The following is a 114,069-nucleotide window of genomic DNA, read 5'->3' as shown; positions in this document are numbered from 1 at the left end:
AAAAAATAGTAAGTGGATGTTTTCAGAAAAAGAAATACTAAGTGAATGTTTTAGTGTTTTAATACAGGTGGATTTCTCTCCACCTGGAAACCTGAGTACAGTGGCAAAAGCATAAACAGAATTGGGACGACAGACAGGCCAAGCTTTGGCTCAAAAGTTTACAGCTTGGCCTCACTTTGTCCCCACCCTGAAAAGAAACTTAAAGGACATCTTCTCCTCCAGTTATCGGTTACCATCACTAGAAATTTTCAGGCAAGTTTTTGGCTGAATTGTTATTAGCACCATGTGTCCCTGAAATCTCACAAGCAAGCTCTGACTCCTGGCTGAAGACATGGAATGCTGTTATTTAAGGTGGGAAATCAAAATTTGGGAAACAAAATAAAAACACACACACAACCAGAGAAATGTATGAAAAAGACACGTGTTAGAGGAATGCCTTGTTTGAGAAAAAAGCTAAAATATCCCACCCACAAACGCACACACACGCAATGAAGAAACAGCTTACAGTCATGAACACGTGAAGATTTTCCAGCAAGGTTAAAGCAGCGAAACTTAACATACACCTGTTGTTAAATGATAAAGTTTATCCACTACTAACAAATAAACTTTCTGGGTTGCAGGACAACGACTTGACTTCAAAAAGCAAGACACTGGTCTGACTAACCAGTGAAGACACGACAAATTTAGTGGTTAAAAGATTCAAATTGTGACATGTTTTCTGCTGATTGATTAATACAAATGATTACTAAATGAAGGAAAATTCCTTTTTTTTGGCTTTTAAACATGATCTTAAGAATTTTAACATGTACCTGTGTTGTCCTGTCAGCTTGGTGGGTTATGAGTTGATTATATGGTGAGAAAAAAACAAAAAAAGGGGGAGAGAAGGCTGACACAGGGCCTGGCTCGGTGTTTCTCCCCTCTCTGAATAACACAGCCAACACAACATCATTTTCCTGTTCGTCCGCTTTTGTTTTGTTTTTGTTTTGTTTTTGTTTTGTTTTTGTTTTGTTTTTGTTTTGTTTTTGTTTTGTTTTTTCTCTTTATGCTTGATTACAGGCTGCTTTGTCGGCCCGGAAAGCCGAGGCTGACCTGGACTCCTGCTCTCCCCTCTACCATCTTTGCTCACTCCTCTACCATCTTTGATGTGACCCTGACCAAATGCGACAGCAGCTGGATCCACAACAACAACCTGAAAATGTCAACACTGCCGCAGGAAAACGATCTCATGCAGCGGAGACGGAGAGTGTTAAATCCAAGGCCCGTTTCACTACATGGGGGAGATTTCCAGACAGCTTCAGCTGACAGAGCTGTGACGAGACGCCCATTAAGCCCAGATGAAAAGTGAGGCCGAGCAAAAGAATGCTGACCTTAACAACTCTGCATTAAAACTGTGCAGGACAGTGACAGACCAACACGAATGATCGGGCAGCAAAAGGGGCGTGCCAGAGACAGGAGGAGTAACTGAGGTCAGGAGGCACCTCAGAATGGACAAAAGCACAAGAAGAAAATAAGCTGAAGGCACAGGTGTCGGGGCTCGGCCAGGAGCTGACCTCTGAGAAGAGCCGAACAGCAGAGCTGTAGAAGGCCGTGGAAGCAAAGCAAGGAAAACATCAATAAACTTCAATCTGACGTGTACGGAAAAGACTCTGAGGTTTCTGCCCTCAGTAAGAGCTCAAGGCATCAGAGCAGAAACTGAGCATGGCTCAGGAGGAGCTGGCTGCTTATCGAACCCATCAGTCAGGCTTGGAGTCCCAGACACAGGACTTGAAACCAGGCCGGAGTTTGCTGGAGCAGGAGGTCGCCAAACCTGACCAGAAGCTCCAACAGCAGGAGCAAACCCTGAAGGAGCTACAGAAGCAAAAGGGTTAAGGAGGAGCTGGACAAGGAGAAGATGCAGGACACTGGAGAAAAGCACTGCCTCAATTGGGGCTAGAACCAGTATGGACAGAACTTTGAGCAGCAGCACCAATGGATGCAAACAGACTGAAAAGGAGGAGGGCAGGACCCCAGGGCACGCTTCAGGCCGTGGTTTACCCAGAACACCAGAACAGGAAAGTGATGAACACAAACACACACAAACACACACATCTACTACCACTGACTCAGAATGAAGAGAAACACACATATGAACATATATGCACTCGCTGATTGAGTGAGAAATGACACTCAATCATTGAGGAGGAATGCTGATTTAATTCACTGAGAAGTGATCCACACACACACACATGCACACGCTTGTGCAATGAAGAGTGATGCACACACACACGCTGATGCAATGAAGAATGCTTTACTAACAAATGCTTACACTGATACGCAAAATGCTGCACACAAAGATCCAAATTCAGAATCTGTTACAACAACAAGAAGCCATTGATTGTTTATTGGTTAAATGGATTTCATGTCACCCAGAAGGCATTTGTGTAGATTTGGGGGACAGGGTCTAAGGCAGTTTGGTTATGAAAACAATGTCTGTGTGTGGTGTCTGTTAAGGCCTCCACTGAATTGTTTACTGTGCTTCACATAGCCTGATAAGGAGCAGTGGCACAGAGTGAAAATGATGAATTAACGGTGTGAGCCTTATTTCAGAGCGCCACATTTTTGTGATTGAGATTTAATTGAAGGAGGAACACACTGAGAAAAAAAAAGAAAAAGAAAAAAAAGGGGCCAGCCCTTGGATTTACGTAAGCATCTCGCGTGTATTTACCACAATTGCCTCAGGCTTTAACACCTGCAAAGCCAGGCTTCTACCTTTCTACCTATAAAACCCGGAGAGCAGCCAAATGGCTGGTAGGCTTTTAGCTAGGCTTTAGCTTCAGCCAAGTGGAAGCTAAATTGGCTAGTCATTCATATGTATATTAGGTTGTTACCTGGGAATTCTGGAGGGAGGGGAGTGGGGGTGAGTTCCTGATTTAACAAATCAGCTCTTTAATCCAGACCTGAGAGATTGAACTTTAAAGCGCTATAAAATATTCTTACTGGAAACAGTCGCAAAGTATTTTTCTCCATGATTATAATGGGCTTGGGAGAGATTCACTTATCTGGGACATTGATCACATGAGAAGTCCTGAACCCAAAAGGATTGCAGCGAGTCAATCCAGTCCAAAAAACAAGGAACTGTTTTCCTTTAAAATGATGACGTCATCTTGCTGGTGATGGAGGCTCAAATAGGTTGCGCGTGAGACTCCATTATCAGCAATAACTGGTATGAATGTGTGTGAAAGTATGCATGTGACTGGACTGTGATGGACTGACAACTAAAAGTTTTAACTGACTTGATACTGAGACAATAACGGGGCATGTGCTGAGAGGTGGTGCTGCACAAGAACAAGAGCAAAATAAAGAAAAATTATTGTGTTTAGCTTTGAGTAATTCAAATTAAAATGTACCATTACACTCAGAGGATCAATATGAAATTCAATATATGCTAATTTTGTATGAAGTACATGACTGATAACTGTTCTGTCCTGAGCTTTTGTTTTTATAGCACCCACTTGACCACACCAACAGTTTCTCGCCACCAAAAGGGGGTACTTGCAAAGAATAGGGAGGAATATTATCAGAAGTGGGGAAGGTAAGCCCCAAAGGGGGTGATAACACCATAACTTTCACTTATGGTCAAATTCTCAAAATTTGACCCCAAACTTGAAAAATTCTTCAAACATTTAGAGACAGAGTGGATAAACATAATGTTGCAAACCACATAAGGATGGAGCATTGGAATCGATAAGATGGTGAAATAACACGCAGTAAAATGTTGATCATGTTGATTATGTTTATTCCAGTGTGCAGAGCAAGGTTATTATCGTTAACGAAAACTAATGAAATAACAAAAACTAGAAGTGAAAAAAACATTTTCGTTAACGGAAATAAAAATAAAAACAAAAAAGGGGGTTGGGAAGCGTATCTGTAACCGGAAGGTCGCCGGTTCGATCCCCGGGCTCTCTGTCCTGGTCGTTGTGTCCTTGGGCAAGACACTTTACCCTACCGCCTACTGGTGTTGGCCAGAGGGGCCGATGGCGCGATATGGCAGCCTCGCTTCTGTCAGTCTGCCCCAGGGCAGCTGTGGCTACAACCGTAGCTGCTTCCACCAGTGTGTGAATGTGAGAGTGAATGAATAGTGGCATTGTAAAGCGCTTTGGGTGCCTTGAAAAGCGCTATATAAATCCAATCCATTATTATTATTATTATTAAAACTGTAATGAGTGTTCACAAAACTAACTAAAATTAACTGAATTTATAGCAAAATGTGTTTAGTTTCATTGATGTGGGCGTGTCCTACAATAGTCAAGGGTGAAAATGAAGTTTAGTTTCCAGATTTTTTCTTGCTGTCTCATTATGCCAGCAGGTGGCAAGTACGTTAGTCGAGTCGTCTGTGTTGCTGCTCCGTCCACGCGCAGAATCATGTCAGGAAAAGTCGGGAGAAAGCGCCAGAGTCCAATTTGGGATTACTTTGAGTATGACTGTGCTTTGGATAAAGCAAGTGTCTTGTAGTGGAAAGAGACAAATTATGAGAGACATTTCTAAAGGAATAAATCCCACAAACCTTAGAGTGCACTTGAAAAGCTCACACAAGAAGGCTAACCTAGCTTACCTTGAGAAGGTACGGGAGCACACTCAAAACCCTCATCCCCAGAAAACAGAAGCTAACCCCATGCAAGGCAGCGTGATGCGTCCGAGACAACAGGACTGGGACATCTACATAACTGTGTGAGTCAATTGCCTTTAAAGAGTTTATCAATTCACTTGAACCAAAATTGCGAACACCCGGTGCTGCAAGAGTTAATAGTCTCAATACCCAAGGATAAGCAGAAGAGCATGACTGATATGATGAAACTGGGATTTTGTTACACTTAATTTTTGCAAACACAGCTAAAACTATAACTGAAACTAATCAAAACTAAACTGAAACTAAGGATTTTCAAAAAATAGAAACTAAACTAAACTAGCAAACAATTGGTAAAAACTAATTACAATTGACATAAAATTGAAAATCTGAGGTCGAAACTAAATAAAAATAAAAACTAATGAAAATTGCGAAACTATTAAAACCCTGGTCCAGACTAAGATGGCGTTGGACATCTTCAGGGCGGAAAAGGGTTGGTGTGACCAAGGTGTGGTTTGGCTTGTTGTATGTATATTTCGAGATGATCTGGCTCTGGATGGACCAGTTACCAGGGCATGGAAGGAGGACAGACTCATTAAATGAGGAGAAGGAAATTTCTGGGATTGGAAATCCTCTGGGTGAGTAGTTGACTAAAAGCATGCATAAAATAAAAGCTATTTTTTGTTATTGATTGGTAATAGATTGATAATTGGCCACATTTACAGCTGTATTGACTTGTTGTGGGCGCAGTCTACTTCATGTTTAAGCACTCTAATTAACAGATTGAAAATAGTGACATTAAAGGAAGAGTATGCAGCGCCACCCTGTCAGACGCCAGTGACGGTGGGGCTCAGTGATGAATCAGGTGAGCTGGATTCATGGCTGAATCAAGACAAAGTTTCCCCTGCTGTGGTCAGTAAGGGAAAAACGGGGGGAAATAAAATTTAAAAGAGGCATTTATAAACGTTTATGTGTCAAGTTTATAAACGGGATAAAAGGGGGTGTTTTACTGTTATTTCAGCATCAGCATTATTATTGCATCAGAATCATATGGATGACGCAGACTGGGACATGTTTCGGTGCAGCTCTGATGACATCAACATGTTTACGGAAGCGGTTGTGGGATTTATCGGGAAACTAGCGGACGACACAGCAGAAAGAACTATCATCCGAACGTTTGTGTGATTTGATAAGTATCTGAGGCTGAGACCACAGGACTGTAAAACATGATTGTTGGGCTTCATATCTGTACTGAACAGTCATTTTAAGATTAGTTAGTAAATAACAATTAGCTAATGTTGTTCATGAGACTAAAGTCATCTCACTTTGGTAATGTAAATATGGCCAATATTATAGTTATTATATTAATAATTACCGTATTTCCCGGACTACAGAGCGCACCTGAATATTAGCCGCACAAGCTAAAATCAGGGGAAAATCCTGTTTTGTACATACATTAGCCGCACCTGACTAAAAGCCGCAGGTGTTTCAATGTTGACTTATCATATGTAAGAGAATTGTCAAAAAAAGAACAAAGCGAATTGTCAGGAAAGAGATGGCTGTTTGGAGACATCACTTTTATTAATATTTTGAAAAACAAGTTATGGGTACATATTTGCACATGTACTGTGCTTCATAAATGAGTAACAAATGTAGTATATAACAATAACCTACAGCACACCAGAAAAATAGATTCAGACTACCTTTTAGGCTCAGGTGCAGTGACACGGCTTTAACAAGAAGAAAAGTCAGTCACTCACCACCATCTTTCTCTTCTTCCTGCGCACTAAAACCACCAAAGTCCTCTTCTCCAGTGTCGGAAACGAACAGGCTCAGGATGGCTTCGTCATCCACTCTCCGCTTCTCTCCTTCGTTGTCACTTTCAAAACCAAACAAATCCTCGTTGTCAGTGTCAGAGTCGAACACCCTCAGAAGGGCCGTGGCGGTGTCCTCCTCTCCATCATGCAGCAGTCCAGCCCTTCGAAATCCGTTGGTGATCGTGGATGTTTTCACACTTTTCCACGCTGTCAGAATCCAATGGTGGAGTTGGGCATAACTTGCTTTTCGCAAGTTTATCGCCGCTCATCATCCAGCTGAACGCGTAGCGCTACTTTGAAGTTTGTTTTTCACGCTACTTCGTACGGCACTACGTTGCCTGGCGGATGGACATGTGACCAACATACCACTCTTGAACCCCGATCCTTCCGCCAGGCAACGTAGTGCCGTACAACAGCGGAACAAACAAAACAAATCCGCTCATGGACAATCCATAGAAAAGCCGCACCTGACTAAAAGCCGCAGGGTTCAAAGCTTGTGCAAAAAGTAGCGGCTTATAGTCCGACAATTACGGTATTAGTTATTACAGCAGTGAGTTTGAACTCTGTGTCAAACACTGAGCTTCAGTAAAGATTCAAATTGCAGCTATTTATATGTCCTATCACCTTAAATCTTCACTCAAAGACAAGTATCTTTGACAGTGTATCTATAGATGTATTATATATAAGAGACAAATATTGTTCTTTTAATATGTTGGCATTACTAAATTTGGCTCAATGCTTACATATATGTGTAAAAAGAAAATGTATGAGCTGTGATAACTGTTGCTGATAAAATGAAGAGTAGACTGATATATTAAATATTCCTTTATTGGGTGAGAAAATCAGACCATGTCATAACTGCTTTAAGTCATACAGAATAGATATCAGAGCCTTAAACAGTCTGACTTCTGTTAAATGGGTCAAACTGGGCAGAAAGTCTACAAACACATAACATCCTTATAGAATATGATGTAACAGTCGTTTCCCAACCAGAAGCCGTGGGTGGATAAAAACATCCGCGACGCTCTGAGATCACGCACCGCTGCCTACAATGAAGGTCTTGTCTCCGGTAATATGGACCTATACAAGGCTGCGTCCTACAACGTGCGCAGCCCGGTCCGAAAGGCAAAGCGGAGCTACGGGGAAAAACTAGAGTCACAGCTACGACAGTGCGACTCTGGAGCCTGTGGAAAGGACTGCGGACTATAACGGACTATAAACGACCAGCTTCTTCAATGATGAATGCAGATGCTTCACTGGCTGATGAGCTGAACACGTTTTATGCTCGCTTCGACGCCGCAGCAATTAAAACAACAAACGGCTGCGCGCGCTCGGAGTGCACCAGTGAAGAAAATGCATTCGTCATCACAGAGCATGCCGTGAGGAACACCTTCAGGAGGGTGAACACCAGGAAGGCAGCAGGACCAGATGCAATCCCTGGCCGGGTCCTTAGAGCCTGCGCTGATCAACTAGCACCGGTGTTCACGGAGATCTTCAACCTCTCCCTGGCCCAAGCTGTGGTTCCCACGTGCTTCAAACAGTCCATTATTGTCCCTGTTCCAAAGAAACAACAGCCTGCTTGCCACAATGACTACCGTCCAGTAGCACTGACTTCAATTGTGATGAAGTGTTTTGAAAGACTGATGAGAGATCACATCACTTCTTCACTTCCTGCCACCATCGACTCACTTCAGTTTGCTTACCGGACTAATCGTTCCACAGACGATGCCATATCTCACCTGCTCCACACATCCCTGAGTCACCTGGACACTGGCAGAGGGAATTATGTTAGGATGCTGTTCGTGGACTACAGTTCAGCATTCAACACAATAATTCCCTCTAAGCTTTTCACCAAGTTGACGGATCTAGGACTCAGCTCATCACTGTGTCAGTGGATCCTCAACTTCCTCACAGACAGACCCCAATCAGTGAGGGTGGGAAAACAAGTCTCCCCCTCCATCTCACTCAGCACTGGAGTGCCTCAGGGCTGTGTTTTAAGCCCCCTGCTGTACTCACTGTACACTTATGACTGTGTAGCCACATCAGACACCACCTCCATTGTCAAGTTTGCTGACGACACTGCTGTTGTGGGCCTGATCTCCGACAACATCAAGACGGCCTACCTGGAGGAGATTAGGAACCTGGAGACCTGGTGCCAGGAGAATAACCTCCTCCTAAACATCAGCAAGACTAAGGAGCTGATCGTGGATGTCACTACAAAGCAGGCGAGGAATTACAAACCCCTCGTCATCAGTGGCACGCCAGTGGAGAGAGTGGACAGTTTCCGATACCTGGGTGTCCACATCACTCAGGACCTGTCATGGTCCTGTCACATCAACACCCTGGTTAAGAAAGCCCGTCAGCGTCTCTTCTTCCTCAGAAGACTTCTAGACTTCGATCTGCCACTGAAGGTGCTCAAGAACTTCTACTCCTGCACCATCGAGAGCGTCCTGACGGCAAACATCTGCACCTGGTTTGGGAACAGCACCAAGCAGGACAGACGAGATCTGCAAAGGGTGGTGCGCTCGGCAGAACGCATCATTCAATCAGAGCTCCCTGACCTGCTGTCCATCTACACCAAGCGGTGCAAGTCCAAAGCTAGGAAGATTATGATGGATCTCTCCCATCCCAACAATGGACTCTTCTCACTGTTGAGGTCTGGGAAGCGCTTCCGCTCCCTTAAGGCCAAAACAGAGAGAATGAGGAGGAGCTTCTTCCCCCAGGCTATTCGGGGCCTGAACCAGGTGTAGGACTGGACTCTCCCAAACACGTCACTATAAGACTGGACTCTCACACACGTCACCACACGCACCACCACACATTTCCTATAATCCTATAATTCCTGTAATTTATAATCCTTATCTTTATAATCTCTTTTGCTATTTGCACATTCTTTACTGTAAATTCCTAAGTTGATTTGTAAATTTTTTGTAGTAAACTGTAAATTGTAAATATTGTAAAACTTTTCTTCTGTCATTTAATGGTTGGGCATTGTACAGCTACAAGCATTTCACCCCCATGTCATACTGTGTATGGTTGTGCGTGTGTGACAAATAAAATTTGAATTTGAATTTGAATTTATAACAAGCATTGCATTAAACATTTCTTGAAGCTTTTGACATTGTACTAACATTTGTGTTCCAGTGATTGTTATAACCTCAGGTTAATCTTCTATTTACAGGTGTCAGGATAATCATATGATCTTTCATTGCAGGTGTAACCATGATCATTTTTATACATATTGCAGTTTGTTGCTCATTATAGAGTTGTGCTCAAGTTAATAAGGGTTAAAAGCTACAGTCAGCGCGATGTTTGGCTGATCTATGGACTGGAGTGACTTTGGGCATGGAAGGCCGCACTCGCTTACATAACACTGATATCATGCTTTTCTTTGTGATCTTTTATTCAGTTATATCTTTTGCTAAGTTTTAAGTAGTGGCAGTTGATTAAACAGCATTCATTTAATATTACATACCTGATTCAGAGCATTATACACAGATCAACTTAACAATCTGCAAAACCTTGTAGCTACAATGTTGTGTCTCCATAAGGGACAGTTGGCTCCAGGAGATAGATGGGAGTCAGTGCCCGTCCTCGAGAAGGAGAGAATGTTCCTTTGCTGTGTCAAAAGTAGTCAACAAGTTCATATTGAAGTGAAGTTCATATTAATACAGGTTTTGTTTCTTGGCAATTCTGCGGACGCAGGCTCTGGGCGGAGCCAGGAGTTGAACAGATCTAACATGACAATTAAATTGATTTCATTCCCTGGCACAGGATGACAAGACTGGAGCAACGACACTGGATAGGAGAAGGTCTCATACTTTCTAAGATATGAGGTCACTAACCTTTTCTTTTAATTTTCTAGCTTCGTTGATTTGACATATGGGAATGTGTCAAAAAGGGGGGGGGGGGGGGGGAGTTGAGTTTTAACATCAAACAAGGGTTATATGAACATTTTTATGACTTCATTTGTGCTTTAATAACTCAGGTATGGTAGAACTTAAGCTAATAGTGACCCAAAAGGTTTCCGGACTTTTTTAGAGAATCAGTGAGAAGCATAAATCATTATTTATATGTTTAAGCATTAATCATTGAAATGAACTGAATAGCGTTTAGAAGATAAAATGCCCGTGTTCATGAGAAGCTGAGTACCACACTGGAGAGGAAACCGTGGGATGGTAGGCAGAAGGAAACACGTGATTTTTGTGAAAACGGGGGCAAATGTTAGGATTAAAAATGGCTAATTTGTTTTTGATGTCTTTTGTTAAAATGAGTGGTTTTAATAATTTTCAGACACGCCTTGCAAATGTGCTTATAATGAGTTGGAGTGGCACTCGGTCTTTTGGAGGTCGTAAGCTTCGTTCGGCGTGATGGTCCGGACTGATATATTGCAGGTATTGACTTTGAGTGCAGAGGGCTAAATGCAAACACGCTTACACACACATAGGATATGATTGGAATAAGTCCCTGGGACATTCTGAATATTCTAAACCAATTCTGAATCACCAGAAGATCAGTAGATAACAACATTAGATTATTAGAGCTAGGCAGAGAGGTATTTTGGTTTTCTGTCTCTTACAGAGAAAGGAACAGACACCAGACGAGGTCACAGATATACGAGGATCCTTCGCAGCAGAGACAGACACAGTGGCTGCTGAGACACCAACTGGGTTCAAGTGTCATGGCGTTTGGGCTCCAGCTAGTCACCTCAAAAGGATGGATCCCATAAATACAGCAATAACCATGACGGGGTTGGCGGAAATCCAGGAACACCAGGCCAACGAGGTTCAAGAGGCTCTTGGTCAAAAGGGGGACACGTTCCTGTTCCTTTTTCTGGGGGATACACAGGATACACAGGACCCAAGGATACACAGATCGTTGTTTGAAATCGGGGCATAATAATCCCCTGATCTGTGCAACGTCTGAAGGGTTGTCTAACCCCTGAGGTTGAAGAAAGAAGAGCAGAGGATCACCCAACTGGAAGACACTGGTGGCTGCAGCAATAAAATAAAGGCTAAAAGCTCCTCGGACAGAGGTTCTAGTCTGAGTACATCTGAAGGGTATAAGGTCGCACCAAAATAAAGCTGTGGAAGAACTGGGGAGTGTCATCTGTACCTGCTATTGTAATAATAGTTTTTCTTGCATCTGAACTGCACAAACTCAGAGGTCATCTCACATATGGTTCACCCAACAGGGGGACAAAGGGCCTCAGGAGTGAGAAGAAATGAACCCGCCCACACTGGATTACAGGGTGTAGGCTAGCTCTTTATTCTAAAGAGCTCAACAGGGGGAGTGTGGGATTATAATATTATTTTATGCCATGTTATACCCCTAATTAAAGATTGTGAATTATTATGTAGATTTAGTTTGCATTATTCTCCTGAATTAGAAGAAGGTGATAACTATTGCATTTGTTAAACTGATTTGCATTACATTAGACTGCTGATTTATTGTGAATGAATGATATTGTTTATGATGCATTGTACTGCTGAGTAATAAGAAATACTGTTTGCAGAAAGTCATCGCCTTATTTGTCTGATTGGAAGAGAACAGAACATACTGGAGTTTTCTGCCCCATCTCAGCAGGAGCAGATAAACAGGGAGCCAAGGTCGTAGCTTAGGCGCCGTGTGAGAGAAAGAATGTGAATGTGTAGGCTTTTATGATTAGGTGGGGGCCACTAGAGGCTATAAGAGTTTGATCAATGCTCCACCATTTTGAGATCTGATGCTGCGTACGGTGTCCATCTCCCACACGTGTGATCATTAAAATCATCGTTTGACTCAACCCGGCCGGACCAGTGTTGTTATTGTGGTTTTCCTCTTGTATCCATCCCCAATATTTGAATCCGTAATAAGAGCCCACTCCGGGTCGGGGATGAGTTCCTGCCCCAAGTGGAGGAGTTCAACTATCTCGGGGTGTTGTTCGTGAGTGATGGGAGAAGGGAGCCGGAGATCGACAGATGGATTGGTGCTGTGGCCACAGTGATGCGGACACTGCACCGGTCCGTCGTGGTGAAGAGGGAGCTGAGTGTAAAAGCGAAGCTCTCAATTTACCGGTCGATCTACATCCCTACCCTCACCTATGGCCACGAGCTGTGGGTAGTGACCAAAAGAACGAGATCGCGAATACAAGCGGCGGAAATGAGCTTCCTCCGAAGGGTGGCTGGCCTCTCCCTTAGAGATAGGGTGAGAAGTTCGGTCATCTGGGAGCGGCTCAGAGTAGAGTTGCTGCTCCTCCACATTGAAAGGAGCCAGCTGAGGTGGTTCGGGCATCTGACAAAGATGCCTCCTGGGCACCTCCTGGGCGCCTCTTGGGTGAGGTGTTCTGGGCATGTCCCACCGGGAGGAAGCCCAGGGCAGACCCAGGACACGCTAGAGAGATTATAACTCTCGGCTGACCTGGGAACGCCTTGGTGTTTCCCCGGATAAGCTGGAGGGGGTGGCTGGGGAGAAGGAGGTCTGGGCTTCTCTGCTTAGGCTGCTGCCCCCGCGACCTGGCCCCGGATAAAGTGAATGAAGATGGATGGATGGATGGATGGATGAATCAAAAGGAAAAATACAGAAATCGCAGAGCAACAAAGGACCGAGACGACAGACTGTACACACAGAAGGTTACAGACACAGGTGAGGACAATCGAGACCACTAGACAAGAGGAGGAGCCTGAAACTAGGAGGAGCCTGTGATTCAGTGGTGCCTGGAGCAGCATCTAATAACCAACTCGCAAAATAAAACATAATAAAAACACAACAACAAACATGAAAACACCAGACATTATGATACAGACTTATAATTTGCACCGATGTTTTTTCGAAATTCTGTACGCGAAAAGTGAGCGCAAGAGCCCTCGGTGCGCCTGCTCACTGCTGAAGTCAACTTTATTGTCATCTCCGCTACATACAGTCCAGTATATAGAGAGATGAGATGACGAGGCTCCAGTTACAGCAGTGCAAGTAAACAAACAATAAATATAAGAGGAGTAAGAAAATAAATAATCACTTTAGGACTAGGGATATGTGACACAGGACCCACACACACATGGGTTATGCTTAGTGTCTTTTTATTTTGGAAATAATCTGCGGTTTTTTGGCACCCGCCTCGGACGCAGCCACTCCCTCTCTCTGCCAGTATCATCTGCTCCATCTCACTGTGGGCACACAAAAAGACATCTCCCTCATTAACACAGTTCTGTACCCCTGTTGCCTCCTCGCCTCCATGCTGCCGAGAGAGTTCATTGTGGCTGTATCCCAATTCAGGGTCTGCAGCCTTAAAGTACGCAGCCTTAACGGTCCTCAAGGGCCGCGTACTCAAAGACCGCTAAGGCCGGAAGTGCGAGGCTTGTAGGCTTGTGAAATGGGACGGTCTAGCCTCCGTCGCGCTGCCCAGGTTGCCATGATACTAACAGCTGGAAATGTTTCATACAGCTTTGTTTGACAGAAATGAAGGAGAACATATTTTGTACATTTGTTTCTACATGAGCTTTGTGTGATTTGATAAGTATCTGAGGCTGAGACCACAGGACTGTAAAACATGATTGTTGGGCTTCATATCTGTACTGAACAGTCATTTTAAGATTAGTTAGTAAATAACAATTAGCTAATGTTGTTCATGAGACTAAAGTCATCTCACTTTGGTAATGTAAATATAATATGGCCAATATTATCGTTATTATATTAATAATTATTAGTTATTACAGCAGTGAGTTTGAACTCTGTGTCAAACACTGAGCTTCAGTAAAGATTCAAATTGCAGCTATTTATATGTCCTATCACCTTAAATCTTCACTCAAAGACAAGTATCTTTGACAGTGTATCTATAGATGTATTATATATAAGAGACAAATATTGTTCTTTTAATATATTGGCATTACTAAATTTGGCTCAATGCTTACATATATGTGTAAAAAGAAAATGTATGAGCTGTGATAACGGTTGCTGATAAAATGAAGAGTAGACTGATATATTAAATATTCCTTTATTGGGTGAGAAAATCAGACCATGTCATAACTGCTTTAAGTCATACAGAATAGATATCAGAGCCTTAAACAGTCTGACTTCTGTTAAATGGGTCAAACTGGGCAGAAAGTCTACAAACACATAACATCCTTATAGAATATGATGTAGATCAATTTAAAGCATATAAACAATTACAGCAATATGATGCAACAAACACAGCAGTGCTACTAATCCAAAATACTCAAAGCTTCATAGAACTGAAACAAACATTTATCTTTAGGTCCATTCTGCTGCTGATACATACTTTAGGTTTCTGAATATTAAACTTGTTTCTGCCTTTCATAGTGTGTAACGTGAAGGCCCTGAATACTTTCTCCCACACTGAAAACACTGGAATGATAAAATGATTTGAACATTACCTAATAAGACGGATTCAGGACAGACAGTTATTTTAAACTTTTCTAGCAGTCATTCACAAACAGGGAACAGTCTGTCTATTCTCTCCATCTGTCAGCTGCTGCTGGCTCTTCCTCCTCCTCTTCCTCACACACTGCTGAGTTTGTCCTGGTGGATCATCAGGGGTGCAAAGCCTCACAGATGATGTGCAGCAGTGGGTCCCTCAGTCTGTCCTCACTCTGGACACTTGCAGTTGTCACACATGGAAATCAAATGTGTGATAAGCTGCAGAATTCAAACACAAATGTAACTTATAAATACATGTTCATACTTTTATTACACAATCAGAGAGAAAGAAAAGAAGAGAGAGTGCAGGACAGACAGGTGACAGTCTCAGGTGTATACACTGCTACAAAACAGCACAAGAGAAGGAGAATTTAGTGATTGTGTTATTACGAGTACTAAACAAGAAGAGTTCCCAGATGGTACAGTGGACACATGTGTGACTCCTGTGATTAAAGCATCTTTCTATCAGCTTAACGAGTGAACCGTCAGCTCGTCCAAACAAACGTTAAAGTCCGTTTGGCTTGACACCACCGAACAGAGGCAGCAATATAACATAGCTAACATTAACAGTGCAGTGGATCCTGCTTATGCGGTGATATCCAGGACCGCAAACCGAGCAGCATTCACTGACTTTCAGCTTGTTGCGTTTGTGGATATATGACTGACTTTAATTATCCACAAAATCATCACATTCTCTGTAAGATTAAGGCCAACTATCAAACGGCGTATAAAGTAAAGGCTTTAAAACAAAGTAAATGCTGAAAGTACAAACATCGCTAATGTCACATAACTTTGCCGGCATGTGGCCAAAAGTAATGTTTTAATGTTCTTCATTATTAAACATTTGCACATAAATAAGTGACATAATATTCAGTACTTATTGTATAAGCCATGAGACCAGTTTTCCCGTGCTTCACTCGCGTACGTCAGTTTGAAGAGGAAAAAGAACTCCACGGGACTCCGATGTGAAAAGATGTAACAAAAAATTTATTCCACAGTTTGCATCTTACAGGAGTGGTCAGGTTTAACTTATCCTCAACAAAATAACCTACTACGGTAGGAAAACCGTGTGGCTCTGTTCTACCCTGCTGCCGCTTATAGCTTATGCCGTATTAACTCTTTTTCTCTCTCCCCGCTCCCGCACCGCATGCGCTAATTTGCATATATCCATGTTATACCCCTAATTAAAGATTAGATTAAGAGCCCACTCCGGGTCGGGGATGAGTTCCTGCCCCAAGTGGAGGAGTTCAACTATCTCGGGGTGTTGTTCGTGAGTGATGGGAGAAGGGAGCCGGAGATCGACAGATGGATTATATATCCGTGTTGCCCGGATTTTACTATAAACACGAGTCTTTAAGGCACATGCATTCATGGTACTACGTAACCAAACCAACACAGCAATAAAATAATTTTAGTTCCACCATAAACATGCATTTACTTCTTAAATTATTAATTACACAAACAAGCTTAACAATAGTGAAATATAAATACTAAAACATATGAACTATCTTAACTTGGCTCCGGTATGTGGGAGCCAAGTTAAGATAGTTCATATGCTCCCACATACCGGCCCCTAATTGTGACTCTATTACACAATTACCCAACTTGTGGAGCCAAAGTACACAAACTTCAGTCTCTGCAGTTGATTACTTCAGTCCGATTCCGGCAGAAGGCAAATCTTCGTAATAGGTCTGTCCAGTACACTCGTTTTGGTCTTGAGCCTAACCTGCCGCACCATTCCTGCCTTGTCCGAGATGGTATGGATTACTTTCCCTGTAATCCAAGAGTTGCGTGGGGCTGTATCATCAACAACAAGCACAATGTCTCCAACCAAAAAGTTGCGAGATGGACGGGTCCACCTTTGCCTCTCTTGAAGTTGTGGCAAATATTCCCGTGCCCATCGTTTCCAGAATATTTCTGACATGTATTGCACTTGCTTCCATCTTCTTGCATAGAGATCTTGCCTGTCGAACAGTCCGGGAGGAAGAGATGGTTTATTCCTGAGGATCAACAGGTGATTGGGAGTGAGTACTTCCAAATTATTTGGATTGCTGGACGCTTTGGTTATTGGCCGACTATTAATAATGGCCTCCGCCTCACACAGAAGTGTATGCAGGCTCTCTTCCTCCAGTGTCTGCAGCCTCAAGGTAACGTATGGGATTTTCTTCACTGACTTGATCAATCTCTCCCAGACCCCTCCATGATGGGGTCCTGAGGGAGGGTTGAACGTCCACTGAATGCCTTGTTGTTTTAGGTGGTCTTCAATTTTGGACACATTCCATTCAGCAATGGCTCTTTTAAGTTCACACTCTGCACCAATGAAGTCAGTTCCATTGTCAGAACGAAGGATCTTTATCTGGCCTTGTCTGGCTATGAAGCAACGGAGAGCATGGATGAAGGAATCTGTGTCCAGCGAGGCTGCCATCTCCAAGTGTATTGCACGAGTAGTTAGGCAGGTGAAAATGACTCCATACCTCTTCACCGTACTTGGACCACGTTTGATCTCGAACGGACCAAAGTAGTCTACTCCGCAGTTAGTAAATGGAGGGTCATCTGGCAAAACTCTGTCTCGGGGCAGGTCAGCCGTTTGCTGCTGCCCTGCAACTCCATCCTCACGCCGGCAGGCAATACACCTAGCGAGTATTTTTCTTACTGCAGAGGCACTGGGTACCCAAAATTTTGTTCTCAACTTGGAGAAAACATGATTGCGACCACAATGAGCCAAGTTCTCGTGTATTTCTCTGAGGATAAGCTTCGTGACGTGAAGATCCTTGTTCAGGATTGCTGGCCGCTTAGACTCCTCGGGTAGTGCTACTCTGCTGAGTCACCCTCCGACCCTGAGGATGCCTTGTTCAAGTACTGGACACAGTTTGAAAAGACTACTAGTCCTCTTCACCCCTTGACCTTTAGAAAGTGCGCTGATCTCCTTGGGAAATGTCTTCCTTTGACGGTAGCGAATGATTGCTTCTTCAGCCTTAGCAAGGTTCTCTACAGTTAGCTTGTTGGTGTCCCCTTGAAACAGGCTGTCCTTGAAACCTTTCATATCCCTATCGACTTCAGGATGAGTTTTAACAGCACTCAACTCCTTCCTTTTGAGACACAGTTGCAGCAGAATGCTCTTGACTTTAAGCATCCATGCCACTGCCCTTTTAAGCTTAAACCAGGATGAGAAGTACTGCAGGAACTCCAGCACTACATCTTCACATTCCTTGATTGTACTAGCACACACCAGGTTACCCTTTACGTCTGGGTCATCTGTAGTCAGGCCTTCAACTGGTTGCACCTCTTCTGGCCACTCTTTCGTGGATTTGGTGAGAAAGTCCGGCCCCTGTACCCATGTGTGGGACTGCAGGTATCTCTCTGCTTGGAGCCCTCTTGACGCAAAGTCGGCAGGATTCAGTGAGGTGTTGATATACCTCCATTGCTCTGGACTGGAGCATTTCAAGATGGCATCCACACAGTTAGCAACAAAGGTATGGAATCTACTTGTTTGATTGCTGATATACTTGAGTACCATGGTACCATCTGACCAAAATACAGATGGTTGGAGTGGAAGCTGCAATCCAGATGTCAGAACCCTGTCCATGCGTGCTGCCATTGTTGCTGCGGTAAGTTCCATGCGGGGAACTGTAATGGGCTTAAGTGGGGCCACTCTTGCCTTTCCCAACATGAATGCGCAGTAGACTTCGTTACGGTTGTTCCTCTGTAGCAAGTAGCTTACTGTACCGTAGCCCTCTTCACTGGTATCAGCAAAGTGTTGCAGCTGATTGTATACTGACTCTCCAAAGCCCACAGGTTTAAAACATCTTGGAACGCTTATGTTCTCCAGCTGGTGGAGCTCATGCATCATCAGATACACTTCATACATAGGTCACACCAAAACCACAATGACTTTTAACACAATTTAAAAAGGAACATGGCATCTTCATGGCAGATGTTTCCTGTCAACCTTTTGACTGCCGCTTCTCCAAACCCGCAGTTACAAGCAAACACGATTAACCTCTCACCTATCAATGATTCTCTCTAACTGAGTGTGTGTGTGTGTGTGTGTGTGTGTGTGTGTGTGTGTGTGTGTGTGTGTGTGTGTGTGTGTGTATGTCGTCCTTAAATGCTCTCTCATCTCACCCGTTGCACTTCTGACCTTTTACCAGAACAGAGGCTCATCCTTATGTGTAATAACCTAACTGGAACTATATGTAGTATGTTGAATAAATGTTTTAATCAAGAACCTCTACTAAAAGCTTAATAAAAGAATATAAGAGTATAAAAAGACAATTTGAATAACCTGCCCTTAGACTCTGCTTTCGGTTTCACTTCTGCAAAAGGCACACTCTGCAAACCTGCAATTTCCTGTCAGCCTGCAACTTAGTCTTTCTGAAAGACACACACTGTTTAAACATCTGAATACAATACCAATGCTGTAGATTATATTATTAATGCAATGGTAATGATGATGATTATTAACAATAGCAGTAAAATAATTTCCCTGATCTCCACAACAGCTGAAGCATAGTCCTTTAGTTCGCATGAAGTCAAGCTTTTCCTTATGAAGTGACTTCTTCATCCTCTTGCACTGTTCCATGGTGTGCTCTTCACCACGACAGAAGAGACAGGGTTTAGAAAATGCACACACCTGATTTCCGCTGACCTTGTTCCTTTCTTTAGAGGGTAAGTCCTGTGTAGTGGTGATAGTTGCAGCTGTGGTGAATCCTTTTCTGTTTCCACTTCTCCTTTGCAACCTCTCATCCACTTGCCCTCTAACTTGGACCTTTAAGGTGCTGTCCTTTATATCACCGAACAATGGATGCAAAACTTGTTTGGCCTGCTTATTGACAAACTCCGCCAGATCTGCAAACTTGACTCTGCGTTTTGCCTTGTCTAAGACCCCGCAAGCAAATGTTCTCCACCTTTCTCTCAGCTTGTACGGAAGCTTGGAAACGATAGCACGCATGTTGGCCGTGTTATCCAACTCCTCCATGTACTCCACATCCATCATTGCATTATGACATCCAGTAAGATAGAAGCTGAAAGCATGCAGAGCCTCTCCATCATCTGACTTGATGGTTGGCCAGTTAAGAGCCTTGTGAATGTATGCCACTGATATCTTGTAGGCATTTCCAAAGTGCTCTTCCAACAGTCTCTTAGCCGTTTGATATCCATGTATAGGTTCCATATGAAGACAACTCCGTATCAATTCTCGTGGTTGCCCACTTGTGTACTGTTCCATGTAGTACAATTGATCCTTGTCACTCTCTGTTCTATGCTCCACAACATGTTCAAATGACCGCATGAACAGCCGATACTCCAATGGGTCCCCTTAAAGTCACAGAAATGCGGCCTTTAAGGCTGCAGACCCTGAATTGGGGTACAGCCTGTGTCACCCCTCCTCTGCAGCAGGCCAGCAAACCACGCCCCCGACACAGCTTCCCCACCGGCCCACCGAGGCCGGGGACTAGGGATAAAAGGCTCAATAACAATTTAAAATTTATAATTTACAGTTTGATGATTTAAAGTCACACACACAACACGTCGAAAGGGGAGGGGCCGGCTGCCTCGAAATAGAGCACATTTCATTCATAATGTGGAATATCTAAGCCCATTATGTATTCATGATTTGAATCCTGGGTTGTGTGAAATCCCAGAAATACACCTTAGACAAAGTGAATCTGTGAACTAATATGTAGGTCTATTAGGTTATGTTGTGGTGATCCTCGGGTTGAAGGATGGGTGTTCATACTGGAGTGCATAATTAAAACCAATGGAAGATGGACAAGAAAAGTGTCATGGTCCCGGGCCATGTGGGCCCGGTATTCTCAGTTTTTGTATGTTTTGTATTTCATCCCCTAGTCATGCCTTGGTTCCTAGGTTCTTCTGTTAAGATGTTCCTTATTTGGTTACCTCCTGTGTGCCCCTGTGTAACTGTGAGCCCTCGTGTTTTATTCCATGTCTTCCTCAGCCCGTTATGTCTGTGTTTTCCCCGTGCTCTCTCTCCTCCTGTTTGAACCTCTGTACTTCCTGTTTGACTCTGCCTGTCTCCCGTCAGTGTTATGTTCACCCCGCCCTGTCTCGTTATGGTTATCTGTGTCAGCTGTGTTCCCCGTGTGTTCCCACTTTCCTCGTTAACCCTCTGTGTATTTCTGTCTGCGTCTCCCTCTGTTCGGCGTCGCATTCTCCCTCATGCTGTGTGTGATTCCCCCTGTGTTTCCTGGTGAACTTTATGTTAGTTTTTCCCAGTTTAGTTTTCCTATTATCTTTTGTCAGCAATAAAGCTGCATTTTGAGTTTATCCCTTGAGTCTGTGAGTTTTTGCGATTGGGTCCTCATCCTGCCTGCCACACAGCCGTATCATGACAGAAGAACGCGACCATGACATGGACCCAGCAACTCACAACCCCTCCGCTGAGCTCCGGGAGGATTTGATCTATACGGTGGAGTACCACTGTCAGGAGTGGGAGGCGCTGCCAGGAGACGAACATCGGGAGGTCGTAGCCGTCCGTCTACAGCGGATGGTGTCCGGACTCCCGTGGCTGTTCGGAGCGCTGCACCCCCACATCCGGGACTTCCTTGTTTCCACCGTAGGCGTCCGCCCGGAGCTGCCTCTCCAGTGTGAGGGGTCGGAGGACGTTCAGCCCGGTCCGCTGGAGGATTCGCGGCCCGGCTCATCTCCTTCCCCCTCTCGGCGAAAACGGTGCTCACGCCGCCGCCGCCCTAAAGTTTCTGAGCAAACTCCGGTGGTGAGTGACACTAACTGTTTCTTCCATGCCACTTCCAAGTCGGACCAACTCGGACAATATTCTGTTCCTGAGTCCGCAGTTTTTCACGTCTGTAACTCATCAGAGATGAACAGTAAGTTTGAAAATGACTGTGTTTCCAGGCCTCATAACATTTCTAAGTTCACCTCTGCACCTATTAAGCATGAGACTGAGTTCATTGCCCCCCTAGAGACTGCTGTTCAGGCTGACTTAAAAAACTCTGGCACTGTAGACTCTGTGTGCGTCATCCCAGAGACTGTTAACTCTGTGTCTGGTAATTCTGGGTCAGTTAATCCAGAGTCTGCATTACCTACCCTCACACCCGTGTTTGAGAATGACTGTTTTTCCTTTGCTCCTCCCGGGTCAGCCGTAATTGACACACAGACTGATAATCCCACTTTAGAAAAGAAAAAGACTATTTTTGAGTTGCATACTTGTGAACTAAGTGTTAAAACAAACTGTCCTGAGGTTCCTCTTCCTGCTGAAACCAGAGGGGACCCCCTGGAAAATGAACAGTGTGTCTGCCAACCTCCAAAGGCTACACTTTCTGTTTCTCAGGTTGCTTGTGACCCTCTGCCACATTTAGCTTTTCCTGCCTTGTCTGCTAGCTCTGACTCTGTTTCTCCAGGGATAAAGAATGTTGCTCCTCTCGTGTTAACACTAGCTGATGCGAAGTCTGTTAACTCAGGTTCTGAAAACACTAAGACTGTGCATTCAATCACAACTGTTAAGGTTAAGTGCAACAAGTTACCGTCCGTCATGTGTAAACTGCTAGGGGAGCTCAGGTTGACTATTCCTGAGTTAGTTTCTCACCAAGTTGCCTCGGACACCGCCTGTGTTAACTCCCCAACTCCTGTACCTCCTATGTATAAGACTGTGGATGGTGTTTCTTCAGTCCTGAACTATGCTGCTCTCCAGCCTGTATATTTAGAAACGGTCTGTGTGAATGCTCCTGTGTCCGCAACGGATCCCTTTGTGCTCGGTATTACTGACTCTGACTCTGCTAAACCTGGATCTTCCTGTGCTATGACTGTTTTAGAGACTGCTACTCCTAACATGGACAGCTTAAGGCCTACAGAGTTGCCAGGAGTGACTCGCCATGAATCTCTGTTGGCTAACACTGCTTCTAGCTCCACTAACTCGATTCTCCCTGTGTCTGTTTCTGTTCCTGTGCTTCGCTCTCCGCCTCCAGTTCCTGTAACCAGGGCAGCGCGGGCCCAGCTCTCCCTTGCACCCGTATCAGCTCCTCGGGTGAGGGTGGCTGAGGTCCAGCTGGTCCCTGCTTCTGTCCCCAGCCTGGCAGAGGCTCCGTTCATCCCGGCACCCGTACCTGCTCCTCGGGTGGGGTTGATGGACACCCAGCCATTGCCTGTTCCGGTTCCCCGGGTGAGGTCAGCCGTGACCCTGCCGACTCCTGCACCCGTCTCAGTTCCTCGGGTGGGAGCGACAGAGGTCCAGCTAGCTCCTGCACCTACACCGGCCCCCAGGGTAAAGGCAGCCAGAGCCCAGCTCGTCCCTGCACCCGTATCTGTTTCTCGGGTGGGGATGGCTGGTGTTCGGCCAGGCCTAGCACCTGTTCCTGTTCCCAGAAAGAGAGCAACCCAGAGTCAGACACCTGCTCAACCACAAGCGCAACTACCACTTCAACTGGCTTTACTATCCATAACACAGTCTGTAGCTCAGTTGTTTACGCAGTTTCTTGTTTTGTCACCAGTCCAGGCTTTAGCACAGTTAGCAGCTCCATCTCCTGTTCAGTCATCGGTTCCACTACCTGCTGTTTCGCCATCACTGCGACATGCACCCCTGTCTTTAGCGCAGCCATCAGCTCCACAGTCTGCTCAGTCATCCGCTCCGTTACCGCCTCAGTCCTTTGCCTCATTGCCTGTTAGTTTGTCAGCTCAGTTATTGTCTCTGTCACCAGCTCAGTGCTTAGCCCAGCAACCCGTTCAGTCACTGCCCACCTCAGCTGGAAGCCTTTGTGAGCCTTCTTCGCCAGCTGAGGATTACGCGGTGCTGACACACTTTAAGCTGACTGTTTGCCCTACACAGCCCCAGCCGTTGCATCCTAAGCCGGCTGTGTGCCCTGTGCCGCTACAGTCAGCGCCCGCGGTGCCAGAGGTCCCCGCACCCGCTGGCTCTGCATCCGTCTCCGCTGGGGGTTCAGGGGAACCCCTCCAGCCTCTCTTCGTCTCCGCTGGCGGCTCTGGTCAGCCCGGCCAGCACCTCCTCGTCTCCGCTGGCGGCTCTGGTCAGCCCGGCCAGCGCCGCCTCGTCTCCACTGGCGGCTCTGGTCAGCCGTCGCCGCCGTTGCCGTTGCCTTGCGCGCGGCCGGCCTCCGGACCAGCTCTGTCTCCTGTGCCACCCGTCTGGTCGGCCCCCCGACCGTGTGGCCCGTGAACTTTTGTGCCTGTGGGCCCTGGGTCGGCCTCCTGACGTTTGTTATGAACTAGTGTCTTGTGCTCCGGTGTTTTCTGTTGGGGGTTTTGTTTCCTGTTTTGGTCCCTCCGTCCTGGTCCCCCGCCTCCCGCCCTGGGTGGGGTGTTTTCTGTTTTGCTTGTGTTTTGGTTCCTGGGTTTGGGCTGTCGGGTGCCAGCCCTTAAGGGGGGGGGGTGATGTCATGGTCCCGGGCCATGTGGGCCCGGTATTCTCAGTTTTTGTATGTTTTGTATTTCATCCCCTAGTCATGCCTTGGTTCCTAGGTTCTTCTGTTAAGATGTTCCTTATTTGGTTACCTCCTGTGTGCCCCTGTGTAACTGTGAGCCCTCGTGTTTTATTCCATGTCTTCCTCAGCCCGTTATGTCTGTGTTTTCCCCGTGCTCTCTCTCCTCCTGTTTGAACCGCTGTACTTCCTGTTTGACTCTGCCTGTCTCCCGTCAGTGTTATGTTCACCCCGCCCTGTCTCGTTATGGTTATCTGTGTCAGCTGTGTTCCCCGTGTGTTCCCACTTTCCTCGTTAACCCTCTGTGTATTTCTGTCTGCGTCTCCCTCTGTTCGGCGTCGCATTCTCCCTCATGCTGTGTGTGATTCCCCCTGTGTTTCCTGGTGAACTTTATGTTAGTTTTTCCCAGTTTAGTTTTCCTATTATCTTTTGTCAGCAATAAAGCTGCATTTTGAGTTTATCCCTTGAGTCCGTGAGTTTTTGCGATTGGGTCCTCATCCTGCCTGCCACACAGCCGTATCATGACAGAAGAACGCGACCACGACATGGACCCAGCAACTCACAACCCCTCCGCTGAGCTCCGGGAGGATTTGATCTATACGGTGGAGTACCACTGTCAGGAGTGGGAGGCGCTGCCAGGAGACGAACATCGGGAGGTCGTAGCCGTCCGTCTACAGCGGATGGTGTCCGGACTCCCGTGGCTGTTCGGAGCGCTGCACCCCCACATCCGGGACTTCCTTGTTTCCACCGTAGGCGTCCGCCCGGAGCTGCCTCTCCAGTGTGAGGGGTCGGAGGACGTTCAGCCCGGTCCGCTGGAGGATTCGCGGCCCGGCTCATCTCCTCCCCCCTCTCGGCGAAAACGGCGCTCACGCCGCCGCCGCCCTAAAGTTTCTGAGCAAACTCTGGTGGTGAGTGACACTAACTGTTTCTTCCATGCCACTTCCAAGTCGGACCAACTCGGACAATATTCTGTTCCTGAGTCCGCAGTTTTTCACGTCTGTAACTCATCAGAGATGAACAGTAAGTTTGAAGCTGCATTTTGAGTTTATCCCTTGAGTCCGTGAGTTTTTGCGATTGGGTCCTCATCCTGCCTGCCACACAGCCGTATCATGACAAAAAGTTCAAAGCCATCAGGTGCTCAGTTTAGAAAAAAGAGAAAAGAAGAGGAGGAGAAACGAGCAAAAGATACAGGTAAGCAGATGTGTCATTGGATAATGGCAGGTCATCCTGAAACAATCAGAATCAGAATACTTTATTAATCCCTAAGGAAATAATGTGGATTACAGTTGCTCCAAGAAGAAATGGTAAAAATAGTAACAGTAACAGACTAAACTCCAAACAATACATTATGTTACAGATTTGAATAGTAATTAGTCATTGTCAATTGTTGATTTGTCCTGTTCTCATTGTATGACGAATTATGATGGCTGTTTGGTAGCCGTTTGCATACAATGCATACTCTCTCTCTCTTCAAATCAAATCAAATCAAATCACTTTTATTGTCACATCACATGTGCAGGCACACTGGCACAGCACATGCGAGTGAAATTCTTGTGTGCGAGCCCCACAAGCAACAGAGATGTGCAAACACAACAACACAAACGAGCAAAATACAAGAATGGCCAACCTGAAACTAATAAATATATGTACAATATATAATAGTGTATGCATTTCTGGATGTGTATACTAAATATTTTCCTACGTGTGTGTGTGTGTGTGTGTGTGTGTGTGTGTGTGTGTATACACATTTTTACAAATTAAATAGTAAAAAAAAAATAATATATATATATATATTATAATAATAATAATAAAATATATAAAATATACAGAGTTGAATATGTGCAAAACAAGTGGCATTTATATACAGTGTGGAGTGCATAATGTTGAAGTTCCAGTAGTGAAGCTGAGGTGTCTATGACGTGTTCAGCAGTCTGATGGCCTGATGGAAAAAGCTGTCTCTCAGTCTGCTGGTACGGGACCGGATGCTGCAGAACCTCCTTCCTGATGGAAGTAGTCTGAACAGTTTATGGCTGGGGTGACTGGAGTCCTTGATGATCCTCCCCGCTTTCCTCAGGCAGCGCTTCCTGTAGATGTCTTGGAGGGAGGGAAGCTCACCTCCAATTATCCTTTCAGAGCACCGCACTACTCGCTGGAGAGCTTTGCAGTTGTAGGCGGTGCTGTTGCCATACCAGGTGGTGATGCATCCAGTGAGGATGCTCTCAATGGCACAGTGATAGAAGGTCCTGAGGATGTGGGGGCTCATGCCGAATCTTTTCAGTCTCCTGAGAAAGAAGAGGCGCTGCTGCGCCTTCTTCACTGTTTTGTTTGTGTGTACTGACCACGTAAGATCCTCAGCCAGATGTACACCAAGGAACCGGAAGCTGCTCACTCTCTCCACAGCAGCGCCGTTGATGGTGATGGGGGTGTGTACTTCTCTGCACCTCCGGAAGTCCACTATCAACTCCTTTGTCTTTGCGACGTTGAGGGTGAGATGGTTGTCTTGACACCAGTGGGTCAGGGCGCTGACCTCCTCCCTGTAAGCCGTCTCATCACCGTTGGTGATAAGACCCACCACTGTAGTGTCGTCCGCAAACTTCACAATGATGTTGGAGCTGTTAGTGGCCGTGCAGTCGTAGGTGTAGAGTGAGTACAGGAGAGGGCTCAGTACACACCCCTGTGGAGCACCAGTGTTCAGTGTGATGGGGGATGAGGTGATGCTGCCCAGTCTGACCACCTGGCGTCTGTCAGACAGGAAGCTAAGGATCCAGCTGCAGAGGGAGCTGCTCAGTCCTAGATCCTGCAGTTTCCTGTCCAGCTTCGAGGGAACGATGGTATTGAATGCTGAGCTGTAATCTACAAACAGCATCCTCACATACGTGTCTCTCTTCATAAGTGTGTGTTTCTCTGGCGAAATTCAGTATGGTTCCGACAACAGTTTTATGTTAATGCACAATCCTTAATATGTTTTGTGTGTGTGTCTGTGTGTGTGTGTGTGTGTGGGGGGGGGCGCCAGAGGGAGTGTTCACCCGGGGCGCCAAACAGGCTAGGATCGCCACTGCTTACAATAGAAAATAGACATAAAAAATATTTATTCTGTGACCCCAGTTCCACTTAGTCTTGTTTTTCAACAGTAATCTGCTGAAATTAGCCGGGCTGCTTTCATCTTTAGCTGAGGAGAGAATTTAATTCATTTCACTAATCTAAGCAATTAAAAAGAGCCACTGAGGTTCAGCTTCAGACTACAGAATGAACACTTTAATAAACGCTACAGCTTAAATAAAAGCCCCCCCCCCCCGAGGTTAAACCTGGAACCTGGAACACTTAGCAGATGCTCTGAGGCCTCGCTTGGGTCTGACTCAGGTCATATTCCAGTACAAATACTGATTACCTGAAGATTATGGAGGCAAAGGTCAAAATAATAATGATGATTCTAGTTTCCACAGCAGGAAGTTCTGACTCTGCCTCCACCTGCAGGCCTGCGTCCGTGCTGTGAGGAGGCACAGTGGTTCTCCTTCTCAGTGAGTCAAACCTGAGCACCAGCACCCTTCAAAGGAGGCTCACCGCCACTTACATTCACCCCCACCAGCTTTCAGTCAGTGACAGCTTCACAGCAGCTACACCAACCTGTCTGTCGTCTCCAGCTCCTCCCACCCCCACCACCCAGGAACAAGAACCTGAAGGCATTCCCACCTGCAGAGTCGAGACAGAGGTGTTAATCCTGGACCTGGTGTAAAGACCTCAGGACCGGCTCCTCGCTCACTGACCTCCACCCCACTTTAAACTCCTGTGGGTGGTGTTAGAGCACCATCAGCATTATGTAGCTGAAGTGTGCTGATGAGCCGTTATGTAAGCCCGTGTCAGAGCCTGTCCTGTCCCACTGTGTGAAGGTTCACGCTTCAGCAACATCATTCTCCACCCACAGCCCGTGCACACCCAGCGTCCCTTTATTCTGCAGTGGAAGCACAGATTTCCTCGGACGCTGAAGGAAAATCAAGCCAGAGAGTTCATAACTGAGCACTGGTTAAGCAGAGATGTACTCACAGTACTGGAACATGGCTCGGGGACGCGGGCCGGACTACAGGAGATATACGGTGAGTATCACACAATGCAAACCACTCTGATCCTGCTACACGTGAGACAGATGAGCACAAACATCTGTCCTAGGTCTACGCTGAGCTCACTGTTGAATGTGCTTGGCATCATTTCTAAAGCTTGATTCAGACTAACTTCAGTCCGAACTGATCCTCAAGTCTTTTCGGTACATGTCGGTGTGGAGTTGCTTTTCTCCCACGGTGCACATCAGGTTACTGCGTAGGGTTAAAATGGCGTTCTGGTTATGGCGACGTATATTTCACACGGCAGCACGATGGCACGGTGGTTAGCACTGTTGCCGCACAGCAAGAAGGTCCTGAGTTCAATTCCACCATCAGGCCGGGGTCTTTCTGTGTGGAGTTTGCATGTTCTCCCCGTGTTTGCGTGGGTTCCCTCCGGGTACTCCGGCTTCCTCCCACCGTCCAAAGACATGCAGCTTGTGGGGATATGTTAATTGGATAATCCAAATTGTCACTATGTGTGAGTGAATGTGAGGGCGAATGGTTGTCTGTCCCTGTGTGTTGGCCCTGCGACAGACTGGCGACCTGTCCAGGGTGTACCCTGCCTCTCGCCCTATGACAGCTGGGATAGGCTCCAGCACCCCCCGTGACCCTGAAAAGGATAAGCGGAAGTGACTGGATGGTATAGTTCACGTATAAATGTGTCAAACTTGCTTTGCTGTACTTTCATGCAGCTTTCATGTCTCGCTCTGATTGGCTTGATGAAAACAACCTGATTGCCCTGTTTTTGTTTTAATTAATTATCAAAATAAATATTTTGATAAACAACAGAATAAATATGTGCTGCTGTAGCCGACTCCTGACCAATCACAACAATCCATTTTACTCTGACCAAAACCCGACTCGTTTCAACAGAGGATGCCACATGACTCGAGCACGCCGAGGGTTTGGTTCCATCTGTTCTTCAGGTATCCACACTCCTGGGTTCTCAGTGGAACGCTGTTCACGCACAGCTTACCTGGTCAGTTTGGATTAAAGACATTTTCTATTGAAATTAGAAAACCCGAGACCAACAGACAAGACAAAAGTTAGAGCTGAAAGTAGAGACGGTTTCTACTGGTATGAGTGATCAACAGTCTATTGCTCCCTTTCTTTCACATGTGCTCAGTATTTATGCCCTTATACTTCTGTGTCTCTGAATGCATGCCCTGTTCTACACACTCCACATTAAATGTATATATGCACACCTGTATGCAGGTGGTGGAGGGGGACACGCCTCTTCCTTTGGGCTCCACCTGTTGCAGGAAACGCCTTCATTCTGCAGGAGAGGACGAAGAGGAGGAGTTGAGGAGGAGCTGCGCATCTCGGCCCAATCCCGAAGGCTCGCTGTCGGCTGGCGAGCTGAGCCGCTATGGCGAGCCTGAGGAGGAGGAGCTACAGAGACTGTGCCAGCGCTGCCACATCATGGCGTCCCAGCTGAACCGACAGGCTGCTGCTCTGGCCGACACCGCAGCGCTGAAGGTCAGAAACACATATGCACACACGTGTCTCGGAAACACGAAACCCGGCACCAGTGCAAGGACATCACTGATGTAGTTTCTGAATGTCTCTTTAGGCCTGTGGCGAGGGCGAATAACAGCGCCTGCCGAGCCACAGCCGCCTTTGAGGCGTGACCACAGGCTCCCATGAATAAACGTTAAGCTCTGTGGCACTCACAGATACGTCATATACATCCTGTATGTTCCACACGCTACAGTTTGTGGTTTTATTGATGTTTAGAAAAACGTTCCCATTAAAAGGAGGCTGGCTCCAGGCTCCAAGATTCACAGGGACTCTAACCCGTGTGTGACCACTGCACTCACCTGTTCTGTAGTTGTTTTCAGTTTGTTGTCAGAATTTGAGTGTATGTCGATGCAGGCAGGCCTGCGGTCTCTGATAACGCCGTCCACTCAGACTTCTCATCGTTTCCTTTGCTCATGTAGTTTGATGGAGTTCATGTTTCTGTATTTGCTATGAACTTTGATTGGGAGATTTGGAGGTCCACTTCCTGTCCTGGTGAATGTTTGACACTGAACTCCTTTGTCAGGCTTTTTTTTATATCAATGCATGAACATCAGAGTGGCTCACGTCTCCGTTGGGCCAAGCAAGCTTTGCTCTTCGCTCTCGCTCGCTCTGCAGAGCGGGTAGCTGTGATTATTCTGATGATCTCTCTGGTCACCGAGTCGCTGCTCGCTCTGCTGAACACAATAACATCACAAAGTCTGAATTACTTGTGTTCCTTCACTCGCCTCTTTAATCTCTTTTTTCCCCTCCATCTCGTTGTTATGTGTATTTTAAGTATATATTAGATCCAGAGAAAATAATTTTATCCTGGTATGCAGGAAGTATTTAGATCATGTATGGAAGGAAAAATTGTAAATTATTACTTGTAAATACTGAAATCCTTAAAATGAGCACTGACCGCCAGTTTGTGTTAGCTGAATTAGAACAGCCTTGTTCACTGACAGTCCGACGGATTAAAGTGTTTCCGGTCCGAGCATCTCCAGCGCTGGACAAGCCTCTCGTCTCTTTGTCTCTTTCATTGAACAGAAACGCATCTGCGGTCGTTCTAGCTCCAAGTTTAAAGGAAGTACAATGTAACTGCAGCCGTGGGACTCATGGTGTCCCGATCACTAAATAGACGAAGAATCCTTCTCAGTGTGGACATGAGGATCAGCAGCAGACTTATGGCTGACCTTGTGCTGCGGATGGATCGCCTCAGACATACTCTCTGCTGGACTTCGGTGCATCGTTTGTGTCTTCTTCCTGCCCATCAGGGACCCTCAATGTGAACAATTTAACCCTTAACCTCTATATTCCTGTTAATGTCTTCCTGTTAGCCTATCCAGAGCTCATTAGTTAGCAGTACGTCATCATCTGCCCTGATTTCACCAGCCCGCCAAACATCTCTGATATTTAGAATAAACTGATCATTGTGTGAGAGCTAAAAGGATCTGACTGGTTTGTCTGTTTGGACCCGGAAACGTCTCCTGGTGTCAGACTGATTTAGCTCGTGCATGGTGATGGGTATTTTATTTGGAGCAAGCAAAAACAATTTCATCAGTTTCTTCTCTGATTTCACGTAAATCTGCGCTAGAACTAAATTTCTACAAGTTTTCACATTTGCTTTAATCCTGAATCCTGTTTGATTATGGTATGCGCTACTGCTAAAGGTCTCGCTCCAGTAAAAGCCCTGAGGATGTGCTGTGTCAGCAGCAGCTTTATAAGCCTGACCTCAAGAGCCTGACAGGAAGTGCTGAGCGTCACTTCTGCCTGTGCATTCAGGCCCAATATTATCCTGATCATCACCACAGCACATATCTCACTTCATGATGGTGATGGGGATTTTGCAGGTTTTGAGGAGAATAAACTCTGAGCTCGGGTCTTCAGACTTTAAAAACCCAATTTAATGCTTTCAAATGGGTCATGTGAGCAGGATAGTAATTTAATGAAGTTCTTCCATCATTAAATATATAAACCCAGTTTACTTAATTGATTCTCCGCATAGTGTTCTGTTTTTGATGCTCAGAGCGTACAAGCTGATAATAATTTCTATGATTCAGGTTATAGGTTTGATTAATTAACAGCTGGTTTCATAGGCAAACACACTGTGGACTCCTGTATGCACACACCGGGGGGCACTGCTGCACATCATTTTCAGAGCATGAAAGAATGGCTTAAAGAGAAACATCTAGGCTGTTTGTGTGTTGCACATAAAAGCAGCTGGCAGCTCTGATGTGGAGTCTGAGCGTCTTCTCAAAGTTTGATCCTCAGCCTGAGGAGCTCCAAATAAGCATCAGAGTCAGTGAAAGCTCCACCCTGCTGTCTGACTGCAGGGACACAGACACTGAAACATAATGCTCTGAAATGCGGACTACAAGAGCATTTCTTTCAGAGTCTGAGACCCCGAGGAGGCCTGCTGAGATAAATGACTGTGTGATGGAGGGCAGATGAAGCTCCACCTCCTGAGAGGGAAGCCCCAGATCTGTTAGAGACAACAAATGGAGTCCACGCTGAACTGCTAATGCAGGCCGGCACGGACTGAGACTGATGGGGTGGTTGTAGCTCAGGTGGTAGAGCGGGTCATCTACTGATCGGAAGGTTGGTGGTTCGACCCCTGGCTTCCCCAGTCTGCATGCCAAATGTCCTTGGCATGTTATCCTTGACTAACCCCAAATTGGTCTCCGATGCATCCATCGGAGTATGAATTTGTGTGTGAATGTTACTTAGAAGCTTGTGTGAATGGGTGAATGTACAAGTTGTGTACAGCGCTTTGAGTGCTCAGAAAGAGTAGAGTAGTGCTATATAAGAACCAGCCCATTTACCATGATGATGCTCTCTGCAGGACCCGCTCATCGACTCCATCCTTCACCCCACCAGCTGTAACAGGAACATCTTCACCCTCACAGAAAACATGCAACATATGTGACCTTCAATCAAACATCTAAGGTTCTTCTTTGAGGCTGTGAACGAACAGACAGATTTCACAGCTTCAGAGCAGCTGAGGTTTCTCCTTTTCTACTTTTGGAAAAGACTGGAGATGCACAAATTTACATTCTTATCCATTCATACACAGTCACATCGTAGCCCTGCGAACATCCTGTCAGAGGTTTAGTTGAGGTTAGCAGGGAAGGAACATCTCCTACATCCAAAAGATAATTCTTTGTTTTTAAATTAATCAGGTCCCAATCAGCCCAAATAGCAAAGAGAAATTAAAAATGCATGCCATTAAAGAGATCAGGTCTTACGAGTTAAAGGCTTTACTCAACTTTATTTCCTGTGGTGAGAAGAGCAGAGCGGGAGAGAATAAAACTCTGCTTCTATAGTGACGTGTTTCTATTTTCCCGTTTCCCGTTTCTGTGGTCCTATGTTTCTATTTTCACGTTTCTATGGTCACGTGTTTCTGTGTTCCCGTATTCACGTTTCTTTGGTCACATGTTTATATTTTTACATGTTTCTGTGTTCATGTGGCTCTATTTCAACGTTTCTATGGTCACGTGTGCCTATTTTCACATATTTCTGTGTTCACTTGTTTCTATGGTCACGCGTTTCCATTTTAATGTGTTTCTATGGTCACATGTTTCTGTCACAGCTGCGGTGGCAGTCGTGTAGGGTTGAAGGGGAAAGGACCCAATCGCAGGCACTAATGATGCAAAGAGTGGGCTTTATTTACATGAGGTGATAATACAGACAGAGCAGAGATGGGACAGACGGAAACTAAGAACAAACCTAAACGGGGACAATCTAACCAACAAATCTGAAACCATAACTCACAGGAAAACATACTGGGAGGAACACAAGATGACCAGTAAGAAGCAGAATAAAACACAGGGTTTATATACACACAGGAGCAATCAGGGAATGGGAGACATTGGGAGACTGTGTTTACATTTCTATTTTCACATGTTTCTATGTTTACATGTTTCTAGCTCCTGAAACTTCTCTGGCTTCAGTTTCAGGATCGTTTCAGCTCATCCTTAAATCCTGAAAACATTCTGTGTGAACACTGATCCACGGCGCCCTCTGTGTGGCCACGCCCCCATATTATTTCACTCACTGTCCGTTTTCATTTCTCTTGGTGATGAACTCAGTCATGTGTCGCAGTCTCTGATTAATTTGCCAGCTACTCTTAATTAACAGATCAATGTGTGTGTGTCTCTGTGTGTGTTTTTTCAAACAAATTCAGACAAATTCATGTTTGTTGATAAGCATTTGAATTTCATTAACTTGCAACAAAATAAAAATGTAACAAATAAAAATGAAATTCTAATGAATCAGACAAGTGCAAAATCTGACTGTAATAAAGACAAACTGTTTTTAGCACTGCTGATTAGTGGTGGGCAGATCAATCCAAATATCAGTTGTATACCAATACCAAGTCAGCATAAGTATCGGATTGATACTAGCCTGGTGAGATCGATTCTTTACTTTAAGTTCCGCTCTTGTTTGCAATGTTGTGCTTTCGGCAAAGACGAAACAGCCAGGTCGCCAGACTCACCGCTGCTGTGTCAGCACAGAGCAGGCACACTTTGCTCCCCCTCCCCCCTCTTGTGCTTAGATATTGCGTTGTTACGTGACTTTGGTGATAAAGTGGCTTAAATATTATTTATATTTATTTATTTATTTAATAATTTTTTTTGCCTGTCCCGTTTGGTTCTTTTGCCATCAGAATTATTGTCTAAAGGCGAAGAAAGATGCCCAACGGATTTACTTTACCAAATTGACCATCCCAGCCTTGCCGTAATGGTCTATTTGATTCACCTTTTGGTGTTTATTTTATTTTCACTTGCTAAATACAGGACAGACTTGACTGGGGAACAGAAAGGTGAGAAAGAAAGACGGAAAGAATAACAGCGGAGAAGAGGGACGGTGATAAAGGGCAAAAAACAAAAAACAACAAAATAAGCAGACAAAAAATACATATATCAATCACCTGGATCACCTGTTGAGAAAGAAAAAAGGAACACAAGCAGAAGAAAAAGAGAGCAATATAATAAACAACATCACGATGATCTATGGGAATATAACGGTAAATACTAAATAGTAAACATTATTGTGCAGCACGTAAGATCGACAGCGCACAGTGTGCTTTGAGGTAGGAGCCAAAAAGGGTGTAGTTTGTATGTGTGAGCACCCGTGTGTACACCTGTGAGCATGAGCACACTTGTATTTAAAAGGTTCCTTCATGTAATGATCTGGGTGTCGGGAGCCACAGCCCCGTCCACCAGGGCATGAAGCAGGTATGGAGGAGAGCAGGGGCCCGTTCTTCGTACCTCGCTAAGTAGGTTAGCTGGATTTGATTGTTGACGATTTCGCGTGATCTTGGATCGTTCGGTTCCCCGAAGCTCCTCCGGGACTTGCTGTCATAGCAACAGAGCCGTAAGCGTAAACCTACTCGGGAGCAGGTTTACTTTATGTAAACAGGATTAGATCGCGGCCACGCAGGTATGTCCGCTTCATTTATACGAAAGCAACAGCGATATTCCACCACTGTTTCACCATAAATAAATAACATCAATGTAACTAAAGACAATGCAGCACCTGATCCATTTATTGATTTCACACAGATGCATACAGGTCATTTCCTAAAAAAGGGAAATGTACTATTAACATTCTATTACATGTATGTGATTATTACAGATGTAATTCATATTTCAGAGTAGCAATTGCAAATTACTTCGTGTAATCAAGATGAGAGACCACGGCTATAAAAGCGAAGGTGGATTTGGGAAGCCTGTCGCAGCCATGTCCTGTCCGTATACGCGAGCCACCCATTGCGGAAGGTGCAAGATTGATAAGGAGAGTTTTCAGAATTCAGCGTATATTGCGGGACAGACAGGATCCTTTAGCTCAGCGCGACAGTGTGCTCATAGAGAGATATCGATTTTCCCGTGAGGGTATTATTTACTTAACCAACTTGCTGACGAGGGGGTGCAGGACCACCACCTGTCTTTTTTTGCTCTGCCCTTTTCTTGGTTGCTGTTATAAACAAACAAACAGATTATTTCAGGGTCTCTTTCCAAGAGACGAAAAGCAATATAAGTGATAAATATTACCATGCTGTAGAATATTCTTATATTTCACTTTTACTTGTTCCCATGTTCTAGTGGGTCCTGTTGTGGCTCTAATGTGAAAGGGGATATAATATAACATATTATAATATAATGTAATATAATATTGGATAATATAGCGTAATATAATAAATCTACCCTACCGCCTACTGGTGTTGGCCAGAGGGGCCGATGGCGCGATATGGCAGCCTGGCTTCTGTCAGTCTGCCCCAGGGCAGCTGTGGCTACAACCGTAGCTGCCTCCACCAGTGTGTGAATGTGAGAGTGACTGAATAGTGGCATTGTAAAGCGCTTTGGGTGCCTTGAAAAGCGCTATATAAATCCACTCCATTATTATTGTTATTATTAAATTACTTACGAGTTTAATTTGTCAGCAACTTTCTGCCAGCCCTCTCTCCTTGCTTTTGCAGCCTTTGCAGTGTTCCCTTGCGTTTTAATTAAACTCTGAAACTCCTGAAATCCCTCACTCAAGAGTTCTTGCTCTGCTGCCGAAAAATACCGAGCCGAGCGCGCTCCGTCGACATTTTCGCCGACCAATCAGAGGGTTGCCGATCAATGTTTCCACTATCGATGCGTAGCCCCTTTTACGACACCCAGTGATGTCACATTACTGCGTCCAGCTGTACTAATCGTCAACAGCAGGTGTGTTCGGGGAACCAGATTAGCGAGCTCACGGTTAGCGCGATGGTTTGGTCTTGGATGTGTCATTTGATCTTGGATGTAGTAAGCGACGTACGAAGAACGGGCCCCAAGACTCCAGACATCCAGAGGCCCTCAGAACACAAGAGACCAAGGAAGAACAACGGAGGGCCAGCTGCATCAATATCCCAGAAAGAGCTGAGGAGAGCCCCAGATGAGGGGTCACTCAGCTGTGCCAGAGTGACTGAGCCCCAGGCAAGTACAAGTGATTACAATAATCACTTGTACTTGCTGTAACAGTACATTCAACAGCTGCAGCTCTCCCGCTGCCAGCGGTACACATCACCAACACCACCAACAACAACAACAACACAAGCAGAGCATTGTTGATGCTGCAGCATTGCTGCAGGTTGCTTCACCAATCTCCGACAGCTACAGCCAGGACTGTTTTGAAGCACGCGCCTGCAGGGTCCCCGTGAATCTCGGCGAGGAAGCACTCCTCTGCCGCCACACTGATGATTAATGAGTTAATTAGCAGCGAGGGAGGCGAGTTCAGCTCCTGCCTTTAAACACGCTCAAAAGAGCCATTAGCTCTGAAAACTCTCTCACGGCCTCGCGGGAGAATTAGAGCACTGATTGATGCTCTATGTAGGTGTGGCAGAACCAGCTCTGACATGAGCTTCATGGTAAATGGTAAATGAACTGATTCTTATATAGCGCTTTTCTACTCTCCCGGAATACTCAAAGTACTCTTCCCCTAAGCACTGACTCTAAACTGAGTGCTTTTCTAACAACATTCACACACACATGCTGCACAATAATGTTTAACATTTAGTATTTACTGTCATATTCCCATATATCATTGTGATGTTGTTTATTCTATTACTCTTGTTCTCTTCTGCTTGCTTTCTTTTTTCTTTCTCAGCAGGTGACCCAGGTGATTGATATATGCATTTTTTTTCTCTGCCCGTTCTGTTGGTTTTTGTCTTTTGCCCTTCTCCCCCGTACCTCTTCTCAGCTGTTTCTCTTTCCCTCTTTCTTTCTCCCCTTCTTTCCCCCAGTCAAGTCTGTCCCGTATTCAGTAAGTGAAAATAAAATAAACAATAAAAGGTGAATCAAATGGACCATTACGGCAAGGCTGGGATGGTCAGTTTGGTAAAGTAAATCCGTTGGGCATCTTTCTTTGCCTTTAGACAACAATTCTGAGGGCAAAAGAGCCAAACGGGACAGGCCAAAAAAACAAAAAAACAAAAAAAACATTCACACACACATTCATACTCCGATGGATGCATCGGAGAGCAACTTGGGGTTTAGTATCTTGCCCAAGGATACTTGACATGCAGACTGGAGGGGCCAGGGATCGAACCACCAACCTTCCGATCAGTAGGTGACCTGTTCCGTCTAAAACTTTTTCACTCTGTCACAGAGAAGCAGGAGTGTGGCCTTGTGCTGGGGAAGAGCGCTGCAGAGATTTAGAGAAGGTCAGGGGCAGCTTCACTCTGTCTTTAGATAAACTTTAAACCACAGACTGTATATCAAAGGTGGATGTTGCAATATCCATGAGGGGTGGATCCAGTTGTGAGCCAGCGCTCTCATTGGCTGATGACTTGTGACTGACAGGTAGTTAGCCAGAGTGAGCATGCTCTGAATAATCCAGAACATACAGACTTCATGTTTCACTCAGTAAGACCAAAATCACTCAGGGAGGGGCAGCTATCTGCTGTGACCGGTTGGGGTGAGAGAAGGAAGACAGCATAAAAGACATGCTGTGGAAGAGAACCAGAGATTCTTCTTCTTGAATTTGCCCCTCGATTGGCGGTTGGTTGTCGCATCTCCGTCGGATGTCCTCGTTTCGAAGGCGGTCTGGGAAGTGATACTCATAATACTTGCCAAAGGCAGCGCATCTGGAAAACTTAGAGTTTGTTGAACCAGAGATTAATAACAACTATGAATAGGGATGGGTATCGTTTAGGTTTTATCCGATACCGGTGCCAAATCGGTACTTTTGAAACGGTGCCGGTGCTTAAACGGTGCTCAAACCAGTGCTTAAAGAATGGAGAACACAAAATTGGTCCAAAAACCTCTCATGTTCAGCTGGTTTTTTGTAAAAAGATAACAATGTTAGCCTTTTCTGCAGCTGTGGGGCATATATGGTATCACTCTTGGCTGGAAGCAGTGCTTAAACAATGGAAAAAACACAAACTTTGTCCAAAAACCTCTCATGTTTAGCTGTTTCCCTCTTTTTCTTTGGTCATTTTAGCCTTTTTGGCCAGGGTGAAGGGAGTATCTGCCATCAAACAAGAAGACAGCTGCATGTAGCTATGATGATGTTTGCTAGTTCACCTTACATGCATTAATGTAATAACGTGGTTAGCCTACTCAATGTAAATTGCACCCGAACAACATTAAGCTACTCACGCAGAGAAGAACGGCTGCTGCTGCCATCATCATCCGTCATCACTACATCACTACACTGGCAGGGCTAGGGGCCAGGACTCTCCTCTTCGTGTTTTTGGGGGATGTTGCTAACTCCGGGTCCGATAACAGGCAACCCACCCGCAGTAGATGTGCTTGGTGTGAGGTCTCGCAGCAAGCTATCAAATACGGCGCATTTCTCGGCTTTTTAAAAAAACGCTATGCATCGCCAGGTGTTTCATCGGATTTGAGGTGTTACCTCCTTTGACAGTATCACAGTATCAGCTTAAAGCACTTGTTGCAGGCTGCTGAGTTTGCATATTTTGCTGTGAAGTACAGCCAGACTTTTGACCGCTTCGCCTTGGGCATTTTAATCTGTAGCTCTGCTCTAACAGAACGTACGTACCTGGACCCGCCTACTATCCTCGGAAACGTAAAATGATTGGCTAGAAGTGTATCACAGCTCAGGAAAAAAAAAGCACCGAAATAAAGCACCGAAATGTACGCTGCTTTTCGGTCTGGTTACTACCGTTTATGTCAGAACCGGTGCCATCATGGCACCGGACACCGGTACCCATCCCTAACTATGAATCATGTGATTAAAGTGAGTGTGAGGAGCATGCTCGGATAGTAAAGGGCCCTCCTGAGGAGCTACACAGCGGTCCTGGTGGTCAATAATATAACACCCTGAAACACTTTGAGTGAGCTCACCTCAGCACATCTTCTCACCTCCAACACCTTCAACACCTCCACCTCCAACACCACTTCCAACACCTCCACCTCTGCTTCAGAGCAGGTATTACTCTTGAAGGGATTTCATGCATCATATTTAAAACGTTGATATCCTTTGTGAGCATGCAGCCACAGCTGTGACTGACCACAGTGAGAAAAGGAAGTGACATCAGCACAGGGCCTGCTGCAGATGCAGGGTCCCAGCTCATGGAACAGCTCTCTGTCATGTGTGTGAATAAAAAGTGATTTAAAGAGAGGCGCCGGCTGCTCTCAAACTGAGACTACACTCAGCGTGGAAGTAGCTTCGGGATCAGACTGCACAACCTGGACTATCCAGGGAACCGGGGTCAGCTGGTCCAGGGAACCAGGGTCAGCTTGATCAGGGAACTGGGATCGGTCATTCAGTCTGTTTGCAAGTGTGTCGGCTTGAGCGGTAAGGTGTCAGCAGGTAGAAAAGGTTTGATAGTTTGACGTTACAAAGAGTTTGAGCTCCAGATGAGTTCAGTGATGATGTCATGATTGAAGCTCCACCTACAGCTCCTGCTGTGCGTGTTTCAGTCAGGTGGGTTCATGAGGTTCTGCTCGGTGTCTGTTTGCAATGATCTTGTTCAGCTTGAGCTGTGCATCTCCTGGACATGGTCACATTACGTGAAAGCTTCTGACTGGATGATCTTTTTAATCATTTTAGGAAGTTGCTTTTTGATGAGAAATGTTAATTTCATATTTTTTCCCCATTTTACCTCATCTGGCTCTCTCCATCTGTCAGCCTCCTCTGTTACTTCCTCTCTCTCATGGCTCGTATTAGGCTGTAAAAGTTCAGAAGTGGTTCTTGTTGATGAGGTTTTTTTTAACTGAAATCCTGCCAGCTGCTCTGCAGCAGCAGATGGGAGAGGTCAGAGGTCAGAGAGACTGTCAGAGAGATTTGTTTGTGTCGGAGCAGCTGGTTTCTGAAAGTGACTCCAGAGAGAGGCTCTTTATTTGGGCCAAAGTGAGAAATTTCTTCACGTGAACATGAACACAGTTCAACTCCTACATGGAGCTTGCTGCAGCAGCCAGCAGGACAAACGGCTGCAGGGCCGAGGAAACGTGCACGTTTGATTTTAGGGTGAAGCTCTTCAGCTCGGGCTGTTGGGCTGCAGCTGTCTGATTGGTCATGTGAAGTTATTCCAATCATGCAGGGCGCCAACCTCCATTGATGATCAGTGACTCGAGTCAACAGGAGGTAATACCCTGACACAGCCAACTGTAAATCTGAGGTTGACAGCTGTGTATGTGTGTGTGTGAGTGAGTGTGTGTTTGTCTGTGTGTGTGAGAGTGTGCATGTATGTGCATATGAGCATGTATTCGTATCTTCGTGGGGACCAAAAATTGGAAGTTTACTATACTACACACTTATGGGGACCTAAATCCCCGTCCCTACAAGTTTGAAGACATTTTTGAGACTCTTTTGAGACTTCTGGTTTTAGTGTCAGGGTTACAGTTAGATTATGGTTAGGTTTAGAACAGTGGTTCTCAAACTTTTCACAATGAGTACAACCTCTTAAAATATATGGCTCTTGAAGTACGACCCTTATGACCGACATTAAAGTACAGTAGAATAGGCCTATTTAACACCACATACAGTTTACACGAGACAATTTTATTTCTTATATGAATGTTATTTATTTTAACTGTCATAAACAGGATGTGACATGTGATAATAATAACAACTGTACTGCATTAAAACATTTGCAACAGGTGGGATCTTGGAGTGATGACCTGATGAAACCTAGTTGCGGGCCCAAACAAGGATGTTGTGTTTTTAACATGTTTTACTGCTATTTAATCTGAACAAGCCCCTAAAACAGTCAGTGATCACCGACGGCCTCTTTCAGTTTTTATCATCACTATTCATTTTCAAGCTCAGTTTTTAAAACCTTACGATGTAACTACAGCTCAGCAGTATTATTATATTGCAGTACATTATATTGCAGTTGTTCTCCTGACATTTGTTCATAACCATCGGGAACCCTCACTGAGTGGAAAAAAAGTTAGCGTTCATCCTCCAGCTTCACTGTGTTTATATTATGCTAACATAGCTGTGTCACTAGCCACCACACAGCACATCATTATATACCAGCTAGCCCAACATCGGTAACCCTACAGACACCACTGCTGTTTAGTTTTCTGTCTTCATTTACAGTGGGGCAAAAAAGTATTTAGTCAGCCACCGATTGTGCAAGTTCCCCCACCTAAAATGATGACAGAGGTCAGTAATTTGCACCAGAGGTACACTTCAAATGTGAGAGACAGAATGTGAAAAAAAAAATCCATGAATCCACATGGTAGGATTTGTAAAGAATTTATTCGTAAATCAGGGTGGAAAATAAGTATTTGGTCAATAACAAAAATACAACTCAATACTTTGTAACATAACCTTTGTTGGCAATAACAGAGGTCAAACGTTTACTATAGGTCTTTACCAGGTTTGCACACACAGTAGCTGGTATTTTGGCCCATTCCTCCATGCAGATCTTCTCGAGAGCAGTGATGTTTTGGGGCTGTCGCCGACCAACATGGACTTTCAACTCCCGCCACAGATTTTCTATGGGGTTGAGGTCTGGAGACTGGCTAGGCCACTCCAGGACTTTCAAATGCTTCTTACGGAGCCACTCCTTTGTTGCCCGGGCGGTGTGTTTTGGATCATTGTCATGTTGGAAGACCCAGCCTCGTTTCATCTTCAAAGTTCTCACTGATGGAAGGAGGTTTTGGCTCAAAATCTCACGATACATGGCCCCATTCATTCTGTCCTTAACACGGATCAGTCGTCCTGTCCCCTTGGCAGAAAAACAGCCCCATAGCATGATGTTTCCACCCCCATGCTTCACAGTAGGTATGGTGTTCTTGGGACGCAACTCAGTATTCTTCTTCCTCCAAACACGACGAGTTGAGTTTATACCAAAGAGTTCTACTTTGGTTTCATCTGACCACATGACATTCTCCCAATCCTCTGCTGTATACTCCATGTGCTCTCTGGCAAACTTCAGACGGGCCTGGACATGCACTGGCTTCAGCAGCGGAACACGTCTGGCACTGCGGGATTTGATTCCCTGCCGTTGTAGTGTGTTACTGATGGTGACCTTTGTTACTTTGGTCCCAGCTCTCTGCAGGTCATTCACCAGGTCCCCCCGTGTGGTTCTGGGATCTTTGCTCACCGTTCTCATGATCATTTTGACCCCACGGGATGAGATCTTGCGTGGAGCCCCAGATCGAGGGAGATTATCAGTGGTCTTGTATGTCTTCCATTTTCTGATGATTGCTCCCACAGTTGATTTTTTCACACCAAGCTGCTTGCCTATTGTAGATTCACTCTTCCCAGTCTGGTGCAGGTCTACAATACTTTTCCTGGTGTCCTTCGAAAGCTCTTTGGTCTTGGCCATGGCGGAGTTTGGAGTCTGACTGTTTGAGGCTGTGGACAGGTGTCTTTTATACAGATGATGAGTTCAAACAGGTGCCATTCATACAGGTAACGAGTGGGGGACAGAAAAGCTTCTTACAGAAGACGTTACAGGTCTGTGAGAGCCAGAGATTTTCCTTGTTTGAGCTGACCAAATACTTATTTTCCACCCTAATTTACGAATAAATTCTTTACAAATCCTACCATGTGGATTCATGGATTTTTTTTTCACATTCTGTCTCTCACAGTTGAAGTGTACCTCTGGTGCAAATTACTGACCTCTGTCATCATTTTAAGTGGGGGAACTTGCACAATCGGTGGCTGACTAAATACTTTTTTGCCCCACTGTATGATACATTTTAATTTTTGCTGTGGCGGATAAGATGCCGGATTTTTGGCATCACGACCCTACTTCATGGTTCGTGCACTTTGAAACTCAGTTTGCTCTTCGTGGCATTTCAGCCGACGACACAAAATACCATCATGTGGTGGCCTTGCTGGATCAGCTGTCCACCCGCCGTGTGATGACTCTCCTCCGGGATCCCCCCACCCAAGGGAAATACACCGCTCTCAAGGCACTGCTGCTTTGGCGCTACTCCCTCTCTGATGCAGAGTGGCTGAGAAACTCCTCTCTCTCTCGGGCCTGGGTGATGGTACCGCACTCAAGCTTATGGAGGGCACGCTGTCCTTGTTAGGAACGGATGACGGCGGATTCCTCTTCACTCATGTCTTCCTACGATAGGTGCCTCCCCAACTACCTGCTGCTGGTCGCGAAGGATTACCACTCACTTGCAGAAGAAGCGGATCGCATTCTCCTGGCTACCAGGAGCTTTGGCATCAAGGGTTCCGATTCACTGGCGGCATCTCCCGCAGCCCTACCAATTCTCCCACCAGCGCTCCGTAGCGGCCACGACCGCTGGCGATAAGGAAGGGCTACTCTTTATAGAGGACTGACGCTCAGTGACACATTTTCTGGTTGACTCCGCCTCCCGGAAAAGCCTCAGGAACTCTCGTGTCGTCTTTGCATACCTCCACAATAGTATATTATTTAATCTTTAAAGAAAATTGAGATTTTCCGCATAGCACCAGAGACAGCCTGTGTACCGTACCACTCTTTGAGAAAGACTGGTTTAGGGTAAGCGGTTAGGGAAAAGCAAAATGTCAATTAGATGTCCCCACAAGATATGAATACCAGATGTGTGTGTGTGTGTGTGTGTGTGTGTGTGTGTGTGTGTGTGTGTGTGTGGTTTTCCAAGCTTGCTGCTCTGACAGTTTTTGGTTGTTGATTCATGTTGTCGTCCAGCTGTACCAGCAGTGAGCTAACTTATTTTGAGATTATTTCTGCCAGCTTTAATTCTTCATGGTCCTCAGCTGTGTCAGTAACTGGATTTTGGTGTTCCTGTTATTTTGTCCAACCTTCCACATGACTGTCCTCTCTCTCTTCACCTCTTCCAGGATCTGGCCTATGCCTCCTTCCTCTTTAATAAGCTCCAGCGTCTCCAGTTGCCTCGCCGTGTTCGCCATACTTCTATCGAAGCCCACTGTGATGTATGCGGTGCCTCCTTCCAGCAACTGAGGCAACTCGCTCTGCAGCGGGCTCTGGGCATCAGCGGGGAGATGGCACCACGCCCTGCCACTCCCAGCGCTGCCCCAATCTCAGAGAGCAGCTGGGTCTGCAACGAGCTCCCAGTGAAGCAGCAGAGGTGGAAGCACGAGGAGCAGCAGCAGGAGGGAGGAGCCCCATGGAGATCGAGCATAGTGCAGAGCACCTACCTCGGTGGGGGCGGAGCTAAAGGGCTCGCCACAGTAACGCCCCTTCCCCTGAACCCAGCTCAGAACCTGGAGGGGGTGTGGAGGGTCTCCTGCTGCACACCTGAGCTTCGAAACAGTGCGGTAAGCACCCTATTTAGCTAGTTGTTCAGGAGAACCACAGATGTCAAGGGTCAGGGGTCACCTGGGTCAGGATTGTATTTTCTCCAAACGTGCACTCTCTGCTGGTCTCCATATGAACTGTTCAGTTATCTCACACCAGTTTGCTCAGTATGGCTCCACCTGTACTCACTTGTGCACAACTGTAAACACACACACCTGTGCACACCTGTACACACGTGCACACCTGTACTCAGAAACCAGAAGCTTCAGCCTCACATTTTTTTCTGCATGTTGGGTCTGCGCTTCCACAGGCCCCGCTGGTTTAGAAACTTATTCCTATTAACGAAGCAAGGAAGCAAGACAATCAGCGATCGATCAATTTCACTTGCTAGCAAAGGGAGCCAGACGGCAGCAGTCCTCTGCCCTCGGTCCTCTGCCCTCGGTGTCAAACGAGTCCAAAGAACCAGCTTCCCCTGCCGCCTTTTATTCTGTTACACACAAACAGTTACAGTACACACAAGCACCACCCTAATACCCCCCCTATGGTTCTAAAAGATAAGGTACTATGTGTGTATGTGTGTGCACGTGTAAGCACATGTGTGTATGTGTGTGTGTATATGCATGTGCGAGAATGTGTGTGTGTGTATGCATGTGAGTGTGTGTGTTTGTGTTTGGGGGTGCGTTTGTGTGACCTCCTGCCCACAAAAGGGTCATAAAAGCAGGAAGCTTACTAAACAAGAAAACAGAACCCTCACATAGGATGTCTCATAATAAAACACTATAGCCTCCCCCACCGTTCAACAGGCTGGGCATGTCAACAGAAACAAAAGAATGTCATTGATCCTATAGTTTGTAGGGAACGCCAGGACTGACATAATGACCATTAAATAATTAATTAAAATGAGAAATAATTAATTTAATAAATATTTATGACACCTTTAATTAATTATTGACTGTTTTAATTAATTAATAACACATTTAAATAATTATTGACAGTTTTAATTAATTATTTACCGATTTATTTATTTAATTCATTATGGCACTATTGTCCCATTCATGTCTCACTTTGAAATAATTTTATCTGTCAGCCTCACCCATCAAACTAAGTGGGCGGGGTTGCCACTGCAGCTTCTCTAACATTTGATTGGTTGCTGTGCAAAGTAAGTCAAGACAGGTCAATCCTAGATAATCGATGGACTTGGGGAAACCAGGTATCCCAGAATGCATTTCAAATCACAGGCAGTAATGGTGGTGGTGTAAAGTTTTAAAATGCCAGCTGTTTAAATTACAGCTACTTATGCAGTAACCATGGTAACCACGGACTCTGAGCGGCTGGATCGACGGAGGTCAGACAACAATTTTACATATATGATCTTAAAACAGGGCACAGCCACTTTACGTCCTAGCCTAATATCAAATGTGAACTCAGACTGAGTCTATGTTTGACGTTTTTTTTTATATCTAATCTTCTCTCTCAAACATTTAAACAGCAGCGAGTCTGGAGCTGAGGGAATACAAACTCAAATTGTCAGAACAGGTTTGATAGTTTCTTCTGTGTATTAATTTGGTGATTTGTTAAATGTACAAATGTTATTCTAATCTGCTGCTGAGTCTCTTACGCTGATGAAAATGCAGAAAACACAGATCACGAACACCTGTTCAACCAATCACTTTCATTTCACTTTGATCTGTGACAAACTGACGCGCTCATCTCTGTTACAGTGTTGCGTTAGACTGCTATATTTTTTTGTTCTTTATGCTGTAGATTTTCACGTCTCTGGAATAGTGGGCAGTAATAAGGATGATTTTCTGTTAAATCATATTGATATGACCCGTGAATTATTCGTAGATGACCGTTAGATTAGTCAGCTGGGAAACGCTGGGTTAACTCAGAGAGCTTGTGGAGGTAAGCATCAACAACACAGAGCTCTCAGTTCTCACTCCTTCTTTATTCGTGTCCAACATCAACTGCACATATCGCGCCACAAAACACAGGAACACACTTCCTATACACTGGGTGTGAGTGGAGCCCTCTAGTGGTCCACCACACATGCCCCCCGAACACCCAGCAGAACTAGTCCAGGACCCGGGGCTTAAGCAAACGGCCGGAACGGCTGAACCGGGGGGTGGGGAACTGACAGAGGGCAACCCAGTCCGGGAGCGAGGCTGGCACTGGCGGTCAGAAAAAGCTGCAGACGAGTCGGACTCCGTTGATTTTGGGTCGCTCCTGGGGGAAAAAACAGAATCCATCAGCCCGGTGACAGGTGGGCGGCCGCGGCGAGGGGTCTGGGCCGGGACCACCTGATCCTCTTGCATAACATGTGCAGGCTTAAGTCTGTCAACAGAGACAACCTCCTGCCTACCGCCAAAGTCCAAAATGAAATGTTTGTTGCTTGGTTTAAGAACTCTGTATGGCCCATCATATGGTGGACGCAGCGGAGTCCTATGGGCATCGTGCCTGACGAAAACGAAAGGAGCAGAGTCCAACGAACTCGGAACAAAAGTGTCAGGCAGGCAGTGGTGCACAGGACCAGGAACAGGAAATGAGTCTCTTGGGGGGGCGAAAAGGCAACAAAGAGGTATCGAAACATGGGGGAGGGCTCTCAGGTAAGAATTCCCCAGGGACCCAGAGAGGCTGGCCGAGGACCAGTTCAGCCGGGAAAACCCCGAGGTCTTCTTTAACCGCGCTACGCAATCCCAGCAAAACCCATGGAAGACGGTCGACCCAGTCGCCACTTGTTAAGGAAGCCCGGAGCGCGGCCTTAAGTGACCGGTGAAACCGTTTGCACATCCTGTTAGCTTGCGGGTGGTATGCTGTGATGCGGTGGACCTTGACCCCCAGGCCGTCAGCCATAGCAGACCAAAGCTCAGAAACAAACTGGGGGCCCCTGTCCGAGGTAATGTTAGCAGGGGGACCGAAACGCAAAACCCACGTTGACAAAAAAGCCCTGGCCACCGTCACCGCTGTTGTGGACGCCAAGGGTACCGCCTCCTGCCACCTGGTCGTGCGGTCCACCACAGTCAAAAGGTGCGTGAAACCCTGTGACTGCGGCAAGGGACCAACCAGGCCTACATGAACGTGATCGAAACGCCTACACGGAAAGGTTCGAGGGGTGACTGTGTGTGCCGGTGGATTTTCGAGCGTTGGCATGGGATACAAACCGCCGCCCATTCTTTCACCGTCTTGCAAAGGCCCGGCCAAACAAACCTGGCGCTGACCAGCTTGACCGAGGCCCGGACGCCGGGATGAGAGAGGGCATGCACCGAGTCAAAAACACGACGACGCCACAAAAGGGGAACCACCGGGCGGGGGCGGCCGGTGGAAACGTCGCAAAGAAGGTGCGGACCGCGTCCCACACCGGGGTGTACTCCAGCACGAGGCCCGTTTTTGTTGACTGAAGGGCAAGGACATCTGGGTCAGCACGTTGCTCAGCGGCCATGGCAGCGTAGTCGACGCCGACATACACCGGAGAAACCAACACACGTGAGAGACAATCAGCGACGTGATTGGACTTACCAGCCACATGCTGAATGTCTGTGGTAAACTCTGAAATGGCCACCAACTGGCGCTGCTGGCGTGCGCTCCATGGGTCAGAGACCTTGGACATCGCAAACGTCAAAGGTTTGTGGTCAACGTACGCAGTAAAGTTGCGACCCTCGAGGAAAAAACAAAAATGTCGTGTCGCGAGGTGCAGGGCCAGCATCTCCCTGTCAAAAACACTGTACTTGCGTTCAGCATCCCGGAGCGTACGACTGAAAAAGGCGAGCGGTTGCCAGAGACCTGAAACCCGCTGTTCCAACACCCCACCCACTGCCACGTCGGACGCGTCGGTGGTCAACGCGATCTCCGCCGATGGAAGCTGGTGGGCCAGCAGGGTGGCGTCAGCCAGCGCAGACAACACCTGGATGCGTTCCGGCAGCCAGTCAACCGGATCTTTGGCTGTTTTACCTTTTAAGGCAGCATAGAGTGGCTGTAGCAGGTGGGCAACTCTGGGGAGAAAGCGGTTGTAAAAATTTATCATCCCCAAGAACTCCTGCAACGCTTTAACCGACGTGGGACGCGGAAAAGTCGAAACGGCCTGGACTCTGTTGGGCAACGGAAGCACACCTTCAGCGGAAATGCGGTGCCCGATGAAATCCAGAACAGGCAACCCAAACTGGCAGTTGGAAGGGTTGATGATCAGGCCGTGCGCTGCCAAACGCTGGAAAACCTGGCGCAGATGGGACTCGTGCTGGCTCGCTGAGCAGCTGGCCACCAATATATCATCCAGATAAAAAAAAAAACCGAACGGCAGTCCACGCAAAACGGAGTCCATCAGCCGCTGAAAGGTCTGGGCAGCACCTTTCAGGCCAAACGGCATGCGCAAAAACTCGAACAAGCCGAAGGGGGTAATGACAGCAGGTTTAGGAATGTCTTCGGCGCGCACAGGAACTTGGTGATACCCCCGCACCAAGTCAATTTTAGAAAAAATCAATGTTCCGGCGAGATGGGCAGAAAAATCCTGAATGTGGGGGATGGGGTAACGGTCATTCTCCGTGGCATTATTTAAACGGCGGAAATCTCCGCATGGTCGCCACTGACCGTCCGATTTGGGCACCATGTGAAGCGGAGAGGCCCATGCACTGTTCGAACGCTCTACAATGCCAAGGCGCTCCATGGCTGCATCCCCGGAGGTCACTACATTAGCCCGAATCAGGGGTCACCAATGTGGAGGTAAGCATCAATGACACAGAACTCCCAGTTCTTACTCCTTCTTTATTCATGTCCAACATCAACTGCGCATATCGCGCCACAAAACACAGGAACACACCTGTGGTCCACCACAAGCTGAAGATATCGTGGACATGCTGACCTCGCTCCGTGGTGTACAGGGCCGTTTACCCTCATGATTAATATTCACAATAAAAATATTAGCTGAACATCATGGAGTCTGTATGTGTTTCATAGTGTCGAACAACCTTTGTACAGTTAAACCTAGCAGTTACTACATGACGGAAACACCAACGTTATTTCTTTTATGCGTTTATATGCAGGTCATGCTCATTATTGAACAAAAACCCAAACATCAGATGTTAATCGGATTTATTTGCTCTCTCTCCTCCTTAAACATGTTTTTAATGTAGAATTGAAACAGGTATGACACATACGAACATCAGGAAATAAAAACCCAATAAATATAACCTCAGTAAATGAAGTCAGTGTACTGCGGGGGTTATGGCAGCTGTGTACCAGGACCTGCATTTTGTTGGCGGTAATAACAGCTCAATTGCTTGCGAGGCAAGCGGGTCTATCCCACCCTTTGCCATGAGACTGGGCTGGGCAGACATCTCCGAAATCATCAAAGGGCTTTTGCAAAGAGGCTCTATCTTGACAAACCAACCACACATCTGAAGATTAAACCACTACATTCTCGGCTAAAAAATATTAAAACGGTATTTGATGACACACAAACAAGGTTTTTCAAAGTTCAGTTCTGTTAGTTTTAACATGTCGGTTGTTGTGTGCTAAAAACAATGGCCACAAGGCCAAAGCAATGGTTCTGACTCGATCAGCGTTAACCCCGCCTCCTGGGTTGGATGGATGAGGTTGACAGATAAAATTATTTCATGGTGAGACCTGAAGGAGTCAACTGTGCCAAAATGAATTAATTAAATACACCATTAAATAATTATTTAAATGTGGCAATAATTAATTAAAATGTTAAATAAATAATTAAATGTTGCAATAATTAATTAATTCAATGCATCAAAAATATTTAATTAATTAATTATTTCTCACTTTAATTAATTATTGCCACATTTAATTAATTATTTAATGGTGTATTTAATTAATTCATTATGGCAGTCCTGGCGTTTCATAAGTTTGAACTAAGACTTACAAATTTAAGTAACACAATGACGACATTTAACAATTTGACTCCAACACTGCACATGATTCTAATGCAGCTGTAAAGTCAGGCTACAACTCTTTGTGTGTGTGTGTGTGTGTGTGTCAGCTGCAGTTATAACAGACTGAAATTTCCAGTTTCTCCGGTGTTCCCAACCTTCAGCAGCAACCTTTGGAAAAAGACAAAGTTAGTCTCAGGTGTTTGATGGAGCAGTTGTGACAGCGTGATGACGGCAGCGGGACTAAAAACTCTCAAAGCACTGTAGGAAGCCAGGTCTTCATCATGGGCCTCATTATTTGCCATCAGCATGCTGAGTTTAATCGTGGCAGCCTCTGATCCTCCACCAGCTCCGTTTTACTCCTTCTCCTACAGCAGTGATATGATCGTTCTGAGATTCACGATTCGCCGAGGTCGTCATCATCCATGGGGATACGTCCTCACAGTCCCACTGTTGACACAATGCACCTCCTCAGACCTGGATCGTTTGTTTCATGGATTCTTGTATAATAACTCAGACAATCATATTCAGGATTATCTCAGCTCCATGATTGGCATTCAGACTTACGCCTGGGCAGGAGTAAACATGGCCGCCGATCACAGTGTGAGGAGAGGTTGTGATGATGTCATGTCCTTGACACTGCATTTCAGTGGCTGCTTTTCAGTAGGTGTTATTTAATAGACATGGCTTTTATTGTGAAAGGGTGAACATTGACTTGGTGACGCAGAGAAAGAGAAACAGAGTCAGAGCTGAGGTGAAGATGATGAAAACGAGTGTCACATGATTTTATGGATTTATCCTGCTCAGCCACATACACACCTGACCACACAACATGCCTCAGAGCCAGTCATATCCCACAGGTCAAAGGTCAAGTTCAGCACAGTTACAATAATTCACTCATTAAACCTTCACACAGGTGTGACATGATGACAGTGATGACATAAGCAGAAGGTGAAAGGTCACAGAGCATGTTTTCTTTGCTCTGATGTTTTAAACCTTCGCCGTGTCTGTTCCTCTTCCAAACTTGGATGGAAACCATCACTGCACAGCCGTGAGGCGGTAATCGCAGCGTGCTCTGTGGCCCTCGTGTTTGATTGGTCTCACTCAGGATGGCGTTTTGGCGCTGGCTCATCCCGTTGCCGGCTCTCTGTGTAATCCTGTTAGCCAGCCGAGCGTGTTGCGGTCACACAGCTGAAGAGTGGATCTGCCCCAGTGTGCCACTTCCTGTAACTGCGGTAATTCACCATAACTAGGCCACGGATCTGAGGCCAGAGACAGGAGCTGTGCTACTGCAGCTGCAAATAGCTGGACGTTTCTGAGATCACACTCATCTGTGGCTCCATTATCCTGGAATGAAAGCACAAAAGGACAAAACAAGCTGCTCTGTATGATGAAATGTAATTATAGCAGCAGACCAGCTGACCGGTCATTAGCCCAGTAGGACTAGCCATTAGCCACGGTAAACCGGAAAAAGCCTTCAGTGGTTGAAGCAGCCATGTTTGAGCAGAACAGGAAGTCTGGATGGCAACGATCAGGCTAACGACCTGAGGTAATTAACTAATGATCTCCTCATCCAGAGCTGCCTCCTCCTGCTGCTGATGAAGCCAGGAGCTAACGGCGCTCATCTGCAATTTCTGATAAATAAAGAGCGTTGGGGGAAGTCTGACCTCTGAATAAAAATAATACTGGGATATCGGCATTATTTACTATAAATATTATACTGCTACAAAAATATATTTAAACATAAATATCAAAGTCTGAGTACAGATGTTTCTCTAAAGGTGCAGCATTGACGGCGTCTGATGGCATCGGGATCCTCTGTGAGGTGGTGTCAGTCTGAAGGAGACTGTCTGCTTTTATTAATTATGTAAATTATGAAAAATGTGATGAGTTTTATTAAAAAATAAACGATTTAAGAACAGAACAAACATCAAAAGGAGACTGATGCTGGATTTCATGTTTTGGCTTAAGACCTGATATTTGTCTCATCTGTCAGGGTCTGACTGCAGATGGAGGTCATCTGACTGTGACGGGTACAGCCCAGAACGTTCCCGTTAAACCAGCAGCCCACAGCGTCAGCACCCAAACCAGCCAGCCACCGTCTGCCGCTGCCGCCTTCTTGATCAGGTCAGTGAACGCAACACGACAGAGAGACGCAAAGCAGCACATGCTGCACATAGATCAGTGTGACTAACCAATACTAACGTGCTTTAGACCTGCATTCTGGCCAGCAAGGGGCGACTCCTGTGGTCTGACTGGATGAAGTCTGTGAGCTCAGTGCAGGGGCGGATCTAGAGAAATTTTCTTAGGCTGGCATGAGGGTGGCAAAGAAATCAAATGGGGTGGCAAAATCAAAGCCCCCCCCCCAAACGCATATGCAGGTGGTTACATATGGTTAAAATGATTCAAATGCAGTAAGTATACATGTTTTTCATATAAATATAGTCTATAACTTAATTTTTGTCTGTAGCCCACATAATTACACACTTTAGTTACATAAACCATGTGAGTTTTGATGTTATGTACTGTATAGCCTGTATAATAAATAAATATGTAGCCCAACAAGTATAAAATCCAGAAAGCTACACAACATGGGGCGGTTCATTTACAAACACAAGCCTAACTTGAGTTTCACATTGTTTTTTGTTAGAAAACAATCACATTGTTACAGCTTAAATTACACAAAATGTCAGAAATCTGCACTTTCATGAACAAAAATTTAAACCTAATTCTTCATGATTTGTTGGATTCACCCACTGACGTCTGAAATACAATCGGCCATTTTTGACTCCTTTTGAGTTTACGTTTGTATTTCACCCTCAAATTGTTTCTTTTTTTTCCCCCTTGCCTTTTTGGTATCATTCTTTTCAGCTCAACTGAATTTAGTTGTTTTTTCACTGACATGCTGCATTAGTACTACTATTACTATTAATAGTACTATTACTGATCTGAAATCACACAAAGAACTTAAATCCTAGTAGTATTTTTTACTGTAAAAAAGAAAACCACAGACATGTTGAGTAAATTTTTATAACTTGAAATGAAAATATAAATTGTACATTTTCTAAACATATACAACTATTTATCTAAAAATGCAGCCAATGCACATGCTGTTTTTTTCATTTTGTACAACCATTTAAAAATATTACTAAAACTAAAATGAGAGAACAATCAGGTGTTGCAATAAGATGCCCCGCAAATGATGTGTGCCAGTAAAAAAAAAACAGCACAGGGATAAACCTGCAGGCCTGACAACAGGATGTGTACCACTCCGCTGGTTTTCTACTTAGTGACAGTGTTTACATTGCAAATGTGCCTTAGTGACATTCATTAGTGCCCTCAGTGACACACAAAATAAAACGACTACACAACAGAACAGCTACACAAGACAACACAACACACTAAGTAAACACTCCACACTAAACGTCACAAATCTCCCACATCTAAAAACTCTCTCTCTCTCTCTCTCTCTCTCACTCATTCGCTCTGTCTCGCTGCCGTTACCGTCATTCCCAAAACTCTCCCCTCTTCCTAAACAACTAAATCCCACATGTTGACTTTTTTTTAAATTGGTCGACATGGTACATTTTTCCACCGATAGGAAAGTGGTGGCTTTTTTTCCTTTCTTTACTGTTTTTGCGCTGTCCTTAGAAAATGCTTAAAACACACACACACAAATACGTGATGACAGTATTTAGAAAAAAGCATGGCTTATATATATTATCATAACTCTGGATTTGTCACGGCTGGGAAGGCGAGCCGTGTGGTGTGGAGGAAGGAGGACCCAAGATGCAAGCAGTGGATGAAAACGCTAGTGAAGTTTATTTACAAGGTGTAGTGGCAAACAAGCAGTGGGGGCATGACAAATAACTGAAAACATCTAAACTGGGAGAACTAAAATAACAGATCTGGGAGCATACGACAAGGGGATGAGGGGATGAGAGGCAGAGAGGCAGACGACGAGCAGGACACCGAGTAACACAGACGAACCGGCAACAGGCAGGAGAACACACAGGGCTTAAATACACACACCAGTAATCAGGGGATGAGAGACAGGAAGGCAACACAGCTGGGAGGAATCGGAGCTGACGGGACAGGGGAAACGTAAACTGATCACACTCACATCAGACAGAGACCTTCACAATAAACTAGGAAACTCAAACACGGGGAACCAAACAAGACACAGAACTAAACAGACTGCTTCACAGACGGGTTGACACCATAGACAGACAGAGACACAGACGCAGACTCAAAGGCAAACCGAATATAACACATAGAACTCAAACAATAATAATAATCATCATCATCATCATAATAAACTAGAAAATGATAATAAACTAAAAGCGCTGTGTCACCGACCCAGGACCATGACAGGATTTACTGGCCCGTAATTAAAATGTAAAAACTTTGAAGTCCTAACTTTCAATGTGGGCTGACTCAGCTTGGCCGCAGCTTGTTGCTATGTCAGCTTAAAATAGTCATATGATTTGGAGGTGCAGCGTGGACCACAGAGGGTTAATAACACTCACCTTCCTTCCATTTCCAGAGTGTAGCATCCAACCACCTGAGTAAAATCCGAAATTCCCATGGTGTTGTTCAAAATGTGCTCTGGCACAATCATAAGCATGAATTGCTACTGAAAACAAGAAAAAAGACAGTTCTGCTATGGGCTGAACTATTTGTTAATGGTGCAAGGGGGGAACACTATCCAATATATTCAGTTTTAGCATTTATATTCACTGTTGACTGTAACTACGATAAAAATTGTTAATGCTATCTTATTTTAATAAACAACACCGTCATATGCAAAACTGGGGTGGCACTTGGGGTGGCAAGGGATCATTTTAGGGTGGCACTTGCCACCCCATGCCACCCTTCTAGATCCGCCCCTGGCTCAGTGAGTCATCACGACTCTCTGTATGTAAACTGTACGAAATAAACATTACAGCCAATGTAGCTCAGACTGTAACGATAAAACACGCTCACGCTTCTGTTAATTCACAGAAAACCTGGGTCACTGTGAACAAACCAAAACACTGCTTTATGAGGGAGGTCCTTATCGGCAGGGAAAACTGTGAATCTTATGAAGCTCTCTGGGCTTCAGTTGTGTTTGTCCTGTGAGGGAAGCTCATACAGCAGAACCTCATGTGTGGATTCACACGGAGATCCTGCTGCTGTAGGAACGTCTCCCTCAGGGATCAATGAAAGTGCTCCAGATTCAGATTCTCTCCTTGCAGAATCTAATTGGCAGCTTTTCCTCCTGTCCAAGCTGTGAGAGGTGGTGTTCGGCATCAGGGGGGCTTTGACTCCGTCTGTCTGCTCAAATCTGGTATTCTGACCCATTCTGGATGTTGAGGGTCACAGAGGGAATGGAGGAGGTGTGTCCTCCTGTTCGGACACACAAATGATCTGAAATGTTTTCTAGCCGGCTGTTCAGGGCGCGAACAAAACACTGTCAGAGTGTTTTATTTGTGTTTGTGTTTATTACATACATCCAATCAAAAACGTAGCTATGTTAATGCAGGGATCCCCTCCAACTGTCGACTCCACGCCGTCTGCAGGTACGACACCTGAGCCTCCGGCTGCTCTCCCCACTCGCTGTTTGCTCACTGCTGCTGCTCAGTCACAGCTGTAGGCTTAGCTCAGCCCGATGCAGCATCTTTACAGCGGTCAGGGCCACCTGATGCTGCTGTGCTGTGAGGAGGTGTTGTCGGAGGTGATGGAGACACTGTGGACACGGGGCCGGAGGTTCGGACCGGCGTTGAGCCTGGAGCACAGAGCAGAGCCACACCTCCTGCCGCTTAGACTCACAGTGAAACCCCAAAATAAAGTGAGGATTAGACCCACTCCCACTATTAGAGTCAAGTTCCCCAAAGTGGATTTCTGGCTCACGGCCCAAGCTTTTTTTATCGACTTCCTGTCCAGAATAGAGCCTCTCCCAAACCGCTCAGACCCAACAGAGCCGCAGCGCTGCAGCAGAGTCTGCCCAGAGAAGGACTGCTGGTTAACTGGCTCCAGTGTCAGTGAAACCCAATCACAGCTGCTGCTGACTTTGAGAAAGTCAGTGAACATGGAGCACAAACTTCTGCTGCTCTCTGTGCAGGGAGAGCCTCGTGAAGACATTCGTGAGTCAGAGTGCAGATAGGTAGAGCTTGTGGTTTAACCAGCGACAGGTCACCTGACGCTGCATGCTGGACAGTTTAAACTTCTCTCCACCTCGACGACGGTGACCTGTCCAGGTCCTCTTTGCTAGTGTGCAGACCTGCCTTTAACACCTGTGGGACTCCAGACCTGAAGAGTCGCAAGTACAGCCAGAATTCCTGCAGTCATTGAAGTAAACATCTTCCACTTAGGTTAGATTCTGTTATCGTGTCCTGTTGGAGGGCATCAGCAGTAACACAGTCCTCAGACACTCTGAGACACGGATCAGCCTTTGATATATGGATCGTCTCAGGCTTTTATTTCATAGCTTAGCATGTTTGTGAGGAGGACACTCTTTACTCAGTAACTAAGGCAGGCTGAGCTTTCTGCAGACGTGAGACTTTAAAATGACCTGTGTCCCTGATCCCTGTACGCATGGATAGAGTGATAGAGGAAGTGATGTAAGGAGGTTACACAGAGCAGAGAGTCACCCCTGGGGCTCAGCTGGGAATCAAACCTTCAACCTTGAGAGCAGTGTGTTGATAGAGTGGAAAGCTGAGGAGTAACGTGACCCACATCCAGAGAGAGCTGAGTCCTGAAGGCCTCGCTGAGCCGATCGTGCTGCAGACATGAGTGTGACGGAGGGTTGGTACCTGCTGCTGCCCACCCCAGGACTTCCTGTCCAGACCGCCTCACAGTTTCCTGTCTCATGCCGAAGAATTACCCTTGTGTAACCTCATGTAATCATGAATGTGAAACTGAAAGAAACAGAAGGTGATGATTTCCAGATTTCATAATTTATTATCAACAGAGCTTATAAAACATGTCAAATGTCTAAATTGAGAAACCGTTTGACATGTTTTAAATGTTTCACAGTGCAGCAGCTGCTCTCATCTCACAGACTGATGTTGAAGACAATGACACTGCCCTCAGATTGAAAACGAGTTCATATTTGATTAAAGATCATATTTTCTGCATTCTACTGTCAATAAACTTTATGAACATCCTGACATTTTGCAGGTTCAACATGTGTCCCATCACATGTGAACTGTGTGAAACAAACAGTGGTTCAGCGGTTCACATGGAGTGCACGAGACTGTCCGCAGTCCATCCTGATTGTGCCAATTTCATTCCCGTTAAAGTCATCGCTGTCACGACTGTTTGTGATTCTGTGACGGTTGATCACAAAAGCTCTGCCCACTGTTGTCCCTGTTCCTGCAGCAGATAAAAGACAGAAACCTCAGTTTTCTCTGGAGCGTCTTCCAAATGAGCCACTGCTGCACCTCTCTGGGTTTAAGCAAGGTTTATGTCTTGCCATAGTGAGAAGTGGTATGAATTATGAGTTGTATTATTTATAACTGCGTGACACAAATATTTGATGATTCATACTGAATTCAAAAAAAGCCACTGGGGAGTTTGGGCAAAGGGCCAAAGCGATTGAGCTCATGAAGCAAAGTCACATCATTCCTTCAGAGTTTATCTCTCACTGTCAGACAGTCGGACTTCAGCGGCCTGGAGTGCAGGGCGTATGGCAGGAAGATAAAAGCTGGTGGTGCAGAGGTGGAGCTGCTGACGGCTGTCCAGGATAACAAGGGCTGAGATGATGTTTGGAGCAGCACTCTGAGGAGAAGCTGGACCGAAGGAGCTTGCACCCACACACTGACAGCAGGGCCCTGGGTCTGACAAACATCTGCCTCAGAGGACGTCTGATCACAGAGTCATCAGATGATTCTGGAACAAAGAACATTGAGAAGGACGTCCTTGTGTTCAAACCATGTGTCAGACCGAAGGTGGTACCAGGATCACAACGATAATAAAACCATAAGACACCTGTTTATGTTAGAATAAAGCCCAAAGTTTGCATTATTAGGGGCGTGGCCTCTGTGACTGACAGGTGGACACAGGCTGCAGCTGCTAGCTTCACCTGAACTGGAGGTCTAGAACGTGTTTGAGCCTTTTGAGGCATTTTAATGACATCATGTGACCAAAAATATGGCTGCCACTAGGTTACTGTAGTAGTAGAGTGTACAGGAATGTGGAGCTTCAGTTTTAGGGTTTTGATTGGATGTTACTGATTAGCAGTCGGGGGTGATTCATGGTCTTTCAGGTCTAAACAGAGCCACTTTGTGTTATTGTGATTGGTCAGAAGGTGATGTCAATCTAACATGCACACCTGGAGACAGACAGAGAAGATGAAACCAAACAGTCAATGATAAAAAAAAAAACTGTAAATATGAAGGGTGAGCGGTGGAGCCTCTGAGCTTTTAGCTCCACGCTCTCACAGACGTGGTTCTTTTAATTGTGTCTAATCGTTCAGTGAGTGAACCTAAGACCACAGCTGATCATTACCTGCCTGCAGGTTAACTGTGACAGATGGCCTTGGGCTGCTCCTATCGATTGGCGTCTGCTTCAGAGAATTGATCTGGAAATGGATCTGTGGCTCTGATACCTCTCCTCGCTCTCTGCAGCAATAACACAGCTCTCTCCAGCTCCTCCTCTGATCAATAATCATCTCTCCACTCACATGTTGCTTGTTTTCCTGGGCATGCATTCAAACGTGTCCCCAGAGAGCAGCAGCAGGTAGGAACTACAGTAAAACTGCTGTCAGGCACATTTTGGCAGGTTTGTCTGGCCTGAGATGACCTGAAGGGGAGTTATGATAAATATAATTTCAGAGCAGCTGAGCTCCTGCAGACAGCGCTGAATGAACCCGAGCTCCTCATGCTGCTTTCCTCAGCTCTGATTTGTTCACTTCTGACAGTGAACTCTGTGTACTTTCCTGCTCAGGAAACAGCCAACCAGCTTTGGACCGGAACGGTGTGTCACCACCGTTGGGCTACATTATGGAGGGTTTTTTACCCCTCTGCCATAAAATGCTGGTGTGGAGTTGCTGTCATCCCGCTGGGCAGACACATGACTTTGTGACCACGATTACTGAGGATTGTCAAACTCTTACCACATGTACATCTATGATCTACCAGGAGGCTGAGGGGAGCACTCCTTTCCCATAGAGAAGGGTCGAAAGGAGGGAGCTGAGGTCTTCCAGGCATGTCCTAGCAGGAGGAGGCCGGGGGCAGAGCCCGGACACGCTCCAGAGATTACATCTCTCTGATGGTTACATACCCACAATCCTTCACTCTCATCGTCGCTTTTTTTTCCATGTCATACTCTGCAAGATACACATTTTACCTGCAAATGAAGAGTTCCAGTGTGTCTGCACAGGTGTTCGTTCATAAAGCTGGAACAAGCCTCGTGCACGTGTGCATAACATTGTGATGAGATTTGATGAGAAAGAGTTTTAGTGCACACACACACACACACACAGACACACACACACAAGCCCGTTCAGCCATCTTAGCGAGGACCTTCATTGACATAATGGTTTCCCTAGCCCTTTAATTAACCATTAAAAATCAATGCCTAACCATAACCCTTACCCTAAACTTAACCATAACCTAATTGTAACCCTGACATTAAACCACATTTTGAGCCTCAAAAAGGCCTTCAAACTTGTGAGGACCGGCGTGTGTGTCCTCACAAGTGACTGTTGGTTCTCACAATTATAGTAGAATGCAGATTTCGGTCCTCACAAAGATGGCAAGACAGGAACACACACACACACACACACACACACACACACACACACACACAAACTCATTTTCATACGATATTAAGGACATCTCATTGACATTTTACTTTCCCTAGTTACTTACCCTAACCATCAAAAATGAATACCTTAGGCCTGACACTAAAACTACATTTTGAGCCTCAAAAATGCCATCAAACTCGTGGCGACACTCACTTTGTCCCATAAGTATAGTAGCATGCCAATTTTATGTCCTCACAATGATGTCTAAACATGTACACACACACACACACACACACACACACATTCTGCCTATGTGCACAGAAGCAGTGTTGGACACCTGGACATCCCATTCACATTAAACTGAAAGGGTTTTTTTCCTTTGTCCTTAAAAAAACCATTTACTTTTTTATTAATTATTGAAATGGATTAATTTGTGTTGATTGATCAGTGATTGCAGCTCACAGACTGAAGTCTCCTGTTTGCTCTCCTTCAGTCTGTCTGTGGTTTCATATCAGTGACCCAGCCTGCAGGTTCTCAGAGAGGTTACACTACACACACTCACTCGAACACATACACACATGCTGAGTGTCTTTGAAGTCCAGCAGTGGGGGTGTCTGTCATCTCATGAAGTATTCATGTAGCATATCAAGTGTGTGTGTGTGTGTGTGTGTGTGTGTGTGTGTGTGCGCGTGTGGTGGGGTGAACAGTGGTTTCACAGCTGCTGTGTGTCGACACACCGAGAAGGCGGGGCAGTGAAAAGAGAGAGAGGGGGTGAGCGAGGAGAGTGAGGGAAGGTGAGGTGAGCAAGGCAGACGGACCCACGGACGGAGGGAGGGGAGGAAGAGAAAGGAGGGAGGCTGGAGCTTTGCCAGTGTTTCCCAGCAACAACGGCAGGGAGAGGCAGGAATCCTCCCGCTCTCATTCACTCGTTTATTTCCACCTCTTATTTCAGTCCTTTATTCCTCCTCTGCTGATGCCACTTCCTTTCACCCCTCTCTCTCTCTCCTGGAGTTGGAGGAGGAGGAGGGAGGTGGGAGGGGTGGAGAGGAGTGGCATTGCGATACTGCAGGAACAGACTGAGGAGCTACGGGAGAGAAGAGAGAGGAGATGAGCAGGAGAGGTGGGAGAAGGAGGGAAGAAAAGAAAGGAGGCGAAATTAAAGAAGTGGAGCTTTGAAAAGGAAGAAATAAGGCGAGAGTAGGAGAGGAGAGATGACAAGAGGAGAGAGGAGGAGAGGTGGAAATAATGAAGAAGGAAAGGTAAAAGAAGAAGGAGAGGAAGGTGAGAGTGTGGAGAATGAGTTGCTGCAGGGTCAGAAAGATGGAAGAATGATTCAGTACGAGGAAAGAGTGGAAGGAAGGAAAGCCGGCTGAGGCTCTTCATTTGGGACCGAGTGAGGCGAGTTCTACAGATTGGCTGCAGGGCGTGAGGACGGAGGGAAGGATGGAGGGATGCAAAGCTTTATGGAGTACACACCATCGCAGGTGGATTGATAACAATCATAAAATAAAGTGAACTCATCCTCCAGGAGTCTCTGCAGAACTTTGCTCCAACCAATATGAAAATGTCCCGTGATCAGATTTGCACTTCCTGTCCGAAACACGGAAAGATAGATTTGGAGTTTAGCCATATGGAACAAACTGAGGGAAACGTGTTGAGATGCCAAGGTGCTGGTTTACAGATGAATACTGTCAGATATTTTTAGATGTATTTTTGATCAGGAACTCGGCACATGTTGTTGGACTTCAGTGAGAAAACTCTGATCACCTGAACATCACTCAGCAGAGGATGATTGGATTGATGACAGCGAGACGGGGTTGGGAGAGTTTGAGGATATGTTTGGACCTGTGAAGGGAGCAAAGACAGAAGGATGTTCATTCACGCATGAAATGAATGTGATGTGAGTTATTGCTTAAATGGGAACAATCATGAAAAACCTGAAGGGGTTTTTTGGTTTCCTGTCTTATTTTTGATTGAAGGACAGACTGAATCTTTATTGTTTGACAGAAGTGAGTAGGAATAATAATCTGCTGAAAGCTGAACATGGTGATAAGTCTGATGTACTCAACTGAATGCTTTAGGATTAGCAGAAGTTTGGGATCCCTCCGCAGCACTTTGGTAGTTTTAAAGATCTTTTAGGTTCAACCCCTAAACTTCTTTATGGATTTGGTAAAAACCAGATGTTGAAAATGAAAATGAACTTGTTAAAATGTTTAATCCCTCTGAAAGGACAGACACACTGTTGATGCTGTGATTGACGAACCAAGAAACTCTGCGAGTTTAGGAAAAACCATGTTGGACATCATGTTATCATCATTGTCTGGATGCATGGACAGTGTTCTCCTGTTGCAAAAGTAAAATGATTCTCGCTTTAAAGAGCGGTTTATTGGAGTTCAAGGGGGATGGAAAGTCAAACTGGTGGATGAAAAGCCATTTTGTTGGGAGCATGAAAATGAAGAGAAACCTTGGAGGACTTTGAGGCACCTGTTCTACCTGTAGAATTTACGAAACGCTACACTCGTGGATGTTTACAGCTGAATGCAGAAGGACAACAAAAGAAGAACCTTAAGTGCTTTAAAAGAGGACACATCTGGATAAACATCTGGGTAAACCTGAGACAGTGAAAATGGACTATATGGATATGGACCACCATCAGCGTTTTTCCTTGATCAGCTGAGTGTCCGCCGATCATGGGTAGATTTCTGGGTGCGCTTGGTTTGACACTGGATCTATTTTCTGGAGAAGGCTTCATAGGTCAGCCTCGATGATGCGGCCCGGGTGTCCCTCCTTTACAGCTGTGGTTTTAACACTTTGTTTGAATAGATCTGGGTCTTTACAATGGTGAATGAGGACGAGAAGAAGCTTGGTCCCAGTTCCTCTTTAAGATCAAGAAGTTTGAGCAGATAATGGATTGGAAGGAACTGTGAGTAATAATAATAGTGATTTTTAAATCCTATTTCATCTCAGTCCAGCTTCATGTTTGAGGTACTGACAGTTCTGTGGAAGGCAAAAGCCGAGAGACGTGGAGAGACGTGTTCGCGGTGATAAATGAAGTCCAGATGTAATTGATACTGTAGACGCGTGAAGCATAGAGTGTAAAATAACAGCTTCAACGAGTCTCTGATGTCTCTTCAGTTTCTCCTTCAGGGGCTGTTAAACATATTTCACCCTTTGTCCAATCTATTGCGGTTGCTCACCTGTGGAGTCAGACATCCACTCAGAGAAGATGGAGTCATCCCTAACCCAGTGACATCACTGAAACACCATCATTCGAGCTAACACGTGAAATTGTGTAAATGTAGATCACATGTCTCAGATCACGGGTGGGTGTGGATGGTGATGGTGTCAGAGCATCAGCACATCTGCATTAGCATTAAAAAGTCCTTTAAAGAAGTGTGTCAGCCGCAGAAGGACGTAACCGCCATCACTGCGGATGAGTTCCTGTTAGGTGACGTGCACAGAGAATGTCGGGTATGCCGAGGGTTAGCACAGGTTAATACGTACCTGGTTAAACACAACGATCAGGCTGAGGCTCTCCCACAGTGCGTAAACAGATAAACTGTGTTGAGGTTTACCTGAGCAGATGTGTGGACGATCTGCACCCTCTATGGCGGTATCCTCATCACCATGTTTGCCGAGCTTCACATTTTCTTCGTGAAGTAACCGAATATTAAGCATGCTTTAATGACTCTGAGCCACGGAGCAAGTTCATTAGCATCCTAATGCTGAGCCTAGAGAGAGCTGCATGACTGGGATCAAATAAAATAATCAGAGTAGGTTTTTTTGTATTTACTTTGAATTTTCTTGAGGTGAAAATTGGGGGTGAGAGAGGTTTGAAATGTAAAAACAACTTTAGAGCAAAAGCATCAATTCGATAAGATAATCAGTTGACCTGTGTGACCGCCAACTGTGGTCTCTGCAGTGGGGAACAACCCAAGACCAAAACACAGGTGCCTTCCTTATGGCCCTTGTCGCTGGTGGCCCTGCTTTCGCAGAGTGCTTTCCTCTCTTGTTGTGATGCAGCGCCGCAGTTTAATGGGAGCGGGACGGTTTTCATCCTCTTTCTTTCTCTGCATGTCCTGCTGTACCTTTGCTCCATCTATCTCCAAAGCACCAGGAGATGCTGCTGCTCCCTCGGACACACGGTCACACACAGACACTCTCTCTCTCTCTCTGGTAAATGTGACGTTGGCAGTGAGTCCTGCCGGTGGTTGGAGGCAATAATGAGTATAGTATCTGTCTGGGAGGGAGTTTGAGCCTCCTCCTCCTCCTCCCTTCTCTCTCTGCCTGTGTTTGACATGGACCTTAAACTCATCTCTTAATACTCAGTCTCAGATCAGCTCTTCTCTCTCTCTGATCTTATTTTATGTTTTCTTTTATTTCCTGTTAAACGGTGTGTTTGGGTGCAGCTCGGTGCTCTCTGACTCTGTTTCTGTGTTTTGTGTCTTCAGGGCGGCTCACAAGCTCAGTCTGTCCCGCAGGAAGAAGTCCCCGCCCGGCTCCGCCTCCCTGCCCGGCGAGTCCCCAGAACCGCTGCTTTACACCGGGGGCTTCAGCGGGGCCTTGCAGCTCTCCCCGCCTGCCATCCCACCATGTCTCCTTCGAGCTGGGTCAAAGGTCAAGGACACGCCGGGGATGGGAAAGGTGAGATAGTGTGGTGTTAGTCTGGATCTGATGGATGTAGCTACTGGGACTTTACCTGCTCAGCTGATGGAGTCGAGCCTTGAAGTCAGCGGTGGGGGTGTAGGGGAGGGTACCAGGTCACTGTAAGCTCTAAGGAGCTCAGAAAGAATCAACTGCACTTCTTCAGGTTTGGTGAAGAAGCTTTACCTCGCTCATGTGGCTATGGGCTGGCTGCAGGTGGGCAGTCTCTCTCTCAGGAGCTATCGTCCCTCGGCAGGATATCTGCAATCAGCAGGAATCTGTGCTGTAGTCTTAGTCTGGGCTCACACTGCCTGTGTCACATGTTTCTAACAATGGGTTAAACATCTGCTCTCCAGAAGATTAGCCCTGTAACCAGCATTACTCTAAGAAGAGTGTCGTTAGCTCAGAGGCTTTAATGAGCTCTGCAGCCCATCGGGGGGCGCTGACAGGCTCGTCTCTGACAGGTTAATGTTTGTTGGCGTTTGGGTGCAGATCAGACGCTTGGCTATCAGACTGTTGGTGGACGGAGCGATTAGCGTCTGAGCTCAGGTCTCCACCAAATCACCGTAATCACACGATGTCCTTGCTAACCTCTCAGACACAGCTGACTGGTGAGCCAGGTAACTCTGGCGCACCATTAGCTTGAAGCGTGAGCTCCTCATTTCTGTGCTCTCTCATCTCTGCTGACACAAAGAAGCACCGAACTGAGACTCGCAGACATACATGGTTCACTGACGTGTTTGAGTTTGATGACTCTCCGTCCATGTGAAGCCCTCATCATCCCCCTAAACTCTTCCTATGCCAGCTGCTGTGACTGCAGCAGTAAGTGTGCCTGAATCCTGAAGAGGAAGCTCTCTGCTGGCATTCAGATGTCAGGTGATTCCTCCTGCAGCAGGTGGGCTCTGTGTGAGGTCCCCACAGGTCAGGGTGTGCTGCTGGCTTCAGAGCCCTGCAGGCACCATGTAGGGACTCCATGTCTCCTCGCTGCAGCTCAGGTTCCTTCATCTCCATCCGCCGGCAGCTGCAGGAGCTCACATCTGCATCCTGCCAATGCAACGGTTAATGAGGCAAGGACAGAAATGAAAGAGCATTTTAAAGGAGACGCGGTGAAGTTAGGAGGATCATACATCTCTGCTCCTGCACCTTACACTGAACTAACAGAGTCACTGCCAACACCTACAAACTACTCACAATGTAGATCATCATTTCATCTTTCTCCTTCTTCTTTCCTTCTGATCTGAACACAAAGTTCTCATTAAGAAAACTGAAGCTGCTCGTATTCTTCTTCTTTTTCTTTAATGGTCTGCACAACAGATCACCTGCCTCCATCTCCTCCTATCCTAGCATCCACCTCTGCATGTACTTCTTCATCCATGAGCCTTCTCTGCTACTCCATCTCCATCCTCTACCATCCCTCCTCTGCACATGCTTCTTGATTTGACTTTGTAAGAATTTAGTGACATTAGATGAACTCCTGGAAACAGGCAGAGTCAGAGGTAAGTATTCACTCTGACTGCCGTCTCTTCTCTCGTTTGCATTCAGCGCTGCATTCATTCCTCTGAACCTGCAGTTATTCTCTTTAATGTCTTAAAACTTCTCACCATGGCCTCTGGCTGCTCTCTGTGTGGGCGAGAGAGCCTGAGCTGGATTCTGGGTGTAAACACTTCATCGTGAGTGATATCAAACTCTGAGTTCAGACTGAGGTCAGAGCTGTTTCTGTTTGAAGCTCTGCAGTTTGAAAGCAGCCCTTCAGATTTTTGCTATTTGCTATCTTTGCTATCTATTGATGCTGTACCTTTAATCTGAAAATATCACAGCGAGGATCTGACCCAGCCTGCTTCTGCAACACTGCACTGAAACATGCACTTCCTCTGACGTCCAGCAGAGGCAGCAGGAAGTCAGTGCCCACATGTTTACAGCCTGATACACAAACTGTTTGGTCTCTATAAATATGTGTCCCTGTATAACAGCTGCATTTGAATTATTAGGGGTGTGGCCTCTCTGACTGACAGGTGACACAAGGGGTTTTAGCTTCAGCTAAACTGGACCTCTGTGCTGTGTTTGTGCTGTTGGAGCTTTTTGGAGCATTTTTAATGACATCATACATCTGCACTAACAGACTGTCCAGAAAGGCGGAGCTTCAGTTTTAGGGTTTTATTTGGATGTTACTGATCAGGTGAAAGAAAAAATGAAGAAAAAATCCTGTAAAAACATTTGTGATTGAACATAAATGTGCCGAGTAGGGCTGGGTATCGTCACTGATTTCTAGAATTGATTCACAAGGTCCCGATTTGATTTGATCCATGATTCGATTCGATTTGATTTGAATTGGGGAAATTTGCCTCAGACAGAAATATTATAATTCTGATCATTTATCAGTACATATCCATATTTTTATATCTTTAAAAAGAAAACTGACATTTCTGTAAGCATCACAGCAAATGCTTTTGTGTCAAAGTAACAGAGCGAAAACACAGAAAAACATGAAGGAGAATTTCCTGACCTGTCTTTTTATAGCAGATAACCACCTTAAAAATATTCTGCAGTAAAACAAAAACAGAAGAAAACCATTAATCTACACATGAACATTACCTGATGTTTCTGAAGTGAAAGCAAATTTACAGAGGTTTAATTAGAGACACAGCTAAGTGTTTTGCAATATCACATAATATTGAAAATTTTCTTCAGTATTGAACAAAAGAAATGGGGCTTTCTTGTCAGAAGTCAGTTAAATTAAAAAAAAGAAAAACAGCGGCCAACAGCGCTGTACATAACAGACTTGTGCGTAATAAACAAGAAAATAATGCAGAAAACAGAGATTTTTAGATGAGAAAGTGTTTTTGAAGTGCACTGAGAGAGAGAGCTGTGCATGAAGTGTCATTTTACTGTGGTGGAAGCAAAACAGCAAAAGAGAGAATTCATGACGATGTTTATGTGAAGTGAAATGTGAAGCGTAGTTTGGATCTTCTTTTGCTGCTGGTTCAGTCAAATTTGGTTGGAGAGAGACATAGCCTGAGATTCTGGCATTTCGGGCATAATAAATTTATATTTAGATTTATATTCATTCAAGATTTTAATGAATCGATATTGTGTTATTCAAGCTAGAATCGATTTTAATCTGAAAATCAATAATCAAAAAAATAATCAATAATCAAAACCCACCCCTAGTGCCGAGTGACTGGAACACATAAAATTAGCTGTGACTGGATCAGATGGCGACTTTCAAGCTGCTTCCTGTCTGTATCCGTGGTGACAGAGGAGCTGGCTCGCAGAGACTCGATGTTTAAAACCTGCTCCGTCTCATTATTGGCTGTAAACTCAAACTCCTCGCCACCAGCTCAGCAGCTCTATGACTGCACAATAAAACCCTTTAGAAGGCTGAGGGACACGGGCTGTTGAAGGTCAAAGGTCAGGAAAGCAGTGTGACTCCCTGCTCAGTCCAGCTCTGATTACAGTCTAAAATGTCATCCTGGAATACCTGAAGAAGAGCTCAGGACGTCTCTGGAGGCGTTACGGCTGATTCTGAGCTTCTTTCAGCACAAACAGTTGATGGTGTGTATCAGGTGATCTGAGTCAGGTGATCTAACGCAAACTCAGTGAAAACCACATGGAAAACAAAACTAAACAGCAGGTAGAAAAAATCAAATCAAAGTTTAACTAAACAAAGTCAAAGAAGCACAGTTTCCTTCCAACTCGGTGTCAATATCTCTGAACGCTTGTACCCAAGATAACGAACGGCTGCAGGTGAAGCAAACGTGGCCACGTTCAGGCCAACCATCTATCACTATCTGAGCACCTCTGGCTTAGTTTAACGTTTCATGATGCAACTCCATTGTCCAGCCAGAGACTTGATGAACGCAGCAGTCTTCTCTGTGCTTCATGCTTCCTGTCTGTCCTCAGGTCAGAGTCATGGTCCGGATCTGCTCGGTCCAGGATGAGTCCTCGGAGTCCATGTCCTTCCTGAAGGTCGACGGCAGGAAGAAGCAGCTCACGCTGTGCGAGACGTCAGCCCAGAGACGGTCCTCAGCCTCAGCGCCAAAGACCTTCACCTTTGATGCCATCTTCTCGCAGGACGCCTCCCAGGTGAGTTCTCCAGCATCAGGAACTTTACCATATCTTCTTCCGGGGATTAATGTGGGTAACGTTACAGCTGATAATTTAGCTGCACAGACCTGCTGCTGGTGACGCAGAATGAACAGTTTAAAGTGAAACTTTCAGAGTTTTCTGAATAAAAATCTAAATTCAGGGCACGCACGAAGGTTTGAGCTCTTCATCAGCAACGTGTCAGCATGCTCTTTACCCACAAAGAGCAATGACAGCAGCAGACAGATCACAGTGCTGTGTGTGTGTGTGTGTGTGTGTGTGTGTGTGTGTGTGTGTGTGTGTGTGTGTGTGTGTGTGAGTGTCAGTGCTGAATGTTTGTATCTGTGATGTGACATATACCTGCAGATAGATTCATAAAAACATGTTTATGATGTTCAATTTTTCAGCTCCTCCAAGCAAACAACATGGCACTCAGCATCATCGTGCCTGCTGGGCTGCAGATCTTCTCTCTTTTTAGACACCTGACTGCATCGGTGATATAATGGTTTCATGTTTAACACGAGTTTTATTGGAGAATTAGAGAAAACACCTGGGTCAGTGTGGAGTCCACGCTCAGGTGTCTGACTGCTGGACAAAGTGCACCAATAAGAGACTTCCCTCATTCTTATTAATTTCAGTTTTATGTATATAGCACTAGATCACACCAACAGTTTCCTCAACAGTCAATCGTTGTTGTGGAAGTTACTTCTTACACAAATGAAAGAAAGCAGTCCTACATATTTGTTTAATATGTGCATTGAAGAACATATCCTGGACAAAAATGACTCCAAGGTTCATCACAGTGTTACTGCAAGTCAAGGTAATGCCATCCACTGTAAGAACATGCGACTCACTATGGAGCCCACGAACTTGCAATCCACAAGCCACTTTGCTAGCTATGACTGTGTCTACTGCTGTCATTGTACTGAGCCTTAATTGCACTGGCTGAGTCTTCACATTTAGTGCAGAGACCAGATCTCCCAAGATGAAAGTTGAATCGCTCTGTGTGTCGAGCAGAGCATATGTGAGAATCTCGCTGTGGGGGTCTTCTGCCAATGACACAAAAACAGGAACAATGCTAGACGTAGCTGAGGAGTATCTTGTCAATGTGTGTGACATGACTAGGGATGGGTATCGTTTAGGTTTTATCCGATACCGGTGCCAAATCGGTACTTTTGAAACGGTGCCGGTGCTCAAACGGTGCTCAAACCGGTGCTTAAAGAATGGAGAACACAAAATTGGTCCAAAAACCTCTCATGTTCAGCTGGTTTTTTGTAAAAAGATAACAATGTTAGCCTTTTCTGCAGCTATGGGGCATATATGGTATCACTCTTGGCTGGAAGCAGTGCTTAAACAATGGAAAAAACACAAACTTTGTCCAAAAACCTCTCATGTTTAGCTGTTTCCCTCTTTTTCTTTGGACATTTTAGCCTTTTTGGCCAGGGTGAAGGGAGTATCTGCCATCAAACAAGAAGACAGCCGCATGTAGCTATGATGATGTTTGCTAGTTCACCTTACCTGCACTAATGTAATAACGTGGTTAGCCTACTCAACGTAAATTACACACGAACAACATCAAACTACTCACGCAGAGAAGAACGGCTGCTGCTGCCATCATCATCCGTCATCATCCTGCTACACTGGCAGGGCTAGAGGCTAGGACTCTCCTCTTCGTGTTTTTGGGGATGTTGCTAACTCCGGGTCTGATAACAGGCACCACACCCGCAGTAGATGCGCTCGGTGTGAGGTCTCGCAGCAAGCTATCAAATACGGCGCATTTCTCGGCTTTTAAAAAAAACCCGAAATGTGCGCTGCTTTTCAGTCTGGTTACTACCGTTTATGTCCGACACCGGTACCCATCCCTAGACATGACATTGCGGACTTCCTTTGTCTCATTTCCTGCAGATGGTGAATCACTGTTTAACATTTCACTGGCTCCCTCAATTCTCTCTATGTGCAAGTTGGATGATTTCGACCACATATAGTGCATGTGTGCCTTCTTTTGCATTCTTTACTAGTGTGACCCTTTCTTAAACAGCCGAAGCAAAGACGGTTTTCACGAATGAAAGCTCTCTTTTCATCAGGAAGCCTTGTGGCAAAGGTTGGGCACTTGGCGACACCGTGTGTTTCATCGTTGCAGACGAAGCATGGTGGTCTTGGCTTTGAAATTAAGGTCCCTGGTTTACCTGCAGAGTGCTTAGCTTGAGCATTGGTGCTGAGTGCCTTGGTTCTCAGAATCAGAATCAGAATCAGAATGGGGTTTATTGCCAAATGTTGAGCAGGTTTACAACATTAGGAAATTGCTGCGGTGCTTCAGTGCAAACATGGTGTCATAAATAACACTTAAATAGACATGGAAAAAATAAAAGTGGGGATAAGAATTAAAAGTGCTACGTGGAAAGATATGTGCATGAGATATACATGAGATATATACATGAGAGTAAGAATTAAGAGTGCTTCTCTTAGGAAGCCTTTCATCTGTTACTTTAGTGGTTAATAAGAAGGGAGAAGCAATGGGGTTGCAGGCTATTCTAGCTTCCCTTTGTAGAAATCTGGTGAAATGAGCAAATGGTGGATACTCTTGACATCTGTCTAGTTCATCCACAACAACGCGACCCCATCTGCGTACCAGCCATTCGGGCAGTTTTTTGAGAAGTTTATGATTTTCTTCACAATCATTTAGAATTGCCAGCCCTTTAACATGAGGGATGGCCTCGGCACAACTTTGAAGGAAATCTGAAAACTCTCTGAGGGCTACTGGGTCATTGGGAGCTATTTTTGGCCATTTCATCAGTTTATCCCTGAAAGCCTTGTGGACGACAAATGAACTTCCATACCTCTCCTGAAGAATCTCCCAGGCACCCTGATATGCATCTTCTGAGTTTCGATAGAAGAATCCTTCGACCGCCTTCCGTGCCTCACCTGCAAGATAACTTTTCAAATACAACATTTTTTCGCCTGCGGGGAGGGGTTTGTGGCCAGTCAATGCTATAAAGGATATCTTCCAGTCTATAAACTTTAAAGGGTTACCAGTGAACACTGTGGGTTCAGGTTCAGGCAGACAGTTGGAGACGAACAAGCTTGCAAGCTCCTGTGTTAAGCTGACCTCCTGTTGCTTTTGCAAAATCTCAGGTGGTGCACACTGCGGTTGAAATGATTCAGCCTGTGGATTCAATGGATTCTGAGATTCAATGATTTGGCTATCAAGTTGTGATTTGTCATCTGCTTCATACTTAAGGCTTTCCAATCCATTGTAGTTGTTGTAAGCTCTCACTCTGGCTGCTGCTACTTTTACCTCATTTTCTGCCTGTAGCTGTTGCAGTTTAGTTCTCTCTTCCTCTAACTTTGCTGTCATTTCTGCAATCATTTGTGCTTCCTTGATTTTCCACTCATGCTCTAAGCTACTCAACTTGGCTTGCTGTTCATGTATTCGTTGCATTGCCTTCGCCTGTTCTAGTTTAGCTGCAAGGTCAGCTTCGGCATCCACACGTTTGCTAGAAGTCGTAGATGTGGCTCCAGAGTATGAATCTGAGCCCTTTGAATGCTCTGAAATAACTGTTTCTGTTTCAGTTTTCCCAAAAACAGACCCATACTCCTCCTTACTTAATATCATCCTTACACGCTCCTTCTCGAACCTGTCATTAAAAGTCTTATCTATATCTTCTAGTCGTTTACTAATGAGATCACAAATTTCTGTTGTTAGGGCAACACAGGCATCCATTCTCTTGACAACATCTGGAGTAGAAGTATGATTACGTCGGCTAGGCTCATACAGTTCATGTACTAATGCTTCTTTAGCCTTAATGTCCGTTTGTGTTCTAACAAGGTCTTCGTTTGAGAAGAAACCTTTCAGCTTTGTTCTAACTCCTCTTGCTAACTCCTTCCAGGACTCATATGCCTTGCTAAATGACCTTTCATTTTTCTTGGCCTCCTGTTCATGCATCTCCTGCCCCTTTTCTGTTAGTCTTCGCTCTCTGGAGCTGGACCTGGCCTGTTGTGCCTCTGTAGATTTGTCTATTTCTTCAACGGGGGACCACATTATTATTAATTTTATTTTTGGCTTGTTGCACCTGCCCTTTTAAGTGTATATATCTGAACTCAAATGGGTTGAGTGGTGGTTTCAAACTTATTAACACTCAACTTAGATATTTACACCTTTAACCTCACAGACTGGCAACAAAACCCAAATAATACTGATGATGCCCTCAAATCAGACAATTTGCCACTTAAGTTTTTACAGAAGTACAACTGATAGCATAAAGCCCAGATTCAGTCTTAGACATTCTGATGTAAGAAATGTGGGATATTCAGCATCACAAGTTTACATGCTACTGTGTTAAATACAGAAGAGGTCTTTCTTTCTTGCATTACTTTAGACTGCCATGTTGAAGATCATTTGCTCACACAGCTTACAAGATGCAGATGTGCATGACATTGTATTTATAATGTCCTTATTTTGAGTCCTTTACTGATCCAGCAGTCTCTGGATGATGCGATACACTCCTTTACTCACAGTTCGACAAAAGAATAAGATGAGCGTAGATGGCTGCAAGGCAGCGATGAGTTTCACTGTAGCACCCCTTGGCATCAAGAACAACAGAAGAGTCTCTAACGGGTGCAGCCATTTATTTCCTCACCACACACGGCTCATTCTCTGGACGTTGAGCACCATGAAAACTATAAAATAAGAAAAAATTGATACCCGTACAGTACTTTTTGAACTATAACAATGAGGAATAACAGCAATGAGCTTAAGTTAATTCAGGCAAGTTCAAACAAGTAATTATGAGATATACAGTCACAGATTAAATAAAACAAAAGGGGTTACTTCAAACAGCATCAAGGGATTACACAGTTCAGTTAAATAAAATATAACAACAGATCACCTCTCATCACATACCTCAGTCCGCTTGCCAAGGGTGCAAAACTCCGGTAAACACTTAAACACTTCGGCCCGTTTCTCATGGGGTGCTGCTAGCTTGCATGACACACATGTCTTGCCAAAAAAAATAGCACATGGATGTAAGTAACGTAAATACAGAATAAAAAGGTTTTCAGATAGCTCACAATACAAACGCAGCAACATACCTTACATTAGAAACACACTTATCATACTTATCAAAGTATTATCGTAACTTACATGGACTTTGTACAACTTATTCCTGCCGCGACAGACTGCTCCATACACATTACGGGGTATGCCTCTGAGCACATCTGTCCTTAGTGCGACTGCGCATACAGTTCCGACAACCCCCGCAAGGATGACTTATGGTACAGATCAGCGGTTCATTACATTGTATTTAAGGCACTAGAAAAGTCAAGATACTCAATCTCCATCAAAGTAATTAAGTAATAGATATACAACAACTATTTTTGGTTTGATTGTTTTTATCAGAACTCTTCCTGTAATTCTACACATTTATGTATTCCTGCTGATGATTTCTTTCGTTTACTGAGCTGTCTCTTTTTTACCTCCTAAATCACCATGGTAATGAACGCTGAACACTCATTTGGTTTAAAATCATCTGGAAGCACTAGATTTTTACAAATTCTCTTATTTACATCTTGCTTTCAGTGTGATATGAATGTTATATGTGCAGCCATCACCTTAGAAACAAACAGCAGCACTGAGCATACTCAGACACATCATTCACTGCCATTCATATCTTGAATTTACTGCTGTGTGACACAAATCACTAGATTAACCAGTTTCTGCCACTTTTGTCTTTAAGACTATTTTACTGTTAGATTTTATCATCGTCTCATCTGATATCGTCTCTGATTGGAGAAGGTGGAGCTCACAGGGAGCAGAGAGCCACAACAGAGAAAGTTGATAACCACAGTGATGAGACCCATGATCTCTGACTGAGGTTCCAGGTTTAGTTGAGTTAGCTAACTCAGAGGAAGCCTGGATATGTTAACTTCCTTTGTAGGACACCTCTCAGGTGTGTAAGCTCAGCTTTAAAGTCAAGGCATCCACATGGGGAAGGATTCACTTTGTCACTCACAGCTGGTCCTAAATGACTTTTCCTGCTCTGGTTACCTGCAGCAGGTCACATACCTGCCATGCTGTTGCTGGCATGTCAGCAGCGGGCTTCGGTACACCAAGTGCTCCAACATCTCTGACCTAAAGCTTGTCAAAAATACTGTACTGTGTGTATTGTTATGTATGAGGCGCTGTGATAGTGGCAGTGCTCTAAGTGATCGCTGGCTTCTCTCTTCTAGGCTGAAGTGTGTTCAGGAACGGTGGCAGAGGTCATCCAGTCGGTGGTGAATGGCGCGGACGGCTGCATCTTCTGCTTCGGGCATGCTCACCTGGGTAAACACATGATACGCCACCCACACACACAAAGACATAATTCTGAAAAGTCACATGATTGTTGAGTTGACCCTGCCTCCACAGGTAAGACGTACACCATGATTGGTCGGGACTGCTCCACCCAGAGCCTGGGTGTGGCTCCAACGGCGATCTCCTGGCTGTTCAATGTGATCGAGGACCGGAAGGAAAAGTCCGGAGCTTGTTTCTCAGTCAGAGTGTCGGCCGTGGAGATCTCCGGCCGCGAGGAGACGCTCACCGACCTCTTGGCCGAACTGGCGGCGGCAGGGCACCAGGAGGCACCAGGCCCCGCTGTGTTGCTGAGAGAAGATCCCATCTGTGGATCCCAGGTACAGGAAACAACTCGCACTTTGAGCACTTTTTAACCAATCACACAAACTGGCCTCTGATATAAACCGAGGACTGTGATTAGATGATATATAACTAATGATTACAGCTCAACATGATATCCAATATGTTCATCCAGTCATCCGGGCCACTCATGCCGTTCCCTTTCCAAAAGACCTCGCCATCTCCTCCTTTCCTTCTCTTTGTCTGTTCCTGACCTACTCACTGAACTCCTGTTCACTCTAGAGACTTCTTCACTGTTGACACCTGTCCAATTAGTCCTGACCTTCCTCCTCCAACTCGTTCAGTTTGTTTTATCTCCCCGGGCTCCTTCTATCTGCGCTCACTTTAATTTTCTTTCTCTTTTTCTCCTCTCATTCTGACATCCTTCCTTTTTTTCCTTTATCAAACCTCATTCTGTCTTACTTTAACTTTTATCTCGTTCATTTTCTCTCTAAGAGTAAAGAAGGATTTCTACTTTGAGCCAGAAGAACATCACAGAGCTGCAGATGGCAGGAAGATGATCACAGTCTGGTTTCTGTGCTGCAGAATGATTTAAAGCTTTGTTTCAGTCCGAGCCTGACTAATATGGGGTAAACTCTTGGCAGTGTCTGCGCCTGATTGCAAGATGCCTATGTGTTTTAATCGTGCCTGATGTTAAACTGAGTCAGGAGAAAGACATCAATATTGGATAAATACAGCTTCCATCAGGGTCATAGCTCAGTGAAATCTGAATGTGAATCCATCCATCCTCTTCCCCCTGTCCTGTGGTAGCTCTCAGACTCTGTGTATATATAAATCTAAGTTGGCTTTATATGAACAGAGAAGAAGAGCTCTTTCTTACTGCAGGATCTTCATTAGGGATGGGTATCGTTTAGGTTTTATCCGATACCGGTGCCAAATCGGTACTTTTGAAACGGTGCCGGTGCTCAAACGGTGCTCAAACCGGTGCTTAAAGAATGGAGAACACAAAATTGGTCCAAAAACCTCTCATGTTCAGCTGGTTTTTTGTAAAAAGATAACAATGTTAGCCTTTTCTGCAGCTATGGGGCATATATGGTATCACTCTTGGCTGGAAGCAGTGCTTAATCAATGGAAAAAACACAAACTTTGTCCAAAACCTCTCATGTTTAACTGTTTTCCACTTTTTCTTTGGTCATTTTAGCCTTTTTGGCCAGGGTGAAGGGAGTATCTGCCATCAAACAAGAAGACAGCCGCATGTAGCTATGATGTTGTTTGCTAGTTCACCTTACATGCATTAATGTAATAACGTGGTTAGCCTACTCAACGTAAATTACACACGAACAACATTAAGCTACTCACGCAGAGAAGAACGGCTGCTGCTGCCATCATCATCCGTCATCATTTCACTACACTGGCAGGGCTAGAGGCCAGGACTCTCCTCTTCGGGGTTTTTTGGGGGATATTGCTAACTCCGGGTCCGATAACAGGCACCACACCCGCAGTAGATGTGCTCGGTGTGAGGTCTCGCAGCAAGCTATCATACGGCGCATTTCTGGGCTTTTAAAAAAAAACACTATGCGTCGCCAGGTGTTTCATCGGATTTGAGGTGTTGCCTCCTTTGACAGTATCAGCTTAAAGCACTTGTTGCAGGCTGCTGAGTTTGCATATTTTGCTGTGAAGTACAGCCAGACCTTTGACCGCTTCGCCTTGGGCATTTTTAATCTGTAGCTCTGCTCTAAAAGAACGTACGTACCTGGGCCCGCCTACTATCCTCGGAAACGTAAAATTATTGGCTAGAAGTGTATCACAGCTCAGGAAAAAAAAGCACCGAAATAAAGCACCGAAATGTGCGCTGCTTTTCGGTCTGGTTACTACAGTTTATGTCAGAACCTGTGCCATCATGGCACCGGACACCGGTACCCATCCCTAATCTTCATCATGTACACCTGCAAGCAGAAGCTGAAAACATGGACTTTCATGGTAGCCTGCAGCATTTCACCGTGAAGCATGCCTCTGTTCTGTGCAGCCACCTCAGTCCCAGCTTATCTGCATCTCATTAGCTCTTTCTATCAGCTGCAGAACCAGATAGAGGTTCGGGCGAGCAGTGCCGAGCGAGCAGCATCCTTCCTGGACGCCGCCCTGGCAGCAAGGAAGAGCAACCAAATGCCGAACAACCAGGAAGTCCGAAGGAACTCCCACTTCCTGTTTACCCTGCACCTCTACCAGGAGAGACTGGACAAGAGCAACAAGGCAGCCAGTGAGTGTGTGCGTGGTCATAACTGATATTTTGCCAGAATTATTAAAAGTTGCTGTGACGTTAAAACTCTACTCATATTTGTGGACCAGTTTCGCAGCTTCTTCCTCTTTTCAGTATGTTTGTTATCAGGAAGCAGAACCTCAAGCAATAAAACCTAAACCCTTTAAAATTCAAACTTGAGATCACTGAGGGAACTGATAGTATATCAGGAACATATACCTCACTCGTCTGACACCTGTTGGTTTGTGGACTCCACGTTTTGAAGGCTGAGACTAACCAAAGAGAACACTGATGGCAGGTTAAGCAGATACATGATGGACTAATGCTCTACATGGTTCACTTCTGACACGGTGTCAGACAAGTAACTGGACATGCTCCGATGAAATGGCTGAGAGATTCAGGCTGGGTGGAGCTCTCTGAGTTTGGTCTCCCTTCCTGTTGAGATGTTCACAGACGTTTCTGAAGGTGAAGGCAAGGTTGCAATTCATTCCATACAAACTGTGGATCTGGGAAAAAGCAGGGCGCTTTGAAGAGAAACTGGTACTCAGCATGTCATTGAAAACCCTAAATGAAGTCTGAATGGCTTATTTGGTTCAGCTGAAGCGAGATATGATAATCCTTAAACCTCCCAGCAGTACACAGACCTGCACACACACTCCAGCTGCAGACTCATCAGCTCAGCAAGGACTTGGAGCAGCAGCAGGTTAGAGGCTCTGACCCTGGGACAAGAATAAAAGCCCCCATTAGCGACCATGCAGCTGTAAAATTTGGCAGCTCAATTAGTCGTTAGCTCTTTTTTTCCACACTCCAAACATGTAGCTGCTAATTAGCTTGGTGTTGAATTGCTAACATGCTCAACAGGAGCGTTTACAAGCAGAGCAGCTACACTAACGCTGCCTCCACCCACGTCTACCTGTCAGCAGAGCCGCTTCCTCCGTTATTGGGCTTTTATGCTGGAATAAATCTGCATGGCTAACGAGCCCTGATGGCTTGGCATCCTGCAGTGTTTATAGAGCTGTGGAAAAGCATCCACTCAGTGGCGCTCAGCACTTTCTAAATCTTGCTGATGTGGCCGGTTAATGGTTCTCGCCATCATTACTCTGAATTAATGAAATGAGCAGGCAGTTAAACTGAGCGGATCAGACTGATACTGAAGCTTAGCGGGATGCATTTGGGACGTGTTCAGATGAAGCTTCTTTAACATTTGCATATGCATGCAGGCGTATATATGTTTCTACATTTGGTTAGTAATGTATTGGAAGTATGATCTGATGACTTGAGATTTGCTGCAGGACTTTACTTCAGCTCGCACACAGCCCACGGGCATTTTATATGATTCCTATCATTCACAGATAAGGAAGAGATGTCTTTACCCTAATGGCTGCTTGGTTCCTGATAAATGATTCAAAGCAGCCAATAAGTTATTACCAAAGCTATTGATTATGTTTCTGTCTATAGACTAATGAATAGATTGTTGTCTCAGAACTAATGAGCAGTTAAGCAGGCAGTGTCATACATTATAAAGCCCTCTCAATCTGCATGGCAGTGTCCAGTCGGAGTCGCCTTCACCTCCTGGATTTGGGCAGCTGCGAGACGGACATCAGCAGGACCCGAGAGGGGGGCGGGGGTCAGTGTCTGTCGTTCTCGGCGCTGGGAAATGTCATCCTCGCCCTTGCCAATGGAGCCAAGCACGTTCCCTACAGGTACGGGCATTTTGATGAGCTCAATGGGGTCAAAGGTCACAGCAGCCAAACAACAGATGGACCAATGATCCCCGTGAGGGGGGTGGGGGTCAAGCTGTGAGCTTTAATGAGCTTTCAGTCAGTGTTAAATGGTTGTTTATGCTGATGAATAAGTCACAGTAATGATAACTGATGTTCAGTCCTTTTTTGCTCCTCACATTTGGTCTTTTCTGTTTAATACCTATTTCTGGATGCTATTTTTTAATTATATTGATGAACTTTCACCTCGCTCCTTCGTCCCCTTTTCTTTTCGTTTGTGAAGCCATCAGCATCACATGTGTTTTATTTATGGAGCGAATATCTGCACCAAAGAATCTCATCAGTTATCATCCACAGACTTCAAAGACTAACATACAAGCCTGTCGATGGAAGAATCTTTGATATCTTTATGTTTTCATGTTTTTTAATGACAAGCAACCCTTGAGTTGTTTGATGCTCCAGTCACATCCATTAATAAGATTTTTTTTCACACATTTACATGAGTGAAGTTAGTGAGTGGAAGTTGAACCAAAGAAAACCCCCAAACGAGGACTTGTGATATTTTAGGTCAGTCGGTGGCTGGAGTTCAGTCGTGTTGGGTTAAAAAGGAGAAAAAGCTTAGACTGTTGTATGTAAATTCTGTGTTTGATCCGTCTTCTGTAGCGATAGTCCAGGTCTTTTCAAAGGCAGAGTTTCATGAACATTTCAGTCTGTCTCTGCCTCTGGATCACATGTGGCGTGTAGTTCAAAGCGAACTTCATTAATGTGAAATGAGAGCTCGTTCCTATTCCTTTTTGCCTATCTGTGCCAAACTGTTGTGCGGTGTAATGAATGGTATCTGCGGCCCCGTGGGGATTCTCAGGCCCGCAGCATGTCTTCCTTTTTTTGAGCTAACGAAGCATTTTTTTAATGTATTATTCAGGGATAGCAAGCTCACCATGCTGCTCCGCGAATCCTTGGGCAACATCAACTGCCGCACCACCATGATTGCTCACATCTCCGACTCCCCGGCGGGCTACATGGAGACGTTGACCACGGTGCAGTTGGCCTATCGCATCCACCGCATGAGGAAGAAGAAGTCGAAGGTGCTTCATCTTTATTCAGGTTTTCTTTCTGGAGCTCGTTGTGGCGGAGGTCACGGATCTCTGGTACAGTGTGCAAAACACCAAATGTTATATCACCAATACAGAAACCATTTACTCACATGTGGATGAGATTGATTAGGTTCTGATTGTTGTTAGGTTGAAGTTCACAGAAAACTGCACCTCAAACTTTAATCTCAAGTCTTTGTCTCTGAACATTAAACATCTATAACACTGAAGGCAAAACAAATTCAAAGGACAAACTGAGGTTTAAAAGTTATCAAAGTCTTCAAACCATTCTTTGGGATTTCCAAACATTTTGGACTCTAAATGAATTTTCACTAATTTCTTGAGGCTAATAACAATAAACCCCTCACATCTATTTTAATGAGTTCAGAATGTCATAATTCACCGACTTTTCCTATCATGGTTTGATAGATAATCAATACCAGTGTATCTACAGGGATGGGCGTTTGTGTGCTGAGATGAGCCTCATTAGGCAGACTTACACACTGTATGTTGAAGATTTCAATCCAGAGTTAGTAGCATGTGCATCTCACTCACATTCATTTTAATGTAACACAGTGCATGGGCACTCATGTAATGATTTCCCTTCAGTTTAATCGCTGCATGCTCCAGCTCTCTTTAGGAGGTTAATTCTGTATTATTTCTCTTTTATTCGCAGCATGCCTCCAGCTCATCTGGAGGGGAGAGCTCCTGTGAGGAAGGCCCATCCTGTCGGCCTCCTCGTCTTCGACCCTTCCACCCTCTGACCGTGGCCCTCGACCCGGATGTTCCGCTGCTACTCTCGAGTGATCCCGACTATTCCTCCAGCAGTGAGCACTCCTGTGACACTGTCATCTACGTTGGGCCGGGAGGGAAGGCAATCTCAGACCGAGAGCTGAGCGACAACGAGGGTCCGCCTTCCTTCGTTCCCATTATTCCGTCCCTGAACAAAAAGCGAGTCAAAGATGCACCCAAGTCCGACGGTGACCACTTTAAGTGTAACACGTTTGCAGAACTACAGGAGAGACTCGACTGCATTGATGGCAGCGAGGGCCCGGCCATGTTCGGCACAGAGAAGAAATCAGTAGCGCTGAAGGCTCAGAGTGGCCCTCTTAAACCCACAGAGGCAACGTCTCCACCCAAATCTGAGAAGAACTCGTCCCACATGTTCTCAGAAAGCACACTGACAACATGCATAGACAAATCAGATCAGGATCAGCCCAAACTACCTTCAGCTGGTGGCTTCATCGAGACGTCCAAAAGGACGAGTGCAGATGGAGAGAAGCTTTCAGGCACCCCCGTTCAGCCATGTGTGGTAAAGTCAGGGGGGGCTCCAACCCATGACTCAGAGCCTGTAGTTCGAGAGAAAGTCTACCTCAGAGGAGCTGTACCCAAGCCACTGGCCTCACCGTCCTTACCCAGGACAACGAGGACGGCACCTCGGCCTAAGGAGGCTCTTGGCAGGACTCCCCCTGTCAGTATAAGTGAACAAGCAATGAGGCAAGACCAGCCACCCAAATCTATAAGCCCTAACCTAAACACAGATGGAGCTGCTCACACAAGCAGGTACCCCACGGAGGTGAACAACCTCCAGGCCTCTCTGTTAGGACGATGCCTGGACGGAGACTTTCTGAGGACCACAATCACTCTGCAGCAGCCCGTGGAGTTGAATGGAGAGGACGAGCTCGTGTTCACAGTTATAGAGGAGCTCCCGCACAGCCTTGTCCCAGATAATGGCCGTCCCTCCAACCTCCTCAGCTTTAACACCGACTGCTTTCCACAGACTTTAGCTGCTGGCTCTCGCCCGGTCAGCATCATCAGTAGTATTAATGATGAATATGATGCTTACACCTCTCTACAAGGAGCTGTGGGACCAGGCACCGAACACCAACAAGGTTTGCTTTCCCACAACAAAAAGCAGCCGTCTGTTGGCTCATGGCTTTGTGAATCAGCTGAAGGTGATGGTATTCATTCACAAAGCAGGCTTTACTTGAGGGATAAAACAATGGACAATGCCACCCTGCTGAGCTCACCATGTATATTCCATAAACAGCCGTTCTTACAGCATGGCATTAGGAGCTCCTTAAATGACAGCGGTGTCTGTTTCTCAGAGCTGGAAAGCGACCCTGCTAGCCCAAACAAACCATCTTTTACTAAGTGCCCTCCTTCCCCCAAGTCAGCCAAAGCATCTCTAAAAGGCTCTCTGAAGGTGAAAGCCAATACCCTGAACACATCAGTGTCAACACAGATTCCCCGCCATGCCACCCATTCCAGTCTTCCCAGGAAAACCAAGCCTACCTCATCTGCAGCTGTGGGCTGCAGCAGACAGGAAGGCAGGCAGGATGATGTTTTGCTTCAGCGAAGCAGTTATTGTGATACCAGAGAGGCGGAGTTTCTTTCTGCAAGTAAGCCAACAAGAAGTGGCGTGACTAATGTTTCCTCCAAGAGGTCCGGAGGGAACAGCAACAGTGTACCTCGCCCACCAAAGATGCAGATGTCTTCTTCAGCCCAGAGGGTTGTTGATGGCTGTGAGAAGTCCAGCAGCAGGAGAGGAGACACTCTCATCAAATTGCCACGACTCACTCGGGGCGCAACAACTCTAGGAACCGTTTCCACCCCCCAAGAAGCTGCTTCAGTGATCAGTACACTGAGGTTTTCATCCCTGGGAAAAAAGGCAAATGGACAAAAAAGCAGCACAAAGTTTGGACAGTCGAGTCAAGAACAAAAATTAAGAATTGTGCTGTCTCCAAGTGCCTTAAAAACAAGCAGCAACACTGGAAAGTCCTCAGAGGATGAAGTGCATGTCAAGCTCAGAGCTGGTTCATTCAGCCACAGGACATCCAGCTTTAAAACTGAACACAGTTTTGCAAGGACATCCTCAAGCCTGAAGACGCAAGGAGCCAAAGATTCTTCCAGGTACTTTGGGAGTCTAATGTCTTTGGAAAGGTGCGACAGCCCAACCTTAGCTGGGTCCAAACCTGAGCTGTTCAGAGAAAACAGTGGTGCTACATCTGGAGGAAATGGCAGATCCAACAGATCAGTGCCAAGACTCAGTGATCCGGCATCCACCTCCACATCGGCCTTTCCGTCCCAAGTTCCAGCTGGTGTTTTTGCAGCAACCAGCAAACTGTGGCAGGTCCACAGTGGCAGCGGATCAAGAGGAGCAGCTTCTGGTGGACTGAAACTTCGAACGTTGTCTGCCAGCACTTCGAAGAGCCCAAGCTCCTCCCCCAAACTGCCAGAGAATGTAGCTGGGTGCAACACCAACCTACCTTCCAATGGCAAGTCCCCATCTCGCTCTGGAACCGGAGGCAAGACAGTAAAAGGCACCATTATGGGCACCAAGCAGACCATCGGCAGGGCAGCCAACAGCCGGATTAGCGAGTTGGTTTCAGGTAGCCAAAGGAAGATGTTTGGTGGTGGAGCTGGAAGCGACATCCCTGGCAGCAGGACTGGTAGCATCACTGGATCACCCCTCAACGCACCATTGCCATCACCTTACAGCAAGATCACAGCGCCTCGGAGGCCACAGCGCTACAGCAGTGGGCACGGCAGTGACAACAGCAGCATCCTGAGTGGGGAGCTGCCCCCCGCCATGGGACGCACCGCCCTGTTTTACCACAGCGGGGGCAGCAGCGGCTACGAGAGCATGATCCGAGACAGCGAGACAACCGGCAGCACCTCCTCGGCACACGACTCTATGAGCGAGAGCAGAGCATCCTCATCAAATAGGAGCCGAGTTTCTAAATCGCCCAAGAAGAGAGGAAACGGTGAGTGCATGCCGCCGCCAGAGATGGGGTAATGTAACACAGGTAACACTTTAGGTTCTGCTCCATGCAGCACTGCCCCTTTTTTACAGTGATCAGATCTGAAGAACAAAAATCTTTAATATAATGAGCTCATCACCTAAATATGACATGAATTCAGTTCTAAGGCTCAGTGGAAGCTGAAGATTTTTTAAAGCCTTTTTAAAATTGTCTTTTCAAGTCAAGTCAACTGTCTTTATTGTTATTCCAACCATAAAGACAATTGCCAGTACATAGTGAAGCAAGACAGCGTTCCTCCAAGACCATGGTGCTACATAAAACAGACAATCAACACAGGACTACATAAAGTGCAAGTGTGCAAAAAAACAAAACAAAGACAGAAGAGAACGATACAGAGACAACAGTGCCGACACAACAGTGCAGGCACAACAGTGCAATAGAAAAGTGCAGCAATGACAGTGGATTGTGCAAAAAGTAGCTTGATGTGTATGTGTGTGTGTGTGTGTGTGTGTGTGTGTGTGTGTGTGTGTGTGTATGTGAGATAAGTGCAGATAAGTGCTTTTCCTTTTTTTGGCCCAACATTATTACTGTAAACATGATGTGGTATGTCAGCTGCTGTTCCATCAAGGGCCACATAAACACCAATGTCTGGCCACTCCTCCCCCCTTTGTGTCTGTCAGCAGATCCGTCCCGGTCACTCCCATGTTAACCTCACAGCAGCTCACATAGACTTAAACGAGCCCTTGCTCTCCGAGGGATGGTATATCTAAGCAGTTATGGAAACGCAAAACGAAAGGTTTATGGGTTTTATGAAACAGCGGCTCGTGCAGAGGAACTTGGAAGCTTTTCTATCACAATGTGATATTATTTAAATAACCTGTGAAATCATTAGAGCTGATGGCCAAAATTTAAATCTCAGATTTGATATTCAGCAACTATTTCTCCGTGCATCGACTCAGAAAGTGAAAGAGCAATAAAACTCATCTCTGCTGAAGAATTAACATATTTATGGCTTTTTCCAGCATCCATCAGTGTGTGATGATGGCTGCTCGCTACAATATTCCTATGAGTGCTGAGCACACCGAGTACAGGTGCTACTGCTGTGGGAGCATCTATCAAAGGCAGCTCTCCTCCTTGATATCATGTGAAATTATCTCTCAGCCGGTGTCTTTGTACAAAAACTTGACATGGGCGCACATCATGTGGCACGCCGCTGCCACGTCCCAGCTCCCAGCAGCCGATTGCAATACGTGCGGCCTGATGCATACGGAATCGGCACTCTTGTGATCTGTCTGCCATTGGCCTGTGGATCTCGCCTCATTTCTGCCTCATGAATGTTTCATGAGGACAATTCCCAGTGTACATATCCAACTCCAATTATCACCCACACATCCTCCCATCCACTCCACAGAACTCCACAGCCTTCACACCCACTCCTCCTCAATCTGTCATCATGTCTGAATCCTCATCAGTGAGCCCGGATGTTTTTAATAAGCCATAACGGTTTTTTGTTTGTGGAGCACATGCCTGCTTCTGCTTTTACTTGGGAACCTAATTTGACAGCCGTGTGTACAAAGTCGTTAAAAATACGAGTGAGGTCTTCAGGTGGACAGCAGCGGCCTTAAAACCTGATCAGCAGCTCTAATGGATGTTGACAGAGGAGGAAGCACCACAGAAGAAGAGAAGGCTAATTAAAGCTGTCTGCTGAAATCAGCAACTTTTTATTGAGCTTATTGTGATATTTCACTGGCTCGCCTAGGGATGGGTATGGAAACCCGGTTCTTGTTGAGAACCAGTTCCCACTGTTTCAATTCCTTGGAATTGTTTGGCATTTTTGCAAACGATTCCCTTATCGATTCCAGTCGCCCCAAATGACGTCACCACGTTGCGGAGCGTCGCTTACCTGGCAGGAAACACGGCGTGTAAGCGGCTCAAATACTCAAAAGTTTGGTTATACTTTACGAGAACGGATGACAACAGGGCAACTTGGAATACTTGCAAAGTAGATATTTAATTTAAGGGAGGAAACACTACGAATATGCAAAAGCATTTGCTCACAAAACACATGATGACCTTAAATAAATGTCGTGTTGTTAATTCCGCTCCGGACTCGTGAATCTCAACCCAGCAGCAGCGGTAACGTTTGCACGTCCTCTCCTGTTAATGCGGCAGATAAATAATCAACTAACAGTGCATATTATGTTAGCGCGATCGGCCTTATTACAAAACCTACTGTGCATTTAGGTGACCACGATGAGAGACAAAGACAGAGTCTGGCTGGCTCAGATGCTGGCAGTTCTCGCTGCAGTCTACCAGTAGCGTCTCCTTTCAGACCAGGATAGACGAATGTCACCGAGCAGTGACTGAGTTTGTGGTAAAAGTCTTGCACCCATTTGCCACAGCAGATGCCCCCGATTTCACTTTGGTAAGTGAACGTGTTTAATTGTAGGCAGGACATTACTGGATATTCTTGTGTAATTGCTACAGAATAATTTATGTTACACTTTGTTATTGCTACAGAAGAAAGTTTATTTTATTATTTTACATTTACATTTTTTTCCTGGGGACCCCGTGGCACCCCATTGAAGAGCCGTAGGCTGTGGATCTCTTAAGATCTCACTATTGGGTTTGTAAGGCCATGTTACTCCTAAATTTCTATCTTGTTCAAAGAGAAGATATAAAACAAAGTTCTAAGCTAATCGACCTTAGTGTTCTCCTTTTTTAAAAATAAGAATCAATAAGAGAATCGATAAAGAATCGAATCGTTAAACAGAATTGAAAATGGAATCGGAATCGTTAAAATCTTATCAATACCCATCCCTAGGCTCGCCTCACAACAGACAAACAGCTTTCTGTTAGCGTTTGGCGAGCGTTTATGTTCCAGCTGTGACTTCAGGTCCATCACCACCTGCTGCTGGCATTTAAAGGCACCGTCACATATTACACATAAAAGTGTTTTTATGGCCAATGTGCAGTGGCGTGTCTAGAAAATTTTTGTTGGGGGGGCCAGGTAGGGGCACAGATTTGGAGAAGGGTGGCAGATGTAATTGGCAGATAATGTTTAAAAAAAATTCTACCAACCATTAACCATAATTCAACAATCCTATAATACAATACAATCTTCTCACAAACTGGTGTTTGATTTTGAAACAGGAAAAAAGTGTGGAAACAAATGAAAAGACTAACATTTGAATAAAACCTGAAAGCAAGTAAATACTTTCTATGCTGCCTTATGGTAAACTTTGGTAATATTGATCAAGAGCAACACTGCCTGATGATGAAATACAGTCAGCTGGCATGGTGACACTGCCAGTATTAACCTGCAGGGCTGGACTGGGACAGAAAATCGGGCATTTTGACTACAGACCGGCCCACCAGGTATTAAAGCCATAAAGACTTTGAATGAAAACAAATGCTGTTATGACAGTGCCCATATGGAAAAGAAATAGTAAAAACTTTACTCATGAAAGTGGCCACTTTCTTATTACTTTCATATATTGTTTTAGTATCCAAAACATACAAGATTCATTATATAATCTTTCATGGGATCTTATATCTGTTTTTACTCTTGCATGCTTTTCATACAAGTTTCACACAAGACAGATACAAACTTTATAAAATTTATATATATCTTTTCCATATGTACACTGTCTTGTTGGTATATGTATGATTTCTATACATTTTACATCAGATAAAAACTTTGGTTGTAAGATTTAGATAATTATTTAATAAAAGCTAGATATTTTAAATGAGAATAAGAAAGAAAAGTATTTCCTTGTGCCCCACCTTTCCTGTTAATGCCCTACCTGCCCCCCTGGCAAAACTTTCCTAGACAGTTACCAGCTGTCAGCTACATAAAAAAAGGATCCTGGTGTTATTTGTCTCTCAGAAACAGTTCATAACTTCAACTCATTCATGTCACCTAAAAGGTAAACCTGTTTCTCCATCACCTGTTCAGCTCCGATGATTCAGTAAGAACATCTCCTGGTTTCATCTTCATGTTTCCCTCTCACCACATATCCAAACCGACATCATGACCAGCAGCTTTTACAGCTGTGGCTCCAGCCAACATCAGCTGATACTAGAAATTAATATTAAATAAATTCTAACATCAGCTGATCAAGCTTAAACGTGCTGCTGTTGTTTAGCGCGACATCTGCTGGTTTCCTCTTTCTGGCGCAAAGTGGGAGATAAATAAACAAGAGAGAAAAGCCGATCAGCTGATCATTGATCAGTTTCATGATTGAAGTAGCAACAGGAGAGGGAGGGGGGAGAATGAGAGAAGTTCACTATCAGTAAAATCATAGCACCCACCCAGCTGTGTAGAAACTCTGTCAAGCTGGCTAGAACGCAGTATGAGTTATTGTAACTGACAGTAAAAAGTCAGCACAACGAAAATAAAGTTCACCTAAACTTGGTTTATATCTGACCCACATAGACTGCAGGTCATAACTTCTTACCTGAAGCTCAGTTCACCTGACACTCGGACTGGCGGCTGCCTCGGGGCTCTCCTCCTGCCTCCCCTTCCCTCATCCACCTGCTGGCCTCTGTGGAAGCCCTGCCACAGCCACCACCAAACAACTGAGTTATTCTTACACATCGACCTGCATCTGGCCAATCCACCACCTCTCATTGTTCATGCCATTACAAAAAAAATAAAAAATAAGTCACCGGGCATATGCCCGGTATGCCCGATGGCCAGTCCAGCTATGTTAACCTGCAACCAAATCTGCAGCTCCATACAGCAATGTTACGACTTAGATTATATCTTATAACGCATAACTCTTATGTTAGCTCCCCTCAGTAGCATACTGTCTGAAATATTTGACGGCTGCAATAATTCTTTAAGTGTTATTTTTTCCTTGGTATTCTAATTTCACCGAAGTTTACTAAACTCAACAAACTTAATATTACTTACCGGGACATTTATTCTGTCCTCATTTTCTTTCACCGAAAAATTGTTTCCTGCAGTGCCGTCTTTCGTGCTTGGCTCTCCTACCTTTGCTAACGTGATGCGCATAGCGCAGAAGCCGATGCTGCATTCACTTACACTCGGATATCTGAGCTTCACCGTGAAAACATAATCGTACATTTGATATTTGATTGAATTTTATTGTTTTGCCTTTGGGGTGGCACCTGGGGTGGCCAGTCTGGTTGGGGGGGTGGCCTGTGCCCCCCCAGGCCACCCCGCTGGACACGCCACTGCCAATGTGGACAGATTCAAAGTGAATAAAGGATAAGACTCGACAGCTGGCTGATATTTGACTCTTTACTTATTGTTTAATAATGTCTTGCACAGTCAAAGGAGCAGTTTAAGACACATTTCAGTGCGTGTGTCTTGTTCAGTGGTGGTTGTCTTTCAGCCTTTCTTACCTTGGCCATGTCTCTGAGTATTGCACACCTTGTGCTTTTGGGCACTCCAGTGATGTTGCAGCTCTGAAATATGGCCAAACTGGTGGCAAGTGGCATCTTGGCAGCTGCACGCTTGACTTTTCTCAGTTCATGGGCAGTTATTTTGCGCCTTGGTTTTTCCACACGCTTCTTGCGACCCTGTTGACTATTTTGAATGAAACGCTTGATTGTTCGATGATCACGCTTCAGAAGCTTTGCAATTTTGAGACTGCTGCATCCCTCTGCAAGATATCTCACTATTTTTGACTTTTCTGAGCCTGTCAAGTCCTTCTTTTGACCCATTTTGCCAAAGGAAAGGACGTTGCCTAATAATTATGCACACCTGATATAGGATGTTGATGTCATTAGACCACACCCCTTCTCATTACAGAGATGCACATCACCTAATATGCTTAATTGGTAGTAGGCTTTCGAGCCTATACAGCTTGGAGTAAGACAACATGCATGAAGAGGATGATGTGGACAAAATACTCATTTGCCTAATAATTCTGCACTCCCTGTACAGTCACCAGTCTGTGCCCTTCATTACACACGTTCTTGTAGTTTGTGCATGCCCAGCTACAGTGCTGATTTAAAATATGGTTCTTGAACACGACACCACAGACTGAGCTTACAGCTTTTCCTTTGACTTCAGTGAATAAAGAGTTTTTAGTCCGGGCCTTGTTAAAAACGCAGCATCGCAGATTGGTCAGTAAACATTTACCTGCACATGCATCTGTACATCAGTGAAAGTCACACTGGCTGGACAGGAAGGTTCACATGGGCTGATGTGGGCCAACCTGGGCTGACATGGGCCACGGCCCGTGAAATGCCCAGGTCTGGTTTAAGGCCATGTGGTGCAGCTGCGTTACAGCCTTGATAGTCCTGCCTGTTATTGAGTGCTATTGGCTGTCTTTTTAATGACATCACCGGCTCCTTGACACTGACTCAGGTACCTGCTCAGAGCACAGGTGTGACTAACTTCCTCGCTGACTGCAGCTTTAACTGAGCGAGTCAGCTGGCTGTGTTGAAGCTGTTCAGTGAGCATTCAAACACCAGTCTCCGAATGCAGGGCCCTGATGTTAGCTTCCACAGCTGGAAACACCTGCACCCCTAGCCCTGTGAACTTTACCTGACACACAGTCTGCTGCATTTACTGATCATGAGTTATTTCATCTCTTTCCTTTTCCACCTGCAGGGTTCCTGCGGCGGCGGCTAATCCCTGCCCCCCTGCCGGACACCTCCTCCCTGGGCAGGAAGCTGGGTGGTCAGTGGGTGGACCTGCCGCCGCTGGGCGGCACCCTGAAGGAGCAGTTTGAGATAAAGGTGTATGAGATCGACAACGTTGAGTGTGTGCAGAAGAGGAAGGAGGCGCTGATGGGATCTGAGGTGAGTCCTCCACCTGACCAGTAGGTGGTGGTTAAATAATGACGTGCTGCTCACATGCCATTCAGCATCACAGCATGCTGGTTTAGTCCCCTCACGTGGAGGTCGTGTTAGAACCCTCCGCTTCTCTGCGATGCACTGACAAGAATGACTCAAACACAGCCTCCTGAAGCAGGTGGAGTTTCATCTGGACCCTCAGCCTCAGTCTGAGCGCACTCAGAGGAGCTTTTTATATTTTTATCCAAATCACATATATAAAGCAGACCGTGGGGGGGATGCTTGTCTGGTCTCTGTGACAGCCGCCTCTCTCAGTGTTAACGGGTCATTAACCCTCGGCAGAGCGGCCTGTCGGGCTCTGATTTATTTTCAATTAGAGGAAGGTGACGTGCTCTTCATATCCGGAGCACTGCTCGGTGAATAATTGGCTTCTCTCTGTTTTTTTTTATACATATCACTGTACAATTTTTCAATTTTTCTATACATATTCTGTACATTGTTACCTGTATATATGGACTTCGGTTGCTTATGTTTATAGGACCACCTTGTGTCTTCCTTTTATATTTTATTTTTCCTTGCTGTAAGAGCTGTGTAACACCAAAATTTCTCATCCGTGGGATAATAAAGGTTTATTCTATTCTATTCTATTCTATTTGTGTCCCAGCAGACGTTCCACGATGTTGAGAAGGTGAGTTGTCCTTTACACGTTCATTCCTACATTCCTCCAAACAAACCATCCATGACATGAAACTCGAACCGGCCCTGGTGTGGAGGACCTCTGTGATCCCACCGGAGAGTGCAGGGTTAAAGGTCAGAGAGGGTGCCGGTCTGACTGGCGGCCGGTGTAGAGACGCCAACATGGAGGCCGTGTGGTGTCGCTTGTCTGTGCTCAAACTTTTGTCTCACACACTGTGCCTGTCATGCTTTTTGTGTTTACCTGTTCACACTGGATTCATTCTGCTCGCTTCACCTGTCGGAGGTGCTTCCTGTCCTGCTGCATCTGTTCATGTGTATTTTACACCTGCATGCTTTCCCCAAATCCCAACTTGTCCTGTAGCTCCAAATGAAACAAGGCTTTCTTGCTGCTGACACAGAGACCTGAGTTGGCTTTACATCAGCAACTCGCTGGTTTCACTGGTTTCCCCTCCCATGGGCCTCACTGAGGTTGGTCACGCCTGTGTCATGGCCCCACATGAACAATTTGTGATGGTCTAACTGGAGTCAGTCAGTCTGACTTCACCTGACAATCTGGCCTTTTTGGCTGCGTGTCACAGAGAAGCTGCTGCAAGTGAAACATAAACACACAGTTAATGTTCAGGTCACTTATCATCTGGATGATCAACTCTTTTATTACTGCTCAGCTGCCCACATTTACAGACTTTCACAATAGAAACATCCCAGGATTTTCAGAATAAAGCTCTCTGAGGGGCAGCTGTAATGAAGCGCAGGTCTGAACCACCTCTCTGTCACCTGCTTGTCCTCAGTTGTCCTTAATCCTCCTCTGATCACAGATTAGCACTGCACTGACTCCTAATTAAAGCCAGACACAGGCTGGAGTCTCGAAGCCTCGTGCTAATCCCCCCTCCTCTTCCTTGTCATCGTCCACACCCCTACCAGCCGGTGTGTGCAGTTCGAGGCTCTGACTATGTGCTCGCTCCTCAGGGTCTGCTCTACTTCAATGCCCGGTTGAGGATGCTGGAGAAGCGGCAGCAGCAGATCCAAGAGCTAAAGAGCAAACACGACAGGCTGAAGGCGGAGCTGGAGGAGGCCAAGAGCTGGCTGATGCTCCACCCGAGCAGGTGGAGTGGAGAGTGTGAGTATGAGCTGCAGCGGGAGGGAGCTGGTACTCATATAATAGATTACTCACCGTTTAGAAAGCCATCAGTGACCGGCTGCGATATTTCTGTGATGATGAACCACAGAAACCTCAGAGTTCAGCTTCATGTGTTTGTCATTAACTGAACTTAACTGACCGGGCCAAGCGTTCAGAGATGCTGTGCACGAGCAGCTGAGGCAGCGTGGTGATGTCATGGTACAAACGTCGGCCCGCATGCATCTAAATAGCTAACCGCTTTCTCCGTGTTTGCAGTTGACGTGGACCAGGACCTGGACTGCGAGTCCCAGGAGTACCTAGAGGCTCTGGCTCAGGCCACGGGGGAGCTGGAGTACTGCGTCAACCTGTGCAAGTCCCGTCTCATGATGGAGACCTGCTTCGACATCACCGTGATGACGGCAGGTGACGCTGCGCAAGGGGGCCGTCAGGAGGTGGAGGTGTGAAAGGTTCGCTGACTCACCGACGGAAGATTGAAGCAGACGTCCTGTCAGAGCAGAGCAGCAAATGGCTGATCGGAGATCAGACCTCAGAGGACGCAGCTTTGCAAGTGCCTTCTATTCACAAGCTCAACGACTCTGTGAGCTTGTTTGTCGTGGTGTTTTTTATGGTGCTGAATTCATCCGTTGTGCAGCAGAGTTTAGGAAAAATGATTCAGCTCCAGCATGGACTCTGTTCACCTGTAAGCTCCACCCCGAGCCTCAAACCTGAAGAACCCAGAGCAGGACCATGGGTTTGATCCCGCTCAACGACTTAAGCACTCGAGTTGAAGTGAACCAACTCTGAAGTTGGTTTTAGGAAACCGCCTCGTCCACCCTGAGTTCAGCCTGCTCATGTTCTCAGTGACTCAAACAGATGTTTCAGCAGGTAAAACATCTGTGGCAACATACATGATGACATCATCTGCACTGCAGCCAGAACCACAGAGCAGGAATGGTATCTAACTGACAGATGTACAGACATACAAACACACATTAAAGGGGACGTGAAACACTGAAACACTATGGTCTCCTCTCAGTAAATAACAACTCGGATGTGTTTCTGAAAGAGAACAATGTTCTGACAGTATCCAATTTTAAAATCACTGAATAAAAGCTAGAATCTCGGTCAGGTGACATCACGAATCACGTGACCGACGATCGCAAGTTGCCCATTTTAATTCGAAGCGTCCAGAACAGGGGTGTCCGTATATTGACGTGAAGAAATATAATGCAGTTTTTTTCTGTTAGGGAGGATTTGTTTGTTGTTAAGTGTAATGTTAAAATAAGTTCTTTAAAAAGCCAAAAATGATTTAATATGATGGCAATATGAGCAGAGAGTGCAAACATACTAAGAGATTGACTATGTTAGTTCAGTGAGACAGTCAAAAACTAATGTGTACACTTATGTCTGCATTTTTATTTTGTTAAATACGAACAAAATGATAGCAGAAGTGCTGCCACGTGTCTGGCCAGAAAGACAGGACCATTGTGTTTATTTGGTAGTTCAATGAAAGGCTTTAGTTAGTTAAGAGTGAGGAAAAGAATCTGTGTTCACGTTTGCAGTTTTGTCTTGTTATACACTATCTGAAATTTAAAAAAAACAAACAAAATATTACATTTTCAGAAATATTTGTGGGTGTTTTCTTGTTTGTTTCTTTGTTTCTTTTTTAATACCTGAACGCTAAAGTGGCCCTCCAATGAGATGACGGTGCCAGGAGTGGCCCACAGCTCATTAAAGTTTGAGACCCCTGGTCCAGAAGAGCACTGATGTGTAAAACCTGGAGATCTCTGACTGAAGCCCCACCCACTTATAAACTGTCAGTCACTTGTGGTTGCCTGATCGATGGTCTGTGGCCACGTTTATGCACACTCACTTCCTGTTGGACCCTGAAACGTTAGCTTGTCATGACGCATCGGAATCTTTTCTCGTCCACGACTTCTACAGCCACATGAGGATGTCTCTGAAACTCCAAACTGTCCCCAGATGCTTTCTCAGACAGAGCAAAGATCAAACTCTGAGCTCCACACATGACCCCACCTCCAAACACAGTATACTCTCTGAAGAATACAAAATAAAAGTTCAGAGTCAGCTGTGAGGATGTAAAATTTCACATTGCAGATTTCCATCACACGTGTGATGTGCAGCAGGAACTGACACACTCAGATTCAGACGTTTCCCGTCTCAGGCTCTTTCTGAAGTGGCTGCATGAAGCATCGTTCTGCATTATGTTCTTGTTTTTGTTCGTCAGGTTTCGTGTTTTTCTTTAAATTGATTAAATCGCTCTGCTGATGTGGCGTGTTAACCGTCTGTTTCCTTTTCTTTGTTTTTGTATTGTACAGTTTTCTAACTATTTGTAAAAAAAAAAAAAAAAAGAGGAGTGCGTGGGTCGGCGCAGAGGCAGCATCAGGAACATGAATAAAGATTCAAAGATTTCAATTCATGTTTTTGTTATTTGGTGAACTCTTTTTGTGCTCCAGGCTGAGCTGGTGGACTCGTTGCACTGCAGCACTTACCAATCACACGTCAGCATACGGCCAGTCTGTAAATCAAACCTGACCCAACAGAGCTCAGCTTCATCAGGTCGCCTGTTTAAAGTCCTCCATACAAGAGACATCATCATTCAGGAAACACTCCTCCTCCTCCTCCTCCTGCCTGCCTCCTCCTACTCCACCCCTTCTCCTCCTCCTATCCTTCCCATCCTCCTCTTGTCCTCCCCTCCTCCTCCTCTCGCCCTCCTCCCCTCCTCCCCTCCTCCTCCTCCCCTCCTACTCCTCGACAGTTTCTGCTCCTCTCATCTCCAGGTCTCTCACACACCTGACATTTCACTTTCTGTCATGTGACTTCACACCTCGGTGGCAGTGGTCAAGTATGAGGAGGTAAAACGTCTACAAATGTCAGACTAGAGGACGTGAGGCCGGACTGAGCAAACGTGTTTGTTTATGTTAAGTTCACATCCAACCAGCTCCACCTGCACTGCCACAGATCTGGACCAGACTCACCTTCAGTCTCCGCCTCAGCTCAGTGTTTGTGGGCAGGGCCTGAAAGGATTAGATCACAGCTCCCTCTGAAGGCATGTGAGCCATTGGCCTCTGTCCGATCACATCTCGGAGGCCAAGCGTCCGTTTGTCTCCTGCTCAGTGGAGTTTCCCTGTTTCCTTGACTTTTTCTCTTTACCTTTCAGTAATAACCTTCCTGCTCTAAATCAAAGGCTCCTGTTAATTCATTTGACCAGGCTTCACGCAGCCATGGCAACACAGATGAAAAAGCTTTTCATCAGTTCGTTTCTGCTAAATTAGCCATCGTTCAGGAGGTGGAAACAACCTCACCTCCTCCACTCTTCCTCACTGATGGCTCTTAATTAGCATTTGTCACCTGACCTGATTGCTGTGGAAACGCTCGCTGTCAGTTGATTATAAACTGTGACCTGGGTTTAAAGAGACGATTTCACTCAGCATCACTGATGGTTTTTGTGTCACTGCAGAGATTTGTGTGGCATGTCTGATGCCGCCATCATAGAGATGAATATTTGTGAACACAGTTGACCCGTGATGTGAGCACGGCCTGGGTTTAAAGATGGACATGTGAGGACAGACATGCTGTGTCCACGTCTCAGTCACACAGGCCCCGACCGTTTGGCAAGTGGTTGCTAGACGAAGCCCGTGGTCACCCGTTGACTGCTGCCATGATCTGCAGGAACACGCTACTAACACTACACAAAGAAGAACTGGAAATGGTGGATGCCTTTTTGTATTGATTTATACAACAGGAGCGATATGTTAACGTTGCTTTAATCAGTGCATATGTATATGAGACCTGGACCCTGGTTAGGCTTTAAAGACACAAGGAAACAGCATTATTAATAATTAATAGTACAAATACATGGAAACATTTCACAATAATCATTAATATAAGCAGAACCGCTCCAGAGATTACAGATTTGATTATGTAACATTTTATCTTTGCATTTAAGATCTGTGAAAGTTTTCATTTGTTTCATAAATTAATAAAAGATTCTGATTCTGATGTCAAAGGGATCCAGATCTGTGAAGTGTCACAGATGACAACCACATGATGTTTCAGTAACTTACAGTCGCTGTAAAAGCACGCCATGGTCTCGGTGCTACTGCTGAACCGTCAGTCTGATTGTGTGTGGCGGTTGCAGGTTACATTGGTTAGCTCACCCCGAACGTTCACACAGTGGAACTTCACAGGCAGTCGGGAGCGAACACTCCGAAATCGCTCATCCTGATGCTTTTACTTTGAAGGGGAACATCCTCTGTTTCCGGTCTGTGTCACACTTTTAGTCTCACTGACAAGTCGTTACATGTTGCCTTGACAACCAGTGGTTACCAAGGTCAGCCCTGACCTCAAACAACCAACCAGATCTGAACCAGGAAGTGTTTTTTTCATGTACATCTATGCTTTATGTTAATAAAAGTTCCTGTGTGACATCTGGGACACAGCTTTGACTAAGAGCTCTCTTTTTGTTGTTACTTCATGGCTTTAAAAAAATATCGAGATATATATCTTATATCGCCATCCAGCTAAAAAATATCGAGATATGAATTTTCGGTCATATCGCCCAGCCCTACTTTCACCTTTGACGTCCAGCAACAATAAAAACGTAACAGTGAGGCAGTCGGCCTGCTTCCAGCCTCTGATGTGGAGTGATTTGGATCGGCTCAGCATTGATGCTGGACGCCATCACCATTTATCGGAGTCATTCAGAGTCTGCAGAGTGTTCTGTGTGCTGACGTCAGCAGTCTTTGAAGAAGAGGAGCAGCAGTTTGACGTCTCAGTCTGAGCTGCAGACTTCAGGTTCCTGACAGCTCAGCGATGAAAGGTTGTGTTTGAGCATCGTGGTGATGTCACTATGAGGACAGCGAGCAGCTCGTCTTCCTCTCCGTCTCCGAGTTCTGCCATTAAAATTTGTTCATTCTAATGCATCAGCTGAACTCTGGCTGAACTGAGCTGTCGCCGCTTTAAAGGCACGTCTGATCAAACAGGAAGTCAGCTACAGCGAAGGCTGATGCAGAGAGATTTAATCTATATTTAATCTGATGAAGACAAGCGAGGAGGAGGAGGAGGACAACAACAACTTTAGTGCTGTGATAAACAGAAGTGACGAGAGTACTGACATTCAGGACTGAAGTAGAAGTACAGATACTAGTGTTTCAAATACTGTAATTAAAGTTGAAGTAGTGATACAACTTCTTTACTCAAGTAAAACTGAAAAAGTACGCAGCAGAGATGGCGCCCACAGAAGCCAAACATGTCCGTCCAATGTGAGGACAGACATGCTGTGTCCACGTCTCAGTCACACAGGCCCCGACCGTTTGGCAAGTGGTTGCTAGACGAAGCCCGTGGTCACCCGTTGACTGCTGCCATGATCTGCAGGAACACGCTACTAACACTACACAAAGAAGAACTGGAAATGGTGGATGCCTTTTTGTATTGATTTATACAACAGGAGCGATATGTTAACGTTGCTTTAATCAGTGCATATGTATATGAGACCTGGACCCTGGTTAGGCTTTAAAGACACAAGGAAACAGCATTATTAATAATTAATAGTACAAATACATGGAAACATTTCACAATAATCATTAATATAAGCAGAACCGCTCCAGAGATTACAGATTTGATTATGTAACATTTTATCTTTGCATTTAAGATCTGTGAAAGTTTTCATTTGTTTCATAAATTAATAAAAGATTCTGATTCTGATGTCAAAGGGATCCAGATCTGTGAAGTGTCACAGATGACAACCACATGATGTTTCAGTAACTTACAGTCGCTGTAAAAGCACGCCATGGTCTCGGTGCTACTGCTGAACCGTCAGTCTGATTGTGTGTGGCGGTTGCAGGTTACATTGGTTAGCTCACCCCGAACGTTCACACAGTGGAACTTCACAGGCAGTCGGGAGCGAACACTCCGAAATCGCTCATCCTGATGCTTTTACTTTGAAGGGGAACATCCTCTGTTTCCGGTCTGTGTCACACTTTTAGTCTCACTGACAAGTCGTTACATGTTGCCTTGACAACCAGTGGTTACCAAGGTCAGCCCTGACCTCAAACAACCAACCAGATCTGAACCAGGAAGTGTACGAGCCAGTGATGCTGCTGCAGGGTGAAGGTCCAGCACAGGTGGGTGGAGTGATGGTGCGTTCAGACTTCGGGTGGTGCAGTTACAGACAAACAGGCAAATCTCAGGAGTTAGTCAGTTAGTCTGACACCTGTCAGTCAGAAATGTGGGAGGAGCTTATGACTGAATATTCACAGGTTTGCACAGGTAACACGAACCCGTTACTATAATATTATTATAGTACTATATACTATATAATATTTTGTGTCATTTTAATCAGATGTGTCTGCAGCTCCGGCTCTCTTGCCTTTCCATACAGTCTGACCTCTGTCCTTTTAGTGACGGTATAGGTGAGTCCTGACAGTGGAGGTGTGTCTCCTCTTGGTTCTGTGTGGATCGTCTTTAATCGTTGAGGCTGGACCAGCACTTTCACCTAGGGCTGGGCGATATATCAAGTTTTTTAAAAATATCGATATATTTTTATACGAGATATAAGATGTGACCATATCCTTTATATCGATATATACGTTATAATTATAGTTGTGGAGCCACAAGTTTGCCTCTCTTTTGTCCACTTTTGTCTTTACGCAACGTTACTCCGCCTTGCCTCTCCTTCACTGAACACAACTCTCCCTCCTCCCCCATAGATTCACCTGCAGGCAGCAACAAGATGAACACGGCAAATCTCCGTTAACGAGTTACTGCGCATCGCTCTGTGCGTGGGGCTGGATGGCGTCAACGTGCTAATGAGCTAACCACGCTAATGAGCTAACCATGCTAACGACATGCAGCCCACAGGGGCTGCACAGCCTAAAATCCTTTCATTTTCTCAAAAGTTGACAGCCCGCCTTATGTATGAATTCTAGTTGTGCTTGATGACCGTGAACCGATTTTATGTGGAACACAGCGCTCAGCAATCTGTCAAAAAATGTTTTAGTACGACTTTGGTAAGCTACGGAGCTGCACCGCTTGATAGATTGTCGGAGCATTACGGCTACCAAGGAGCCTCGCGTAGTAATACGCACTGTGCTTCAACGTAATATTACCGTATTGTGTGTGTATAAGGACCATAAATGGCACCTGAAGCGGATTTCAAACTCCAGGCTGTCAGTCACACAGTAGAACTTGGGAACAGAGCAGCTGTGAAATCTGTCTTTGTTATTATGCTCAGCGTCTTTTAGTTTACATTTTGACTGCACAATTGTGAGCTTTTTGTTATGGACAAAAACAACATACTTTTCTTTTATTTACGGAGCATTATTTTTAATAAATGCTCATAATTTATTTTTGAGTAGTTTTTTTCATGTACATCTATGCTTTATGTTAATAAAAGTTCCTGTGTGACATCTGGGACACAGCTTTGACTAAGAGCTCTCTTTTTGTTGTTACTTCATGGCTTTAAAAAAATATCGAGATATATATCTTATATCGCCATCCAGCTAAAAAATATCGAGATATGAATTTTCGGTCATATCGCCCAGCCCTACTTTCACCTTTGACGTCCAGCAACAATAAAAACGTAACAGTGAGGCAGTCGGCCTGCTTCCAGCCTCTGATGTGGAGTGATTTGGATCGGCTCAGCATTGATGCTGGACGCCATCACCATTTATCGGAGTCATTCAGAGTCTGCAGAGTGTTCTGTGTGCTGACGTCAGCAGTCTTTGAAGAAGAGGAGCAGCAGTTTGACGTCTCAGTCTGAGCTGCAGACTTCAGGTTCCTGACAGCTCAGCGATGAAAGGTTGTGTTTGAGCATCGTGGTGATGTCACTATGAGGACAGCGAGCAGCTCGTCTTCCTCTCCGTCTCCGAGTTCTGCCATTAAAATTTGTTCATTCTAATGCATCAGCTGAACTCTGGCTGAACTGAGCTGTCGCCGCTTTAAAGGCACGTCTGATCAAACAGGAAGTCAGCTACAGCGAAGGCTGATGCAGAGAGATTTAATCTATATTTAATCTGATGAAGACAAGCGAGGAGGAGGAGGAGGACAACAACAACTTTAGTGCTGTGATAAACAGAAGTGACGAGAGTACTGACATTCAGGACTGAAGTAGAAGTACAGATACTAGTGTTTCAAATACTGTAATTAAAGTTGAAGTAGTGATACAACTTCTTTACTCAAGTAAAACTGAAAAAGTACGCAGCAGAGATGGCGCCCACAGAAGCCAAACATGTCCGTCCAATAAGGGCACAGCTCAGAGCCGAGACCATGTGATGGTCCTACACCTCTCTGCATTTAATCAGTAGTTGTTATTAATCTCTGGTTCTGCCAGAGGTTTCTTCCTGTTAAAAGATATTTTTTCTTCTCCACTGTCACCAAAGTGCTTGTTCAAAGGGGTTGTCTGATTGTTGGGATCTCTCTGTGTTACTGTGGGTCTTTACCCATCTAAAGACTTTTTTTTTCATACGTGTTTTCAGAGTCTGAACCCATGATCAGCATAATGTGGCCTGTTCATTAAGAGGCTCATTACACGTCTACGAGTACATGCACCCAGCACAACATCCTTCCTCTGAATTCATGCAGTAATCAAGCCCATTCCCTTATGAGACAGGTGTTATACAGATGTGTAGCTGCTCTGTGTGTATGCACAGGTAGTGTTATGGCCTGACAATGTGCTCAAACTGGCACAAATGAGACGGGTTGTAGGTGAGGTCAGCCCTGAATTTACATGTTCACGTCACTAATTCCTTTCTTTGTTCCTCATCAGCGAGACAAAAACAGTGTTCTCCTGGAGTTGGAGTCCGACCTCAAGGGGTTACTCTGACCCTGAGGTTGTCGGGACCTCGAGGATAGCTCACTCCGGGTTCGGTCAGAGTTCAGCGACAGTGTCATATGATGCATTTGGAGGCGAGGCTCACAGCATAAAGGTCTGAGCAAAGGTGTGCTCAGATGTGTGCAGAGACCGGCACCATGGTTCGGTTCTTGCAGGTTTAAAGAATTGATCTGTCTGACGGCAACCTACAGGTCACCTCTCCCTGCTACTCCTCCTGCGCCTGATTTGCTATCCTCGCTGTTATTAAAGTGCTCGGCCACCAAGGTCCCACAAACGCTTTCAGCTCAGATAAAATTATTATTTTTATTGAGATGATTTTAAAAATCTACAAGTGAAGCAAAAAATTGGATCTCAAATAAGGAAATGTTTATATTTAGTTTATGTTAAAACTGCTCACACTCATACAGAGGTAGTGTCTTTAATCATTTTTTATTTATTTTTGTTGTTTTTTTAGGCACCACAAAAGTTTTAAATAAGATTGGATAAGTTTACAGTTTGAACACAGAGCACAGTGATGAATGATTAATTGTGATGATTATTGTTGTAAATGGTTCACAGTAACTGACTGCATTTCAACAGTGAAATACGATGAAACTGGGATTAAAGTGGAAGTTATTCACATTTTGTTTCTTTTGTTTTTAACATTTTCTGTCGTTTAGATTCATTCAGATGGAAAAATGTTTGACTTTGAGTTTCTTCTGCTGACCTGATCAATAAAACATCTTCTTCAGAACTGTGAGAATAATTGATTTTTTATTGGGAATCATCTTTAAACATGTTCACACTGTTTCCTAGTTTGATTTACTTCTTCTGTTTAACTCCTCCTCCTTGTTGAGTTGTATTACTCTGCTCTGATGAAGCTCTGATGGTCTTTAACATTCAGGAGACCTGTGAGCGCCACCCATCAGCTGATTTGAGGAACCTGCAGGTCAGAAACAATCTGAGCTAATGAGTTTGAAGGAGGAACCAGCTGTTTGTCATGAAACACGTACTGTTTACATAAACTGTGACATCACAGCCAAAGGGTAGCTGCCTGTCTGTTTGTATGTGTGTTTGTTAGTTTTTGTTTGTGTCTATTTGTTTGTATTTGTTTGTTTGTTTGTATGTGTGTGTCCCATGAGCGTCGGCCTGACGATGAAGTTGCTGACATCAGTTGAGCTGTGGCTACAACTGTAGCTGCCTCCACCAGTGTGTGAATGTGAGAGTGAATGAATAGTGGTATTGTAAAGCGCTTTGGGTGCCTTGAAAAGCGCTATATAAATCCAATCCATTATTATTATTATTATTATTATTATTTTTGGCTGCTGGCTGATCTTGTCTCTTCCCCAGCTGTGGGAACCAAACCCTCAGCAGATTCTAATGAATAAAAGCTCACTGTGATCCTTACTTCCTGCTTCCTCTGAATATCAGAACCAGCAGCTCTTATCAGTCGCTCGATGGATCAATGATTTGTCCTTCTGTCAGGGTAAATCCATCCCATCACACCTGCGGGGTTTATTTTGAAATCTCCAGTTTGGTGTTGTGGTGACCTCTGCTGCTCTGAGGTCTGGAGGCTCAGCAGTGAGGATGAGGCAGTCTGACCTTCATCATCAGACACATGAAACTTCCTGTTTCAGTTTGTCGTCCATGCAATGATAATGACTTAATGCAAGGTTAATTAATGCAATGATAATGACTTAATGCAAGGTTAATTAATGCAATGATAATACAGATAATAAGTAACAGTGAAATAATTTGTTTAATCCCACAGTCGTAATTGTGAGGATTGGTTCTTTCAGCTTCACGCTGCGATCAGCTGACTCTCCTCTGAGGAAACATTTCTGCTGCAGTTTCATCGTTTTGGTCACTTCCTCCATTAAAGACTCTAAGGAGCTTGGAAAGAAAAGCATCTGGACTTCTTTAAGTTGTTTGAAGACGTTTCAAATCTCATCCGAGAGGCTTCCTCACTTCTAAGGTCAAATGGTGGAGAGTCCCAGATCTGGTGGAGAGTCCCAGATCTAGAACTCTCCACCACGCTTTTCTTTCCAAGCTCCTTAGACTATGATGACTTGGATGACTGAGAACCTTCACAGTCCACTTAAGACTGTTTTTTAGCTTCCAGCTAATTCAGGTGTTTCCTCCCGTTTTGTTTGGTTTGATCAGACGAAGCTCTGCAGTCAAAACTGACACACCTGGCTCACCTGTGTGTGTTGACGACTTACCTGCTGCTGCTGCTTCCTGTGTCTCTCTGAGCGAGGTTCAGCACATCTGCACACAGCTGTGTCTCTGAGTGTTGAACAGCAGGAGGAGCCAATGGCTCGCTAACCGCTCAGATAATGAGCTCATGTCTGTATCTGCTCACAGACTCAAGACTCACACCTGGAGCCAGGTAACTCCCAGCAGGTTTCTACACTGTGGGAGGGGCTGGGTTACCTGGGGGGAGGGGCCGGGGTACCTGGGAGGGGCGGTCTGCACTGGGATTCCTGTTAGAGATCCTGTTACACAGCGTGATCGGCTTATCTGAGGTCTGTGTGTGAAAAGAAACTTCAGAGGTGAGCTCACGTCAGATACGACACAGCCACCTGTGAGCTCCCGAAGGTGTCCACAGGCACACCTGTCACTGGATCTGATGGATGGAGAACAGGAAGGTCATCGAGTGAACTCAGCTGCCCACACCAGGAGGCGAGGGGAGGCCCCAAGCAGCTGCTCAAGGTGTGACTGTTATCACGCAGATATTCCCCATCATTAGGATTTATGTCTTCATCACTCATGCTGCCTGTTTGAACTCACCTGACCCTTGACCTGCAGCAGGTCTGAAAGTGTGACATTATCAGGTGACATCATACCTCTAAAGCTTCATAACTGATGCTTCACCACCTGCTCAGCTTTTGTTTAAGATAAGATAACCTTTATTAGTCCCACATGTGGTCAAGGCAGAAAGTGGACACTACAGAGTTAAGAGCAGCAAAAATTAAGAAAAACAATAGAATTGTATAAAATAAAAAAGAATAAAATACTATGTTCCAGGCAGTGTAAACTAAAATGTTCGGATGTACGGTCCAAAGAATGTACAGAATAAAATCTAAAAATTTAATAAGGACATCTGTAAAAATATACATATATGTACGTAAACAACAGCATCAGAAATGCTCCAGAAAAATTGCACATTGTGCCCAGCAGTAATAGTTTCACCTGAGAATTGCTCATGTTGCATCAGATAAATTGCACTTTGTAATATTGTAAATCAGGGAGACTGGGCGAAGGCTATAAGGTGTATTAGATGTGTGTGTGTGTGTGTGTGTGTGTGTGTGTGTGTGTGTGTGTGTGTGTGTGTGTGTGTGTGTGTGTGTGTGTCTGCATTTGTGTGGTCATCTGTAAAGTCTTTATTGTGGAGTCTGACAGCATATGGAAGGAAAGACCAGCAGAGTCTCTCCGTCCCACATTGTGGGTGCCACAACCTGCCACTGAAGGAACTGCTCAGTACTGTCAGAGTCTCCTGCATGCAGTGGGAGATGATGTCCAACAGGGATGACAGCTTAGCTACCATTCTTCTTTCACTCACTACCTCCACTAGGTCCAGGGGGTATCCTAGAACAGACCAGAGAGCAGACCAGACCGTAAAAGATGACTGAGGCTACCACAGAGTCATAGAAGGTCTTCAGAAGTCGGCCCTTCACTCCAAAAGACCTGAGCCTCCGCAGTTACAACAGATACAACCTGCTCTGCCCTTTTCCGTAGAGAGCATTTATTGTTCAGATGAACACCAAGGTATCTGTAGCTATGTACAGCCTCAAATGAACTGAATTTATTCTTTATTGTTTATTTATTTTGCCAATTTTGTTTCCTCAGCTGAGATTAAAGTGTCGAATTATTATTATAAGAATCACCTCAAACACAGGTGGGAATGTTTGTGTTTGGTGCATCAGACTGAAGCTCAGACATGGGGGACAGAAAAGAACCAGCTCGGTGTTTTTCGCTCGGTCTCATTTTTTTCCCTTCTTAATCTCAAACAGCGCTGATGACGTCACAGAGACGGGCTCGTGCAGCAGTGTATCTGAGGGCGTTCTCACACAGGTGAACCCCGCGCGTTCTCACGGCGCTGATAACGGGAGTGCTGCAGGGCGTGCCCCCCGGTCCTCCCCACGGTGTGCAGAGACATTGTCGCGTGAACGGAGTCCAGAGAGGAGGAGGTGCGTGCGGGCACGAAGGTCTTTGTACACAGGCAGCAGCCGAGGGTGTGATCTGCAGACACGTCACCGTCAGAGCCGCCATGGACCGGAACCAGGACCTAGACCGGAACACGGCCGCGGGCACGCGCTGCGAGCCCGGCTCAGCCTCCGAGGGAACGCGGATCAGCGCGCAGGACTGCCACGAGCTGCTGAGCAGAGCCAAGCGGGACCGCGCAGAGGACGAGCAGGAGCGTGTGTACAGCTACATGAGCGCGCACTACCTGGAGGTGCTCCGTGCTCCCGCGCTGTACGGCCGTCTGAGCGCTGCGGAGCGCGCACTGATCTTGAGCAGGAGGACGGAGTGGGCGGGGCTAGAGGCGGGGGAGGGGGCTCTGGCGGTGGCGGAGAGTGGGGAGGAGGCGCGCGGCCCGCGGCGCGTGCTGTTCCTGCACCCGAGTGCGCGGCGCTGGGAGGAGCTGACCCGCCTCCCGGAAGAGGCCCCACCCACCGGCTCTGGAATGTGCACTCTCTTCAATTACCTGTTCGTGGCGGGCGGTCTGCGGGGGGGACAGGCCCAGGACAGTGTGCTGTGTTTCGACCCGCTGAGCGGGCGCTGGAGTGGCGTGCGGCCGCTGAGCGAGCCGCGCTGCCAGCTGCGACTGGTGGGTGTGGACGGGCTGCTGTACGCGGTGGGCGGGGGCTGCCTGCTGAGTGTGGAGCGCTACGACCCACGCGCCGACAGGTGGAGCCATGTGGCGCCACTGCCCAAAGGCTCGTTCGCGGTGGCGCATGAGGCCACGGCGTGCGACGGCCAGCTGTTTGTTTCGGGGGGGTCGCTCTTCTACCGCCTCCTGCGCTACGACCCCCGCCGCGATGAGTGGGAGGAGTGCCCGTTCAACGAGAGCCGCCGCCGCTCCGCCGACATGGTCGCGCACCGCGGCCTCGTTTACCGCTTCGACGTGGACCGCGAACGTGCCGAGGTCAGCGTGCACAGGTACAGCACAGTGGTGAAGGTGTGGCTCGAGGCCGCCACTTTTCCGCTGGAAAACACACTGCCATTCCGATGCGCTGTGCTCGGTGACCGGATCTACTGCGTCAACCGCAGCCGCACGCTGCAGTTCCACATCGGCGAGGAGGAGGCCGGCTTCCTGCCCGAGGCCCTGCCAGCCCCCACCGGGGCCCGGGGCAACCTGGTGCCCTTTGTCCTCAGCCTGCCCCAGAACACTCTTGCCTCTGATCATGGATCACAGACCATGACCTCTGACCCTGGCATTTAAGATCTGCAGTCGGGCTGCTTGGCCTCTTCTTGTCGTCGCTGTGCCTTCTTGTTCCTAACTTTGACGATGAGAATGTTTCCTGCGTGTGCATGGGTGGCGGTGGGCCGAGCTGGGACTGTTTTTATTCGGACACTTCCTGTTTGGTTTGTGACCGTCAGAGAGGATGCTGCTGCTCGTGAGGAGCTGAAGCGTGTGTTTAGAGTTATTGATGTCGGACTTTGATCATGGCTCCTGATGCTGCATGTCGATCAATAAAGCAGAAATCTGAGTGAACGCGAGTGTGTGTGTTTCATGTGACATCATCACCTGTCAGGAGGAAGGACACATTAGTAAACATTGATGTGCAAAAACCTATTTCATCTTACTAAGTAGTACTGAAGTTCATTTTCACTCTGCTGATAGACTCAATAACTTCACATATTATTCCAATATGGAAGTTAATGTAAAGTTAACTGTGACACACTTTTGAGCTGTTTAAAATGTTTTTGATGCTTGACGTTAACAAACATCCTGAGAGAGCTCCACACCCACTAAATGCGGAACAGGGAAATTAATAATAATAATAATGACAGTAATAAATATTTGCTCTCAGCAGCAAAATCTTGTTAAATGTGATTTAAAACCATTATGTTTAAGGAATTTAATTCTGAATCATTTTAACTGAAGTCAGAGGAAAGCTGCTGCAGCAGGTTCAGTCTTTACATCCAAATATATATATTAAATCTGGGTTTATACAAGCAGTCTGAGCACAAACAACAATATTAATTTTAATTATTAGAGCCTCACAGACAGAGTACAGTAAGACTGTGTCATTAAAACAGCACCCTGAGTCGGGCTCACGCTGACAGAGAAACAGGAAACGCTGGTTGGAGAGCAGCTGAAGATGGAGGTAAAGACAGATTATTGATCATCAGAGCAATGTCTGCATTCATGCTGAGCGTATCCTCAGCGAGGGCGTTCCATGACAGGCTGTTTAATGAAGGGTGCAGTTTGTTATTCATCACACTTATACAGCTATGTATGTGTGTGTCTCAGACTGCTGCAGCTCTTTCTGCTGACGCTGCAGATTTTGAAGCAGCAGTGAGAGGAGACTGCTCACAGAACTGATCTGAGACTGATTCCAAAAAGCAGCTGCACAGACTCTGAGCTGATGAAGGCTGAGGATGAACTTGCTGCTGATTCACAAGTGTGCAGAGGTCGGGCCGATGTAGAGAGAGCAGGAAGGGCAGCAGCCATCATTTCAGAGTCTGCGAGGGCCTGATCCCCTCCACCCTTCAATTGAGTCCTCTGCCGCTTTCGCATCATCTGGCTGCGCAATCTCAGTGCTCTTTGTCTAAGTCACAAGTTAAATCAAAAAAAAAAAATCTTTATCCAGAGTAAACCTGCTGTCGTGTCCTCTAATGGAGAGAGGCGTTCATGACTAAAATACAGGGAGTGCAGAATTATTAGGCAAATGAGTATTTTGTCCACATCATCCTCTTCATGCATGTTGTCTTACTCCAAGCTGTATAGGCTCGAAAGCCTACTACCAATTAAGCATATTAGGTGATGTGCATCTCTGTAATGAGAAGGGGTGTGGTCTAATGACATCAACACCCTATATCAGGTGTGCATAATTATTAGGCAACGTCCTTTCCTTTGGCAAAATGGGTCAAAAGAAGGACTTGACAGGCTCAGAAAAGTCAAAAATAGTGAGATATCTTGCAGAGGGATGCATCACTCTCAAAATTGCAAAGCTTCTGAAGCGTGATCATCGAACAATCAAGCATTTCATTCAAAATAGTCAACAGGGTCGCAAGAAGCGTGTGGAAAAACCAAGGCGCAAAATAACTGCCCATGAACTGAGAAAAGTCAAGCGTGCAGCTGCCAAGATGCCACTTGCCACCAGTTTGGCCATATTTCAGAGCTGCAACATCACTGGAGTGCCCAAAAGCACAAGGTGTGCAATACTCAGAGACATGGCCAAGGTAAGAAAGGCTGAAAGACGACCACCACTGAACAAGACACACAAGCTGAAACGTCAAGACTGGGCCAAGAAATATCTCAAGACTGGTTTTTCTAAGGTTTTATGGACTGATGAAATGAGAGGGAGTCTTGATGGGCCAGATGGATGGGCCCGTGGCTGGATTGGTAAAGGGCAGAGAGCTCCAGTCCGACTCAGACGCCAGCAAGGTGGAGGTGGAGTACTGGTTTGGGCTGGTATCATCAGAGATGAGCTTGTGGGGCCTTTTCGGGTTGAGGATGGAGTCAAGCTCAACTCCCAGTCCTACTGCCAGTTTCTGGAAGACACCTTCTTCAAGCAGTGGTACAGGAAGAAGTCTGCATCCTTCAAGAAAAACATGATTTTCATGCAGGACAATGCTCCATCACACGCGTCCAAGTACTCCACAGCGTGGCTGGAAAGAAAGGGTATAAAAGAAGAAAAACTAATGACATGGCCACCTTGTTCACCTGATCTGAACCCCATTGAGAACCTGTGGTCCATCATCAAATGTGAGATTTACAAGGAGGGAAAACAGTACACCTCTCTGAACAGTGTCTGGGAGGCTGTGGTTGCTGCTGCACGCAATGTTGATGGTGAACCTCGGAGTTCACATCACGCAGGACCTGTCATGGTCCTGTCACATCAACACCGTCGTGAAAAAGGCCCGTCAGCGTCTCTACCACCTCAGACGCTTGAGAGACTTCCAACTGCCCTCCAAGGTGCTCAGGAACTTTTACTCGTGCACCATAGAGAGCATCCTGGCGGGAAACATCTTAACCTGGTTCGGGAACAGCACCATGCAGGACAGACGAGCTCTACAGAGGGTTGTGCGGTCAGCTGAGTGCACCATCCGCTCCGAGCTCCCTGACCTGCACTCAATCTACAGCAGGCAGTGCTGGACCAAGGCCAGGAAGATCGTGAAGGACCTCAGCCATCCCAACAACAGACTGTTCTCTCTGTTGAGGTCAGGAAAGCGATTCCGCTCCCTGAAGACCAACACAGAGAGACTGAGGAGGAGCTTCTTCCCGCAGGCGATACGGTCTCTCAATCACACCACCACACAGTATTGACCCACACATACAGTTCTTACACACACACTGGACATTCTGGACATTGTTTTCACTTCATCACTTAAATCACTTTAAGCATATTTGCACTGCACAAGACATAATGTGGATTGCACAACACTGGACATTATATTCTTCATTTCCGGTTAATACTTGTACAGCTGCTGTTATTGTGTATATATTTATTTACATTTATATTTATATTTTTTCATACATTCTTATATAGTTCTATATTGTGTATTTTGTTGTACAGTTATTTTATTTTCAACTTTAATTTATATATTTTATCTTATTCTTTCCCAGTTAAATTTACCCTTCATTCTAATTTGTGTTGTACAGTTATTTCATTTTTAACCTTAATTTATATTTTATTCCTTCCTAGTTAAATTTACCCTTTTTAATTTTTCATATTTATTTCCTATCTTATTCATAGCCTTTCCTTTTTTGTTTTCTTTAGGTCACGAGCAGTTGTCCAAGCATTTCACTACATATCGTACTGTGTATGACTGTGTACGTGACAAATAAAATTTGAATTTGAATTTGATTTGAATTTGAACAGATCAAAACACTGACAGAATCCATGGATGGCAGGCTTTTGAGTGTCCTTGCAAAGAAAGGTGGCTATATTGGTCGCTGATTTGTTTTTGTTTTGTTTTTGAATGTCAGAAATGTATATTTGTGAATGTGGAGATGTTATATTGGTTTCACTGGTAAAAATAAATAATTGAAATGGGTATATATTTGTTTTTTGTTAAGTTGCCTAATAATTATGCACAGTAATAGTTACCTGCACACACAGATATCCCCCTAAAATAGCTAAAACTAAAAACAAACTAAGAACTACTTCCAAAAACATTCAGCTTTGATATTAATGAGTTTTTTGGGTTCATTGAGAACATGGTTGTTGTTCAATAATAAAATTATTCCTCAAAAATTCAACTTGCCTAATAATTCTGCACTCCCTGTACAAAGAGGACACTCTGAAAACACTCTGAGACTTCTAACAATCAGAGAACAATAAGAAACATGACGCACAAGGGCATCAGTGAAATCATCCAGAGGGGCACCACAATCATTTTTTTTTCAGGACCCGTCTTTGATATCGTGTACACACTTAAACAGAGACATCAAAATAACCGGGAAATAAAATTTGGATGTCATCAGCAAACTTCCTGAAAATCATCAGCAAGTGCGATGAAAACAGAGTAGGACCCAAAGCAGAGACCCGTTGTACACCACAGGAAACACAGGCTGAGGAAGAGGAGGATTTCGCGATGGCTACAGAAAACAGCCTTTCTGACAGACATGAGCCTTCAGGACCAACAGCATGCTCCAGTTTAGATGAATGAATGTATGATCACCACAAGAGTCCAAAGCAATCTAAAAAACACATGCAAGGACATTTTTGATAATAGGCTTCAGCTGGTACATTTAATAAAGCATTTAATAAAAGTAAATTATAATAAAATATACTGTACTATATCCCTGACCCAATAACGTGGAGCGATTCATTAAGAAGACGACAGGGGAGGATATCTGGAATGGAATTAGAAGCTCTTAAATAAGAGATTACTTCCTTTAAAACAAAGAAATGTCCCAGGCTCAAACAGCAGTGTTTAGGAGGTAAGAACAGGCCCAGCACAGCCTGTTAAAGCACAGATTTTATTCATTCTCACTAAGCACAGAAGAAGCCTCCACAGGAACAGTCACAGGTTTGGACACAGCCAGGGCAGTAACGGCTGCCATTAGTGAAACAAAGAGTTGTAACATGAGGTCTGTCTGTCTCTCTTCCTCACTGTAATGCGTTTGGAGACAACGACAATGATGCAACTCTAGATTAAATTTGGCACTCAGGAAACAGGAAGCAGAGCTCAGGCGCTCACAGCCAAATCATGCTGAGAAACCGCAATGCCACAAAGCTGCTGATGAGCCTGTTTTATAGTTTCACACTTCAGTCATTCACACAGCTTTATCAGCACACATCTGTTTAACCCATTGCTGTAAAGTCACTGTGTGCACCAGGGGGAGCATCTACACTGCGATAAAGGGACAGGAGGATCCAGACGTGTGAAGGAGCTGCTGGTTTCACTGGAAATGCAGATATTATGTGGACTCGGTGTCACTTTATGACATCCTGCTCTGTGTGAGGCGCCTCAAGTCCTCACAATCATAACTGACTCTTTCATCTGCTCCAGCAGTGGATTTCAAATGGAGACATAAGGGAGAGGCAGCACGAATGCAGCTCTCGGTTTCTGAACTGGTGACATCGAGCTCAGTGCTGTTAATATTCCCACAGCTACAGCGTTCCCTCGTCTGCTCGGAGAACACACTCCTTCATATTTTATCTGCTGGGCGATACAGGCAAGCCACCCTGCAGGCCGGTCTCCACAAATGACTGGATTTTAGTGTGCTCATTTCAGTGTGAGGAAAGCTGCAGACTCCACAGTCCTACAGTATCGATCAATCAATCACGTCCTCTAAAGAATCCAATCAGAGGCTGAGACCCCCCGTGCATTCTGTGCTATCCCAAAAACAACCACTTACAGACTAACTGATGTTTGTGTCTGCGCATGTTTTAACAGAGCAACAGCAAATCAAAAGTCAGACTCACCCACAGTGGCCCCAGCAGACTGTTGAGCTGCACTCCAATCCCATACGTGAGGTATCCGCCAACTCCCTTCTTCCCAGTTCTTTTTTAAATTTTTTCCGTGTCAGTGTGGAGGGGCTTGTGGAAACACAGACCCAACATTTATTTGGTCCTTCGAGCTGGATCCTAAAACATCGCATCCACCGAGGAGCGGGAGAGGACGCCACCGCAACGTCTGGGATGATTGACGTAAAGCCCTGGTGTTTCACTTTGCTTTGTTACCAGGCCGGGAAGTTTGCGCCTGAACTCCCCTCGGGATGGATGACGATTGACGGGATCCAGAGACTCTTCCCATGAATGAAGACAACACGAACAGTAAGTACAGGAGGCCTTAGAGAGCGGCTACGTGACCCTGCGTTGAACACAGGTACGGGAGCGCACTAGCCGCGTGAGAGAGACGCAGGGTTCTCCGCCGTGTGGGGCGTAGAGACAACCTAGGTTTGGTGACTCCGCCGTGAAGAGAGTCTGGAATCTCCGCCATTTGGGGCGTTTGAGAGTTTAACAGAGAGCGCTAGCTGTGCGTGTAGACGCAAGCGGTAGGCCTATGTTGTGTGTGTGCGGGCCAGACGTGGTCTGCATGAGTGTGGCTGATTGTTGTCTTGTAATGGGGAATAAACTGTGTAAGCCTGCCTTGAAAGAGGATGAAATACACTGCAAAGTCTTTAGTGGGCAGCACGTGGTGTGTGGATCGCTGACGATT

At 45.5% G+C, this 114,069-nt stretch overlaps 2 protein-coding genes and 2 long non-coding RNA genes across 9 annotated transcripts; 2 read left to right on the top strand and 2 right to left on the bottom strand.

The window, feature by feature from the left end:
* The first annotated feature begins 28,150 nt into the window (after positions 1 to 28,150).
* On the top strand, positions 28,151 to 95,828 carry LOC309690112 (kinesin-like protein KIF26A). 5 transcript variants are annotated; one of them, XM_082506988.1, is made up of 16 exons: positions 28,151 to 28,336; positions 29,555 to 29,818; positions 44,585 to 45,022; positions 52,884 to 53,014; positions 65,069 to 65,261; positions 69,162 to 69,344; positions 75,570 to 75,663; positions 75,748 to 76,010; positions 78,046 to 78,229; positions 79,776 to 79,932; positions 80,873 to 81,035; positions 81,718 to 84,808; positions 91,395 to 91,585; positions 92,247 to 92,267; positions 93,242 to 93,392; positions 93,669 to 95,828. In XM_082506988.1, the coding sequence occupies exons 1-16, from the start codon at positions 28,277 to 28,279 to the stop codon at positions 93,854 to 93,856; spliced, it is 5,772 nt and encodes a 1,923-aa protein (XP_082363114.1). In that variant the 5' UTR covers positions 28,151 to 28,276; the 3' UTR covers positions 93,857 to 95,828. The 5 variants fall into 5 exon arrangements, with proteins under 5 accessions (XP_082363114.1, XP_082363113.1, XP_082363117.1 ...); XM_082506987.1 differs by having other exon boundaries at positions 92,244 to 92,267; XM_082506991.1 differs by lacking the exons at positions 28,151 to 28,336; positions 29,555 to 29,818; positions 44,585 to 45,022; positions 52,884 to 53,014 and adding exons at positions 61,419 to 63,371; positions 63,441 to 63,540 and having other exon boundaries at positions 92,244 to 92,267.
* LOC309690160 lies at positions 69,352 to 80,954 on the bottom strand. 2 transcript variants are annotated; one of them, XR_014271618.1, is made up of 4 exons: positions 80,888 to 80,954; positions 74,245 to 74,340; positions 72,182 to 74,021; positions 69,352 to 69,439 (listed from the first exon to the last, which is right to left on the bottom strand). It is a non-coding gene; the product is annotated as an uncharacterized lncRNA (long non-coding RNA). The 2 variants fall into 2 exon arrangements; XR_014271619.1 differs by lacking the exon at positions 69,352 to 69,439 and having other exon boundaries at positions 70,622 to 74,021.
* Positions 81,009 to 90,009, bottom strand: LOC309690158. The gene is made up of 3 exons (XR_014271616.1): positions 89,724 to 90,009; positions 89,266 to 89,363; positions 81,009 to 81,095 (listed from the first exon to the last, which is right to left on the bottom strand). It is a non-coding gene; the product is annotated as an uncharacterized lncRNA (long non-coding RNA).
* A 10,405-nt stretch (positions 95,829 to 106,233) lies between the features above and the next one.
* Positions 106,234 to 107,944, top strand: LOC309689318 (kelch repeat and BTB domain-containing protein 11-like). Its single transcript, XM_082505621.1, has one exon. It carries the CDS (start codon positions 106,496 to 106,498, stop codon positions 107,669 to 107,671), a length of 1,176 nt encoding a protein of 391 aa, XP_082361747.1. The 5' UTR covers positions 106,234 to 106,495; the 3' UTR covers positions 107,672 to 107,944.
* Positions 107,945 to 114,069: the final 6,125 nt, after the last annotated feature.

Source organism: Aulonocara stuartgranti (assembly GCF_965226115.1).
Source record: "Aulonocara stuartgranti genome assembly, chromosome: 15".
Lineage (NCBI taxonomy): Eukaryota > Metazoa > Chordata > Actinopteri > Cichliformes > Cichlidae > Aulonocara > Aulonocara stuartgranti.
The sequence above is the reverse complement of the archived record's forward strand: the minus strand, read 5'-3'. Positions and strand labels throughout refer to the sequence as shown.

Coding starts and splice junctions, on each gene's coding strand:
- LOC309689318 (XM_082505621.1), top strand. CDS start 106,496: ATGGACCGGAACCAGGACCTAGACCGGAACACGGCCGCGGGCACGCGC.
- LOC309690112 (XM_082506987.1), top strand. CDS start 28,277: ATGTACTCACAGTACTGGAACATGGCTCGGGGACGCGGGCCGGACTAC. Junction 79,933..80,872: donor GCCAAGCACGTTCCCTACAG/GTACGGGCATTT, acceptor TGTATTATTCAG/GGATAGCAAGCTCACCATGC. Junction 92,268..93,241: donor CGTTCCACGATGTTGAGAAG/GTGAGTTGTCCT, acceptor CTCGCTCCTCAG/GGTCTGCTCTACTTCAATGC.